The following is a 138,034-nucleotide window of genomic DNA, read 5'->3' on the forward strand; positions in this document are numbered from 1 at the left end:
AATGGTGAAGGGTGAGAGTGTAGCATGATTAATTTGTGATTGGCCTCAGCAGTAGAAGTACAGAACTGGGTTTTCCACCTGTCTAGAGTCCTTTGCTGGGGGAAAGGACAAGTGAAATGAAGTGGAAGGCACTCTACGCCTCCATTTGTGATACGAGAACCTGAATAGAATTTAAAGCCAGAATTTGACAGAGCTTGAAGATTGGGATGGCTCGGTGTAGGGCTTTTCTACAGCTGGAGTTATTCTAGAACCGCTATGCTTGAATTACTTCATGTGTGGACACGCTGAATCTGGAAGAAGAGCGCCTTTTTCTGGTTTAGTTTAATCCACTTTCAAGAGGGATTTGAATTAGTGTAATCCATTTTGTAAGTAGATTAAACTAAATCTAAAAAAGATACTCATCTTCTGGAATAAAGTGTCCACACAGAGCTATTCGGGAACAGCTATTACATTTTAAAATTCACTCCTCACCTTATGCCAGAGTAACTTTCACATGTAGCCAAAATTCTTACAGGAAAATAAGAGGGAACATAAGAATATATAGAAATATGACAAAAATGGAAAGGGAGAGAGCAAGGGGACACTGAGGGCAGGTCTACATTTAAAACATTGCACGCATGCAGCTGTAGCATCCAGTGAAGCTGCTCCTACGCCAATAGGAGAGAGGGCTCCTGTTGGTGTAGTTAACCCACATCCCTAAGAGGTGGTAGCGATGTCAATGGGAGATGCTCTCCCACCGATAACAGCACTGTCTATACACAGGGTTAGGTCAGTATAACTATGTTACTCAGCAGTATGGATTTTTCATACCCCTGAGCAATGCCATTGTACTCATATAGGTCTGTAGTGCAAACTAGATGTCAGGGCTGGTCTGCATGAACCAGTTAATTCACAGTAAGGCGTGTGTGTGAATGTACCCCACACTAACCTGCTAGGAACTCTCTCCATGTGGACCTTGCTGATGTGCATTAAGTTTGTTAATGTCTTTTCAACAGGACTAATCAAAGCCCATTAACTACTAATGCACATCAGTGGGGTCCACAGACAGTCCATGGCAGGTTAGCATGGGGTAGATTCACCCCCCACCACCACTTACTGTGCACTAAATATTAATGCCCTCAGTAAAATTAAAATGTAGGAAATCCAAAACTGATCAAAGGAAACACTTTTAATTGTACGTGAAAGACTGTGGAACTCATTGCCACAGGAAGTATTTCAGGCCAAAACTTAGCAAGAGTCCCATTATCCTTTAGGTTAGGGGTCAGCATACCTTACCTGTGAATTACAGCTAAGAGCTTTCGTTCCAGCGTTCCCATTCCCATATTACAGAAAGGGGTGACTTGTCCAAGGTTATGCAGCAAGTCACTGAAAGACCTGGCTCTGCCAGTCCTGAATCGTATCTACTGGACAATTCTGTTTTCATGAAGGTTCTTAACTCTTCACTGGCTACCACAAAACATTATGCACCAGGCTCACTGATGTAATGGGCTTAGACTACAGAATTTACAAAATGCAGTTTTCAGCAGTTATGTTTAGCTGGACTTTTTGCCTTAGGGTTTGTCTGGACAGGAAGTTATCTTGGTATTACTAAATTGGTGCAACTGCCAGTATGGCCACTTACTCTGGTATAAAAGTGTTCACACAGGGATTTATACCCATTTAACTATACTGGTTTAAATTCACACCTTACCTTATAGTGCCATAGCTTCCCAAGCAAGCAAATCTGAAGTGTCACCTACCCCAACTGATGCCACAACTACCTCTACCCAAACTCTCCTGTTTGTAGGAATTGCAGAAAAGCAGGGGCTGTTGCACCCCAAGAATCTAGTTTGCTTGCTATGAAGCTTAAGAGAGAAATCACAAATGACTCAATCCCCCCCCCCTCAAATCAGCTGAACATTTACTAAGGTGCCATGAATGTGATCGTGGTCCAATTTAGTTATGCAAATATAAAACAAAGATCACTTTCTGTCCAAAAGCATCAGAACAGCAGAAAGGGAATAAATACGTTCAGCTAAACAGAAAAGTGAAGACTTTTCTGCCAGGCAACCCTCCCCCTCCCCTCAGAACCACCCATCCCAAAAACTCTCAGAGAAACCAGAGATTTGGGGCTTGTGTCTGAAACAATCCTTTTTTTTTAAGCATGTGTTCTTAAGACACTAGGGCAGATCCTCAGCTAGTATAGGCTATGGGTACGTCCATACTACCCACCCAGGTCGGCGGGTAGCGATCGACTTCTCGGAGTTCGATATATCACGTCTCATCTAGACGCGATATATCGAACTCCAAACGCGCTCCTGTCGACTCCGGAACTCCACCACCGCGAATGGCAGTGGCGGAGTCGACGGGGGAGCCGCGGACTTCGATCCTGCGCCGTGAGGATGGGTAAGTACTTCGAACTAAGGTACTTCGAGTTCAGCTACGCTATTCGCATAGCTGAACTTGCGTACCTTAGTTCGAACCTCCCCCCTAGTGTAGACCAGGCCTATCAGAGCTACATTAAGCCATGAAAATTTACACCAGCTGATCTGTACCACTAGACCTCATTAAATATGGTTTACTAATAGAGCAATTAATTTATCTCACACATTTTATTGCTTCAAATGCATCAGCTACTTCTATCCCTGGCCTACTATCAATGGACCGGCTTGTTTTACAAATTCCCAAAAATCAGTTATTGGCCAAGGAATTTTAACTAGTGTTTGACCTGCTATAAACAGTTCAGGTTACCAGAAGCAGAGTAGGTATTAGTGGAAATACAGACTAAAACATGTAGTAGCAGTGAAAGTCAGTGTTACGCTGGTATGTGCCAAAGCTGCTTGAACTGATTTATTGTCAAACAAAAAGAAATAATCCATCCTTCCAATCCAGAACAGTTGAATATTCCACCTCCATAAGCATTTCAGGTGCATCTACATTCCACGCCGGAACGCTAAAAAACTGAACAGAGCCCCAGATCAAATAAAGATTAACGGCCAATGCTTTCTTTTCAGTTATGCATCTGCAGGGATCTTTAAACGAATATGAAAGTGGTGGATAGAACTGGAATGTGCACAAATCCCTAGTGTTATTTGCTCTTGATAGGAGACTAAAAGCTTCCTTTATTATAAATACAACCACAATTCTGCAGAAGTTCATGAGACAATAAATATATTTGTTCTTTAATGCAGCCCGTTGTTTCTTCATTACGCATCAGGCTATTTAGACAGAGGCAGCATTCCAAGAGACCATATCAGTTGATGCCAATGTGAGAGGAAGAATAATCTACCCAGTTAGGGAATGGTTTTGCTTTGAGGACAACAAGCTTTGTTAGGGAGCCCATCAATATCTTGGCAACTAGGGAAAAGGAGAAGCGACTGACTCTGAAACGCTACAACTTAGAGGCTTCTGGCCTACCAATGCAGAGAATGGAGATTTCAGCATTTCTGAGACCCACACACGGCTTGAAAAAGAACCGATTTATCTGTTAAGGTAAGTGCTTTTGCAAAAATTACTCTACATCTTAGCTGCCTCATTCCCATAAGAGCTAAATGGGAGTTGGAAGGTTAACAACTTCTCTAGATGCGTCACAAAATCTCAACCCTCACACACAGATTGAAGAGTCAATAAAGAACTATTATACCCCAGATCAATGGCCACGGGGGCTGCAGTGAAATGTCAAACAGGGCAGTTAGTTTTGTACCTGACCCGGGACAAGCCATGAGCACCTTCAAGTCCAGTTGTCTTCACCCAATTCATTTAGCTCCTGGGTGAATCTAGTGATCAGCCCCATCTCTTGCTCTATGTTACGGATCCTCTGCTCCACAGCACCCATGCTTTGCACCAGCTCAGCCATCAGCGACCGCATTGCCTCCTGGTTTTTCACAATAGTTTCTAAACAAAAAAGGAAGAACACTCATATCTAATAGAACACAAGTTTCCCCTTTGCCAAAGAAAATCGCGTACAATATGTTACTGTTCAGCAAAAGAAACACACGCCTTGTAGAGCTCATTGGAAAACAGGCTCCTCCCTCCTTGAAAACGGTGACAAATCAGTCAAGAATCAAACTGTTTTGATTTAGAAATGCTGCCAGTGCCTCACCGGAGCTGTACTTCAGTTTCCTCATGTCCCCATTCTCCTCTATGAGCCAAGCTACTTTTCCCAGTATGCACTACAGCACGGGACTGCCATGATGGAAGATTAGTGCATCATGGGAAAAAGTAGTTTGGCCAGAGATCCCGGCCCACGCTGATCGTAATCCTCTCAGCTTGTCGTCACTTCTTTCCATTGCTTTTTGCCCCACCACCAATCTTCTCTTCTACTTAATTTGAAAGCACCTAGAGGCAGGAACCATCTTTTTGTTGTTTGTATAGCACCTAGCAAATAATCATAGGGTCATAATCAGTGCCTCTAGTCTAGGGACTAGAGAGTTCTCACTTTGCTTTCAGCAGACAGGAGTAGCTGCACTTCCTCTCCCTCCTTCCATTAATCTAAACCCCTTTAAACAGCGTAAATTCAGTTTTGGTGCAGCTCACCTAGTGCCAACATGCCCATCTCTTGGTTCATGTCCTGCTGAACGGTAGAGGGATCCTCCAAGGGAAACACCTCCTCCCATTGCTGGGGTGCAGGAGTGGTTGCTGGGACAAGTTCCTCTTGGGACTTGCTTTTATCATCTTCCTGTTTAGCAGATCTGTGGGCTGCAAGGACACCCAAGCCAAGACACTTATTAGAGAATCCACAGCAGTCAAAACAAGATTCCTACCGCAGCCAAAACTGTTTTTGTTTTTTTAAGGTGCAACTAGTACAGAGCAAATCACATTCTGAAGTGTATTGTACCTTTGAGTACCCCAGACTCTCACTGATCAGATGCTGAGTTGCTAATTCCTCCCAGTTCTCCTGGGCTGCAACATGAACTCAGATTTTTCTTCCATACAAAAAAATTCTATGTTCTATTTAGGTAGAATCCCTCACGGGCCATTTTAACCAAAAGTGCAACTTACAGCACTATATGCTTCTATTACAAACAGAAACCTCTGCAAAGCAAAAATGGGACACAGGAATAAGGTATTAAACTCCTGAACACCATCCATACCAATCCACAGAGCTAGAACAGCTCCTGTTCCCCAATCTCCACCCCACAGCTCAGAACCTACAGTCCCAGATTGTCTACTTCAACGGTTCTCAAACTTTGGGTCATGACCCCATTTTAAGGGTGCCGCCAGAGCTGATTTAGGCTTGCTGGGGCATAGGGTCAAAGCCCAATCCCCACCACTAGGGTTGCCAATTTTGGTTGGATATAGTCCTGGTAGGGTGACCAGATGTCCCGATTTTTATAGGGACAGTTCCGATTTCTGGGTCTTTTTCTTATATAGGCTCCTATTACTCCCTAGCCCCTGTCCTGATTTTTCACACTTGCTGTCTGGTCACCTTAATTCCTGGAGATGTCATCACGTGACAACCTTTAAATCCTGGAGACACCAGGCCAAACCTGGTGGGTTGGCAACTTTACCCATTCCCTGGAGTCAAAGCAGAAGCCTGAGGGCTTCAGCCCTAGGCAGTAGGGCTCAGTTTATAGGCACTCTAGGACCCTCACAGGTCCCATCCCCCAACAGCAGCAGAGCTCAGGCAGGCTCAGGCTTCAGCCTCTATTCCTGGGGTCACAGAAATGTTTGTTGTCAGAAAAGGGTTGTGGTGCAATGAAGTTCAAGAACCCCCGGTCTACCTTCAAATACATTTGTATTTAGTACCTGAAAAGTACTTTAATGAAACCCCACCTAGGCCATAAATCCTTAGGAGCAGAAAGATTAGGATTTTTCATTACAAAACAATGTTAAAGAACAGAAAAAACTTCTCTAGCCAAAAACAAAGAGAAACCACAGAATTAAGATTGGTGTTTGGCCAAGGGCAGATCCTAACTGAAAAAAAAAAATAGAAGCCAGAAACAGCCAGAAAAAAATCAAACACTAAACCCGATATGACAATCTAGAATTGTATTGGAGAGCAGAATAAAACGGACGCCTGTTACGTGCACGAAGCAGTAACACCAAACCACATTTTCTTTACAACTCCCATAGCAGTCTACCCAGAACTAAGTGACCTCGGTTGTGCATTGTATCCTTGTACCCTGATCGTCAGCAGAAAACCCCTCATTTATCCCAACCCCCTTTAAGTACCTAGGCACCGCTCTGCACCCCCACTCCTCAGCGGTTTCAGCCTGAGCTCCCCCAGCCTAAGCAACAGGGACGAGCTCGCCCCAGCCTTCTCCGGCTGCAGCGCCTGGCCACCTTGGGGCTCCGCCCCTGTAGCTACCGCCGCTAGCTCTTCCTGCAACGCGGCTCGCAGCTCCACTCCCGCGGCCACCGCGCTGCGGGCAATAGCCGCCAGCCGCTCCCCGACGGCGGCCAAGCGACCCCACCGCTCCCCGCTCATCGTAACTACTGCGCTCGCTCCCCTACCCACCGGGGCTTTATATAAAGCAGAGCCGGACGCCATCGAATCAACCTGCTCTCTACCAGACCTCAGCGGAGCAGTTTTCACACAGGTCCGCTCCAACTAACATTCTAACTCCCCTCCCCCCCATGTTAATAGCAGCGTTTTGTCCAGCTTCATCAGTTCTGTTTTCATCCACCTGTTTTTTTCCCCTATTGCGTTTTTAGCCCAACCGGAGTAGTTCCCTTTTCAGTCACGCCATCTGCTCACAAACTTCTGTCGCTCTGCACCCACAACAAAGGAACCTGGGCCTGTTCAGTTTCCCCTTGCCAGGGAGCAGGGCTGCCCGGAGGATTCAGGGGGCCTGGGCCAAAGCCATTTTGGGGGCCCCTTCTATAAAAAAAAAGTTGCAATACTCTAGAATACTGTATTCTCATGGGGGCCCCTGCGGGGCCTGGGGCAAATTGCCCCACTTGCCCCCCCTCTGGGCAGCCCTGCCACCCAGCAAACCTACTGGAAATTCAGGTAACCTTATTTGCTGAGTGGCTTCATGTTTATTGAGAGCATTGGTAGGAAAGAAGTGTGAGCTACCCAAAATTAATCCCCTAAATTATTCTACCAAATATGCTCTAGGAATTATTCTAGGAGAATACTCTGGAATACTGTGGTATACAGGAGGTCAGATTAGATTGTCACAATGGTCCCTTCTGGCCAGAGAAGCTATGAATCTGTATTTATTTGTAGGGGAATACACACAGGTATAGATTTACACACCTCACATCTATACTTGATGTCATAGTTTGATACCCTACGATGGCATCTTATTCTCATCAGGAATCAAAAATCTGAGTTAACATCAAGTTAAAGTTGCTCCTTCCTGTTAAAAAAACCGCAGCAGCCAGTTAAAACTAGCAATTTAAAACAACGGCATGGAAGGATGAAAAGAAACGCAGCTAAACGGCATGGAAGGATGAAATAACCACATGGCTCAGAGTCACTCAAATCAAATATCGCATATTGGACGTTGAAACTAGCAAGCCACCTTAACCCTGACCTCAGCAGGAGAAAAAATAACTCTGACCTTAGTAACTCAAAGAGGAGAAAAGAAAAACGATCTTAACTCTGGCCTCAGAATGTCCAAGAGGAGATTAAAAAAATAGAACCTTTACTCAAATGAGTTGAGGATTTGTTTTTCCTTATGAAACTTTTCTCATTCTCGAATTGAAATCAAATTAATACTATCATTGATTATTTATATTATTATAGTGCCTGTGAACCTCAGTCACAGACCACGACCCTGCTGTGCCAGCCACCATACAAAACACAAACCAGACAGTCCCTGCCTCAAGGAGTTTACAATCTAAGTATAAAGTCTTGACTTTTGGGGAGACTCCTGCACCCCATCTAAGGCCCATTGTGATTCATGGTTTTTTTCAGAACAGAGGACTCCGGACTCTGGGAATGTTGGAAACGTAAGCACTACTTTATTACAGCTAGTGAAAAGCAAGAAACAAAATGAAAGAACCCTTCTGCCCACCCCGAATGCACTGATCCCGATCCAGGTGGCTGCATTTACAGGGGAAAGGTATCAATGTCCATGGCTGATTCCAGGTCCTGTCACCCCAAACAGAAAAGAGCCTTCCTAAGTTAAAAGGAAATTACAAACAAGCAAACAGACAGACAGAGAAATGAATCCAGTTCTAAAAGCAAATGACCCAGCCCCAGGAAATCCCAGGATCGGAGTTTAATGGGAGGTAAGGAATCAGTTATTACAGTTATAGGATATTGTAATGTTAACTCCTTCTCTGCTGGCAGCCGATCTCCCAGGCAGGGGACAGGGTCCAGCAGGGCCTCTGTCTCCAATCCCAGTTCCGTCCCCTTGGTGCTAGTGTACCTGTGGGGGTGAGTGTGACAGTGGACAGGCTGGGCTGTCAGGCTTTTCTGCCTGTGGCTTCAGTGGAGGGGATTGGCCTGGATTCTGATGCGACCTGGACTATTATCTCTCCTGGCTTCCTTCTCAGGTCAGATTCGTCCTCTGGAGGCACTGGGGGGAGACACCCCCCTTTACTTCTTCTGCAGCATCATTTGTAGCCACAGGGATCGGCACCTGCCGCCCCAGATATTTCTGTCTTCTCACCCGTGCAGCGAGTTCTCAGACACGGCTTCCCAAGACCAAACCCGGCCGTGTCCCAGATCCAGCCTCCCCCCCCCCATCCTCCTTTCACTCCTGACGATCTCATGTTGCTAATGGGATCGGGGTCTCGCTTCCTTCCCCCGTGGGGGTCTCTGCCTCCCACGCTCGACTGTCAGTGTTGGTGTTGGCAAAAATCCTGGAGTCTCCTGTGAAACGTCCCTGAATAATCACTTGCCTAACGGTACAAATGTGACACCACCGGGGGGCTATTGGGGAACAGTATAAATGTACCATTCAGGCTGGGAGGCTGTTGGGGAATCATATAAAAAGGGCACTCAGGTTGCGGGGGTGGGGGCTGGTTGATGGGGAATGGTATAAATGTGACACCCAGAGGCGCAATATGAATGTGATGCTCAACTGAGTGTGGAGATGAGATTCTTCCTTCCCACAATGCTCAGTCAGAGCCTTCTTAGCCCTGCCAGCACCCCGATCGCCTGCACCCCCCTGCGCCCATCAACCACCCCCACCCAGTTCCCCAAACACAGGCCCCCACCTCTGCCAGCCCCCCAAATAGGTTGGCTGCCTTTCTAATGGCTGGTAACCGGAGCCCTGAAGCCCCCTCCCTTGCTCTGTTTCCTCAAGGCCCTGCCCCCTTCTCCGCCTCTTCTCCCAAGGCCCTGCCCCTTCTCTGTCTCTTCCCCAAGGCCCCGCCCCCTTTGCCACCTCTTCCCTTGAGACCCTGCCCCCTTCTCTGCCTCTTCCATTGAGGCCCCGCCCCCTTCTCCACCTCTGCCCCTGAGGCCCTGCCCCCTTCTCTGCCTCTTCCATTGAGGCCCCACCCCCTTCCCCAAGGCCCCGCCCCCTTCTCTGCCTCTTCCCCAAGGCCCCGCCCCCTTCTCCACCTCTTCCCGAGGCCCTGCCCCCTTCTCTGCCTCTTCCATTGAGGCCCCGCCCCCTTCTCCGCCTCTTCCCCAAGGCCCTGCCCCCTTCTCTTGAGACCACGCCCCTTTCTCCACCTCTTCTCTTGAGGCCACGCCCTCTTCTCCACCTCTTTCCTTGAGGCCCCACATCCCTGCTCTGTCTCTTCCCCTTTCCCCCGATGATTAAAAAAAAATGGACGTCAGGGCTTGTCAAATGGCACCCGGACACACAAGCCAAAGCCCAGACTGTCTGGGTGAAAACCAGATGGGTGGCAACCCTACCCCCCAAGCACTCAATCCAGCCCCCTGCCAGCATCTCGTCCTCCCCTCCTCCTCTGTGCTCAATTCACCCTCCTCCCCTGCTAATTCTCATCCCCCCCGATACCTTCCCAATACTCAAGTGACCTCCTCCCCTTTGGTTCCCATCCCCCTCGGGCGTGGGATCCGGGGGTGAGCCTGGTGCTCTCGGGGGTGACACATCCTCAGGCCAGCGGCGGCCGCGGGGTAGGGAACGGGTGGGTGCGGGCGTGGCGGGAGACCACCTCTCGTTGGTCTGGACGTACCCCTGCCAGGTGGGGCGGCTGGGTTAGCGCCCGACAGCTGCCAGGAGCACCCGCTGTCTGTCCCCGCCCTGCCAGGCTAGAGAGGAGGGCCTGTCCCCCGTTCTGGGAAGGGGGCAGGGGGCCACTGGCCCCAGTAAACAGCTCCAGAGAAGGATGGGAGGCTGGTTAGGAAGTGGGTGGCAGCTGGGGCCAGCCCTCCTGGGGCAGGGCGGATGCCCAGCCTGAGCTACCATCCCCCAGCCGCCACGGGGTGGGAGGCACGTCCGGGGCAGGGAAGGCTTTCATGCCCCATCCCCGCAGCCCCCCGGCAGCGTGGGGGAAGGGCACGGCTGCTGCTGTGGCATCCTCCGCCCAGGCCGGGGGCTGGCTGCTCCTCCTCTCCCCTTCCCCCCACCAGGTTGGCAGGAGGGAGAGGGCAGCCTCGGCGGCGGCGGCGGCAGGGCCTCTCTGTGGTTTGGCCGGGCCAGAGGGGGTGGAGTCTTTCTCCGCCTCAGCCCCGCCCCCTCCCTTAAAGGGCCGGTGTTGGGTGGCGGCGGCGGCGGCGTGGGCCCGCTGGTGGCGGTTGCGGTGGGAGCTGCGGCTGAAGGCCTTGCCGCAGTCGGGGCACTTGTACGGCTTCTCGCCCGTGTGGACGCGCCGGTGCCGCTCCAGGTGGGAGATGAAGCCGAAGCTCTTGCCGCAGACGCCGCAGGGGTAGGGCTTTTCGCCCCGGTGGGCCCGCTGGTGGGCCAGCAGCTGGGCCCCCGCTGCGAACCGCTTCCCGCAGTCCTTGCAGCGGTGGGGCCGGCCGCTGGAATGGACCCGCTGGTGCTGGGCCAGGGTGGAGCTGACGGCAAAGGCCTTGCCGCACTCGTCGCATTTGTAGGGCCGCTCGCCGGTGTGGACGCGCCGGTGCCGCTCCAGGTGGGAGCTGACGCTGAAGCCTTTCCCGCAGTCCCCGCACTCGTAGGGCCGCTCGCCGGTGTGGATGCGCCGGTGCCGCTCCAGGTGGGAACTCCAAGCAAAGCCCTTCCCGCAGTCCCCGCACTGGAAAGGCTTCCCGGCCGCGTGGGACTTCTGGTGCTTGGCCAGCGCTGCTGGCTCACCGTAGCCCTTCCCGCACTCGGGGCAGCGGTGCGGCTTGTCGCCGGCGTGGACGCGCTGGTGCCGGTCCAGGTGGGAGCTGACGCTGAAGGCCTTCCCGCAGTCGTCGCAGCGGTACGGCCGCTCCCCGGTGTGGATGCGCCGGTGCTTGATGAGGGCCGAGCACCAGCCGAAGCATTTGCCGCACTCGCCGCACTGGAAGGGCCGCTCGCCGGTGTGAATCCGCTGGTGCTTCACCAGCGAGGAGCTCTGTCCGAAGCCCTTCCCGCACTCGGGGCACTTGTGGGGCTTATCTGCGCAGCCCGAAGGCGCCGGGGCAGGCTCCGGTACGGCGGCCGGCGGCGGCACGCGCCGGCGCCCGCAGTCGGCACACTTGGTAGGATCCCTCCCGCTGCCGGCAGGCGCGGCCTGGAGCTGGGCCACGGTGGCGGCGCTGAGGTGGTAGCTCTTCCCGCAGTCGGCGCATTTCCGCGGCTTCTCCCCGGTGTGGACGCGCCGGTGCCGGTAGAGGTGGGAGCTGCGGCTGAAGCTCTTCCCGCAGTCGTCGCACTGGAAGGGCCGCTCCCCGGTGTGGACGCGCCGGTGCCGCTCCAGGTGGGAGGTGAAGCCGAAGGCTTTGCCGCACTCGGGGCACTGGAAAGGTTTTTCCCCCCGGTGCTTCCGCTGGTGGGCCAGGAGGGCGGCGCCCAGCCCGAAAGCTTTGCCGCAGTCCTGGCACCGGTGGGGCTTGTCGGCGGCGTGGACCCGGCGGTGCTGGGTCAGGGTGGAGCTGACGGTGAAGCGTTTGCCGCACTCCTCGCACTTGTAGGGCCGCTCGCCGGTGTGGACGCGCCGATGCCGCTCCAGGTGGGAGCTGACGCTGAAGCCCTTCCCGCAGTCCCCGCACTCGTAGGGCCGCTCGCCGGTGTGGATGCGCCGGTGCCGCTCCAGGTGGGAGCTCCAGTTGAAGCCCTTCCCGCAGTCCCCGCACTGGAAGGGCTTCCCGGCCGCATGGGACTTCTGGTGCCGGGCCAGCGCCGCCGGCTCGCCGAAGCTCTTCTCGCACTCGGGGCACTTGTGGGGCTTGTCGTTGGCGTGGAGGCGCTGGTGCCGGATCAGGTTGGAGCGCTGGCTGAAGGTCTTCCCACATTCGGCGCAGCGGAACGCCTTGTCCACCCCCGCGGGCGCCGGCGGCTGCTTGAGGACTCCTGTCTGGCCTGCAGGTGTGTCCTGATTCTTCCCCTCCACGTTCTGCAGATTCCCATCCGGCCCTGCGCTGGGATTCTCCACTTCCTCTTTGTCCGGTGATGTCTCCTGCAGCTCTGTTTTCCCAGGAGATCCCGGTGGCTGCTCCTCCTCTTCCTCTTCCTCTTCCTCCTCCTCCTCCTCTTCTTCCTCCTCCTCCTCCTCCTCCTCACTCGCTGACCCTTCGCCTGCAGGGAAAGAGAATCCAGATGTGAGTCACGAGGGAGGAGGGTCCCCCCACTGCAGCATGTTGTACCGGGGGTGAAATGATGCTAAACCTAAGGGTGTGAAAGGAATCGTCGTCATTCCCTGTACTGGGGGTGCAAGAGAAACTGAGAGAGATCAGGGCCTCATTGTGCCGGGCGCTGCACAGACACAGGGAGAGACAGTCCCTGCCCCAGCTGAGATCAGGGCCCCGTTGGGCCGGGCGCTGCACAGACACACAGGGAGAGACAGTCCCTGCCCCAGCTGAGATCAGACCCCGTTGTGCCAGATGCTGCACAGACACACAGGGAGAGACAGGCCCTGCCCCTAAAAGCTCACAGTCTAAATATTTCACTCGTATATGGTTTTCTCCTGGGCTTTACTCCTGCTCACCTGGGCTGCTGCTTCTCGGGATCTCCCTGTCCTCCGAGGCCTGGAGATCTGGGACCCACGGTTCTTCCCCTCGTTCCATCCAGGAGAGCAGGTCAGGCTTAGAAATCGGAAATCCCGCTGGCAGGAGGAGAGAAGAGGACAGGTTAAGTGTTGATGGGATACTAATCAGGCTGGGTTGATTGTTTTACAGAAGCGCATAGAGGCTCTAACTGAGATTAGAGCCCCATTGTGCCAGGTGCTGCACAGACACACAGCGAGAGACAGTCTCTGCCCCAGCTGAGATCAGAGCCCTGTTGTGCCAGGTGCTGCACAGACACAGAGGGAGAGACATGAATTGACTCCAGCACATGGTCCGTGATTAAGAAAGGGGCTGAACCAGGGGTCCCCAACGCGGTGCCCACGGGCGCCATGGCGCCTGCTGTGGCATCTATGTGCGCCCACCTACTGGCTGCCAGAAAAGCAGCCGCCGAGAAGCGGCAACGTCAAGTGCTGCTGCCGACATGCCGCTGATTTTTGGCGGCGACGCCTCCTGACGACGCTACTTTTCGGCGGCATTTCGGTGGCGATGCTTGTTGGCGTTGCTGCATTTCGGCGGCTGCTTGTCCGGCGGCCACGCTCCTCGGTGGCTAGTCGTCCGGCGCCCGCCACACTGAAAAGGTTGAGGACCGCTGGGCTGGATCATCTCCACGACATGCATTTGACACCCCGTCCTAGGTAGACAGATCAGAAAGACAAACCCAGTATCTTTCCCCTAACTCCCTTTCAAAGCCCAAGGCGGTGGATTATCATTGTGGGCCCAAATCCCGCAGGATCTGGACACAGGAATCCGTCAGGGTTTTTCGGAAATTCCAGCCTGAATTATTCAGCTGGGCGAATGCCTTCCCCATGGAAGCCCCTCAGCCAACAGATCAAGTACAAAATCCCATTGGCTTCAAGTAGCAAGAGCCACTGGTCATTCTGTTTCTGGGACAACCACAACCTGGCATCCCTTACAGGGACCTGGGTGGGCACAGGGTGGCTGGGTGAGTAACAGATGTTTTGGTTCACCAGCCGTTCCAAAGAAATTGAGGGGGGGGAAACAGTGTTTCGGGTGGACCCAAAAATGATTTCCTGTTTTTTTTAAATATTGGGGAAACCAAAAAGGTAAAAAACCCATTGATTTGGGGCCAGACCCAACATTTCCTTTTGACAAAACACCAATGGTTGTGTTTGGATTTTGACCGTTCTGGAATGGTTTTTCCTGGCTCGTTGGTTCACTTAAAGCAAAGGAGACGTTTGAAACAAAATGTCCCCTCGAAGCGGAAAAATTGAACTGTTTCGTTTGAGAAAAGGTTGAAACGCTTCAATTTTCCAGATTTTTTTAGAGTTTTATTTGACCACAACAGGCACCAATTTGCACAACGCTTCAGGGTCACTGCTGCTGTAATTTTCGTTCACAAAAGTTCCTCCAAAACATTTAATCCACCTCTGCTCGGGGCTTCCGGGTCTCCTTGAGAGGTGGCTCAAATAGGGCCCCTCCTCTCCTGAGTCACTAACGGCTTTTGCAAATTTCTCGTCGCCTCCAACTCGCCGGGACTTACCCGACACCAGCTCCCTGCGGTGGGATTCGGCCATCGCGGTGATCCGCGGCATGCTGATGGCCATCTCTTCTGCTAACAAGAAACGGATGAGACGGCGATTAGACGCACCGCAGGCTGGGACGGTCTTGCCCGGGACAACCACCAGCCCAGCTCCCCCTCCCTTAGCAAAAGCAGCGCAAGGCGAAAGACGACAGATCAACAGTGCAAGGTCTGCTCCATAACCATTGACTTTCCATTGACTTCAGATCTCCCTGTTGCCACAGTATCTGAGTTCCTTTCAGTGTCTAATTAGGCTTTGGGATAATTCAATTTTTATTTCGGTCTCATTTGGACGGAGAACATCCATGTTTATTTTTAAGCTTTTTTTAAAATCATCGTCAATTTCAGTGCTCACGGTTGTGGGAAATCACGAGGGGCGACCCCTGACAATAATTCTCTAATGACAGTAGACAGTGCGATTCAGAAAGTTAAAGCTTTATAATGGTTAACACACAAATGGTCAACCTCCCATCAGATCTCGCTCTAGGAATTATTTCGGGGCAGTTCTCTGGCCTGTATTAGCCAGGAGGTCAGACAAAATGGATACAGTGGTCCCGTCTGGGCTAGGAATTTACGAAGTAAATTGCCTTAAATGAAACTCTGCTAAGTTCTCCAGCAGCATTTTCCTTGCTTTGTCCAGCCATGAATTTTGACAATTATTACTGGAAATACTCTGTTTGCCAGAAGCTGGAAATGGGCGACAAGGGATGGATCACTTGACGATTCCCTGTTCTGTTCATTCCCTCTGGGGCACCTGGCATTGGCCACTGTCAGAGGACAGGACACTGGGCTAGATGGACCTTTGGTCTGACCCAGTATGGCCATTCTTACGTTCTTATGAAATAGTTTTTCCTTGCTTTGTGCATGTGTGATGAAATTGATGTTTCCCGACATTCACCAATAGCAGTCGAATCCTGTCTGTAACATATTGTCCTCTATCTAGGTAAAGCCCTGCCAAATTCACGGTCCATTTTCGTAAATTTCATAGCATTTTAAAAATCTTGAACGTCACGGTTTCAGATATTGAAATCTTAAATTTCACGGTGCTGTAACAAAACATGAACAGGTATTTAAAAACGGCAAAATCTAAACACACAAACCCCTTAAGACTCAGCGTTTCTCAAACTCGGGGTCCCAATCTAAAAGGGGGTCACAAATCTATTGTAGGGGGGTCACTGTGTTGCCACTCTCACCTCTGTGCTGCTTTCAGAGCTGGGTGGCCGGAGAGCAGCAGCTGCTGGCCGGGTGCCCAGCTCTGAAGGCAGCGCTGCCACCAGCAGCAGCACAGAAGTAAGGGTGGCAGTACTGTGACCCCCCTATGATAGCTTTTCAACCCCCTTTTGGGTTGGGACCCCCAGGTTGAGAAACGTTGTGTACTTTTGTATACTTTTACCCTATAGTATAGAGTAAAAGCACATCAAAGGCCAGATTTCATGGTCTGTGACGCGTTTTTCATGGCCGTGAATTTGGTAGGGCTCTAAATCAAGGCAGAGCTGTTATCTCCTTGTTACAGACCAGAACCTGAGGCCCAGAAACACTAAGGGTGCGTCTACACAGTAAGCGACAGTCTGCAGCGCTGAGTCCCAGAGCCCGGGCTGACAGACTCCGCTCCAGCGCTGAAAACAGCCATGTAGACGTTCAGGTCGGAGCTCGGGCTCTGAAGCTAAGGGATGGGGTGGGCTGTCATTGGCCGTGTAGCTGTTCCCTAAGTGATTTACCCAAGATCACGCACACACAGAGCAGGGAATTGAAGGCTGGTCTCCCCCACCCGACGCGAAGACCCTCACCACTGCACCAGGCTTGCTCAAACAGCAAGCGCTCACGGCGTGTCTACATTACACCGTCAGTCTGGATCCTGGCTTGCGAACAAGGCGTTCCCAAGTCCGCACTTGAGCGTCTGCACTGCATTGTAAATCTGGGCTTATAACTGCTAGCCCCGGGTCTCACAGCCAGGGCAACGCGTCCACACTGCACTCGGGTCTGCGGCTTGAGCTGGGTCCACACTGCAAAACGACAGCGCTTGGACCTGAGCTACAGCGGGACTCGGCCTCTCACCCATCTAAGTCCCGAGGGCTCGCCGACCCGAGTCAGAATGATTTGTGTGCAGACAGAAGAGGGGCTTGGGCTGAAACCAGAGTCAGAGCCCAGGCTGAATGCGCAGTGTAGACACACCCTAAAAGAGCGCCGCAGGGGAAAGATCTCTGGCTTGGATTCTCCAGGTGCAGAGACAAGGGGAAATCTGTAAGGAGGCAGGGCTGGGAAAAACTGAGCAGATATTTGCTAGTCAGAGGTGCAAACCTACTAGCCACTGTGAAGGACAAGTACCTACAGCCCTTCTGCCCTCTCTAGGGAGGTTAGCAACTTGGCTGTTTCTGAATGTCCCTCAGGGAGAAAAGGGGTGTGTCATGTGGAAAACGGTCTCTCTCTCTCTCTCTATCTCTCATGAGATCTCTAGGGGCTGATCTTCTCCCTGCAAAAATCCAAGGCGCTCACGTTCCTTCAGGCCTATCAGACAAACCACTAAGCGAGGGAGAGTGAATCCTTACCCAGAGATATCAGCGTCTCATAATTCTCCTGCATGGCGTCCCTGCGGAGGGCTCTCCACCAGCCCGCTGCACCCTGCAGAGAGGCGCAGACTCCTCATGGAAAGCCACCAGCTCCTGGGGAAAAAAAGCATCCCCCCATTCAGTACCAGCTGCTCCCTGGAAAATCCCACCAGCTCAGGGTGGGAGGCTGGCTCCTCTGCTCTGGAATCTGGTGGTGGTTCCTGAAATCAGCAATTCCCCAGTTTTGGGGGGGACTAGGGCTCCATCCCAACTCGAGCTGGGTGGCCACCAGAATTTCCGTTCCTAGGGAAATCCTGGGATTTTGAAATTGGCTTTCATTCCGCAAGGAGAAAAATGTCCAAAGGTCCTGTTAAAAAAACAAAACAAAAACTACCCTCTGTCGGGGCAACCAAAATGTTTTATTTCAATAAACCTGCAGTGTTTCATTTTGATTTGGGCTTTTTAAAATGGTACGTTCTATTGTACTTTATAATAGAACAGAAAACAAAATAAACTTGGGGGAAAATTCAGTCTTTACTAAATGAAATTTTTGCAGAAATCGACACGTTCCTGCAGAATGTTTTGATGTCGAAGAAATGGCATTTTCTGGTGGGAAAATGTTCTCTTGGAAATTGTTTTGGAACCACTCTGTTCCCATCCTCCAGCTCTGGGATGTCTAACCCAGGAGAACACGAGGTGGGGTTTCTGTCTCCCTCTAGTGGCTGCACCGTGCAACAGCCAATGCCACAGTGTACCCAACGTTAACAGCGTGTGCATTTTTGTCTCCCTCTAGTGACTGCACCGTGCAACAGCCTATGCCTCAAACAGTATATATTGCAGGCTAACAACAGATGATTTTGCCCCATCTCCCTTACTAGCTTCACCGTGTCCGCCACAGATTATGAGCTACAGAAACTGGGTCTTTAGGTTTATGCCGTCAGATCCAGCCGTCCAGACTTCAATCCTTGTAATATTATATGCATATTTTTATACAGCGTGGAAAGATGACCGACATAAGCCGATGGTTGGGAAGGGATCGAACTCCGAATCCTTCAGGACTTACACTAACCCTGGCTAGGAGGGTTAGGGAGGGTCCTCAATCCACCATTGTCTGCTAGGCCAGTAGTTCTCAGCTGGTGGTCCGGAGATCCCTGGGGCTTCGCAGACTATATTTAAGGAATCCGCCATAGGAGTCATTACCATAGGCCACTGGTTCTCAACCTGTGCTCCGCAGACCCCTTGAGGTCCGCAGACTATGTCCAAGATTTCCAAAGGGATCCACACCTGCATTCGAAATTTTGTAGGGGTCCGCAAATGAAGGAAAGGGTGATGAACCCACTGCGCTAGGCGGTTTTCTGGAGCGGCTGATGCCGCCAGAAAGGCCCCTGCTCTGGCTCAGCCTGGCAATTCCTTGTCTGTTCCTTGCTGGACGTTTTTAGGACCCCAACACCGACAACGCCGGGTCTCTTTCTTCCCGCGCAGACCTGGCCCCTCCCAGCAGGACTAAACCCACCGGGGACCCCGTGCCAAGGAACAGTGTCTCCGAGCTGAATGCTAGGACAGGGCCCAATCAAAGGGGCTATCGGGGGGGGGGGGATTTCCCTGACACTATCCCCCCAAAGCGGCGCGTCCCCATCCCCCAGATTGGGCCGGAGGCAGGAACTGGCTTTTCCTCTCTCGGCTCCACAGCTTGTCACCAGGAAAGTCACATCTCCCCAGGGTGATGCCAATTAGGGTGACCAGGCAGCAAATGTGAAAAATCAGGACGGGGGTGGGTGGGTAACAGGAGCCTATATAAGAAAAATACCCCAAAACCGGGACTGTCCCTATGAAATCGGGAGATCTGGTCACCCTAATGCCAATGGATCGGGGCAGATTTGGTGGGCGGGGGCTGGGAGCCTCTTGCCCCCTTTCTGACTCCGCCCCCCCGTTCCTGTCCCCCCCTTTTCTGTCTCCTTCCCCCTCTGCCTGGGAGATTTGGCCACTGATTCCTGGGCGGGTTTGCTCCCCCCCGCCCCCACTGTCCTGCCCGGCCCCAGCGCTTCCCCCCAGGTCTCCCCATCACCTGCAGGCTCCGGCTCAGGGGCTGGTGCGGGCAGAGCCCGGGGCCGGTTCCTGCCCCCGGAGAAAGTGCCCCCCCCCCGGGCTGGGCGCGGAGGGGGCTTGGATCCAGGTCTCCCCCCCCGATCAGCAGCGGCTCAACCCCCGGCTGGCTCCCGGAACTGCAGCTGCATCCGTCTCGCCCAGGAAACTCAACCCCCGGAGGTAGCAGCGAGTGCAAGGAAGAAACGCAGCAGCCCGTGCAATCAGCAGGGCCCTCTAGTGGGGACAGCCAAGGGGGGGCCCCCCCGCCCCCAGGCTCCCCAACCCCGGGGACAGAGCTGCCAGCCAGGCAGGTGCCTGGAGCTTTCCCCGCACGACCGGATCTTTCAGGAGCCACGAAGCTTCAGTTCCTGGAGACTCCAGGGCCATCCTGGGCCATCCCACCCCGCAGCCTCCCCCGGGGCCCCGTCGCCCCCCGGCCGCGCAGAGCCATCGGGGGGCAAAGGGCAGTGGCTCCCCCTGGGGTCCCGGCCGCAGCCCGGGCGAAGAGAGAGCCAAGCGCAGTCTTTGGGGCTTCGTTCGAGGGCTTCGCCCGCCCGGAGGTTCCCGCCTCCCCCGAGCGGCCGGGAGAAGTCAGGGTCCAGGGCCTGCTTGGGGGGCGCTGGCATCAGACTCACTGGGGCCCAGGGCAGGGAGCCGAACCCCCACCGCCTGGGGCCAGTGCCGGGTTTACAATGGCGCCAGTGGTGCCATCGAGCCGGCTCTGCTTGCACTGGGCCCCGAGACCCACTTGCTCCCCCCCCCCACTTTCTCCTCTCGGCCGGCCAGCCAAGGGCTCCTCTCCGCTCCCTGGCCCCACCCGCCGGCTCCTATCTGCCCCCTGGCAGTCTCTGTTTCCCACCACCTGTGGGGCCCCACCTGTCTCCCCAGAGCTGAGCTGCCTGGGAGTGGTGCAGAAGCCTGGTCAGGCTCAGGCAGTTGGGGGGGAGCAGTGTGGGGGGCTTGGCTGGGCCCCTCCAGGCAAGTGGGTCCCAAGGGAGCCTGGCCGGGGTAGGCTCTGGCCTGGCTGATTTCACCACTCCTGAGGGGCCGGAGCGATTCCCGGCCCCGGGACCAGCCCTGGCTGCGCTGCCGGCTCAGCCCAGCAGACACAGTCACCTCCCAGCAGGGCTGGTGTGTGCAGCTGGGAGGCAGGGTGTGGGGGAGGGGGTGTCTGGGGGGGTGCTGGGTTGTGAGGGGGGGAAGATCTGTGTGTGTCAGGGAACTAGGGAGTGGGGGTTCTGTGGGGGGCGCTGGGCAGGGATGGGGTGGTATGCAGGGTGCTGTGCATTTGTGAGAGGGTCTGAGGGTGATGCTTGGCATAGTGGGTGTGTGTGGGGGGGTCTGGCCATGTGTAGTCAGGGGGGCGGTGTTGGGCGGGGGGGCTGTGTGCCGTAGCATGGGCCTACCTCCAAGGGCAAGGGGCACACCGGCAGCACAGGGCCAGGCGGGCCACCGAATTCCAGCTGAGGCCTCCCAAGTGCGGAGCAGAGCAGGACAACGACCTCCCATGTCTTACATACAACACTCCTGTTAATACATCCCAGAAGGATATTAGCCTTCCTCACAGCTGCCGTCACGTTGTTGGCTCATATTGAATTTGCGATCCACTAGAACCCCCAGCTCCTTTTCAGCAGTACGGCTGCCTAGCCAGCTAGTCCCCCACTTTGTAGCTGTGCATTTGATTTTTGCTTCCTAAGCGAAGCATTTTGCACTCGTCTTTATTGAATTTCATCTTGCTGATTTCAGGCTAATTCTCTCGTTTGTCAAGGTCCCGTGTTTTAAATCAGGTTTAAAACAAACAAAAGGCAGTATTACTTCACACAATGCACAGTCAACCTGTGGAACTCTTTGCCAGATGATATTGTGAAGGCCAAGACTATAACAGGGTTCAAAAGAGAACTAGATAAGTTCATGGAGGATAGGCCCATCAGTGGCTATTAGCCAGGATGGGCAGGGATGGTGTCCCTGGCCTCTGTTTGCCAGAAGCTGGGAATGGGCGACAGGGGATGGATCACTTGATGATTCCCTGTTCTGTTCATTCCCTCTGGGGCAGCTGGCATTGGCCACTGTTAGAAGACAGGACACTGGGCTAGATGGACCTTTGGTCTGATCCAGTGTGGCCGTGCTTATGTTAATATAATATAATTAATTATAATTATAATTAATATAAATGAACAGAATGTTTTTATTGGCCTGAAACAATTTTTCCAATCAGCAGGAAATGTTGAAATTTTTTTGGTTGTTTTCATTTCAGAACAGAAACAAATTTCAAAACCACAGCATTTCCCCTGAAACATTGGGTTCCCACCCAGCTTATTCATCAGCCAGCCCCTTCCATTGCATTATGCACTGCAGCCACTAGGGGGTGCCACTTTCACATGTATGCACCAGCATTATCACAGAGTTCTTTGAGTTCTTTGAAGGGGTCAACAAACATGTGGACAAGGGGGATCCGGTGGACATAGTGTACTTAGATTTCCAGAAAGCCTTTGACAAGGTCCCTCACCAAAGGCTCTTACGTAAATTAAGCTGTCATGGGATAAAAGGAAAGGTCCTTTCATGGATTGAGAACTGGTTAAAGGACAGGGAACAAAGGGTAGGAATTAATGGTAAATTCTCAGAATGGAGAGGGGTAACTAGTGGTGTTCCCCAAGGGTCAGTCCTAGGACCAATCCTATTCAATTTATTCATAAATGATCTGGAGAAAGGGGTAAACAGTGAGGTGGCAAAGTTTGCAGATGATACTAAACTACTCAAGATAGTTAAGAGCAAAGCAGATTGTGAAGAACTTCAAAAAGATCTCACAAAACTAAGTGATTGGGCAACAAAATGGCAAATGAAATTTAATGTGGATAAATGTAAAGTAATGCACAGTGGAAAAAATAACCCCAACTATACATACAACATGATGGGGGCTAATTTAGCTACAACGAGTCAGGAAAAAGATCTTGGAGTTATCGTGGATAGTTCTCTGAAGATGTCCACGCAGTGTGCAGAGGCGGTCAAAAAAGCAAACAGGATGTTAGGAATCATTAAAAAGGGGATAGAGAATAAGACGGAGAATATAGTATTGCCCTTATATAAATCCATGGTACACCCACATCTCGAATACTGTGTACAGATGTGGTCTCCTCACCTCAAAAAAGATATTCTAGCACTAGAAAAGGTTCAGAAAAGAGCAACTAAAATGATTAGGGGTTTAGAGAGGGTCCCATATGAGGAAAGATTAAAGAGGCTAGGACTCTTCAGTTTGGAAAAGAGGAGACTAAGGGGGGACATGATAGAGGTATATAAAATCATGAGTGATGTTGAGAAAGTGGATAAGGAAAAGTTATTTATTTATTCCCATAATACAAGAACTAGGGGTCACCAAATGAAATTAATAGGCAGCAGGTTTAAAACAAATAAAAGGAAGTTCTTCTTCACGCAGCGCACAGTCAACTTGTGGAACTCCTTACCTGAGGAGGTTGTGAAGGCTAGGACTATAACAATGTTTAAAAGGGGACTGGGTAAATTCATGGTGGCTAAGTCCATAAATGGCTATTAGCCAGAATGGGTAAGAATGGTGTCCCTAGCCTCTGTTCGTCAGAGGATGGAGATGGATGGCAGGAGAGAGATCACTTGATCATTGCCTGTTAGGTTCACTCCCTCAGGGGCACCTGGCATTGGCCACTGTCGGTAGACAGATACTGGGCTAGATGGACCTTTGGTCTGACCCGGTACGGCCTTTCTTATGTTCTTATGAACGAATTTGGGGAGAACTTGGGACTGAAATCCCCCCCCTCCCCAACCACGGCTCAAGCTGGGCTCTGGGTTTGGGTCAGTTCTGATGGGCTCTGATCAGCATATGAGAGATTCCTTTTATAAGAAATCCCACAGCATGGGTTATCACCGTTGTTTGAACCTACGGTCATTAGCAATGCAGCACCGACCTCTGCCACTCCAGCTAAAGGCTGGGCTCCGTTAGGCAGTAGTAGTGATAGGCTGTTATCCTGCATGTGTAGCCATCACTAGCGGAGAGGGATGCGGCACAAGTGTGTTTTTGACAATGTATTACACTGGAAATTCTGTCTGGTGTACCCACCGCCCCCGTTTCTCCCTCCCCCACCTGCAGAATCACTCGGAAGAAAGTCAGAACGCTTGGCCTGGCATTGAACCGTTACTCTGACAGGAATGGTGCGGCCCGGTACCTGGTGAATAACGTCTGGGCCAGGGTCAGCGAAGTGGAGAGGAACCCGGACGTTCTGGGCCATCCTGTGCGACTCTCAGAGCGAGGGAAATCCTCCGTGGAGCTGTTTTACGAGGCTCTGAGAGATGCGAGGCCTTCACCCTCGTATACAACACAGGGCTGCCCCATTCTCTGGGTCTCTGACGTGCTCCCTTGTCCTGCTCTCTGAGCACCCCAGGGAGGTCAGGCAGCGCCATTATCCAGAAGTGAAACAGGGAGGCTTAAGTGACTTGCCCAAGGTCATCTGTGGCGGAGCAGGAATTGAACCCACATCCCCAAACGTAACTGTAAACGGAATGATCATCGCACGGGGGTGTTTCCAATGGGGTCCTGCTGGGATTGGTTCTTGGGCCTACTCTAAATTTAAGAATTTTACCAACGACCTGGAGGAAAACATAGATCCGGTTTACAGATGACACAAACATTGGGGGTACGGTAGATGATGAAGAGGAGAGGTCACTGACATGGAGTGATTTGGTAGACTGGGCCCAAGCAAACAACATCTATTTTAATACAGCTAAATGTAAACATCTAGAAACAGGGATGCAGACCGTACCTACAGGATGGGGGACTCTAACCCGGGAAGCAAGGACTGAAAAAGAGGAAGGGGGCGTGGCAAATAACCAGTTGAACACAAGCTCCCAGTGCGACACTATGGCCAAAAGGGATAATGTGATCCTAGGATGTGTAAACAAGGAAATCTTGAGTAGAGTTCTATTTCCAGCGCTGGGAGGGGAGTGGGATCTACTGGTTGGAGCAGGGGGCAGGGGCAGGGCTGGGAGCCAGGACTCCTCGGTTCTGTATCTAGCTCTGGGAGGGGAGGGGAAGGAGAGATGGGGTGGGAGGGGCTAGGAGGCAAGACTCCTGGGTCATATTCCCAGCGCTGTCATTCAATTAACATCTCAGTTTCCCCATCCTGAGCCCGTCCCTCCCTGGTAGGGCTGCACTGTACTAATTGGCTTAATGAGCATTTGTAAAACTATGGGCGATCCCGAGATTAAAAGGTCCCACAGCAGCGCAAGGTGTTATTATTATTAATCAGCATAATTGCTCCCTGAACCGCATGAGCGTCTGGGGCGTGGGACACCTGGCAGCCCGAGAGGCGAAGCCAGGATGGAGAACGTGCAGTCCCGAGCCGGAGACATGGCCCTGTGACCGCAGCCAGGGCCGTCCCGGTCTGTCGGGCCCATCGTTCCGGTTCCTCTAGGGCTCCATTGATTTCCTCTGGACCCTTGCGGCGGAAGATGGCGCTGGGCGGGGAAGGAGGCTGAAGAGAATAAAAACCACCTGATGCTCAAGTGGGAACGAGGCCAGATGGCCCCAGGCCTGCTATTGTTAGAAGGAGGCTTGGGGTAATTTACGTGTTTAGGGTCCAGTGCGTGGATCGTTCAGTATTTTTGGTCAAGGTCCGAATTTTTGGGTCGAGGTGCAGGCAAGGGCCAGGCCTCAGAGAAAATAATACAAAAATAACAACAAAAATGGTGCTAATGGTAAATAAAAAGATTTTGCCGTCCGTTCTAAAGCGTCTGACGGTCTGGATTTGGCTCACCGGCTGCCTACTGAGTACCCCTGGTCAAGTGTTATGTGTGTTACAGTAGCGCTTAGACCGGGCCACGCGTCGGGAGTGGGGTCTAGTGGATGGGGGGCTGGGAGTCAGGACTTGGGGTTCTATCCTCAGGGCACTGCACGGACCCTGACCGAGATCAGGGTTGCCGCTGGGCTGGCATTGCATGGACCCCAACTGAGATCAGGGTCCCAGTTGAGCCAGGCACTACATGGACCCCCAACGGAGATCAGGGTCCCAGTTGGGCCAGGCATTGCACAGACCCCAACCAAGATAGGGATCCCCGTTGGGCTAAGTGCTGCACAGACCTTGGCTGAAATCAGCAGCCCCCCCAACCTTTTGTTTTCATCACACAAAAAACAAATTAACCCCCTAAACCAATAACAACAACAAAAAAACCCACAACTTTTTAGCCCCGCTAAAAATTTTTTTTTAGTTGCTGAAAAGCTAAACAACGGTTGGCATTTGGGTTTTCAATGTAGACGTTTCCATGAAATCAGACATTTCCCTCCTGTGTGGCAAACCGCCCCCCTTCGCCCCACCCCTGTTTTCAAACCCTGTGCGGCAGACATGACCCTGCTCTCACGTATGACCAGAGGTGAAATTAAGCCGGTACGGCGTACCGGCAAGAGCCAGTACACAGCCGACCGTACCGGCAGGGGACAGCTTCCGCAGTCCAGCAATTTAAAAGGGCCCTGGACTTCCAGCAGTGGCTGGAGCCCCTGGCCCTTTAAATTGCCACCAGAGCCCCACTACCAGAGCCCTGGAGTAGCAGCAGAGCCCCAGGACTCGGGTGGCAATTTAAAGGGCCTGGGGATTTAAAGGCCCCACCCCTTCTGCCAGAGGCCCCACCCCTTCTGGTCGAGTCCCCCCCCCTTGCTCAGGACCCCGGCCCTGCATACCAGGAAGTCCCTTAAGTTACTTTCACCCCTGCGTATGACCTGGCATTGCTCCTGATGGCAAACGGGCAAGCCAGGGGAAGACTGCGCACCCTTCTGGAGCGGGGAGCCAGCCAGCGGGCCTTGGTCTCGGGGCGGGGTCTGATTTGTCACTCTGCTACTTCACTGAGATGGGATCAGTCTTCGGGTCGCTCCCTGATGCAAACTGGGTGTAGAGCCACAGATGGCGGGAAGGGTGAGCAGACCAGATAGCAAATGTGACAAATCGGGACACTTTGGGGGCAGGGGGAGGATAGTTGTGTATATAAGACAAAGCCCCTAATATCGGGACAGTCCTGATAATATCGGGATGCCAGGTCACGGGGAGGCGGGGGGAATCTCCTCAGAGCAGGGCAAAGAGGGGTGGGGACGGGTCCCAGGCAGGGGTCCCCTCCAAACTGGTGGCCGAGGGCTGGTCACGTCTGAAAGCCGCTCTGTGGGTTTTTCCTGGCCCTGCCCCGGGGGTCGGTCGGTTGGAAGAATTCAAGGAACGCGCGGGGAGCTGGCACTGTCGGAATGGAATGTCCTGGGCCAGACGCCCCCGCGCCCTTCGTCACCCTCCGGGACTGATTACGAAATCGGCCCTGGCACCGCCTAGCGCGTTACAACATCCCTGCTGGATGCCTGGCGCAGGGTGCTGCTAATGAGGAATGACAGGGTTGGGTTGAGGGGGGCGCTGGCTCTGTTCTGGCCCCAGGGCCCGGCGACTGGAGGGCTGGCAGAGGGGAGTGGGGGAGTTGGGATGGGGGTCTTTTCCCCTCTAGGGGGCGCTGGCTCTATCTGTATCAGCAAATGTGTGTGTTGCTGTCTCGCATGCTCGTGTGCACACACACACACTGACACAGTCACTGCAGGTGTCTGTATGTGTATTGTGGTCGCTGTGTGTGTCATTGTGTCTGTGCCAGCATGTCTATGTGTAGTGCCAGATCTATGTGTGTGAGTGTGAATGTCTGTGCATTACTGTGTGTGTGTGCATTGCTGCCTGAGTGTGTATTGGCAGATCCGTGCCCAGTGTGTGTGGCTAGTGGGCTCTGTCTCTCTGCAGGAATGTAGGTTTGTGTGTGTGCCAGCATAGCTGAGTATTACCATCTCTGTGCCAACGTGTTGCTATTTGTGTGTGTGTCAGTGTGTGCGTTGCTCTGTTTGTGTGTATGTGCATTGCTCTGTGTGTCAGTGTGTCCATTGCTCTGTGTGCGTCAGTGTGTGCATTGCTCTGTGTGTGTGTATGCATTAATGTGTGTGTGTCAGTGTGTGCATTGCTCTGTGTGTCAGTGTGTGCATTGCTGTGTGTGTGTATTGCTCTAACAGTGCGTGCGTTGCTTTGTGTGTGTCAGTGTGTGTGTAAGTGTATGCATTAATGTGTGTGTGTCAGTCTGTGTATTGCTCTGTGTGTGTCAGTGTGTTTGTGTGTCAGTGTATGCGTTGCTCTGTGTGTGCATTGCTGTGTATGTATTGCTCTGTGTATGTGTCAGTGTGTCTCTCAGTGTGTGCATTGCTTTGTGTGTATGTGTGTGTCAGTGTGTGTCAGTATGTGTGTGCACTGCTCTGTGTGTGTCAGTTTGTGCGTTGCTCTCTGTGTGTCACTGCGTGTTTGTCAGTATATGCGTTACTGTGTATGTCAGTGTGTGCGTTGCTCTGTGTGTGTCAGTGTGTGCATTGCTTTGTGTGTCAGTGTGCACGTTGCTCTCTGTGTATGTCAATGGGTGCGCGGTGTGTGTGTGTGTGTGTGAGTATTGCCACCTCTGTGCGTTGCTGTCTCGGTGTGTGTGGCAGCGACACCGGATGTGTTACCGTCCCTCTGCCGGCGTCTGCTCATTCGCTGCTCCGGCTCTGGCGCGGTGCACATATGGCTCTGCCTGTGTTTGCATCCAACGCCCCCTTCCTCAGCCCCCCGCTTCCCGCTGGAGTCCGGGTCACCCCGCAGCCACTTCACCAAAATAAAGACCCCGCTCTCCTCCGAGCCGGAATCGAACCAGCGACCTAAGGATGACTCCGGCAGCGCCCTACAGTCCTCCGCTCTACCAGCTGAGCTATCGGAGGGAGGTGCCTGAGGCCCTGAGTCACGCCTCTTAGTGGTGACGCCCCGGCAGGGCTGCCCAGGAAAGGATGTGTCTGGGGTCAAGGTGCAGATCAGAAGGGGCAGCTGGGCGTGTGTGTGTCACCATCTGTTTCTCTCTCTCATCCGGTTTGTCTCCTTCCCTCTATTTCCTCTGCCCTTCGCTCTCCAGGGTGACCAGGGAGCAAGTGCAAAAAATTAGGACACTTTTTTCAGTGTGTTTGTGTGTGTGTGTGGTGTGGGGTGGTTAGGGTGACCAGATGTCCTGATTTTATAGGGACAGTCCCGATTTTTGGGTCTCTCTCTCTTATATAGGCTCCTATTACCCCCCCCCCCCCCAAACCCCCTGTCTCCTGTCCCGATTTCTCACATTTGCTGTCTGGTCACCCTACGGGGGGTATAGTTGCAAATATAAGACAAAGCCCCTGATATGGGGACGTCTGGGCACCCCACTCTTGCTCTGCCTGTTTCAATCTCTCTTTCACCACCTGCTGCCTGCTGAGGGACCGGACACCTTTTCGACCTTGCTTTGCAATCTGGCTGCGTCGGGTGCATCCGTCAGGAGGTGGAGTTGTGGGGACCGGCTGCGGTGCGCCCGGTGTGTTGAGTTCATCCTTGCGCTGGGGGCGTTTTCCGTTGCAGACCCCTCAATCATTTCGCATAAAGGGGCGGGGACCCCTTTGGAAATCTTAGACACCGTCCACAGGCAGCAGCTTGGAAACCACAGTTCTATGGTCATGACAACCGTCCGCGGAGCCCTTAAACGTTACCGGGGTCCGCAGACGACAGGTTGAAAATGGATCATGTCTAAATCGTGTCACTGGGTGTGTGTTAGACGGGATTCGATGGGGAAGGAAGGTGTTTGTTTGCCACATCTTGATCTGGGAAATATGTTATTTTTATACAATCAGAGGACAACGGGAAGGGACCTCGACAGGTCATCTAGTCCAGTCCCCTGCACTCAAGGCAGGACTAAGTATTATCTAGACCATCCCTGACAGGGGTTTGTCCAACCTGCTCTTAAAAATCTCCAGTGATGGAGATTCCACAACCTCCCTAGGCAATTTATTCCAGCGTTTAACCACCCTGACAGTTAGGAATTTTTTCCTAATGTCCAACCTAAACCTCCCTTGCTGCAATTTAAGCCCATTGCTTCTTGTCCTGTCCTCAGAGGTTAATGAGAACAATTTATCTCCCTCCTCCTTGTAACAACCATTTATGTACTTGAAAACGGTGATCATTTTTTTTCTTTTTCTCTGCCTCCTTCCATCTTCCCTGCCTGCGCCTGGCCACTCCAGTACCTTGCATCGCACCCTCTGTAGCTCAGTGGGTCTTTCTCTTTCACCAGCCTTCTGTGTCTGCCTCTATGTCCCGCACGGGACGGAGGGAAGAAAGAGAGACAGATGAGGAGGAAGAGGAGCAGGATCTGAACAAAAAGCCAGGCAGAGAAAAGAAGTTAGTACCAAGGTAGACTGGCAGACACCCCTAAGAAGAGTGACATCATCATCCACACCTATTCCTTCGATAGCTCAGCTGGTAGAGCGGAGGACTGTAGAACGCTAAGAGAGACATCCTTAGGTCGCTGGTTCGACTCCGGCTCGAAGGAGGGTGCTTTTTCCTGCCTGTTTCGAATACGATATCATCTAAGAGCCTAGGGATCGGGGGAGGGCAATGGCCCCTCTGCCAAAGGATGGGTGTGTTTCTCTTCCCACATCTCCCTGCTTTCTGGACGCCTGCCCAGTCACTCCCTCCACTTCAGGTGCTCATGTTAGATGGGAAGATCGTTGCTGTCTGTGCAGCGCCCGGCACAACGGGGCCCTGATCTCAGCTGGGGCAGGGACTGTCTCTCGCTGTGTGTCTGTGCAGCGCCTGGCACAATGGGGCCCTGATCTCAGCTGGGGCAGGGACTGTCTGTCACTGTGTGTCTGTGCAGCACCTGGCACAATGGGGCCCTGATCTCAGCTGGGGCAGGGACTGTCTGTCACTGTGTATCTGTGCAGCGCCAGGCACAACGGGGCCCTGATCTCAGCTGGGGCAGGGCCTGTCTCTCACTGTGTGTCTGTGCAGCGCCTGGCACAATGGGGCCCTGATCTCAGCTGGGGCAGGGCCTGTCTCTCCCTGTGTCTGGGCAGTGCCCGGCACAACGGGGCCCTGATCTCAGGTGAAATAGCAGCTGGCCCTAATAGGGACAAAATTAGGGTAATAACCTCTCTGTCTGTGCAGCTTTAAAATTTGTTTCCCAAGACTGGATTGTGAAGAACAGACAATGGTTGGAGCAAGGGGGCCGATGTCAGGACAGCTGGGTTTTATTCCCAGTTCTAGCAGGGACAAGCTGGTCTAGTGCTTAGAGCATGGTGGCAGATGGGAGTCAGGACTCTTGGGTTCTACTTCCTCTCCTCACTGTTTAACAAGCAGCCAGACATCTGTGACTCAGTTTCTCCTTCGGTACAGTGGGGCAAACGCTCCCCTCCCTCTCGGGGAATGTTATTAACAAGCGTCTGCAGAGAGCAGGTGCCTTTCACAAGCTCTGCCTCGCTGGCAAGCTTTGATGTGTCGCTTCCTCTCCAGGGTTGGCTGGTGCTTGCTGGATTCTCCCCAGCTCTTTGCCCGGAACGGCATTTCCTGGCCTGGAGGCTTGGCCCTTTCACTAGTTATAGTGGTGACCTCTGGGTTCTTTGTCCTGCCTGTGCCCCTGGCGCCCATGGTACATTTGGGCCAGGCCTAGCCCGTCCCCAAGATCAGAGCAGCATCATGCTAAGCCTCTTTTCACTGGGGAAACTGAGGCACCGGACCATGCCTAAAGTCACACAGCGAGTTAGCGGCACAGCCGAAGATAGAACCCAGGAGTCCTGACTCCCAACCCCCTGCCACTTCTATCCCACTAGATCACACTCCCTTCTCGGGGCTGGGGACAGAACCCAGGAGTCCTGACTCCCAGCCCTGCCTCCGCTCCAACTCGCTAAACCCCACCCCTCTCCCAGAGGTGGGCACAAAACCCAGGAGTCCTGGCTCCCAGTCATCTGCCGGTGGGCGTCTCGTGGCTAGGGCTGGTGGGGGAGCTGGGTGTCAGGACTCCTGGGTTCTATTCCCAGTTCTAGCAGGGACAAGCTGGTCTAGTGGTTAGAGCATGATGACAGATTGGAGTCAGGACCCTTGGGTTCTACTTCCCCTCCTCACTGTTTACCAAGCATCTAGGCACCCATTACTCAGTTTCTCATCTATCCCACTAGATCGCACTCTCTTCTCAGGGCTGGGCACAGAACCCAGGAGTCCTGACTCCCAGCCTCCCCTGCTCTAACCCACTAGACCCCCCCTCCCCGAGTCGGGGAGTAAACCCAAGAATCCTGGCTCCCAACCCCCCCTCCCCGAGATCACAAGACCTTTGCAGAACCAGTCAAACCCACATGCTACCTGTGCCGCATTCCTGCCAGGGAGAGAAGCTGGCGGAGTGGAAGAACCAGACAGTTACGCAAGGGGATGTTTACCTGGAGCCTCTCCAGCCCCTGGGGGATGCTCCTCCCTCTCCGCCCACGCCCTGCATAAAGGAGAAGGAATTGCCTGAGCAAAGAGAAAGGAGCCATGGAAGGCCGGGGACCGGTGGCAGAGTTGCAGCGCTCCATCATCTGCCCTATCTGCAGGGGTCCCTTCAAGGACCCGGTGCTGCTGGACTGTGACCACAGCTACTGCCGAGCCTGCATCACGGGCCAGTGGGAGCGGGAGGGGGCGGGGGTGCTGTCCTGCCCCCAGTGCCAGCAGGTCTTCGAGCGGCGCAGCCTGCGCACCCACGTCAAACTGGCCGTGGAGGTCAAGATCGCCCAGAACCTCAACGCCAAGACGGCCCAGGAGGCCCTGGTAGCCAAGCCCCGCCGGCGGCGCGGCGGCTGGATCCCGGTGTCGGTCATGCCAGAGGGGCAGGTAGGTGGCTGGTTAACCCGCGGGATGCCCTGCTGCAGGATTCTAATCTGTGCACGGGAGAGTGGCCTGGGAGACAAAGCACAGGGCTGGGCCACAGGACTCCTGGGCTCTTTTTCTGGCTCTGCCAGTGGCTTTGGGCACTTCACTCTCCCGAGCCTCAGTTTCCCCAGCTCTAAAATGGAGCTAATGATCCTGACCTCCTTTGCGAAGCGCTTTGAACTCTCAAGATGAAAAGCACACGCGCGAGGGGTTATTATGGTTATAATGTAGGCTCCAGAGCAGCTCTCGTTGCTGGGGAGCGGAGCGCCTACCTGTCGTGCATGATGCAACGCATTGACACATCTGTCACCGGCTGTGCATTCTCCCAGCCACCCCCCCACAGGGGAGACGCTTGTGCAGGGGAGTGCCTTGTTTTGGTAGGGTTGTTTTGTTGTTTTCTTGAATAATACAGGCATGGAGAGACTGGGAGACCTAGGGATGGGGGGTAAGAGGGGCCCACAGAGATGCTGCTATGAAGGGTGGGGGGAGAATGGGAGACTCTGGCATGGGGGAGGGGGAAAAGGGGGGGACGCAGAACTCCTGGTGTGGGCGGGGGGAGGCTGGGAGGAGACGTGATTCATTGATTCCAAGGTCAGAAGGGGTCATTGTGATCATCTGGTCTGAGCTTCTGTAGAGCAGAACTACCCCCCCAGAGTGGCTCCTGGTCTGGGGGGCAGGGAGGGGAGAACGGGGCGGGGCACACAGCACCTTTGCCATGGGGGGGGGGTAGGGAAGTGAGGGGAAAATTGGAAGCCCTTGGAATGGGGGGCAGGGAGAAAGGGGGTGCCAAGAACTCCCATTTGGGGGGGAGATGGGAAGCATCTGGTATGGGGACACACAGAGCTCCTCTCATGTGGGGGCAGATTGGGGGCATCAAAGCCCTTGCCATGGGGGTGGGAAATGGGGGAACAGGTGCCCCTGGAGCCACCAGTCTGGAGGGGACACAACTGGGAACCTTGCTATGGGGAGAGGGAGCCTGGAGCTCCCCTCCATGGGGGTTGTTGACATGGAAGAAGAGGAGGCACCCAGAGACCCTGGGAGGGGGAACACAGAGAGCTTGAGGTGGGAGACTCGGAGCCCCTGCGCGGGGCCTGAGCCGGGTGCAACAAGCCAGTGCTGGGGATTGAACCACGAACCCTGGGGGCTAAACACAGGAGCTGCTATAGCTGGGTCCTCCATGAAGCCTGTAACAGTCACCGGCCCGGGCAGCAAGGGGGCTCCCTCCCACGCTGAGCAGTGGGGCTGGGTTTTAAGGCACCTTGGCTCCAGCTCGTGACCCTCCTCCAGTTCCACCCGTCCCCGCCCCCGTGCTGTGGGTCTTCCTGGAGGTCTCACCCCCCTGCGTTACGCCAGGCGCTGCACAAAGCAAATAGCAGCTCTCAGGTTCCCCAGGGGCCGGTCTTGCACTGTGAAGTGCACTGGGTGTGCGTGTGTGTGTGGGGGGGGGGAGGTTTTGACAGCTCCCTCGGAGGCACCCAGCACATGACCAGTAACAGACCCTGAATGGGCCCCGTTGGTCTGCTGTGGATGGCGGGGAGCCGGGATACCGGGCTAGATGGGCCCCCTGTGATAGGCCGATTCCCATGCAGGGTGTCCATTACGTGGCGGGCAGGCTGGAAAGGTGACGGGTCTGTTATTTCAGTGCTGCCTACACGCAGAACCCCTTTAACTGCCTCCCATGATAGCCCAGCACCCACCCCGGTCCCTATTTTACTGGTGGGGAAACAGAAATATAGTCAGGGGGGCCTGACCCATCCAAGATCCCGCCCGCCCTGCCCGACCCCCTTCATTTCTAACCCAGTGGCTCTCAACCCAGGGTACGCCGAGGTCTTCCAGGGGGTACCTCAGCTCCTCTAGCCATAAGCCTAGTTTTACAACAGGCTGCATAAAAAACATCAGAGACGTCAGGCCAAACTCAGGTTTCAGACAGACAGTGATGGGTTTATCCTGCTCTATAGACTATGCACTGAAATGGAAGCACCAGATTTCGATTCCCCTCGATTGCCTTTGGAATGCTCTGGTACCAAGGCGAACATCAGCCCTCACAGGGACTGGGACACTTGTATTTTCAGATCTGATTTTGTGAGCAGGTGGTTTTGAAGCGAGGGGAGACCTGGGGGCAGGCCAGACAAATCGGCCTCCTGAAAGGGGGACAGTAGCCTGGAGAGGTTGAGAGCCGCTGGGCTAGTGACAAAAGGGTCTTGCTGTGGTTTCCATTTGGGTACTGGGGCTCCTCCCACTAAGCCATCCTGCCTTAAAGGTCATGGGGGAAAGCACCAGCCCATCACAATGGGACAGTGCTACCATTAGACTCTCCTGAGCTGGGGAGAGAACCCAGGAGTCCTGGCTCCCTGCCCCCACTCATTCCAACCCACTAACCCCTGCTCCTCTCCCAGAGCTGCAGATAGAACCCAGGAGTCCTGGCTCCCTGCCCCCACTCATTCCAACCCACTAACCCCTGCTCCTGTCCCAGAGCTGGGGACAGAACCCAGGAGTCCTGGCTCCCTGCCCCACCCCCCTCATTCCAACCCACTAACTCCTGTTCCTCTCCTAGAGCTGGGGATAGAACCCAGGAGTCCTGGCTCCCTGCCCCCCCTCATTCCAACCCACTAACCCCTGTTCCTCTCCTAGAGCTGCGGATAGAACCCAGGAGTCCTGGCTCCCTGCCCCCTCCCCCTCATTCTAACCCCTGCTCCTCTCCCAGAGCTGGGCACAGAACCCAGGAGTCCTGGCTCCCAGCCCCCCCTCACTGCAAGCACTTGACTGCACATGCAGCTGGGCTCGATGCCCAGGTGCTGTTTACCTGGCGGTGGCAGCGGGCCAGGCCCAGGCGTGGAATGTAAACACAGGCTGCGCCCTGGGGCCCTGTCCTCGTGAATTAGTCAGCAGCCCCCGGGGCATGTGGAAATCCTGTCACCAGCCACCGCCACCCGCCCGCGGAACTGTCCCGGCTAGTCCCACCGCATCCTTCCCCGGCTCGTCACAGACCTTGGCTCGCCGCACGCACGAGCCGTTCCAGCCCCACTCACCCTCTTGGAATTTACGAGCCAGCCACGTCAACCTCTCCTCCTGGCACCAGCCCACCCGGGCACGCCAGCCTCAACCACGTGCCGTGGGCAGCTTGGGCTGGGCCCGGCCAAGCCAGCGCCTCTTGCCCAGCCAAGCTTTCTCCTCGCCCCCTTCCCCTGCGGGCTCCTTTCCCCTCCACCTGCTTCCTGAGCCTGTTCCAGGGCACGGAGCCTGATGGACCCAGCACCACACACTGCTACCACCTGGGTCTATGGTGTCCAGATAGCAAGTGTGACAAATCAGGACGGGGGTAGGGGGGAATGGGCGCCTATAGATGACAAAGCCCCCATGGGTGGTTAGCCCCCCTGGCCCCTCCCCTTCCACCCAAGGCCCCACCCCTACCCCACCATTTCTGGCCCCCCTTGACTACTGGATCCCCCCTCCGCTGCGGCCGGAGGAGCCTGCCCCGAGCCCTGGCTCGCCGGCTGGTCTGCCATAGTCGCTGGACGGCCTGACCCCTGGCCCAAATCCCTGGCCACCGGCCAGATCCTCTGGCTGCTGGCTGGCCTGGGCCGCCCTGGCCACTGGCCATCCCTGGCTGCTGGCTGGCCTGGGCCGCCCCCGGACACTGGCCATCCCTGGCTGCTGGCTGGCCTGGGCCACCCCTGGACACTGGCCATCCCTGGCTGCCGGCTGGCCTGGGCCGCCCCTGGACACTGGCCATCCCTGGCTGCCGGCTGGCCCGAGCTGCCCCTGGACACTGGCCATCCCTGGCTGCTGGCTGGCCTGAGCCGCGCCTGGACACTGGCCATCCCTGGCTGCCGGCTGGCCCGAGCCGCCCCTGGACACTGGCCATCCCTGGCTGCTGGCTGGCCTGTGCCGCCCCCGGACACTGGCCATCCCTGGCTGCCGGCTGGCCTGGGCCGCCCCCGGACACTGGCCATCCCTGGCTGCCGGCTGGCCTGGGCCGCCCCCGGACACTGGCCATCCCTGGCTGCCGGCTGGCCTGAGCCGCCCCTGGACACTGGCCATCCCTGGCTGCTGGCTGGCCTGGGTCATCCCTGGCTGCCGGCTGGCCTGGGCCGCCCCTGGACACTGGCCATCCCTGGCTGCTGGCTGGCCTGAGCCGCCCCTGGACACTGGCCATCCCTGGCTGCCGCCTGGCCTGAGCCACCCCTGGACACTGGCCATCCCTGGCTGCTGGCTGGCCTGGGTCATCCCTGGCTGCCGGCTGGCCTGGGCCGCCCCTGGACACTGGCCATCCCTGGCTGCTGGCTGGCCTGGGCCATCCCTGGCTGCCGGCTGGCCTGAGCTGCCCCTGGACACTGGCCATCCCTGGCTGCCGGCTGGCCCGAGCCGCCCCCGGACACTGGCCAGATCCCCTGGCTGCTGGCTGGCCCGAGCCGCCCCTGGACACTGGCCATCCCTGGCTGCCGGCTGGCCTGAGCCGCCGCGGACACTGGCCATCCCTGGCTGCTGGCTGGCCCGAGCCGCGAGCCAGCCGAGTACTGAGCTTCAAGTTTCCGACCCAAGCTGAGCCCCCAGCAGCTACAGGAGAGAGCAGCCATTTTAGCACTTTTGAAGAGTTAAAAAAAAATTGTTACGGGTTGAGTGGAAACCAAAAGTTTTTGAAATGTTTGGTGAAGGGAAAAGTGTGTGTGTGTGAGGAGGGAATCATTCTGAGGCGAGCACAACGTGTTTCAATTCTGACCCTTTTAAAACTATTTTTTGAATTTTATTAAAAATAAAAGGAAAGAAACTTAAGAAGCGACAAGTTGTTTCCTACCAAAAAATTGAAACAGTTTGATTTTTTTTTGCAGGGGGAGGGGGAGGATTTTTTTTTCTAAAATAAACAGCTCGGCTAAACTAACACAAATGTTGTGGGGGAAATTGCTTGTTTTTCTTTCAAAATGAACAATTCAGCGAAGTTGACATGAATTTTGACTTTCGTTTCCAAAATGGAGAATTTGGCAAAACAGATGCAAATCCACGACGCAGTAGTTTACCAAATCTGCATTTTTTTACCCAAAAAAGTTTCTACCGAAAAATATCCCCCAGCTCTGTCCAACAGCTCCTGTCCCGTGGCCCGTACCCTGAGTCTAATGACGTCTCTCTCTGTCTTCTCTCCACCAGGGTGTCGGGAAAATCTGCAGATAGTGAGTGCCCCTTTCTTCTCCTGCATGGTGTAAGTTGATGGGCACAGGGCCTGGCACGGATGGCACTATCACCGGCCACCATTCACCTGCCCCCAAGGCCCCGATCTATGATTTCCCCCAGGTGTGAGCATGGCAGGGAGGAATGGCCACAATGCAAGTGCAAGCTCCATGGGGGGACGTCCGGCCCTTGAGAATAGGCCATGGAGCTTAATAGGGGAGGCGACACCAGCAGCTGATGGTCCCAGGGTCAGTGCTGGAGTGTGGGGAGAGTGGCACAAGAAATGCCTGTGCTGCGGGGAGTGGGACAGAAGCGCAGTAGGGGGTGCTTTCCTCTCCCACTCAGTGCACACCCCAATTCCCCAGTGCGGCACTAGGGGGCGCCCTGATGCCATTGGGCCATAAAGCCGCTCAGGGTTATTAAAGCTGCTTTCCCCTCAAAGCCGGGCCACTGATACTGAATTCCAGCCGGTTTAATTCCACCGCCATAAATTCTCCCAGCTGTTGCCGTTCCATACAAGATCCTTCTGCGCTCCCTGTCCTAAATTGCTGTGCTGCTCTTAACCAGTGGCAGCGCCCCCACCCCAGAAGTAGCTGCATCTCACCTCTAAGGGAGCGATCCCCGTGGATTGTCACGGTGCAGCTACCTCCCACCCCAGAAGTAGCTGCATCTCAGCTCTAAGGCGCGATCCCTGTGGAGTGTCATGGTGCAGCTACCTCCCACCCCAGAGATGGCTGCATCTCCGTGCTGGTGAATGACCCCAAGGAAGCATTTCTGGGTGGCTGTTCTCACCCACCGACCCACCCAGGGGTGGCTGCATCTCAGCCCTGGGTGAACGATCCCTGTGCAGCGTTGTTGTGGGGCTGTCCCCCAACTGTTCCACCCCAGAGGTGGCTGCATCTCAGCACTGGGCAAGTGTCCCTAGCATAACAAGCCTATAGATCCCTTTGGGGTGATTATCGTCCGTACCCTCCCTCTCTCTCTGCAGCTAACATGACACCGGACCCTCCCCAAACCGTCCACTCTGACCCGAGCCTCTCGGACAATATCAGGACCGTCCACCTGGGCCTTGGAGAGCAGCCCTGGCTCCCAGACCACGTGCTCCGGAGCCATGCCAGGCGGCCAGGGTGTCTCCTCCAGCCACATGCAGCAGAGCTCGGGTGCGGCACATACAGTGACCCCCTGCGGATAGGACTCAGCCCCGCGCCTGCAAGGGTCCCCCTCTGGAGGACAGGGACAAGCTGAATGTTGATGGACCAGCCCTGGGGACAGATGCAGAAATGTCTTCCCCCTAAGAACAAAAGTGGGAGTCACTGGCCCATCTTATGGAGCACAGCTAGGAAGAACCGTCTGGGGCTAACGATAGGAGCCGGCACCCCAGGTCCCATTCCCCCCACCCCGAGCCAGCTGGTCTCCCTGTCCTGGGCCAGATCGGATCCTGGGACAAGATTAGAGCCAATGCCCCACAGAGGGCAAAGGTTCCATGTCCCATTCCCTGCCCCCCTGAGCCAGCCAGCCCCCCAACCCTGGGCCAGATCAGAGCCATCGAGGAGAAAGGCCCTGTATCCTAATCCCCGAACCTGACAGTCCCCCCCAGCTTGGGGCCAGATGAGGTCGGCCCGTATCCCGTTCCCCTACCCTACTGAGTATTTTCATGCCGTCTGCTCTCTCGTCTCACCAGAGTTTTCCCTGCCGCTCTCCGCTGCAGGAGTGTTGTATTCTTGTGTGGCTGCCCCTGGATTTTGTATTTGGTCCAGTTCAGGCCACTATTGTGATGAATTATATTTTTTTGAGCACAAGAGGAAAAAATAAACACCTCCGGGAAACATGGGCCAGCCAGTCCTTCGCTCTTCGGTTTTCTTTTGAAGACAGTGGTGTGCCCCTGAAACTGCTCTATGCCAGCAGGCAAGAGAATTTCCTGCACCTGGCCCGTGCCATCTGGCTCACCCAAGATCCCCCGGGCGGTGTTAAACGAAAACACGGGTCACGTTGGTCATTAATAGCGGCGTGAGGTATCGGCACAGATACTCGCTGAGACGTTTCCGATGGCTGCTGCTGAAAATCTGTCCCGACCGGTAGCCAGGCAGAGCTCACAAACAAGTTTCTGCCAGCCAGTGCCTGCAAACTCACCTCTCTCTGCAGTCAGCCAGCACAATGAGCGCTCCTTTGACATACAAAGGCCACAGGGAGAGGTGGCACTGGAGAATGGACTGGGCGGGAGGTATCCTGACTAGGGGCCGACAGTGAACTTTGGGGGATATTCTGGGATGCCACCCCTTTACCATGTGCCGAGGAAATAACTGAACAGTGTGATTAGCCATGAAAAAACAGGATCATCCCGAAACTTGGGCAAAACCCCTTTGGGGCACGGAAAACGTGATTGGTCAGTTACGTGTAGTCCCTAGGCAGCGCGTTACGATTTTGTTTACTATGTAGCCGGGCAGATCCATTAGCTGTACTCACTGGCTCTTGGATCTCCCGGGACTGGCTCTTTTCACTATCAATATCCCTCAGTGCCGCGGTACGGAGTTGAGCGCTGGAGTCGAATCAGACAAGCGGGTGCGTGCGCCATTCCCAGATGAAGGCAGCGGGCCTGGGATGGCTGCAAGTGGTTAAGGGCTGCACGCTGCAGGGGAACATGGCAACGGGTATGGAGGTTCGAGTGCCCCCCCTGATTGTCCTGCCAGGGGTGAGGAGGGAGAGAGGCTCTGTCCTTCTCTCCCTGCACCTCTCCCCCGGCACGTTTGGCTGCACTCTCTGGCAGCCCAGCGGGGAACAGGACGGAACCACTTCTGCCTGAGAGAGCCTGGCTGGGGGGGCAGCTATGGCCCGTTCCCTGCCCTGGCTGGGCTGCTGGGGACAGGGGGGTTTTGTCCATGTGGCTCTGAGGTTAAACCCCTTTTCTGCATCAGTGGGGATACCGGACAGCCAGCTAAGCCGTCGGATGTTTGGAGGTTCACAAGCCTTTATCCTTCCCGCTAGCGGCTTGCGCTCAGGGCCAGCGCCTCAGCGGCGTTCAGGCCCCCAACTCTCATTGGGTTCAGTGGGAGAGGGGCCCAAACCTCTTTAGGCTCTGGGCCTAAGTGTTTACAGTTAGGGGTGAGTCGCTAACGAGAGCCGGCTGAGCGCGGGGAAATGACTAAATGGAACCCAGGCATCCTGGCTCCCAGCCCTGTCCCTGCTCCAGCCCACTAGACCCCACTCCCCTCCCAGAGCCAGGAATAGAAATCAGGTGTCCTGGTTCCCAGCTCTCCCCCCACACCCACTAGGCCCTACTCCCCTCCCTGAGCCGGGGAGAGAACCCAAGAGTCCTGCCTCTCTCTGACCTCCCCACCCGCTTGGCAAATCAAACTCTCGGAGAAGAATTCCTCCATAAAAGGCAACTCTTTGCTGCACGCACAGAATCCCGTCCCTGGGGGCCGGCTCATGCCAGGACGACGACAGCTTTCCTCTTCCAGGCTGTTTTTCCTGGGAGTTCCCCTCAGCCTGGCTGCGGGCAGATGGGCAGCCCCGCCTGGCTTGTTCCCATTACCCCAGCCCGGGGCCTGTACCAGCAGGAGCTGAGATGAGAGGGGCTGGGACAAAGCCAGGTCTGGGGCAGGACTCCAGCTCCTCCCAGCTAGCGTTGGAGTCCCCTCTGGGTCCCAGGTGCGGAACAATGATCCAGGAGCCTCTGCAGCTCCGGGAGGAAAACGGCTGCTCATTCGCGCTCTCCCCAGCGCCCGAGCCGCTGACCCAGCCCCAAGAAGCTGGCTCTAGAGGGCGACAAAGCCAAAGTGGTGGAGAATGACCCCTGCCCCAGTGCATTGTGGGAGCCTGCCTCAGTTATCCCCGTCCGCCCCATGGCTGGACACAACAGCTCTCAGGGCCAGTGGGCACCTGGGAGCGCCCGACAGCTCCAGTCCCGGCCCGGCGTCTCCCTCTGCGCCTTCCCACTTCCCAAACAAGGAGTCAGTTCCCGGGAGCACAGTGTCCCCGGGTGGGGTCCAGCAGGCCTCGCTCGGCTGCCCACCGGCCCCACAGAGGGGACCGCCAAGGGGACGGAGTGGGGGCACCCAGGCCCACGCTGCCCTGGTCTTTCTGGGATTGCCAGTGGGTTGGGTGGGGCCGTCCCTGTGCGCCGGCTGCCGGCTCAGATTTCAGCATCAGGCTCTGGTATGAAAGAGAACCCAGGAGTCCTGATACTCAGCCCGCTCTGCTCTAACCACTAGACCCAACTCCCCTCCTGGAGCTGAGAACAGAACCCAGGAGTCCTGCCTCCCAGCCCCCTCCTCTCTCACCCACTAGACCCCACCGCCCTCCCCAGTAGAACCCAGGAGTCCTGACTCCCAGCCCCCCACCCAGCCACTGAATAAAGAGCTGACAGAAACACTCCTGTTCAGCACTGCCCCTAACCCCCACTCTGCCTGGAGGGGGCGCTGTTCTGTTTCAGGCTGCAGTTATTTAATGAAACAAAACCGCGGCCCTTAGTGCCTGTGACAAAAGTCCCACCGCTGCTGCTCATGTGTCAGGGCCTCAGCCCACGGCATCTGTCTCTCTCTGAAGAGTCCTCGCGGCTGCAGAGAGACTGTGTGAGCCAGCTGCTGTGCCCCACCCCAGAGGCAGCTGCCTTTCAGGGCAGGGCGAACAATTCCTCCAGCCTACTGCTGCCTGGTTGTCACCCAGCTGCCACCCCTCCACCCCAGAGGTGGCTGCATTTCCGCACTGCCCATCAACCCCTGCACAGAGCGGCCATTACAGAGCGGCTGTGCTCCACGGCAGAAGTGGCCGCATTTCCACTGCAGATGTATGATCTGCTGGAGGCCTTTGGATTGAGAATAGAGGAATATTAGCGGCGACATCCTGCCTTTCGGGGACACCGTGTCTAATCATCAGAGCTGGCAGAAAGTTCAGGTAGAGGCAGCCCCCCGAACACAGTTGCTCATCAGGGAAAGAAGAGATACAGAGATGGGAGGGTTAAGTGAGGCATTTACGAGTTCAAAAAGGGCTAAATGAAAACATGCTGCTCTTACTCTGCGATGCACTCCCCTCCCAGAACCCAGGAGTTCTAGCTCCCAGCCCCAACCCCCCCACCCTCTAACCACTAGACCTCACTCCCCTCCCAGAACTGGGAAAAGACCCCAGGAGTCCTAGATCCCAACCTCCATGCTCTAACCACAAGACCTCACTCCTAGCTCTCTGAGAGTACACCCAGAGTCACTGCACACGTGGCAGCAGCCTCTAAGGAAAGGAAATACCACCACATACGAGACACAGTGGAGCTGTGGAACTCATTGCTGGAGGACTATTTCACTGGGACGGATATTTATTGAAGGTAAACCGCAGAACGTGGGTACGTGGAAATCAAGCATAAAGTTCATGCCCATTACAAGGTATACAGAAAGCTTTCGAGGTGAGGGGATTAGTTGGGGGGGGGGGGACCGGTGATAATTTTTCTTATTAATTTAGAAAATAACAGGCTGTCCACATCTTGTCTTCCTGGTTTTGCTGGAGGTTACCTCAGAGGAACCAGGAGGCAGATCAGGAGAGGCCGCAAGGGGAGGGGATTTAGAAACGGGGACTCTTTCACAGCGACAAGTTTTTCTCCCAGCTGTTTTGGGGGTGTTTGAGACACCCCCCCAAAGAAACAGCATTCAACTGAACACAAATCAACGGAGCACGGGTATCCGTGATGCTGTAAACACACCGGTACTTTAATCACCTAGACAGACTTCCAGGGCAGACGACACCTAGATATCTAGTGTTAGAAAGAAATCAAGCAGGAAAAACAAACACCTTTTCCAGGTAAAATCCGACAAGCCTCCTTTATACATCAGGAAGAAGCATGGAAGGAAACAAGGCCACAGCCAAAGATTGTTTGTCCTCTTACCAGGACACTGTAAACGTTTTATGATCAACACCATTTGCAGCTATGAAAGGGAAAACAGGGGTGATTAAAGCTTCTATTTCAGGGCCTTGGCAGAGCCGTGTGTGTGTGACGGGGGCGGAGGGATAGCGGTAGGTGAGGACTAGGGGGCGCTGGCAGAGCTGTGGGGAGGGAGGAGAAGCCGAGGGCTGGGCTAGCAGGGAGCTGCGGGTTGGGAGTGAGGGGCACAGGCAAGGCTGTGGGAGGGAGCGGCTGTGCTGGCAGGGGGCTGTGGGGTGGGAGTGGGGACACTGGCAGGGCTGTGGGAGGGAGGGGCTGGACTGGCAGGGGGCTGTGGGGTGGGAGTGGGGACACTGGCAGGGCTGTGGGAGGGAGGGGCTGGACTGGCAGGGGGTGTGGAGCAGGAGTGAGGGGCACTGGCCGGGCTGTGGGGCTGGAGTGGCTGGAGTGGCAGGGGGTGTGGGGCAGGAGTGGGGCACTAGCAGGGCTGGGGAGGAAGGGGCTGGGCTGGCAGGGGGCTGTGGGGCGGGAGTGAGGGGCACAGGCACGACTGGGGGAGGGAGGGGCTGGACTGGCAGGGGGTGTGGAGCAGGAGTGAGGGGCACTGGCAGGGCTGTGGGGCAGGAGTGGCTGGACTGGCAGGGGGTGTGGGGCAGGAGCGGGGCACTAGCAGGGCTGGGGGAGGGAGGGGCTGGACTGGCAGGGGGTGTGGAGCAGGAGTGAGGGGCACTGGCAGGGCTGTGGGGCAGGAGTGGCTGGACTGGCAGGGGGTGTGGGGCAGGAGCGGGGGCACTAGCAGGGCTGGGGGAGGGAGGGGCTGGGCTGGCAGGGGGCTGTGGGGCGGGAGTGAGGGGCACAGGCACGGCTGGGAGGAGGAGGCTGGACTGGCAGGGGTGTGGAGCAGGAGTGAGGGGCACTGGCCGGGCTGTGGGGCCGGAGTGGCTGGACTGGCAGGGGGTGTGGGGCAGGAGCGGGGCACTAGCAGGGCTGGGGAGGGAGGGGCTGGACTGGCAGGGGGCTGCGGGGCGGGAGTGAGGGGCACAGGCACGGCTGGGGGAGGGAGGGGCTGGACTGGCAGGGGGTGTGGAGCAGGAGTGAGGGGCACAGGCAGGGCTGGGGGAGGGAGGGGCTGGACTGGCAGGAGGTGTGGGGCGGGAGTGGGGGCACTGGCAGGGCTGGGGAGGAGGGGCTGGGCTGGCAGGAGGCTGTGGGGCGGCGGTGAGGGGCACAGGCACGGCTGGGGGGGAGGGGCGGGACTGGCAGGGGGCTGCGGGGCGGGCGGGAGGGGCCCAGGCCCGGCGGGGGGCGGGGGGGGCTGGCGTGGCAGGGGGGGGGGAGCAGGAGTGAGGGGCGCAGGCAGGGCTGGGGAGGGAGGCTGGACTGGCCGGAGGTGTGGGGCGGGAGTGGGGGCACTGGCAGGGCTGGGCTGACAAGGGGCTGCCGGTCAGGAGTGAGGGGCACAGGCAGGGCTGTGGGGAGAAGCCCAGGGCTGGGCCAGCAGGGGGCAGCGCGTCAGGATCAGGGGGCACCGGCATAGCTGTGCCCCGGTCAAAGCAGCAGGCGCGGCCGCTCAGTGCTGCATGGCTGCAGCGTGGTCCTGGCCCGGCGGCTCGGCCTTGCGGGGGCTGCCCCTGCCCCCCCCGGAGCCGCCGCCCCCCCGGCCCCCATGCTCCCCCTTCCTGTGGCCCCGGATGCAGTGGGCGTTGCCGCAGCCCTCGTCCTCCTCGTCCTCGCTCTCCGTGGAGCTCTCGCCGAAGGCCCGCGGCTTCTCGTAGATGCAGCAGCCTGGGCGGGGCGGTTACATGGAGATGGGGGGGGGAGTGGAGGATAGAGGGGATGGGGGGGGCCACAGGGGAGGAATAAGGGGATGGGGGAGCGAGGGGCGTGATGCCAGGGCAGGAGGGGGAGGGTGGAGAAGACAGAGGGAGTCAGAAGCCCCCCAGCTGTCAGCCTGCACCCAGCCCTGTGGCCCGGCTGGGGGTGGGGGGTCTCTCAGAGCTGAGGCCGGGAGACCTGGGGGTCCTTCACCGACCTCTCCCGTGTGCCCGCCCCGGGTTAAGCCCCAGGTGGCCATGTCCCTCTGCAAAACAGCTGAGCCCAGCGAGTCGCCGGCAACGTTCCTTGGGGAGGGGAAGTCGTCACCCCGTTAGCAGGAGCCGCTGAAGGAGTAACTCTGGCATTTGGGGGATCAGCTGGAATGGGGCATGGGGCCTGTCTCTTCCCATTGGACCCCGGGGCAGGGGACTGGCTGGCTCGGGGGCGGGGCGAGGAGTGGGACGCAGGGCCTTTCCCCTCCAGGGGGTGCTGGCTCTGATCCGGCCCCAGGGCAGGGGACTGGCTGGCTCGGGGCGGGGCGAGGAGTGGGACGCAGGGCCTTTCCCCTCCAGGGGGTGCTGGCTCTGATCCGGCCCCAGGGCAGGGGACTGGCTGGCCCAGGGGTGGGATCCAGCAGCAATGCTGAGGCGAAGAGGTCTGTGTTGAGCATGTGGAAGCAGAAACAGGAGGGGTGGAGAACCCAGGAGTCCTGACTCCCAGCCTCCCCTGCTCTAACCACTAGCCCCCACTGCCTTCCCCATTCTGAGAGATGTGGCTAAAGGCTCTGTACCAGGATGCGGGGCAGTCTCGGAAGGGGAGAGCCGCGGCTACTCACATTTGGACGACCTACGGCCCAAGTGCTCGTTGTCCACCGTGTCGCTCGACCACTCCACCTTCTTATCCGGCTTTCGCTTCCTCAGCTTGATGGTCAGGCTGCGGTTCTCCTACCAGGGGGGACGGGGCGCGGGGTGGAGAGAGAGCGGGGGATCAGGCCACGGCCTGTCACAGATGACCCATGGAGAAAGACCTTGAATGGCCTGGCTGGATTAGTAGGGAGAGACCTGGGATGGCAGGGGGCGCCATGCTGCAGGGAGTGGGGTGGGGGGCTCAGTAAGGGGTGTTCTACCCTGGCAAGCAGGGCTGGCCCCAGTGCAGCACTAGGGGGCGCCGAGTTGCAGGGAGCAGGACAGGGGCTCAGTAGGGGGTGCTCTGCCCTCAAAGTCAGTGCTGGTTGTAGTGTGGCACTAGGAGGTGCTGTGCTGCAGGGAGCAGGGCAGGGGACTCAGTAGCGGGCGCTCTTCTATGACAGTCAGGCAAACCCTCTCACAAGGCCCCCGGGAGTCCGACTGCTGCCCGGCTCCACGGCGTGTCCCTTCCACCACCGCGTTTGGAACCACGCCTGACTTCCTGGGGACCAGATCCTGTGGTCGCCGTGGCTACCGTGCCCTGTTCCGGCTGTGGCGGTCACCAGGGTTACCACATTCCATGGCTGCCAGGACAGACATGTTCCCTGTGTCCCTCACCCTGTGCTAACTGATGTGCACCACAAGAGCCACGCCCTGCTGCCACAGCTACAACAGACAATCGTCACCGTGACAGCCACCATGAGCGTCGTCATAGGTACCACACCCCATTCCTAGTGGGATAGTTGCCCCACTCCCACTTCCTGCAGTCGCCATAACGATGGCCGTGTCACCGTGGGCACCACGCCTCCTGTCGCTGGGATGGTTGCCGTGGCAACTGCCGCCCCCCCTTTCATAGCAACCGTTGCTGTGACTCCCACAGCCTGCGGTTACCGTGGCTTCCCTGGCATCACAGTCACTGTGACAACCAATGCCGTGGTGCCCACGATGGGTATAGAGCTCACGGAAGCGCCCAGTGGGGGCACATGCAGGTGGGGCCAGGGGGCCAGTTTGGGGGCCTCTGAATGAATTTTTTAACTAACGCTCCCCACTGCTAGTTAATCCCTGGCATCTAAGAGAGAGAACCAGGGCTGTTTAATCAAAACCGGATTTGATTTTAATGGTGAAAAACACTCAAACACCCAAAATGAGTGTTTTCCCCTCAAATCCTCATTTCCCCTCCATGATCCCCCTCCCCCACAATCCCACAGACTTGCAAAGTCTCCAAGCCCAAATCCCCACGATTCTATATTAATTCTCCCCATGTTCCTGTGATTTTATATTTAACCCCCCCAAATAAACAAAATACAACCCCCTCCACATCCCCGTCTACATTTTAAAAAACCCTCAAATTAAAACAATTTCCCCCAAAATAAACCCCCATATCCGTGTGATTTTATATTAAATCCCCCAAACTAAAAAAAAAAGCCACTAATTCCCATGATTTTATACCAAACCCCCAGATTTAAATAAAACTTACACATCCCAGTGATTGTGTGTTAACCCCGCTCCCCCAATTTGTAAAACCTCTAAAGCCCCGTGATTTTCTATTAGCCCTGCACATTTTTAATCTCTCAAATTCCTGTGATTTTACAATCACCCCCGTCCCCTAAATTAAAACAGACTGACAGGCAACCCCCGCCTGTCAAACTTTCCAGATTTTATTTTTTGTTTTAAAACCCAATTCCTGCGGTTTTGAATGTTATTCCCGTCCCCATTTACAAAACCCACAAACCCTGAGTTTTTTTATGTTAAACTCACCAAACACATTTATAACCCCCCCTCCCAACTACTTGGGATCATGTATTAAAGCCTCCTCAACATGTACAACCCCCCAAATCCCTGAGATTTTATATTAACCCCTAAAATCACAAAAAACCCAACACCCAAATCCAAGGATTTAAAAAAAAAAAACACAAATTTACAAAACCCTCAAGTCCCTGAGATTTTATATTTACCCTCCCCCAATGTTATAACCCCTCCCAAATCCCCAGGATTTTATATTAACCCCCCAAATCTACACAACCCCCCAAATCTCTGAGATTTTACACACCCCCCCGCACGATTTTTTTTATAAACCTGCCCCAAATCCCTGGGGTTTTATATTAAGTTCTGCAAAATTTACAACCCCAAATCCTTGGATTTTACATGACACCCTCCCCCATCCGGGGATTTTATATTGACACCCCCCGCGGGCCCCGATCCCGGCACCGGCCCCGCTCACCGGCTCGATGGTGACGGTCTCGGTCACGGTGGCGCTGGCTGCCCTCCCACCGGCCGCCGCTGTCGCAGTCGCCGTCGCCTCCGCCATAGCGCTGCCCGGCCCCCGCCCTCCGCGGCCCCGGTTGCCGGGAAGAGTCTGCGCCGCGCACCGCCCCTGCCTCGCTCCCCGCCGGCCGCTGCGGCTGCCCCGGCTCTCCCAGCAGCCCGCGGCAAGCGACCGCCCGGCTCCCACCACCAGCCGCACGCCACTTCCGGTCACCAGCCCGCTACTTCCCGCTTCCGGGTGCGAGTCCCGGAACACTGTCCCCCACCCCCCAGCTCCTTTGGCTGTGGAACGAGAATTCTCGGCGCGGCACTTCCGCCGTACGGGGAGCGGCGCGCATGCGCGGTCAGAAAAAGGGGGCGGGAGAGAATTCTACCCCGAGTCACGTCCAAGGCAGGGAGGGGCTGGTGGGAAGCCCCGGGGCGGCAGTCGTTGAGCTGTCCGGTGATGGGGCGCGGGGGCGGGGGGGGCCCATACCCTGAGAGTCAGCAAGGGGGGGGGTCAGTGGGACTATGGGGGACACATGGGGGTACAGGGGAAGGGGGATGCAGGGGGGCTCAGTGGGACCATGGGGGACACGTGGGGGTACAGGGGAATGCAGTGGGGGGGCTCAGTGGGACTATGGGGGACATGTGGGGGTACAGGGGAATGCAGTGGGGGGCTCAGTGGGACCATGGGGGACACTTGGGGGTACAGGGGAAGGGAGATGCAGTGGGACTATGGGGGACACATGGGGGTACAGGGGAAGGGGGATGCAGGGGGGGCTCAGTAGGTCTGTGTGGTATAGGGAAAGGGAAACACTGCAAGGGTCAGTAGCACCATGGGGGCACATGTGGGGGGCTCAGCGAGACCATCAGGTGCACCTGGGGAGAAGAGGGATACTGGGGGGGTGGGGGGAGGTGTCAGTGGGTCTATGGGCCCAATGGAAGGGGAACCTGATCTCAGCTGGGGCAGGGCCTGTCTCTCCCTGTGTCTGTGCAGCGCCCGGCACAACGGGGCCCCCATATTTGTGATTCAAGACCCAGGCGGAGAGTGACACACGCAGGGTTCATGTACAAAATAGGATTTTATTTACTTCTTGGAGGATGGGGTTGTAGCCTTGCCCGATAATATGCACCCAGGACTCCCCAGCTGGTCTGTCCTCCAGAGCCCATGATCCTGAAAGAGGGGAGCAACCCCCCCCCCCATCTCCCCTCACAAAGCACAATACACCAACAGGCTCTCCCCAGAGAACGCAGCAGCTGGGGTCCAGCGTCAGAACTGCCAGAGCAGCCTTAAAGAGTCGTGAGCTCTCCCCAAATGGATCTGCACCCCCTGGGGCTCAGGACTTGAGGTTCCCCTAGGCGATGTGAAGGGGGGGGGTGTGGTATCCCCCGTGGTTACACCCTTCGGAGTCACCTCTGCAGGGCCGGGGTTGTGTTCACGCCCCTGCTTTGCTTCACTGGGCTGCAGGCACCGGTGGCAGTGAACGCTGGGTGGTGGTGGCTGTCACCCCATTACTCGACCCGGGCCTGAGCCAAGAAAAGGATCTCGTTAGGAGGTGAGGCAAGTTGTTCTGGGTAAAGGAGGGGTGGGTGTTACACCTCGTCTTCTCTTGTCCATGGCTCCCTACCCCCGTGCTGCTCCATTCATGAATCTTCCTTCTCCTGGAACCTGCACACAACAAAAGCCAAGCGTCAATCCTTTGCAGAAGCTTTTACTTTTTTAATTTCTTTTTTGATCTGTGGAACTCCCTGCTGCAGGATGCTGCTAAAGTCCCAGGAAGACCAAGGACACTGCTGTGGGAAAGCTTCCCTCCCCTCCAGTATCCCTAATCCCTCTGGGGATGGAGATCCCCCATATGCTGCTCTTTGGAGGTGACTGGGGGTTCCATTTAAGAGGAGATAGAGGATGCCAGCCCCACCCTGACCCACTTTACTCCTTTTCTCCACTTAGGGTCACGAGTTACGTCACATGACAGGCAGGGCATGTGGCTAAGGGCAACTCCACGAAGGAAGCCAGGAGAGACTCAAAGGAGGACAACAGAACTGCGCAATCTGCCCCACACTGGAAAATTAGATCTACTCAGCTACGTCACCCAGAGGTGTGAAAAATATCTCCCCCTCGCCCCGAGCAGAATAGTTAAGCTGACGTTAAGTCCCAGTGTAGACAGCACTTGGCTGATGGAGGAATTTTTCCGTTCAACTAGCTACCGCTTCTCAGGGAGGTGGATTACCCGAGCTGATGGGAGAACCTCTCCCGCAGTGAAGGCAGTGTCCACACTACATGTTTCAAGTGTAGACAAGTCCAAAGACTCTCCCAAGCTCCCAGGGGCGGAAAGGCTGCAGGGAGCAGCAGCCACCTCGGAAGGCTGGAGGTGAAGGGTGTGTCTGCCAGAAGGAAGCCTTAGCCGGGACAGGGCGAAGAACCCTGCACAGAGTTGGGATTTAGCTAGGCAGGGCTGTGCGGGGGAGTTCTTGCATTTCCCTGTGCACTTTTGTGAATCAATCCAGACAACACAAGAAGCCTCTGTCCAAGTTCTTAGGCCACTTTGATTTTTAATTGGTAAATCTTGGTTGCCCCGTACACACCCAGTCCGACGTCAGCCAACGCACAGATGTTAGGTTAGCGTGCACCACATTATACCAAGGCCTGGCTTAGCGTGAGTGAACAGCACTCTGGGAAAAATCTAAGCTACATCCCACAATACCCTGCAGTAATGCCACACAGACGGGAAAATCAAGATACAGGCCTTGTGTGTCTTAGTGCAAGCCAGGGAGGCCCTTTCACAGACCGGTACCTGGAATGCCAGTATCCACAACAAAGATAAGGAAAGGTACAGAACAAAATGAACTGGGACAAACGGGTGGGTTGGATTTTACTGAAGAGTTTTGTAACGTATAAAATCATCCTATAAATATGACAAGCTGAAATGCTTGGGAGCACATTGTGTGCACCTTGTACAGCAAGAAAGCACAGTTAATTCTTTTTTCTGGGGAGAGTGGGAGTGGGCTAACCGTGATGTCTCATTTTAAGAGAACAACCTGGATCGGTTTAGCTGATGAGTAAATACAGCGAGATCTAGGTGACCTGGGGACGGGTCTCCTCCCCTGCGGGCAATAACTTTCCAGTCTTTCCCCTCGCACGAGAGCAGTAGGGAAGGGACGGGGCCTTACTTGCACCGGCCACAGGTGTAGAAGACGGTCTGTCCTTCGTCCGCTGATCTCATCTGCCGGGTGTGGTAGACCATGCCCTCGTGACCACACTGGGGGCACTTCCTGTCGATCTGAAAGGATCGCCAAAGCCGAGTCAAATCCATGGAATGAAGATTCCCTCCCACCCCCCAAAAAATCCTCCACTGGGATAAAAGGGAAATAAGTCAAGGTCAGGTGATAATGTACCGGTGGGACTTCCCGCTGCAGGATGTTAGGAGACTCTTGACGTGCGTTTTCCTTCCACCCTGCCCACAGAAATCCTCACTCACCGTGGGTCCCTTGACCTCCTGCCCATCGTCCACGATCATCAGAGGCACGGAACCCAGCCGGTTGAACTCAACACAGGACTGGACCACTTTCCCTTCGAAATCTGTGCAGGGAGAGGAAGAGAGTTATTGAGGGATGTGTGTGTCAGAGAGAGGAGCTAATGCACTGGGCAGCACTCGACCTCACTCCCCTCCCAGAGCTGGGGCTAGAACCCAGGAGTCCTGACTCCCAGCCCGCCCGCCCTGCTCTAACACACTGCCACCCCCCCCCCCCCGAGGGATTTCACTAGTGGACAGAGGGGAATTCAGCTCCCCTAGATAAATACCAGAACGTGTGTGGGGTGTGATGCTGCCGCCCTCACCTCGTACGTCGATGGAGAAGGAGCAGCGCACGCACGTCACCTTGTCCTGGACGCCTGGCAGAGGCAGGATGGTCCCACACTCCGGGCAGAAATCCAGGTCCGACTGGAAGCAGGAGGTGCCCAGCTCCATGGCTGCCTGGGAGAAAAGCCACTGGATTAGCTGGGTGGCCAGCGGCATCCTGACCAGTGCTGCTCTGAGCTACCGCAGGTCCCAGCCGGGCCCTGGCACGGGAAGGGGGAGGAGGAAGGGGCCTTTGCACGAGAGGCCAAATCAGGGCATGTTTATCTGCATCAATTTACACCCCCCCCCCCAGTACCCATGAAAACTCCCACCCCTCCCAGGTGCCCCCAGTGCCTCCCATAACCACACCCACAACCCTCCTTCCACCCAGCCCCGCCCCTCTCACCTCAACCCTCCCCACCCATCCCCATCCCTGCCCCTCTCACCCCAACCCCCTCTCACCCAGGCCCCACCCCTGCCCCCCAGCCCTCCGGGGGACCCCTCAGTAAATCTTCCACCCCTGATTAGTCGCCCCCGGTGCCTCCTTAAAAAGGGCTGGTCCCTGTCCCTTAATCAATTCTCTTTGTGCCCCCCGATCCCCTCCCCCACTCACCCCCAGCTGCGCTGCTTCCTCTCTGCCCCCGGCCCCCCACGTGTCTGAGCGTTCGGAGCAGACAACTGCGGCCCGGCTTGGGATAGAGCGTCCCCTAGTCCTCCCGAGGAGTAGAGGGGAGGCGAGAGGTAGAGTGTCAACCATAGGAACTTTGGCTCCGCAGCCAATGGAAAACAGCTGCCAGCCCAGCCCCTCCCCCCAGCTCTGCCGGTGCCCCTCACTGCCGACCCTCCCCCACAGCTCTGCCCCACTCCTGATCGCAGCCCCCTGCTAGCCAAGCCGATGGCTCCCAGGTTTCCTAGTGCCTCTCAGTGCTGACCCAGGCACCAGCTGCTATTCCCAGCCCTGTCTGCAAGCCCAGGTTGAAGCCTCTGCAGTTAATCCAGCACTGGGAGAGGTGCAAGGCTCCATGTCCTGTTCTCCAGCCCCTCCTCTGGGGCCAGCTCAGAACCAAAGCCCTAGAGGGGAAAGGTAGAACCCAGGAGTCCTGCATCCCAGCCCCGCCCCCCAACCACTAAACCCCACTCCCTTCCCAGAGCTGGGGATAGAACCCAGGAGTCCTGACTCCCAGACCCCCCCTGCTCTAACCACTAAACCCCACTCCCCTCCCAGAGCTGGGGAATAGAACTCAGGAGTCCTGACTCCCAGCACCCCCTCCTCTAACCCGCTAGATCCTACACACCTCCTATTGCCAGGGATAGAACCCCAGAGTCCTGCCTCCCACCTCCAACCCACTCGACCCCACTCCCCTCCCAGAGCTGGGGATAGAATCCAGGAGTCCTGACTCCCAGACCCCCCTGCTCTAACCACTAAACCCCAGTCCCCTCCCAGAGCTGGGGAATAGAACTCAGGAGTCCTGACTCCTTGCCTTCTTCCTCTAACTGGACTGCATTACCTGTAATTGAACTGCAGGTGGAGGAATGTGCTGAAAATCTTGAGCTCTTACGCTGCCAGGCGGAGGTCGAAGATCAGTATAAGACATTGTTACAGGGCCCATATATTAGGAATCCCCAGGCTGGATCAGCCCAGGGAGCCACCTAGCCCAATAGCTTGTCTCTGGGCAGTGGCCAGCCCCAGGTGGTTCAGGGAAAGGGGCGAGACACCCTCTAATATTCTTCACATGGTGCTTCGTTGCGCTTGGATCAGCAACATCCGTCGTCCCAAAGAGGTAAAGCCCCGATCCTGCAAAGACTTAAACACGCTTAACTTCAGGCACACAAGTTTGACTTTGATGGGGGACAGTTGAGCCCCATGTTAAGTCTCTGCAGCATCCGGGCCTCAAACAAGTGAGTGAGAACAGTAGGGTTGGTGGTTCGGTAGCAGAATTCTTTTCGCCCAGATGCGAGGGTGATGGGCATCCGTCTAAAGCCCTAAGCCAGGGTAGAGCCTTGGGACCCAGGAGTGGGAGGGTTTGTGGTCACTAGGAAGGAAAGGGAGGTGGATTTCATAGAGAGAGGCTGCTTCCAGCTTGAGCCCTTATCATAGAATCATAGAAACTTAGGGTTGGAAGAGACCTCAGGAGGTCATCTAGTCCAACCCCCTGCTCAAAGCAGGACCAACCCCAACTAAATCATCCCAGCCAGGGCTTTGGCAAGCCGGGCCTTAAAAACCTCTAAGGAAGGAGATTCTACCACCTTCATAGGTAACCCATTCCAGTGCTTCACCACCCTACTAGGGAAATAGTGTTTCCTTATATCCAACTAGACCTTCCCCACTGCAACTTGAGACCATTGCTCCTTGTTCTGTCATCTGCCACCACTGAGAACAGCTGAGCTCCAGCCTCTTTGGAACCCCCCTTCAGGTAGTTGAAGGCTGCTATCAAATCCCCCCTCACTCTTCTCTTCTGCAGACTAAACAAGCCCAGTTCCCTCAGCCTCTCCTCGTAAGTCATGTGCCCCAGCCCCCTGATCATTTTCGTTGCCCTCCGCTGGACTCTCTACAATTTGTCCACATCCCTTCTGTAGTGGGGGGCCCAAAACTGGGCACAATACTCCAGATGTGGCCTCACCAGTGCCGAATAGAGGGGAATAATCACTTCCCTCAATCTGCTGGCAACGCTCCTACTATTGCAGCCCAATATGCCATTGGCCTTCTTGGCAACAAGGGCACACTGCTGACTCATATCCAGCTTCTCATCCACTGTAATCCCCAGGTCCTTTTCTGCAGAACTGCTGCTTAGCCATTCGGTCTGTAGTCTGTGGCAGTGCCTGGGATTCTTCCATCCTAAGTGCAGGACTCTGCACTTGTCCTTGTTGAACCTCATCAGATTTCTTTTGGCCCAATCCTCCAATTTGTCTAGGTCACTCTGGACCCTATCCCTACCCTCCAGCGTATCTACCTCTCCCCCCAGCTTAGTGGCATCGGTGAACTTGCTGAGGGTGCAATTCATCCCATCCCCCAGATCATTAATAACCCTTATTGCTTGCAAAGGGTTTCTGGGGAGTGTGTTCCTATTGAAAGATTGATTGACGATCGGTTAATTAACCAGCACCATTGGCCAGCGCTTATTGCTACTTGTATCTGAATAGCTCATTAGTGGAGCTAATAGACTCCTAACGGTGAACTGATCTTCTGTTCAGTCGCGGTCAGTCCAATATATCTCTAGCAGCCCTGATTCCCTGGGGCTGTTCCTGCATTTGGGAGCAGGTCACGGGAGCTAAACCACCTTTGCGATCCCTCCACCCCCAGGCCCTGAGTTCTCTTGTGCCTCTTCTCCACAGCAGCTGCTGGGCCAAGGATTTTTCCCAGGTGGTTACGAATGGAGGGGAGGGCCCGGGCTGGAGGCGGGAGTGGGCGCAGAGCAGGGGTAGCAGCGGGTGGCCAGGATGAAGCTGCAGCGCCGCTGATATTTGGCACCCTTGCAAAGCCCCAGAGGTGCGACTGGATCTGGATCTCGGCCTGCGCCAAGCTCCGTGGTGACTGGCTCCAGGGCTCATAAGCTGCCTCCCTGCTGTCCCTTTGTCTGTGAGCCACGATCGTTGTGGGGACCCATCTCGAGGGCCCCTAGGTTAGGAATCCCCAGGTTCTGGCCCATCGAGCCGACCCTCCCATGGGGCCAAGGTGCGTCATGGTCCGTTTGTGGTTACGTCGTTGCAGGATCGGGGCGGAGGATCCGATGCGATAAGAGGAGACGCATTGGAGCGTCGGGAGACAGGCTGAGGGCTCTTCCCAGCGGCGCTGGGTTTCTCATGGGCCTGCTGGGAAGCAGGGAACGGCTGCAGCGCATTGGCCATGCCCTCCCTGCGCCCAGCCCCGTCTGTCTCACTGCTTGCCCCCAGCCCACCCCTGTGCCGGGGTGGGGGATGGGACCTGGGAAGAGTGGGGCACATGTCTCAGTTTCCCATCTGTCACATCTTAGAATCGTAGGACTGGAAGGGACCTCGAGAGGTCATCGAGTCTAGTCCCCTGCCCTCCTGGCAGGACTAAGTATTATCTAGACCATCCCTGACAGGTGTTTGTCCAACCTGCTCTTAAAAATCTCCAGTAGTGGAGATTCCACCACCTCCCCGGGCAATTTATTCCAGTGCTTAACCACCCTGAGAGGAAGTTTTTCCTAATGTCCAACCTAAACCGCCCTTGCTGCAATTTAAGCCCATTGCTGCTTCTCCTATCCTCAGAGGTTAAGAAGAACAATTTTTCTCCCTCGTCCTTGTAACAACTTTTTATGTACTTGAAAACTGTTCTCATGTTCTCCTTGGTCTTCGCTTTTCCACACTAAACAAACCAAATTTCTTCAATCTTCCCTCATAGGTCATGTTTTCTAGACCTTTCATCATTTCATCAGTGCCCTGGTGCAGAAGAATATGGGATACTGTAGTAACTGGAAAATGACCTGGGGCAGACGGGTCTGGGGCAATGGAGTAAATGAACAATGCCCTAGTGTAGAAGGGTATGAGGCACTGGAGTAACTGAACTATGGCCTGGTACAGAAGGGTATTTGGTACTGGAGAAGCTCCACAATGACCTGGTGCAGAAAAGTCTGGGGTAGTGGAATAACTGGGCAATGACCTAGTACAGAAGGGTTTGGGGCTCTGGAGTAACTGGAGAATGCCCTGGTGCAGAAGGGTATCGGACACTGGAATAACTGGACAATGAACTGGTACAGAAGAGTGTGTGGGACACTGGAGTAACTGGATAGTGACCTGGTGGAGAAGGGTAAGGGGTAATAGAGTAACTGGATAGTGACCTGGTGGAGAAGGGTATGGGGTACTAGAGTAACCGGAGAACGCCCTGGTGGAGAAGGGGATGGGGTACTAGAGTAACTGGATAGTGCCCTGGTGGAGAAGGGTATGGGGTACTAGAGTAACCGGAGAATGACCTGGTGGAGAACGGTATGGGGTACTAGAGTAACTGGATAGTGACCTGGTGGAGAAGGGTATGGGGTACTAGAGTAACCAGAGAATGACCTGGTGGAGAAGGGTATGGGGTACTAGAGTAACCGGAGAATGACCTGGTGGAGAAGGGTATGGGGTACTAGAGTAACCGGAGAATGACCTGGTGGAGAAGGGTATGGGGTACTAGAGTAACCGGAGAATGCCCTGGTGGAGAAGGGTATGGGGTACTAGAGTAACCGGAGAATGACCTGGTGGAGAAGGGTATGGGGTACTAGAGTAACCGGAGAATGCCCTGGTGGAGAAGGGTATGGGGTACTAGAGTAACTGGATAGTGCCCTGGTGGAGAAGGGTATGGGGTACTAGAGTAACCGGAGAATGCCCTGGTGGAGAAGGGTATGGGGTACTAGAGTAACTGGATAGTGCCCTGGTGGAGAAGGGTATGGGGTACTAGAGTAACCGGAGAATGACCTGGTGGAGAAGGGTATGGGGTACTAGAGTAACTGGAGAATGCCCTGGTGGAGAAGGGTATGGGTCACTGGAGTAACTGGACAATGAGCTGGTGCAGAAGGATACGGGGTCCTGGAGTAACTGGAGAATCACCTGATGTAGAAAGATATGGGGCACTGGAGTAACTGAGCAATGACCTGCTACAGAATGGTATGGAGCTCTGGAGTAACTGGATAGTGACCTGGTGGGGAAGGGTATGGGGACACTGGAGTAACTGGAGAATGTCCTGGTGCGGAAGGGTATGGAGACACTGGAGTAACAGGACAATGAGCTGGTGCAAAAGGTTCTGGGGTAATGGAGTAACTGTAGAATTACCTGGTGCAGAAGTGTATGGGGTAGTGGAATAACTGACATTGATCTGGTGCAGAAGGTTATTGGGGTCTGAAGTAACTGGACAATGACCTGGTGCAGAAGGGACTAGAATACTGGAGTAACTGGACAATGCTCTGGTGCCAAACGATATGGGACACTGGAGTAACTAGAGAATGACCTGGTGCAGACGTGTATGGGGCACTAGAGTAACTGGACAATGAGCTGTTGCAGACGGATGTGGGGTACTGGAGTAACCTGATGTAGAAAGATATGGGGCACTGGAGTAACTGAGCAATGACCTGATGCAGAAGGGTCTGAGGTCCTGGAGTAACTGCACAATGACGTGGTTCTGAAGGGTTTGGGGTACTGGGGTAACTGGACAATGCCCTGGTGCTGAAGGGCACGGGACACTGGAGTAACTGGACAATGAGCTGGTGCAGAAGAATTTGGGGCTCTGGAGTCACTGGCCAATGGCCTGGCGCAGAAGAGTTTGGGGCACTGGAGTCACTGGACAATGGCCTGGCACAGACAGGTCTGGGGCACTGGAGTCACTGAACAATGGCCTGGCGCAGAAGGGTTTGGGGCACTGGAGTCACTGGCCAATGGCCTGGCGCAGAAGGGTTTGGGGCACTGGAGTCACTTGCCAATGGCCTGGCGCAGAAGGGTCTGGGGCACTGGAGTCATTGGCCAATGGCGTAGCACAGAAGGGTCTGGGGCACTGGAAATAACTGGCCAATGGCCTGGCACAGACGGGTTTGGGGCACTGGAGTCACTGGCCAATGGCCTGGCACAGACGGGTTTGGGGCACTGGAGTCACTGGCCAATGGCCTGGCACAGACGGGTTTGGGGCACTGGAGTCACTGGCCAATGGCCTGGCGCAGAAGGGTCTGGGGCACTGGAGTCACTGGCCAATGGCCTGGCGCAGAAGGGTCTGGGGCACTGGAGTCACTGGCCAATGGCCTGGTGCAGAAGGGTCTGGGGCACTGGAGTCACTGCCAATGGCCTAGCACAGACGGGTGTGGAGCACTGGAGTCACTGGTCAATGGCCTGGCACAGACGGGTTTGGGGCACTGGAGTCACTGGCCAATGGCCTGGCGCAGAAGGGTCTGGGGCACTGGAGTCACTGGCCAATGGCCTGGCGCAGAAGGGTCTGGGGCACTGGAGTCACTGGCCAATGGCCTGGTGCAGAAGGGTCTGGGGCACTGGAGTCACTGCCAATGGCCTAGCACAGACGGGTGTGGAGCACTGGAGTCACTGGTCAATGGCCTGGCACAGACGGGTTTGGGGCACTGGAGTCACTGGCCAATGGCCTGGCGCCGAAGGGTCTGGGGCACTGGAGTCACTGGCCAATGGCGTAGCGCAGAAGGGTCTGGGGCACTGGAGTCACTGGCCAATGGCGTAGCGCAGAAGGGTGTGCAGCACTGGAGTCACTGGTCAATGGCCTGGTGCAGAAGGGTCTGGGGCACTGGAGTCACTGGTCAATGGCCTGGCTGGCCTATGATCTGATGCCAAGAGATCCAGCCCCTGCCTGTGACAGAGGAAAGTTTGGGCATGGCTCGGCGCCAGTTGTCCCGTTTAGACTCAGGGCCCCGAGACGTCACATCCCAGGGCTCCTCATTAGGCTTCGGAATGCATCGCGCTGGGCCTTGTTAGCGTCTCCGCTCCTGCTTCCAGCTGCAGGATCCAGCCACTGGGGCTCTGGGGGTTATTAAAAACGCGGTCTGTTTGTGATGCAGCCTCTGACGAGCCCCCTGGCAGGGCCATTAAAAAGTTTCCTGTTCGAGATTCAGAAGGGAACCTAAGTAAGTCCAAAGGGAACCAAACACGAGCGAGTCCCACGTGCAGCAGGAGAGCTTTTGTGTTCATTTGAATGGAATAAGGGGACCCAGAGACTCACAGGTGTTAGCATGACCCTGCCAGTTGTACAACTCTAAGCCGTCAACCATGGTTTGGGGTTTTGAGGACAGAGACCTCAGCCGACTCCAACCCCTGGGCAAAGCACTGGAAAATTCACGCCTTGGTTGGAAATAGATTGAGTCAGACACAGCAGAGGGAAAAGAATTTCAACTCAAGACCCGCATCTGTTTGAATCTGCCATTGGCTGGTGAGGCGAAACTAACGTAACCCAAACTTTTCCAAGGGCCTTTTTCAGAGGGGACATTGCTTAGACTCTCTTATTTTGTCAAACAATCCCCGGTAGGGTGGCAGAAAGTGCTGGAGATCAGTCGACGGCTGTGCCTGGTGATTCTCTTTCCTGCCTTTAACAAAACAGAAGGACCCAAGAGGAGAAGAGAGACCATAGCGGGGCAGTCCAGCTTTTCTTCATCTCAGGTGCCTGGTCAGCCTTAGGCAGATGTGACTCCCATGGGGTTGGGCGCCTAAATGTCTTTGAGGATCTGACCCAACGTGTCAAACATCGAAGGGTCCAGCTGAGTCTCAGAGCTCAGGTCTATGCGTTTGGGCTTGGACTAAAAATACCTGAGGAAACGTGCGGCCTCGGGTTCTGAGACTTGCTGCTGTGGGTGTCTACTTGGCATGGAGACATTCCCTGATATCTGTCCAGATCCTAATGCTGGGACCTATCTATCCGCTCTGTCCCCTCCTATTCCACTGGACTGATTTAGCCTTTTACTTAGCTTTCTGGCCTAGCTATCTACATTGCAGCCAGTACAGAGAGCGCTGTGAATGAAATCTAGATGGCGACACATTTATTAACTCAGGCGCTCAGCGTTCGAGTTGGAGAGGCGAGGATGGCAGGGCAAAGTCAGTGGCACCTAGGGTGACCAGATGTCCCAATTTTATAGGGAAAGTCCTGATTTTTGGGTCTTTTTCTTATATAAGCTCCTATTACCCCCCACCCCGTCTCGATTTTTCACATTTGCTGTCTGGTCACCCTAGTGGTGCCAGTTCAGCCCGGCGGCATTAGAGCATAAAGGGAAGATTTGTCACAGGCGACAATGGGCGGAGAGTCAGGAAATCCAGCGTCCCATTAGCCTGGTGACCCCGAGACCTGGACACGGCTCCTCAAAGGCTTCCATTGAAATCAATGGATACCGCCCTGCATGTCCTATGAGTCAGGTAGGGCTCATAATCTCTGTTTGCTGGCTGAGCTCAACCTAACGGCATTTCCCGGTCCCTGTCCTTTCTGAACACGGCTCCCGGTCAACTCCAAGACGTCAGGGGATGTTCTGGGCATCGCTGGGCAGAAGCCGATTCATTTAGGGGAAATTCGGAAAACCAGAAGGGGAGAAACGGGGGACACATGGAGTCCCTGCCGTCTGTTTAGCACAGTCGCAGTTTCAAGCACCTCTTCAGTTGTCTAGAGATCAAAAAATTGGTTGGTGACACCCACTAATGCTTCCCAGCCTGACCATGCGGCCCCCCTGAATGAATTGTCTCCCAGGCAGAAAGAATAGAAATAATACTGGTGGAGGAAGTGGGGCACACAGAGCCATGGGGGGGTGGGGCGGGAATGGCAGGCAGTGCAGAACAGGGGTGTGCAGAGTCCCAGGGATATGGGGAGAATGGGGGAGCCTGAAATGTGGGGAGTGGGTAACGGGGGAGAAACAGAGCCCCTGGAGTGATTTGCAGGGAGTCCCTGAAATGGAGTGGAGAAGGGTGCACACGGAGCTTGTGGGAGGGAATGGAGGGAGCCCCTGGTGGGAACAAGGACCTCAGCCTGCACAAGCCATGAAGTGTCAATGTCTAGGACAGAGGGGGAAACTGAGGTGCAAAGTGGTTAAGTGACTCGCCCAAGGTCAGACAGCAACTCTGTGGCAGGGCCAGGTTTAGTGTCCAGGACGAATATGCTGCTGTAACTCATTAGACCCCACTCCCACCCCCCAGAGCTTGGAGAAAACCTGGCTCCCAGCCCCCCACCCCCAGCCCACTAGACTCTACTCCCCTCCCTTCCCCTCTCCTAGCTGGGGCTAGAACCCGGGAGTCCTGACTCCCCGCCCCATTGACTAGCTGTCTCTGCAGGGAGGATAAAGGATCTAGCAGCAGGACAGCTCTTCTATAGGTCAATTGGTCCTATGTGTTTAGTGCTGCGGGACAGGGATTCTATTCCGGGCTCCCCAGAAGTGGGTGTAGCTGGGATTTCAGTTCCTGACTGATCAGTGGGGATTCCCAGTGCGGCTTTGCCACTGCCATCCACTCCCTGGTTTGTGGGAAAATCACAGGACAAGTGTACGACTCGTTCCCTGGCAGGATCTCTGCTCGGGAAGGCAGCGCCTCCTTCTCCAAGCGTCCAACCCATTGCGCCCAATCCTCAGTGCAGATCAGAGAAGACACTCCAGCCCTTCGTCTGAATCTCGAGCTCTTCTCTCGGAAGCACCAGGTCCTTCGCGAGGTCCCTCTGCTCCTCCTCCGAGTTGACCGGCCGGTACCCAAAGACCTCCATGGCCGGCTTGCAGATCTCCTGCACTTCCTGCACCTGGTGGAAGCTAAGCTGGTGCCTCCAGGCCTGCGAGACCTTGCTGGCATCTCTCCACACTGCGGTGACCTCAGGGTCCTGAGGCCCGGACCAGTGGGTGATGTTATGCACCCAGGCCTCGAGCTGGGTGGAGGAGGCCAAGCCGGTGTAGCGGTACCACTCAGCTACTTGGCCTAGTGGATCCCGGACCAGGTCTTCATAGCGGGTCAGGAGGTAGCGTCCAGCAGGGCAGAAGGTGGGTGGTGCAAGGTGGCCAGGTATATGCCGGCTTGGCTGTGGCAGACTTTGCGCATGACCAGCCGGGCGTTGGGCGTGGCATTGTGGGCCTGGCTGATGAGCAGGTCGTCTGCGTAGAGCGAGATGAGCTGGCGGGAGGCGTAGACAGCCCGGGGGTCCCGCACCAGGTGGATGATGCGGAGGTCGAGGGCTGGGTCGGCCAAGAGCGGGTAGAGTGCCTCCAGCTGGAAGAACCTGACGACCTTCAGCACCACGTGGCTGTAGGTGACGCAGGCCTCCGCTGCCTTCCCGAAGAGGCTGGCATTGCAGTGGGCCTGGCACTCCCCCGGACTCACGATGTCCCCACGCCGGAAGGCCTCGCAGGCGGGCGGGGAGCAGAGGGCCCGACTCATGAGCCACATGAAGATCTGGGACACCTGGTGGGGCTGATGCATAAAGTCCTGCAGCACGGCCGTCTCACACTGGAAGAGGGTGCGGATCAGGTCCCGGGCAGGCCCCTGCAGCAGCTCCGGGCTGCCTCCGGGCAGGTGGTGCCAGACATGCCTGGCCGGCTCCATCAGGTAGAAGACGTCGGGGTGCTGGCTGAAGAACTGGCCGGCGAAGGTGGAGCCCGAGCGCCAGCTGGAGAGGAGGAGTATGTGGGTCCTGCCGGGAGGAGGCGGCGCGGCGCCGTGCCAGCAGCCCAGCCAGAGGAGCAGGAGTGTGGACGAGAGCAGGAGCAGCAGGCGCCAGGAACATCTGGTGAACATCCTGCCCAGGTGGCAGAACCTACGGCAGACAGAACAAGGCTTAGTACAGGCACATCCCCTCATCCCTCTCCTCCCCCAGAAGCCTCTTGGGCAGAGCCCTGTGCTGTCATGTAATGGACACCACCTTGGCCGATGCACAGGGGATTGACTAGGGAACCTTCGTACATAAGAACGGCCACACTGGGTCAGACCAAAGGTCCATCTAGCCCAGTGTCCTGTCTTCCAACAGTGGCCAATGCCAGGTGCCCCAGAGGGAATGAACAGCACGGGTGCCCATCAAGTGATCCGTCCCCTGCCACCCAATAGGGACAGGGAGGGGGCAGAGTTGGGCGGGGACTTTGGGGAAGGGGTTGGAATGGGGGCGGGCCAGGGGCGGGGACGGGAGCGGCAGGGCACCAGCACCCACCAGCACTGGGGAAAGTTGGTGCCTATGACTTCAGCCCCACTGCCAGAGATGGTTGCGTCGACTCCTGCCCCCGTGGTCGAGCCCGGACCCTTCTCGCTCGCCCAGGCCGAGCCGACAGCTACACCTCCTGTCAACCCTGGAGGTGTTTGAGGCTGCTGGGGGCAAAGCAATGATGGCCTCACGGTCTCCATCCCCGGTGCACCACTCCCCTGAGCCAGAACAGGTCATTAGCCTCTTTGGTCACCAAGCCCTCGGTGTGGCCCCTCGACACCTCCCAGTACCACTCCTCCCTCGTCCTCCTTTTCGGAGACCTCGGAGTCAGACTCCTATCGATCTCGTCGGAGAAGAAATAGACAGTCCAGATCATCACAAGACCGGCACCGTGGCCTGCGCATTGGCAGGCCCCGGCATAATGGCTTTTGGACTCCCTGGGCCTTTCACCAAGGCCAAGGGCGGAGCCAAGGGTCACATTCCAGGGCGGTGTTGGTAGCTTCGGCCACTTTCATGCCGCCTCCGGCATTGTCTCTTCCTCCTCCTCTCCAGATGAAGCGCTGGCGGGCACTTTGGTAGCCCTGGCCCTGGAGGACAATAGGGTCCTACAGCAATTGCTGAGGAGGGTTTCCCAGGGCCTGGGCATTCAGGCAGAGGAGATAGTGGAGGAGACAGCTCCAATGGTGGACATCCTCGCCCGCTCCTGCCCAGCAAGTATTGCCCTATCCCTCATAAAGACCATTGCCGACACCATCAAAACCTTATGGCAGACCCCGGCTTCATTGCCCTCTATGTCTAAACTCAATGAAAGATGCTATTTTGTGCTGTCCAGGGGCTATGAGCACTTGTATACCCATCCTCCACCAGATTCCTTCGTCATGGATGCTGCTAACCAACGCAAGTGCCAGAGCTACCAAGGCCCCTTCCCCAAAGAATCAGGAGGCAAAATGACTCGACCTTTTTGGGAGAAAGGTCTACTCCATTGGTGGCTTATGGCTCCACATTTCTGATCAGCAGGCCATTGTTGGCAGGCACTGCTACTATACATGCGGGACAACGGCAAAGTCCGCAGAGCTGCTGCCGCAGGACTCCTGTGCCGATTCTTGGCCCTGGTGGAGGAGAGCAAGCTCATTTCCCGAGCTTCATTGCAGGCTGCTCTGGATGGGGCTGATGCGGCCACTCGGATGATGTCTACTGGGATTGCCATGAGAAGGAGCTCCTGGCTCCAGGTATCAGGTCTGCCATACGAGGTCCAGCAGACCATTCAGGAGCTGCCCTTTGAGGGTGGGACTCTATTTTCTGAAAAGACGGAAAAAAGGCTACCCATCCTCAGGCCAGGGATCTGGCCCGTCCAAACTTTCATCCGGCCAGAGGCAGGCCTTTTGAAGGGGTGAACAAGGACAGTGCACCAGCACTTGGACTGGATCCAACCTGCCTTACCTTCTCGTCCTGAGTATCCCCTTTCTACCCTGCTTGGGCCTGTATCATGTCGGACCGCTGGGTGCTCTGCACAGTAGAGAAGGGATACTCCTTCCAATTCTCTGCCCTCCTGCCTTCCACCCCACTTCCCCAACCTTCTTCAGGAACCCTTCTCACGAGCAGCTCCCACACTCGCTCCTATTGCTCGGGGCAGTGGAAGAGGTTCCTCAGGAACTGAAGGGCGAGAGCTTCTATTCCTGGTATTTCCTAATACCAAAAGCAGGCTCAGGCAAAAGTGCCAGCAGTTTTGCTCCTTCCTGAATCACAGCCCAGACTCCATCGCAGCTGCGTTCCTCCTCCCATGGGGAGGCCGTCTTCTCTACGCGTTCCCGCCCATCTCTCTCGTTCACAACATGCTCCTCAAGATATGGAGGGAAGAGGCTTCAGTGATATTGATAGCTCCAGCCTGGCCCTGCCAACACTGATACACATCTCTCCTGGAAATGCCCATGGAAGCCCCAGTTACCTTGCCACTCCTCCTGGACTTAATAATACAGGATCACAGCTGTCTCCAGCATCCGAACCTCTAGTCGTTGCACCTTACGGCGTGGAAGCTCCATGGCTGAACCCCACAGAACTCTCCTGCTCGGACCTGGTTAGACAAGTCCTCCTTGGCAGTAGGAAACCGTCTACCAGGCAGGGGCGGCTCTACATATTCCGCCGCCCCAAGCAGTCATGCGCGGGAGGCGCCCCGGAGCCCCGGGAGCAGCGGACCTCCCGCGGGCTTGACTGGTGAGGGTCCGCCAGTCGCGCGGCTCGGCTAGACCTCCCGCAGCTGCGGGCGGTTCGCTGGTCCGGCGGCTGTGGTTGAGCTGCCGCAGGCATGCCTACGGGAGGTCCAGCCGACCCGAGCGACCAGCGAACCATCCGCAGTCACGCCTGCGGGAGGTCCACTGGAGCCGCGGGAGGAGCACTCCCTCCGCAGTGTTGCCTGCGGCAGGTCCGGTCCTCCCGGGGCTCCGGTGGACCTCCCGCAGGCGTGACTGCGGCAGGTCCGCCAGCCCAATCTGCCGCCCCTGCTGGCAAGTGCCGCCCCACGCGCGTGCTTGTCGCGCTGGGGTCTGGAGCCGGCCCTGCTACCAGGGCTACTTACCTGGCCAAGTGGAAGAGATTCTCAATCTGGTTATGTGCAGCATCACTCGTCCCCCGATGCTTGCCTCTATACCACTCATACTGGACTACCTTCTCCATCTCAAGCAGCAGGGCCTGTCCATGTCGTCAATAAGGGTTCACTTGGCCTCCACCTCTGCCTTCCATCCAGGTGCAGAGGGCCGGTCGGTGTTTGCCACCCCTAATGGTCAGTCATTTCCTGAAAGGTCTCGACAGACTATAGCCGCACGTCCGGCAACCGGCCCTGACCTGAGACCTCAGTCTGGTCCTTTCTAAATTGATGGGTCCGTCCTTTGAACCACTGGCGACGTGTTCCCTGCTCTACCTGTCATACAAGATGGCATTTCTGGTAGCGATAACCTCAGCCAGGAGGGTGTCTGAGCTCAAAGCCCTGACATCAGAGCCTCCATACACCGTGTTCTGTAAGGACAAAGTTCAGCTCAGGCCTCATCCAGTGTTCCTCCCAAGGGTTGTCTCCCAATTTCACATCAACCAGGACATCTTCCTCCCAGTAGTCTATCCTAAGCCGCACTCGAGTGGCAGGGAGCAGAGGCTTCACTCATTGGACGTCCGCAGAGCGTTAGCCTTCTACATCAAGAGAATTAAACCATTCCAAAAGTCCATTCAATTGTTTGTGACCTGGCAGACAGGATGAAGGGACTTCCAGTCTCCTCCCAACGAATTTCCTCATGGATCACGTCCTGCATCCGTGAATGCTATAACTTGGCAGAGGTGCCTGCCTCTCTGCTCACAGCGCACTCCACTAGGGCGCAGGCTTCTTCAGCAGCATTCCTGGCGCAAGACCCAACCCAGGAAATCTGCAGAGCGGTGACATGGTCGTCCATATGTACTTTCACCACACACTACGCGATTACCCAGGAGGCCAGAGATGATGCGGCCTTTGGTAGAGCAGTGCTCCAGTCAGTGGACAACTTCGGCCCTGCCTCCATAACTTAGGCTTGTGAGTCACCTGATTGGAATGGACATGAACAATCACTCAAAAAAGAAAAAATGGTTACTCACCTTCTCATAACTCTTGTTCTTCGAGATGTGTTGTTCGTGTCCATTCCAATATCCACCCACCTAACCCTATGTGGGAGTAGCTGGCAAGACGGAACTGAGGGGGTGGTGGTTCGGTAGGGCTCTATATTGAGCGCCATGATGGCGCCACTCCAGGGGGCGCCCTCTCCGACCCAACGGATGCTGCTAGGGGGGAAATCTTCCGGTTGCCAAGCACGCACACCTGATTGGAATGGACACGAACAACACATCTCGAAGAACAAGAGTTATGAGAAGGTGAGTAACCGTTTTTTTCCTTTTGTTTGTTTTAAACCTGCTGCCTATTAATTTCATTGGGTGACCCCTAGTTCTTGTGTTATGAGAAGGAGTAAACATCACTTGCTTATTTCCTTTCTCCACACCATGATTTTATAGACCTATATCACATCCCCCCTTAGTCATCTCTTTTCCAAGCTGAAAAGTCCCAGTCTTATTAATCTCTCCTCATAGGGAAACTGTTCCACACCCCTAATCATCTTTGTTGCCCTTTTCTGAATCTTTTCCAATTCCAATATATCTTTTTTGAGATGGGGTGACCACACCGGGACACAGTATTCAAGATGTGGGTGTACCATGGATTTATATAGAGGCAACATGATATTTTCTGTCTTATTACCTATCCCTTTCTTAATGATTCCCAATATTCTGTTCGCTTTTTTGACTGCTGCTGCACATTGAATGGATGTTTTCAGAGAACTATCCACAATGAGTTCAAGATCTCTTTCTTGAGTGGTAACAGAGGGGATAAACAGACCCCCCCCCATCGTTTTGTATGTTTAGTTGGGGTTATGTTTTCCGATGTGCATTACTTTGCATTTATCAACATTGAATTTCATTTGCCATTTTGTTGCCCGGTCACCCAGTTTTGTGAGATCCCTTTGTATCTCCTCACAGTCTGCCTGGGTCTTAACTATCTTGAGTAGTTTTGTATCATCTGCAAATTTTGCCACCTCACTGTTTACTCCTTTTTCCAGATCATTTATGATCCATAGCTGAAAGTGTGAGCTGCTACAGCTTGAGCTAAAGACACATGGCATCTGTACAATTCAGATCCCCTGTGGATTGGCATGGAGAGGACCCTGTGACACACCGACCAGTGGGTTACAGTAACACAGAGCAGAGCAGACTGGATGCTGAGGAGCAGTATGTCCTTCAACTTCTGACTGCTAGAAGCTGGTAGTGGTCGACAGGGGATGGATCACTCGATAAATTGCCCTGCTCTGTTCATTTTCTCTGAAGCACCTGGCACCATCTGCTATCAGAAGACAGTATACTGGACTAGATGGACCATTGGTCAGATCCAGTATGACCGTTCTTATGTTCACCTTGAATATTCATCACCGCTGTGTCTTCTGTCTACCACTAGGGGCGCTAGGTAGCTTTGGTCTTGGTAGACATGGACTCTCCATTACAGCTGGTTGGGAAATATTCGACTAAACGTTTTCTCGTCTGAAAATGCTGATTCGTCTGAAACGAAACTTTTCATGGGGGCAGGTGAGTCAACATTTTGGCGGAAAAGTAAAAAAGTTTCAAAATTGTCGAAACCTCCCATTTTGACATTTGGTTTGGTAAATGAAAAGGTCCACCTTGCTGGTTCGAAACAGCTTTTCCTGTAGGGAATTAAAGCCAGGGCCGGCTCCAGACCCCAGTGTGCCAAGCGCGTGCTTGGGGCGGCATGCCGTGGGGGGCGCTCTGCCTGTCGCTGGGAGGGTGGCAGGTGGCTCCGGTGGACCTCCCGCAGGCGTCCCTGCGGAGGGTCCGCTGGGACTGCGGCTCCGGTGGACCTCCTGCAGACGTGCCTGCAGAGGGTCCGCTGGTCCCGCGGCTTCGGTGGAGCATCCGCAGGCGTGCCCCACCGGAGGTCCACCGGAGCAGCGGGACCAGCGGACCCTCCGCAGGCACGTCTGCAGGAGGTCCACCGGAGCCATGGGACCGGCGACCACCAGAGCACCCCCCGCGGCGCGCCGCCATGCTTGGGGTGGCAAAATTCCTAGAGCCGCCCCTGATTAAAGCTGAAGAGAGTTAAAAAGGAGGAGTCAAAATGAAAGCAAAACATTTGGAAAGGATCAAAACAAAACATGTCAATTGATGCCAATGAAAACTTTTTTTTTTTTTTTTGGTTTGTGCAAATTTTCAAGGTTTCGACTTATTGTCCTGCTTCCAGATGGGAGAATGTTTCAAAATCTGAAAAAAGTCATGAAATGGGAAAACTCTTTCCTACATCTCTGTTCTCCAGCGTTTGCGTGCCCTGCTCAAGGTGGCGTTGGTCTGTGTGAGTTATGTGAGTGGAGTAGACACTGAATTCCTACCCAAATGCCCCTCACTTTACAGCAACTCTCAGCCTTTCCAGGCGACTGTCCTCCTTTCAGGAGGCTGATTTGTCTGGCGTGCCCCAAGTTTCACCTCACTTAAAAAGGACTTGCTCACAAAATCAGAGTTAAAAATACAGAAGTATCACAGCCATGATTACTGAAAACTTGCTGACTTTCTTGTTTTTACCATATAATTATAAAATAAATCCACTGGAATATAAACATTGTACTTACATTTCAGTGTATAGTCTGTAGAGCAGTATCAATGAGTCATTGTCGGTACTCCACCCCGACGAGGGGAGTAGCGCTAAATGTCGAATTAGGCTAGGTGTGGATGCAAATCGAACTTAGTAGCTCCGGGAGCTATCCCACACTGCACCACTCTGTTGACGCTCTGGACAGCAGTCCGAGCTTGGATGCTCTGACCAGCCACACAGGAAAAGTCCCGGGAAAATTTGAATTCCTTTTCCTGTCTGGACAGTTAGAATCTCATTTCGTGGTTGGACATCGGGGCGAGCTCAGCAGCACCGGCAGCAATGCAGAGCTCTCCAGCAGAGGAGTTCATGTAATCTCTGAATAGAAAGAGGGACCCAGCATAGACTGACCGGGAACTCTTGGATCTGATCGGTGTGTGGGGCGAGGAGTCTGTGCTTTCGGAGCTGTGCTCCAAAAAATGGAATGCAAAGACCTACGAGAAGGTCTCCAAAGCCATGAGAGACAGAGGATGCAGCCGGGCTGCAACGCAGCGCCGCGTGAAAATCAAGGACCCCAGACAAGGCTACCAAAAAATCAAAGCGGCAAACGGACGCTACGGAGCCTGCCACCACTGCCCCACCAGTGACCATGGACTCTGACGATGGGACAGGGTCGACGGCCAGTTCCTCGGCGATGTTCGCGGATGGGGAAGATGAGGAAGGGTTTGTGGAGGACGAGGCAGGCGACAGCGCTTACAACGCTGGTTTCCCCGACAGCCAGGATCTCTTCATCACCGTCACGGAGAGCCCCTACCAACCGTCCCCGGCCATTAACCCGGACCCTGAATCAGGGGAAGGATCACTCGGTAAGTGCTTTAACCATGTAAACTTGTATTCTTAATATAACAGGAATCTGAAGTATGTGAAAAGGAGGTCTCTCTATATATGGGGATAGAACAGAAATCCTCCTGGGAGATCTCCACGAAGCTCTCCTGGAGGTAATCGAAAAGCCTCCGCAGGAGGTTCCTGGGGAGAGCTACCTTATTGGGTGCTCCGTGGCAGCACACTTTTCCACGCGAGGCTTTCATGAGGTACTCAGGGAGCATTGCCTCCCCGAGCACGGCTGCATAGGGCCCTGGTTTGTGCTGGCTTTCACGCAGCATGCGCTCTCTATCTCCTTCAGTGACCGTCCTCAGGGTGATCTCGCTCGGAGACTCCTGCATCTAATTAGGGGAATTACTGTAATGTTACGCCTGGTCCAAAGTATTTTTAAAAAATCTCCGGACAGACGGCATAGCAGAGACTCAGCACGCTGCTGCGTGACGAGCGTAACGGAAAGCCAAAGAATCAAATGGACGCTCATGGAGGGAGGGGGGACTGAGGACGCAAGGTATCCCACAGTTCCTGCTGTCTCCGAAAAGCATTTGCATTCTTGGCTGAGCTCCAAATGCTTCTAGGGTCAAACACAGTGTCCGCGGTGGGTCAGGGCATAGCTCGGCAATTTATGCACCCCCCCCACCCTCAGAAGTGAAAGGGAAAACAATCCTCTCTTGACTCTTTAACATGTCACCGTATCTTTACTGAATGCTGCAGATAGATGCGATGCTGCAGCACTCAACACCGACATCCTCACTCCCCCCCCCCCCGCCATGGGTGGCTGACGGTACAATATGACTGATATCCATCATCATCATCAGCCTATTGGCACATGGGGCAGTGCAAAAGGACTGGTAACCATGAGTAGTCTGTCAGTCAGTGTCAAGGTGTCAAGTGAACCTTATTAATGTTTTTGATGCATGCTGGCTGGTGGGGGCAATCATCTCTCACAGGCACTGAGAGCTCAGCCATCCCCCCCCCTTCATGTAAAGAAAAAAAAGATTCAAATTGGACTAGCAGCAGGATGCTGGGCTCCCTCCTCTCCTCACTCTCCTATCTCCTATCTGGACTATCACACACAACAGAGAACCTGCCTTCTCACTCTCTCACTAACAAGTGGTCTGGGTCTTTTTCATTCATTCTTCATTCATCACACGGGGGGTGGGGGACTAATTATGGTAGCCCAGGAAGGCTGGAGAGAATGATGAAAGGGGGGGGGTTATTGAGAGCACCCCCCTGTGAATAGCATACAGCTCATAATCTGCAGAGGATGACACAGAGCAGCTGTGCTCTGGGTTCTCTCTGACAGTGGTTCTCTAGTACACTTGCCCATATTCTAGGCAGGACTGAGCAGTGCAAAAGGACTGGTAACCATGATCATCTTATTACCAATTTATGGTATGGTAGATGGTACAGTATGGCTGGTAACCATCTCTGCTGTCATGCAAAAGCATGCTGCTGTGTAGCGCTGCTGGACTGCCTCTGTCAGCGGCATCTAGTACACATACGGTGACAGGCACAAAAGGCAAAACAGGCTCCATGGTTTCCACGCTGTGGCGTCTGCCAGGGCAATCCAGGGAAAACGGGCTTGAAATGATTGTCTGCTGTAGCTTTCCCGGAGGAAGGGATGACTGACGACATTTACCCAGAACCACCCGCGAAAATGGTTTTTGCCCCATCAGGCACTGGGATCTCAACCCAGAATTCACAGAGACAGACTAGACTGTGTTCATTGTTCGCAAAAATGTATCTTTGCAAGGAATTCACTCCCTTTTTCCCATCACACAGCTTCAACTGTCTCCAGACCTGCCACAGCATCCCCCTCACAGAGGCTGGCAAAGATTAGGCGGCGAAAGAAAAAGACACGGGACGAGATGTTCGCTGAACTTATGGGGTGCTCCCGAGACGAGGCGGACCAGCAGAGCCAGTGGAGGGAGACCCTCTCTCTGTACCAGCGCTCACACAGCGAACGGGAGGAGAGGTGGCGTGAGGAAGACAAGCAGGCGACTCAAACGCTGCTTGGACTAATGAGGGAGCAAACGGACATGCTCCGGCGCCTTGTGCATGTTCTGCAGGACCTCAGGCAGGAGGACAGAGCCCCCCTGCAGTGTATCTGCAACCGCCCTCCCCCGCCACAAAGTCCCATACCCCCCTCAGCCAAAATAACCAGAAGGAGGGGCGCCAGAGGCCGTGAAAACTGTCACTGCACCCCAGCAGAGTGCTCAAGTACCCAAAAGCTCTCATACCCTAAATTTTGAGAAGTCCTTTCCTTCCCGCCTCACCCAAGCCCCCATCCCAGTTTCATCCCCTAACTGTCTAGTTGATAATAAAAAATACTTTTCTGTTCATTACTGTTTCCGTCATGTTCTTTTAGAGGAGACTGTGTTTGAAGGGGGGGAAGGGGGTTGGTAATTGGACAGGACAATCACCTTTACCAGGGTACAGACATGGAGGCAGGATCAGCAGCAGGTCACACACACACTGCAGTCAGTACGCACCCTGGTCGGTATGGGAGGTGGTTTGCAGATTCTGTGTGGGTGGGGGGGTACGTGACTTTGTAGCGGGGGAGGGGGGTTACAGATCTCATGCAACGGTCCCTGTCCTGGACCACACAGCCACGCAGCAGAGGAATCTGTATCCGTCCTCCCCCGCCAAAAGGCCACATAGCCCCTGCACGCAGAGTCCCAAAAAGGAGGGATGGCAGGCTCCGTTGAAACATCCAGTCCGGCACTGCAGACCACTCTGGGAGCAGGAGCCTGTCATTCCTCGAGTTTACAGGCGGTCTTTACATCACTGCACACCCTACCCAGCACAGTCCGTGTCCCAGTTTCAACCCTGTAACGCAAAGTCATCAATAAAGAAACCTTTGTAAAGTTACAGTGGAACATGTATTTTATTTTTAAACGTGTGTTGGAAGTTGGGGAAGCGGGGTGGGTGGGGTATGTAACTGCAGATGCTAGTCAACAGTCACTTGGTAAAGAAACAGGGGCAGGTTCAGCTTCTCTGTAAAGAAACTGAACAGTCACAGGTCACGCTGCTCACTGCTCGCTGGTACTTGAAGAGTTCCTTGTCGCTGTGCAAGGCGCCTGCACAGAGCTTCACGCGCCAGGGCATTAGCGGGTAGGCTGGGTCCCCGACGATCACTGTAGGCATCTGCACATCCCCAAGACTTATTTTGTGGTCCGGGAAGAAACTACCTTCCTGCAGGCGTCTAAACAGAGCAGAGTTCCTGAAAACACGCACGTCATGAACTTTGCCTGGCCACCCGACGTTGATGTTGGTAAAACATCCCCCATGGTCCACCAGTGCTCGCAGCACCATTGAAAAGTTGCCCTATTCTCAGCAGCTGACTGTGGAAGAGGTGGACGATAAGGTGCGAGGATTTGACAACGGCCATAACTGCAGCGGGATCCGTGCTCAAAGTGCTGTGGCGCCCGCGCTGTCACTGAGCAGAAAAGTGCATGAACAGATTGCCTGCAGGCGCTTTCAGGGAGGGAGGGAGGGCGTGATTGACGGTTCAATGATGACAGTTACCCCAAACCACCTTCGACACATTTTTCCCCCCAGCAGGCATTGGGGGGAAATCCCAGAATTCCAATGGGCAGCGGGGAGTGCGGGAACTGTGGGATAGCTTCCCACAGTGCACCGCTTCCAAAGTTGACACTGGCCCCGTTACTGTGGACTCACACAGTCGAACTAGTGTATTTAGTGTGGATACACAACTTCGACTTCATAAGGTCGATTCCACAAATTCGAATTAAGTTGATTCAAAATAGTCTTGTAGTGTAGACATACCCTGAGTGTAATCACTTATCTCCACAAGCACTATTACTATCTATTACTTGTGTTAAGCTGGCAGTGCCAAGGTGCCCAGTTATAGACCAGGTCCTCACTGTGCCAGGCGCTGAACAAACACAGAACAAAGTTTCAGTGGCTGCCCCAGGACAATCTAAGTATAAGACAGGAGACAACGGCTGCGGGTGGACACATAGAAACAATGAGACTGTATTGATCAGCAAGGTAGGCAGTGGGCTCAACGCACCAGCAGCCGGTTATTTGCATCGTGCGAGTACTTAGGAGAGCAGACCCCCGTGTGCCATGCACTGTGAAAACACAGAACAAAACGACCATCACAAGTTATAGGACTGGATGCAGGAATCACTGGGTGGAATCGTCTGCCTGTGCTAAGCTGGCGGTCAAGCTGGATGGTCCTTATAGTCTTTTCTGTCCTTAAAAGGCTATAAATCTATTACTACAACTTTAAAAAGGGTGGGGGGAGCTGGGAGGACTGGCTGGCTCAGGGAGGTGGGGAATGGAATATGGGGCTTTCCCATCTATGGGGGGGTGGCTCTAATTCGGCTCCAGTGCAGAGGGACTAGGGAATGTGATACGGGACCTTTCCCCACTGGGGGTGCCAACTCTGATCCGGCCCCTGAGCAGGGTTATGGCTGAGAGTAGGAATGGAATATGGAGACTTTTTTATTTTTATAACAAAAGGAAGAAAGGGGACATTGATAGTAATGAATATAAAACTGCAGTTAGGCATTGTAGGAAATCGATTAGGGAACCAAAGGACACAAGAGGAGTTAAGAACAATAAGAAAGCATTTTAAAAATATATATAGGGGGAAAAAAGAATCCCAACAATGGCATTGGTTCATTACTAGATGGAAATGGTAGAATTATCAATAATAATTCATAATTGTTCAATAAATGTTTCTGTTCCATATTTGGAAAAAAACAACAACAGATGATATAGTCTCATTGTACAGTGACAACATCCTTTCCATTCCACTAGTATCTCTGGAGGATGTCAAACAGAAGCTGCTAAAGTCAGGCTACGACTTCACTACCCGCCGTATCGGCGGGTAGCGATCGATTTTTCAGGGATCGATATATCGTGTCTCATCTAGACGCGATATATCGATCCCCGAACGCGCTCCTATCGATTCCGGAACTCCACCACCGCGAACGGCGGTGGCGGAGTCGACATGGAGAGCCCCGGACATCGATCCCGCGCCCTGAGGACGGGTAAGTGATCGATATAAGATACTTCGACTTCAGCTACGTAGCTGAAGTTGCGTATCTTATATCGATTTTCCCCCTTAGTGTAGACCAGCCCTCAGACATTTAAAAATCAGCAGATCCAGATAACTTGCATCCAAGAGTTTTAAAAGAGCTGGCTGAGGAGCTCACTGGACTGCTAATGTTAATTTTCAATAAGTCTTGGAGCACTGAGAACGTTCCAGAAGACTGAAGACAGCTAACGTTGTGCCAATTTTTAAAAAGAGTAAACAGGCTGACCCAGCTAATTATAGGTCTGTCAGCCCGGCATCAATCCTGGGCAGCATAATGGAGCAGTTGATAAAGGGTTTGACTAATAAAGAGTTAAAGGACGGTAAGGTAATTAATGCAAATCACCATTGGTTTATGAAAAATAAATCCTGTCAAACACACTTGACATCTTTTTTTCATGTGATTATGAGTTTGGTTGACAAAGATATTAGCGGTGATGTAATATATTTAGATGTTTGCAAGGCATTTGACTTGGTACCACATGACATTTTGATTAAAAAACTAGAATGATAGCAAATAAACATGGCACATGTTAAAAGGTTTAAAAATTGGCTCACTGCTAGGTCTCAAAACGTAATTGTAAATGGGAAATCGTCATCGAGTATGTGAGTGCTTTCAGGGAGCTCCCGCTAGGTGAAAATTTACCATTTTTATCAATGACCTGGAAGAAGAAAACATTATATCATCACGAATAAAGTCTGCAGATGACACAAAAACTGGGAGAGTGGTAAATAATGACGAGGACAGGTCACCGATCTGGATCATTTGGTAAGCTTGGGTGCAAGCAGACAGCATGTGATTTAATACGGCTCAATGTAAATGTACACCTCTAGGAACAAAAAACGTAGGCCATAGTTACAGGACTGGGGAGGACTGTACCCTGGGAAGCAATGACTGTGAAGAAGACTTGGGGGTTGTGGCGGATAATCAGCTCAACATGAGCTCCCAGGGCGATCGAAGGCTGCATAGGAATCTCGAGTAGGAGCAGAGAGGTTATTTTGCCTCTGGATTTGGCATTAGTGCGACCGCTGCTGGAATCCTGTGTCCAGTTCTGGTGTCCACAAGGCGAGAAGGATGTTGGTCAATTGGGGAGGGGTCGGAGAAAAGCCACAAGAGTGATTAAAGGATTAGAAAGCCTGCCTGGTAGCGATAGACTCAAAGAGCTCCATTTCTGTCCTTTACCAAAGAGAAGGTGAAGGGGTGACTTAATCACAGTCCATAACTGCCTTTGGGTGGAACAAAGATTTAATCACAGGCTCCTCAATCTGGCAGAGAAAGATCTAACACGCTCCAATGGCTGGAAGCTGAAGTGAGACCGAATCCAAGTGGAAATAAGGTGTAAATATATAATGGTGAGCGGAATTAACCACAGGAGCAATTTACCAAAGGTGGCAGGGAATTCTCCATCACTGACCATGTTTATGTCAAGATAGGATGTTTTTTCTAAAAGATCTGCTCTAGGAATCACTTGGGGGCAGTTCTCTGGGTTGTGCGACACAAGAGGGTGGATGAAATGCCCACAGTGGTATCATCTGGCCTTGGAATCCATGAATTCCCTCTAGGGGGCATTGGCTCCGATCCAGCCCCAGGGCGGGGGAATGGCTGGCTCAGTTCACCATGGAGTGGGAGATGGGGCCTTTCCCCTCTAGCGGGCACCAGATGTGCTCAAGAAAGACCACAGGGAGGGTAGCCAACCCTCCAGGATTGTCCTGGAGTCTCCGGGAATTAAAGATCAATCTTTAATTTAAGATGAACGCCATGTGCAAATCTCCAGGAATACGTCCAACCAAAGTTGGCAGCCGTAACCGCAGGGGTTGGAGTTACTGCTGCCGGCGCTAGGGCCCTGCAAACATGGACTTTGAACAGATAATGCTCAGGGCTTAGAGGTTTGCCTCCTTACAGCCTGCCACAAACAGTGCCACATCAAGCTCCCCCAGAGAGCTAAACGGGGGAGTCCTGTCCCTCTTCCTGCCCGTGCCTCATTCCCAACCAGCTATTCAAAAGCAGGAAACGGGTGAGGAGGGAGCTACGCCTTTAACTACAAGTGGAGTGAGTTGGAACGGTTCTCAGCATCCGCATGGCGTGCCCCAGATTGTGCCGCCTGCAGTGAAGACAGGTCCCAGGGATTACCAGCCCTGGTGCAGAAATGCAGGGGCAAACGGCAATCCACCACCATAGCCCACCTGTCACTGCCGCCAACTCTCAAAGCCCTTGGCAGATGATAATCAATGAGGCCTCACCACCCACCCCACCAGAGTGGAGGGCTGCGTTGGCCGAAGGGATAGATGCAGTGGCGGCTAAGTCACAAGACGGGGAGTCAGGACTCCTGGTTCCAGCCTTAGCTCTGAGTCGGGAGTGGGATCTAGGAGGTTAGAGCAGGTGTGGCTGAACCTCTGGAACCTGGGTTCCCTCCCCAGCTCTGAGTGGGATCTTGTGGTTAGAGCAAGGTGGGCTGGGTGTTACAAAAATGGGACACTGCTGGCCCAAGGTCACACAGCCAATCTAGGAATAGAACCCAGGTGTCCTGATTCCTGGCTCTAACCTCTAGACCCCACTCTCCTCCTAGAGGAGAGAAGAGAAGCCAAGAGCCCTGACTCCCAGCCACCCTGCTTTAGCCCACTAGACCTCACTCCCCTCCCAGAGCTGTGGATAGAACCCAGGAGTCCTGATTCCCCCCTCCTCTAGCCAACTAGGTTGTAGTCTCTGGGGGGCTCAGAGCAACCCCTGAAGAGGGTCTGACTAGACCATGGGATGAGGTTCTCCCACTGTCCCCTGCTCAGCTCTCCAGGCCATTCAGCAACAGAGAAGCAGCCCTAGCCCCTGCCCCAGGGGAAGAAGGGGACTCGTCTTACTTTGTCAGGGTGCTGTCAGCTCCACTCCTCTTTCAGCTCTTTCCAGCCTCTTCTCCGGAGTGACAGTGACTCTGCATCTGTATACATAGTGGGTGGATCCAGGGAGGCCAGGGGAGACTGGTGGAGCAGGAGCAGCCAATCTGCCCCAGGCATCAATACTGCGATGAACCAATCATAGCAGAATCCCAATGGATAGACAGTGTTAGCTAGAGACGTGAGGGGAGTTGACTTGAGTGGCTTAGAGAAGAGGGGGCTGGTAGTCAGGACTCCTGGGGTCTATCCCCAGCTCTGGGAACAGAGAGGGTTCAAGGCAGGGGGCTAGCCGCCAGGACTCCTGGGTTCTAACCCTAGCCCTGGGAGGGAAGGGGGGTGTAGTGGGTCAGAGCAGTAGAGGTTGGGAGTCTAGGACCCTGGGTTCAGCTCTGGAGCTGGGCCAAACATACTCTTCCAATTTATGAAAGCACGTGTGTCTGCAAGGCCCACTCGGCCCTGGAATTTATTTCACTCGCATTAATACGGTGTCAAGAATCAGGGGGTAGCCGTGTTAGTCTGTAGCCACAAAAACAACAAGGAGTCCGGTGGCACCTTAAAGACTGACAGATTTATTTGGACATAAGCTTTCGAGGGTAAAAAAAAAACCCCACTTCTTCAGATGCATGGAGTGAAAGCTACAGATGCGGGCATTATATAATGACATGTAAAGAGAAGGAGAACAAGTGGAGAACCAGAGACAGGGCCAATTCAATCAGGGTGGATGTGGTCCACTCCCAATGACAGATGAAGAGGGGTCAATTCCAGGAGAGGCAAAGCTGCTTTTTTAATGAGCCAGCCACTCCCAGTCCCTATTCAAGGTCCAATTAATGATGTTAAAGTTGCAAATGAATTTTAGTTCTGCTGTTTCTCTTTGAAGTCTGTTTCTGAAGTTTTTTTGTTCAAGTATAGCTACTTTTAAATCTGTTATAGAATGTCCAGGGAGACTGAAGTGTTCTCCTACTGGCTTTTGTACGTTACCATTCCTGATGTCTGATTTGTGTCCATTTATTCTTTTATGTATGGACTGTCCAGTTTGGCCAATGTACCTGGCAGAGGGCCATTGCTGGCACATGAGGGCATATATCACATTAGTAGACATGCAGGTGAATGAGCCCCGATGATGTGGCTGATGTGGTTGGGTCCTCTGATGGTGTCACTAGAGTAGACATGGGAACAGGGTAGGCAATGAGGTTTGCTACAGGGATTGGTTCCTGGGTTGGTGTTTCTGTGGTGTGATGTGTAGTTGCTGAGGAGTATATGCTTCAGGTTGGGGGGCTGTCTGTAAGCGAGGACTGGCCTGCCTCCCAAGGTCTATGAGAGTGAGGGATCGTTTTCCAGGATAGGTTGTAGATCGTTGATAATGTGCTGGAGAGGTTTTAGCTGGGGGCTGTACGTGATGGCCAGTGGTGTTCAAAGAGAAACAGCAGAACTAAAATTCATTTGCAAATCTAACACCATTAATTAGCAAGGCGTCAAAGCGTGTAAGAACTTCAGACGAGATCAGCCATTTCTTTCCTTCCTTCGATGCACACTCAGTCTTTAGTCCATTTCCATTTTTGGTTGGGTTTTTTTTTGCTTGTAACGGTTCAGGTAAAGGTGCCGATACTGTCGCCAAATTAGGCAGAAACTTACCATAGTCATTGAGCAGTCTTAAGAACATAAGAACCGTCATACTGGGTCAGACCAAAGGTCCATCTAGCCCAGTATCCTGTCTACCAACAGTGGCCACTGCCAGGTGCCCCAGAAGGAATGAACAGAACAGGCAATCATCAACTGATCTCTCCCCTGTTTCTCATTCCCAGCTTCTGGCAAACAGAGGCTAGGGACACCATCCCTGTCCATCCTGGCTAATAGCCATCGATGGACCTATCCTCCATGAATTTATCTAGTTCTTTTTTGAACCCTGTTATAGTCTTGGCCTTCACAAGAATGAACATAACTGTGACAGGTTCTCTGTCAGTGACTCTTGAAGCAGCCACCTTCTCTGGTGATTTCCATAAGCCCGTGGCATCAATTACATGACCCAAGTAGTCAAATGAAGGTATGAAAAACACACATTTGTCTCAACATATTCTCAGGACATGCTCTTCCAAATGTTGCAAGGCAGCATTCGAATTTCAGAGATGATCTTCATAATCCTGTCCTCTAACAAGGATGTCATCCAAATATCATTGAAATCCGTTCAGTCCCTTCAGGGTCTCATCCATGACTTTCTGGAGCAGGACGGATGCCAATGTGATACTGAAAGACAAACCTGTTAGAGCAAACTAGGTCTTTTGGCATGTTGATTGTGAGATATTTGTGAGATGTTGGATCAATCTCCATTTGTCGGTATGCACTGAGCCACTCCAGTTTACTGGAACACTGTCCTTCACTAAGAGTAGCAAACAAACTTTCAGGACGAGGTAGCGGATATTGGTCTGCACATAAAACTGGATTCAGTGTCACTTTGAAATCTCCACAGATTCAGTGGAGCCATCCTTCTCCATCACTGGTACGACGGGTGCAGCCAGTGACAAGACTCAACTATTCACCAAAAGGTCTACATCAGACTTCACCAGAGGCTTTAGAGTCAACAGCACAACTCTGGGCTGGTAATATTTTGGCGGGCTGTCAGATGTAATAGTGAGCTTCGCCGACATATTGCTTATCCGTCCAAGTTCTTTTTCAAAAACATTGGGGCGTGTGGCTGGTATTTCTTGAAGGTTTCGAGGTGTTTTTTTGATCGCCTTGATCTTGGTCCAATTCACCTTGAGTTTCTCAAGCCAAGTAATGATGGATACTTTCCTTCAGTCACATGCAAAGGTAAAGCAACTGATGGCCCATCTAGTTGAACTTTTACCTGGAGTACCCCTTTTGGGACTAATTTTTCTGCAAAATCATGGAGGTTTCTTCCAGAGGAACTTGCGACAAGCGCTGCTGGTGGGTAGACACAGACATTAATGAGGTGGCAGCTCCAGAACCAAGCTCCATTCTTGTAGGAGCTCCCTCGATCAAGGGTGTGACCCAGATGCCATCTCTTATTCCAGCTTCTAACACATATAGGGCTAGATCTTGCTCATTGTCACTAGAGCTCTTGCCTTGCTCCACATTTTGAATTCCCGACTTCCGACTTTGCTTAGGTTCAGTCTTCACAGGGGTCTTCTTGGATGGACGGTTGCTCCGTGTTGCTGGTTGTTGAACTGAACGACAGGTCATGAGGATGAGTTCTTTCTTCTAGCACCTTCATCTCAGTGCAGGCTGCAAGCTGTCTGTCTGTGCCTGCTTAGCAGGGCAGCCAAGGTGGCTTTTTTTCCCCTCTCACTGCTCCATCCATTTCCAGTAGCTCCGGCAGCAGCCTCCTCCTTATGTTTATTCTTCTTAGCCCACCCTCTTGCTGGCTGGCCCACGCTGCCCCTGCAGCAAAAGCAACAGTCTGCCATCTTGAGTTCCTCAGTGAAATTCTTTCCTATTTACTCTTTCCTATGCTTGGTCAGGCAATGGGACCAGTGGACACTTGTGCTAGAAGTTTTCTCCTTGTCGATGTTATATTTAGAGGGATAAATACCAGGGAGGGAGAGGAGTTATTTAAGTTAAGCGCCAAGTGGACACAAAAACAAATGGATATAAACTGGTCATCGACAGGTTTAGGCTTGAAATTGGGTTTCTAACCACCAGAGGAGTGAGGTTCTGGAACAGCCTTCCAAGGGGAGCAGTGGGGACAAAAAACCTAACTGGCTTCAAGGCTGAACTTGATAGGTTTATGGAGGGGATGGTGTGATGGGGCTGCCTAACAAGGGCATGTGGCCGATCTGTGACTGCTAGCAGCAAATATCTCCAACAGTGATGGGGCACTAGATGGGGAGGGCTCTGAGTTACTACAGAGAATTCTTTCCCAGGTGCCTGGATGGTGGGTCTCGCCCACATGCTCAGGGTCTAACTTATCACCAGATTTGGAGTCGGGAAGGAACTTTCCCCCAGGTCAGAGAGGCAGAGACCCCCGGGGTTTGGGGGGGGGAGTTTCACCTGCTTCTGCAGCATGGGGCAGGGGTCACTTGCAGGTTTAAACTAGCATCAACGGTGGATTCTTCGTAACTTGAAGTCTTTAAACCATGATTTGAGGCCTTCAGTAACAAAGCCAGAGGTTAGGGGTCAATCACAGGAGTGGGTGGGTGAGGTTCTGTGGCCTGCGATTAGGGCCGGCTCCAGCTTTTTTGCTGCTCCAAGCAGCCAAGCGGGAAAAAAAAAAAAGGAAAGAAAGGATAAAGCCGCAATCGGTGGCACTTCGGCGGCAGCTCTACCGCGCCGCTTCATTCTTCGGCGGCGGGTCCTTCACTCCGAGAGGGACTGAGGGACCCGCCGACAAATTGCCGACGAAGACCCAGACGTGCCGTCCCTTTCCATTGGCCGCCCCAAGCACCTGCTTCCTTCACTGGTGCCTGGAGCTGGCCCTGCCTGCGATGTGCGGGAGGTCAGACTAGGTGATCATAATGGTCCCTTAAAGTCTCTGAGTCTATGAGACCCAGCAGAGAAGGAGAGAGAGAGACGGGAGAGCTGATTTAAACACAGCTAAATGGAAACTTAACAAAAGCGAGACTCTGGTCTGAGTGCAGCCTGCCTGACCCTTTAGAGGGGCCGGACGCCAGAAGGAGAACCCAAGGAGCATGCGACTGGGATAAGATGGGGCGAGGGGTCATTTTTGCCAGAGGATCAGGGAATGTTCCCTAATTGCGAGGAGGTCTGTGAGCCACGGGGAATTGTCTCCTGCCAGGAACGGCTGGGTAAGCCATCTGTGGCGGGGTGTGCTTGCCCCGCCCTGGGCAGGAAGTGGTTAACCCCACACCACCCTGAAGGAGAGGGTGGTCATATTGACTCTGGCCCTTAGGCCACCCCATTCTGAAGGAAAGAGCAGCCATATTGACTCTGATCATTAGTCCATACCGCCCTGAGGGAGACAGCAGACAGATAGACTTTGACGTCTAGGTCCTACTGTCCTGAGGCTGAGGGGAGTCAGGGGAGAGTGGGGTGTGCTTGCCCCGCGACACTGTTAGGCCTGAATAAAGATGTAGCACAAAACCAGTTATGCCAACCTGACTGAAGTCAGGCTAACAGAGGTTTCTGGGTAATCCCAAAGTGAAAAAATACTAAGAAGCAGCATTTTCTCACAAAGCCCTGGGAAAGAGTGAGATAAGTGAGGGGTTGGCACCAGCTGTGTTATGTTAGTGTTTCTTATCAGTTCTTCAAACACTGTTCCTAACAGCCCACAGTTCTGACTCTAACTCCCTGGTTTAGTTTTCGGTGTGTTTAACTCCCTTACATTCCTAACTTTTGGCGCTTGTTAAGATATTAACAATTTCATACTGTAGAGACTAGGCATGCGCATATATTAAAAGGTGTCTAATTTCTAGTTGTTAGACAAAGGGGGGTGGGTTGCTCAAGTGAATGATCTATGACGTAATAAAACTGTCTATATAGGCTAATTCTAAGCTGTAAAGGGGGGGCTGGTTCTCTCTGGAGCCGAGCTGCTCTCTATTGATGCGTGCACTTATCAATAAAGAGCTTTTGATTGGACCTTGCTGGTGTTGCCTGTCTCTCTGCGGTCAGACAACGAACTTGGCTGGACACTTAAACCAAGGGCTCGGCTGAGAGCAGGAGAAAAGCCCTGGGAGGAACAATCCTCCAGCGACCCTGGAGTAACTCCCTTCTGTGTGTGTGTGGAAAAGCTCCGTGTCTCGTCCCCTACCCCCCTGAGCCAACCAGTCGGAGACCCGAGCCAAGCCGATGCCCCCAAGAGGGGATAGGCCCCATGTCCGGTCCCCTGCCATCATCAGCCAGCGAGCCCTGCAACTTGGGGCCAGATCAGAGCCAACGCCCCCTCAAGCGGAAGGGTCTGAATCTCATTCCCCACCCCCTTGAGCCAGCCACCTTGACACTTCAGCTGCAGGCAGAGCCGTCCCTATTGACTCTGTAACCATTCCAAGTGGTTAAAGACAGAAAACTTTTTAATGGCCCTTGTGGGGCCGCCACGGGGCTCATCAGAGGATGTGTCGCAAATAGCAAGTGTCTCTGATGAGACGCAGAGTCCCCTGTCGCCACCCTACCCCCGACCCAGCCGGGAGCAGGAGCCAAGACGCTAATGACGCATCCTGGCACCTAACGAGGAGCCCTGGGATGCCGACGGTCCCCACCTTGGCCTTGTCTCCGCAGGGCAAACTCAGCACCGAGCCACTCCTGATCTCTCCTCTGTCACTGGCAGGGACTGGCTCTCTCTAAGCAGAACCGCCCCGGGGTCCCTGGAGAGGACGGAGCAGCGAGTCCAGGTGTCACCCCAGTGGGGTTGGCTTGAGGGAGAGAGATGCCTGCCTCAGATTGAAACAAGGGGCATTCGGGGCCCGTGTGCTGCCCTCCTGCCTGTGGCAAACAGATCACTGGCCAGCCAGTCCAGTACGTCACACCCCTCTGCTCCAGATCAGTGGCCATAGCCTGAAACATCTAGTCCATATCCCAGATCCCTCCATATTGGCGCAGACCCTGGGCCTACTCCAGCATCCCACCTCCCCCCACTGTCCCCGTAAATCCATAGCCTCACAGACCCTGTCCCCATAATAATGAACAGTCATTTTGCTTCCCCGCTGCAGATGTTAGAGCACTTTACAAAGAAGGGGGAAAGGCGTCTCTGAGGGGAGCGGCAGGGCTAGGAACAGAGCCCTGATCTCCAGCCAGATACCCTATCCACTAGACCAGGGGTAGGCAACCTGTGGCACACGGGAGCTGATTTTCAGTGGCACTCACACTACCCGGGTCCTGGCCACCGGTCCGGGGGGCTCTGCATTTTAATTTAATTTTAAATGCAGCTTCTTAAACATTTGAAAACCCTTATTGCTTATGCTCAAATACATTTGTGAGTCTCTAAGGTGCCACAAGTAGTCTTGTTCTTTTTGCGGATACAGACTAACACGGCTGCTACTCTGAAACAATAGTTCAGTTATATATTATAGACTTATAGAAAGACACCTTCTAAAAACGTTAAAATGTATTACTGGCACCCGAAACCTTAAATCAGAGTGAAGAAATGAAGACTCAGCACACCACTGTCGACCCCTGACCTAGAGGGACAGGCCTCCTGAACTCCATCCAGTGGCTCTGTGTTCACCCCCATGACCCCCATGTCTCTCATGGCCCCTTTGGGGCGTAGAGTCCCTGGGTCTCTACAGACATCAGCAGCTGAGTCCCAGCCCTTTCAGGAGGCTGCAGGGAGGCCTCCCTCCTCCTATTCCAACGCCCATAAAAGACCTAAGTCTCTCCCCCGCTCATGGCCCTAGAGTTGGAGACGGGCTCCTTAGCCGTGCAGGGAGGAGCATTGACAGGGCTGCGCTGAGGAGCTACGCCAGCCCAGGCACATGGAGATACCAACCCCATGAGCCCAGAGCCGCCACCAGGGCGGGGTTAGGGCAGCGATCAGGGACAGAGGTTGTGGATCCATCCCTCCTGCCAGCCTCTAGCCGTCTCATTCCCTCCAGCGATCTGCCACTTTCTCCTGCTCTGTCTCCTTCCTTTCATCCATCTCTCCCCCTTCACATCCTTGTACTCCACCATCTCTCTGCATCTCTCTCCGCTTTTCCTGCTGGCTATTTCTCTGCTTATCTCTATATCCTTCTATCCATTCACTTCTCCCTCTCTCTCTCTCTCTGTCTCTTCCTCTCTTTCCCTGCCCGACCACATCTAGCCTCCATCGCTCCATTCACAATAAGTGTGTGCGTGTGTGCGTCTCCCTCTCCCCATCTCTCTCCCCCAGCCATCTCTGGGGTTTCTCTTGCTCCATCACTGTGATGTCTGGGTTCCTAGGAGCCCCTTCCAGCTGAGACAGGCTCAGGGCAGCCCTGCCAGGCTGGGGCACCTGTGCTGGGGGCGTCTTTCCTTCCTCCAGGACCCTCGTTCACACACCAAGTGGCCCTGGCTTCTGGGGTGGGGGGAGCCCGTGACCCTGCGACCCTGGCTCTGAGCATCCAGTTTGCCCCATTCCCCTCCTCTTGAGACCCCCCAGGGCCTCAGCAGCATGTGGGGCCGCCCCCTGCAGCCTCTGCACTTCCAGAGCTAGACGCGGACGGTACTGCCCCATAGCAGGGGGACGGGGTTAGATGGTCTCCAGGACCCTGGAGCCACTTAGACATTCAGCGCCAAAGCTTGGAGCTGCCTCATGTCCCAGGGCCTCACTGGGGGGCTCAGCGCAGAGGAGCAGGGACTCCAGACTCTGCCCTGGCATCGGAGCACCGGAGCTGCCCGGGCAGGAGGGATCTGGGGAGAACCGAGCCAGAGGTGAATGGAGGTGAGTCCAGGGGGGAGGGGGTTTGAAATAGATGGAGTACGGGAAGGGGACGGGAACCGCAGAATGAATGGAGAGAGAGAGAGAGACATTGATCAGGGTTAATCTATAATGAGGGGGACGGGCTGATGGATGGATTGGGGATAACATGGTAATATACAGATAGATTGATCAGATTTAGTGGAGATCCCCCTACAAATCTGGCTTGGTACAGGCAAGGGCCTATTGATGGTACAGAGACTGTGGTCCCAGTCCTGCATGTAGATCCACTGGCATCGGTGGCTGTGGGTGGCTACACAGTGTCTTGCTGGAGGCCAGGGGGTGTGTGGATCTCATTGGAAGGCCAGGATTGGTTTTAATTTGTAACCCATCCCCCCTGCTTTTCTCCGAAAGTTTCCTTGCTTTCTCGCCAACTTTCTCTGGGGCAGATCCCCAGTGGGTGCAAACTGGAGCTATATTATGCTTGAACTGAGAAATCCTTGATCAGGGCACTTTTTGTGCCAGGTGCTGCACAGACACACAGGGAGAGACAGGTCCTGCCCCAGCTGAGATCAGGGCCCCGTTATGCTGGGTGCTGCACAGACACCCAGGGAGAGACAGGTCCTGCCCCAGCTGAGATCAGGGTCCCGTTGTGCCGGGCGCTGCACAGACACACAGTGAGAGACAGACCCTGCCCCAGCTGAGATAAGGACCCCGTTCTGCCGGGCGCTGCACAGACACACAGTCTGTGCCCCTGTGTAGAAAGGCAAGAAAATAAAGAAGAGGGAAATGAAGAATTATTATTCCCACTTTAGAGAATGGGCACAGAGATGAAGTGACTTGTCCAGGGTCACCCAGGGAGCATGTGACAGATGGAGTGACCAGATATCCTGATTTTTCAAGGACAATCCTGGTATTTGGGGCTTTGTCTTATATAGGCACCTCGCACCTCTTACCTCCCACCCCCGGCCTGATTTTTCACACTTGCTAGCTGGTCACCCTAGTAACAGATCTCCTGGGCCTTCGTCCACAAGGTGAAGTGCATGGCCTACCTCTCCCCATCCCCTTTCAACTGCTTGCCTTTTGCTCTTTAGACTTGTCCCTTCTCATCATGCCACCAGTTCTCCCGTCCTCCCAAAGCCATCCCCATTGAGTTAGGCCCTGCAGGTAGATTGAGCAGAGAGCATCGGCTGGGGTCTGTCTTGTTCCCTTTCCTGGAAGAGCAGTCTCGCTTGAGGCTGTTTTCCCATCACTCCTCCAGCCCCTTCCCAGCTCATCCTGACTTTTCAGAAACCAGGGAGCCAGTGCATTTATTAACTGACTGCTATCAAATGTCTGCCTGGTTGTTGGAGCCGTGTTGGTCCCAGGATATGAGCGAGGCAAGGTGGGGGAGGTGATATTTTTAATTGAACCAACTTCTGTTGGAGGAAGGGACAAGCTTTCAAGCTTTTCTCCAGACCGGAGGAAGAGTTCTGTGTCGCTCAAAAGCCGGTCCCATCCACCAACAAGAATTGGTCTAATACAAGATATTACCTCATCTACCTTGTCTCTCTGCTGTCAAATGAGCTGATGAGGTCTTTGTCCATTTCAACTTTCCCCTACTTTATTTTTCTTGCTAAAAACAGTTTTAAAAGAACAGAGTAGATGCTGGAGCCATCTGACTACCATCACGGACTTTGTCCCTCTGGCCCTCTGGTCTGTCTCTCATTAGATTTCTCTTCTCCTCCTTTTCTCCCTTCCAAGGTTTATATGGAGGGATGTCATTATTTATTTGGAGGTATAAAAGACTCAGGAGGTACCTATGCTACTGTCTGGGAGTCCAATATGTTTGTAAAATTCTTAGCCCTTCTGGATAACACGGGTAGAGTTGGAGGAGGGAAGGAGAGATGTGGGAGAAGATGGATGAAGATGAAAGTGAGCGTCGGGGAGAAGTTTGAAATGTGGAATTACAAAGAGAAGGGACTGAATGAGGATGTGATGAATGCCAGATACGTACAGTGCTTGGTATCATGCCAACGGGTGCCTTAGAAATAGGAGTAGATAGATAGATCTCCTTGATGCTTGCCCCAACGCCATTCCTGAGCCACAAAATGTATTCCAGCTCATTTGATTCTGCTTGCTTTGCTGGTTTTCCTCATCGTCATGGTGAATCCCAAACTGATGCAGAGGACTGGACTAAATGACCTCTTGAGGTCCCTTCCAGCTCTACAGTTCTATGATTCTACGATTTGATGTAGCCATTGACCACCTGGGTCAATCTCTAGCTTGGTTCTTAAAGTGATCTGGCTGGATATTCAGTTTTTGGCCATCATGGGCGCTCTTACTGTGCCGTCGTAGCTTTTGGTAAGCACATCGACGCCCACTGTGTAGTAGAGGCGCTTCTTGGCAAGCACACTTCGTAATTCATTGGTCTTCCATCCTGATAACACGACCATACCAAGAAAGTTGCCAAAACTGAACCAGTGCTCATGGAAATTGTTACAAGGTTTGGCTTCAAATATCATCACTCTCTGACCCAACTGAGACAGGATGTGACCACAACCAAACCCTGGCAGATCCCACCACTCGCACCAGTGATCCAAAACACACTGTCCTTCCCTTATAACTATAACTGGGTTCAAAAAAGAACTAGATAAGTTCATGGAGGATAGGTCCAGCAATGGCTATTAGCCAGAATGGGCAGCGATGGTGACCTTAGCCTCTGTTTGCCAGAAGCTGGGAACAGGTGACAGATGATGGATCACTTGATGATTACCTGTTCTGTTCATTCCCTCTGAAGCACCTGGCATTGGCCGCTGTTGGAAGACAGGATACTGGGCTAGATGGACCTTTGGTCTAACCAAGTATGGCCGGTCTTATGTTTTTATGTTCCAAATCCACTCTCTGTGCAGGTACCTACCTCCTATATCCTCAGCTGGCCTGACCATGCAGGACTCCTGGTGGCCACGTTGATGTACAGATTTGGAATATACTGAATTATTCCCTGGTTTTAGTCGCTATTTACTTCTTGTAAACACCTCCTGTGGATCCCAATTATAAGAACATAAGAACAGCCATACTGGGTCAGACCAAAGGTCCATCTAGTCCAGTATCCTGTCTACTGACAGTGGCCATTGCCAGGTGCCCCAGAGGGAATGACCAGAACAGGGAATCATCAAGTGATCCATCCCTAGTCGTCCATTCCCAGCTTCTGGAAAACAGAGGCTAAGGTCACTATCCTGCCCATCCTGGCTAATAGCCAGTGATGGACCTATACGCCAGGAACTTATCTAGTTCTTTTTTGTGATGCTCACAAATCCACCATTCTAGCCCCTACAAATCATTTCTCAATGTGTATCTAGGCACTTCTGAATCTTCACTTCGCCTGGCTGCCCAGGATTCATGAGGACCAAACCAAAATACCTGCTGAAGAACCCATCTGTGACACTAATTGTTTGAAAAACCACCATCCCAGTCCCTTTTGAATGCCCTTTCCTTTTGTGTAGCTGGTCCCCTGTACAATCATCTGCCTCCACCAGCCAGAACTCCTGGCTATCAAACTGTAGATATACAGCATAGCTAACCACTCTCTGTTTTGAACAGATGAACCATTGCTTCTCTAAAACACTGGCTCTGGATCCCACCACTGCCTCCAGTGCTACCCGGGAGCCCACTGCTGTTACCACTACTCACAAACCCATCATTCCAGCCTCTCGCCAATCTACTCTCACCACTAGCCCCAGGATTCATGGTTCCCAAACCAAATTCCCTACTGTTAAAACAGATTGTTCCTAATCCACCATCCTCATCTCGCCCCAATCCACTCTCTTAGTATTTGTCAAATCCCCAAATCCTTATTTCCCCCTGACCAGCCTGGAGTCATAGAGATAAGACTCTCTTACAGCTTTGGAACATGCCTAAGTTATGAGGCCAGGTCTACACTGCAAACCTTTGCTGGTTTAGTAATGTTAGTTATGGGGTGTGATTTTTAGCGACATTTCTATACTGGCAAAAGCCCTAGTGTAAACACAGTCAGAGCAGCATAAAAGCGTATCACACTTCTGGCACCAATGCTAACATAGATCCCACTACTGCTACCAATACTCATAAAACTACCACCCCAGCCCTTCCCATATCTACTCCATCAGTGTAAATAGCTATCTACCCCTTCCAGGATTCGCGGTCACCATCCCAAAACACCCACTTCTGTTCCCACTCCTATCATCAATTATTACAAATCTCCTTAATGCAGGTTGTTTTTCAGATGGGTTATTTATGGCTCCTACAGGTGCAGTACAGCGAAGTGGCATGGGAAGAGGGAAACCAAAGCTCCTGGGGGGAATTCATCCTGCTAGGGGTGTCTGACCGGCCGCAGTTGGAGCTGCTGCTCTTTGTGCTCGTCTTAATCTCCTATGTCATGACACTGCTGGGAAACACCACCATCATCGTGGTCTCACGGCTGGACCCCCGTCTCCACACGCCCATGTATTTCTTCCTCAGCAACCTCTCCTTCCTGGACCTGTGCTACACCACCAGCCTTGGCCCCCAGATGCTGGTGAACTTCTGCAGCGCCCGCAAGTCCATCCCTTGGGCCAGCTGCGTGGCCCAGCTCTACGTCTCCCTCTCGCTGGGCTCCACCGAGTGCCTCCTGCTGGCCGTCATGGCCTATGACCGCTACGCCGCCGTCTGCCAGCCGCTGCGCTATATGGCCATCATGAGCCGCCGCCTCTGCCTGCAGATGGCGGTCACCGCCTGGCTGGGCGGCTCCGGCAACGCACTGGTGAAGACGTTGCTGACTCTGCGGCTGCCCCGGTGTGGGAGGAATCAGATCGACCACTTCTTCTGCGAGGTGCCGGCCCTGCTCAAGCTGGCCTGTGCCGACACCTCCGCCAACATGGTGGAGCTCCTTGCCAGCAGTGTGCTTTTACTGCTGTTGCCCTTGGGCCTCATCCTGGTCTCCTACGGCTACATCAGCGCCGCCGTGCTGAGGATGCGTTCGGCCGAGGGCAGGCGCAAGGCCTTCAACACCTGCGCCTCCCACCTGGCCGTGGTGTCGCTTTTCTACGGCACGGCCATCTACATGTACCTGCTGCCCCCGTCCCAGGACCGGGGCAAGCTGGTCTCCCTCTTCTACACCATGGTGACCCCCATGCTCAACCCCTTGATCTACACACTGAGGAACAAGGAGGTGCACGGGGCCCTGCGGAGAGCGCTGGGGAGGAACCCGACCTCTCAGGGGACCTGAGCTGGGGCCGCAGTTGGGCATGGAACCATCGGTGTCTCCCTTGGGTTCTGTAGCATCTTCCCTGCCCACATGCTTTCTGCTCCCTGCCCACTTCCACCCTTCCCAACTCTCCTGCCTTCTCCCACCCCAAAGAAACAACCTGCCCTCCCCAATCCATACAAGTCCCCTGCCCTCCTCCAACCCTGCAACCCACCAACTCTTGGGGCACATCTACACTTACAACACTGCATCAGCGCAGCTGCACTGCTTTGATGAAGACTCTCTACGCCGACAGGAGAGAGCACTCACATCGTTGTAGTTAACCCACCTCCCCGAGAGGCGGTAGCTATGTTGGTAGAAGCTCTCCTGCCGACATAGCACTGTCTACACGGGGGGTTAGGTTGGCATAACTGTGTCACTCAAGGGTGTGGATTTTTTCACCCCCCTGAGTGATGTAGTTATACCGCTTTAGGCCTGTAGTGTAGACCAGACTTTGGAGTTCTGAGATTACACCAGAATATCATGAAAAATAAAAAGTTTCTTACCCCCATGATTGGGTACTACACCTGGAAAAGGTGACCCCAGCATGACCTAGAGCCTCAGAAAGCGGAAGGAAGAGGGAAAAAATATTCAAATTTATTATTTTAAAAGCCCCACTCATGATGTTTAAGCCAATCTCCTGATTTTTAGGGCCTGACTCAGCCTTTTGGAATGCTCTGGGCTGGCCAGACTTCACATTCCTAGCCAGAGAGGCGGACAGGCTAGCCCTTCCTCCGCTCAGGTCTCTGCTCCTCTGGAGGCCTAGAAACTGCGCCAAAGTGGCTACCCCAAATCACCAGTCGCTTTCGCAAATCTTGGTCCGTGCGTCTCTCTAGTGCCCTGACCAGTAACCACAACAGCCTGTTACCGAAGCACGGCCGAGGGAGCTGCTCTTTTGGCTCAATCTTCCTTTTATGCTCTGATGTCTCTGGGTTGAATTGTCCGTCCCTGACTTTGCTCACCTCTCCCACCTGAAGGCTGAATGCCTGAGTTAATAACCATGCCCCAGCTGCCTTTCATTCTCTGGACTCTCTGCACTGACTGAAGTTTAGATAGCTCGACCCGCAGGCTAAGGGGCTAGACATACAGATAGACGTTAGAGAGGCGATGTCGGTGAGGCAGTAACTTTTATTGGACCAACTTCTGTTGGTGAGAGAGACAAGCTGTCAAATACATGAAGAAGTTGGTCCAGTAAAAGATATTACCTCACCCACCTTGTGTCTCTAATATCCTGTGACCAACATGGCTACAACAACCCAGCAATGGCTAGCTAGCTAGAGGGGGTGTATGGGGATAGATAGATAGATAGATAGATAGATAGATAGATAGATAGATAGATAGATAGATAGATAGATAGATAGATAGATAGATAGATAGATAGATAGATAGATAGATAGATAGATAGATAGATAGATAGATAGATAGATAGATAGATAGATAGATAGATAGATAGATAGATAGATAGATAGATAAACTTGAGCCCTCGGTACAGATGGAGCTGGGACTAGAGCGGGGGTGGTGGCCCCAATCCTGGTGCAGTGCTCAGGCGCTGGGGTCACTCCTCCCCAGGCCACTCTCCCCTAGACGGTTTTGCGGGAGCAGTCTCCCAGCCAATTGGGCGCAGGGTAGGGTGACCAGACAGTGTGAAAAATCGGGACGGGGGTGGGGAGTAATAGGCTTCTATCTCAAATATGGGGACTGTCCCTATAAAATCAGGACATCTGGTCACCCTAGCGCATGGGGTCCCTGGGGCATCACAAACCTCACCAGCCAAGTCCTAGCCCCTTGAGAGGCTTCAGGGAGTCACATCTCCCGCCCCCTTCCCGGCTCCAACCTCCATAAGGCACCTACCTGCCTGCTCCCTCCCCTTCAGCCATGGCCCCATGCACGCAGGGACAGCAATCATGAGCTGCACAAGGAGGAGCCTCCCACAGTCACAGAGACACAGGGCCCTTCTCAGCTGTGCTTCGGAGCTGGGGCAGCCCAGGCGTAGTGTGACACCAAGGCTGGGGTAGGTCAGGGAGCAGGGACACAGCCTGGGGATCCTACCTCCTGCCAGCCATTCACTGTACTTCTCCAGATCTATCCAGCTCTCTGGGTCTCTCTCCACCACTCGCCATCCTTCTGCTCATTTGTCTCTTTCTCTCCTTCTATCCATCTACCTCTCCACCCTCCAGCCTTCTATCCATCCATCCCTCTGCAGATCTCTCTGCTCCTCTATCCATCTCTTTATTGCTCCTCTTATCCATCCTTCTCTCTGCCTCTTTCTGTCCTAACAATTCACCTCTCTCTCCCTCTCTCTCTCATCCATCCTCTCCTCTCTCGGACTCTCCCTCTCTTTTCCCGTCCAGGCATGTCTGGCATCCATCAGCCCATCCACGCTCTCTCCATCCCTCTCCCTCTGTCCATCTCTCTCTCTCCATTCCATCTCTGGGATTTGTTTCGGTCTATCACTGTGGTCTCTGGGCTTCTAGGAGACCCTGCCAGCTGAGAGAGGCTCAGGGTATCCCTCCCAGCCTGGGGCAACCTGCCTTGAGAAACTTCACCCACAGACTGACCGGGCTTGGTTCCTGGGCATGGGGGAGGGGTTACCCTGAGACCATGCGACACTGGCTGTGAGCATTCAGTTTGCCACATTCACCTTCTTTTGAGACCCACCCCAGGGACCCAGCACTGTAGGGGGGAAACACCTGCAGCCTCTGGGCTTCCAGAGCCAGATGCGGACGGTGCTGCCCCACGGCAGGGGGCAAACTTAACTGGTCTCCCTGACTCGGGAGCATCCTAAGACATTTAGCTCCACAGCTCGGGGCTGCCTCGTCCCAGGGACTGGGGGAGCTCAGCGCAGGGGAGCAGAGACTCCAGACTCTGCCCTGGCATTGGAGCAACTGAGCTGCCCAGAGCTGCCTGGGCAGGAGGAACCTGGGGAGGGCAGAGCCGGAGGTGAATGGAGGTGAGTCCGGGTTTTTTTCCCACCACTCGTTCATGCTTATTACTGGGGAGGGTCCAGGAGCTGGGCAGCATGTGGGATGGTTAGATTTCTTAGCTCTGTCCGATGGGTCTGATAAAACTTCCCTGCCTCCCGGGGGTGATGTGAGGATAAACCCACTAGATATTGTTAGGTGCTGAGATCTTGTGGTGCTGGGGAGCAGACAAATGCCATCGATTGGTAGATTTGATTAGGGTTGGAATCCAGGGGCCCGTAACCCACAAACCTGCAGGGATAACTTTGCACAGGTGAGTAGTTAATCACCTGGCTGAGAATCTGCAGGATGGTGTTTGTAAAGTGCCGTGTAAACCCTGTTGTCCCGTGAGGGGCCCCGATCCTGCAAAGATCTACACACGTGCTTAACGTAAGCCCACGGGCAACCCCACTGTAGGTGGTTTGGGTAAAGGAGATTAGGGCAGGTAGGAAGCATGGGCCACATGCAGTGATGAGCTGCCAAAATCTTAACAACCAGTTCCCTATAAAAAGTTCTGATTTAAGGGGGAGTGGGAGAGGGGCCGGGGCGGGGGGGAGACATACTCGTGGGACCGGGGGCCCCTGCAGGGCCTGGGGAAAATTGCTCCCCGCCAGCGGCCCTGGAGCTTGCAGCCCCCCCTTACCTTGCCTGCAGCTCAAAGCAGCAGGACGACTCAGGAGCTCAGCTGAGCCGCTCCGCTGGTGCCGGCGGCTGGCCCCACTGCAGCTGGAGGGGAAACGGGGGAGGGGCCAGGGGAACCTCAGCCTCCCCAGCTGGGGATCCTGGGAGCAACAGGATGGTCCAGCCCACAGACCGGAGTTCTTTGCCCACCCCCTGGCCCTTTAACAACCGGTTCTCCACGGTGGTCTAATTTTAGCAACCGGTTCTTGGGAACTGGTGGGAACCTGCTCCAGCTCACCACTGGCCACATGTACAAAGGGATTTAGGTGCTCGCAAGTGCAGATGGGTGGTAGGTGCCTAACTCCTATTGGGACCAAAGGGAGTTAGAAAATCCTTTGGAAAATCCCACATGTTGCCTATCTGCATATTTAGCCCTATATGAGCCCATGATGCCCCTGAAAATCAGTGGGATTTGGGTGCATCATTCCTTAATGCTGCTTTGGAAACCCCAGCTCTAACTGCTCGCAGGATCAGGGTCTACATTATTATTAGTGGTACAGGGATTATTTTATTCTCACCCTGAGTGTTTACATTGTAGTCCCTGTCAGTCACACAGAGAAGCACATAAACATAACAGATTCCTGTTAAAGTGGCAGTAGAATCCGAGACATGTAGGGCTTGAGGGTACCTCCAGAGGTCATCTGCACCATACGCCCACACTGAAGCAGGGATAAGATTACCTAGATCATACTTGACCAGTATTTGTCCAATCTCTTCTTACAAACCTCCCAGGATGGTATGGCATTCCGGGGTGCAATCCAGAATTATGAGGGGCTGTGTCACCCCTGCCCTGCTACCTTGGCTGCCTCACAATGTTTTGTTGTTGTAGCTTCCAACCTGGGTCACTCACAAGCAGCCTGGCAGCATGCAGGTCACACCCGGAGTGTCTGTGTGTGGCCACAGCCCTGGTCCAGCAACTCTGACCCCAGCAGCATGTCCACAAACACCAGCCACACTCTGGCTTCCTGCAGCCTTGGTTACCGCTCGCAGAGCGACCACAACAAACTCCCTATCCCAAATTCCACCCCAAGACTTGGGTTCTGCACTGCCTGGCCCCTTCCTGGACAGTTCAGATATTGTAGGTCCATTGCCTCTCTAAGGAGATCAATATCCAACAGTTTGCTACGTTAAATGGAGTTCCCCACACAATTGAGTTTAAATGCAGTTTGGATTATGGAATAAAACATGTTTATTTAACTACAAAGAGACAGGTTTCAAGTGAGTACAAGTATAAGACATTCAAGTCAGAAACGGTTACAGGAGAAGTAAAGGTAAAACTCTTCCTCATACTAAAATTAACAAACTAGACTTGGCTCCAGGTGAAATCCGTTCCACGTGTTCCCAGTAACATTGCTGAGCCAATTCTCAGACCAGGATCTGCTCCCAAAGTTCAAACGCTCTTTCTTTGGTCATCTTAGGGGAAAGAGAGAGAGATGGATAGGGAGAGATACCTCGGGGTGTTTCTCCCCCTCACTTTTATAGTCCAGTCACCCTTTGAGATGCATTTTATTGAGGGTCCTGCCTAGCTAAAGTTCATTCCTGCTGCAAGGGCGGAGATGAGGAGTCTAATGGTGAAGGAGATGCCATGCTGTTGTTTGCTTCAATGGAGATCGGGTTGTTCCTGCCCTATTTCCTTGCCAAAGACTGGGCACTTGATAAGTGAGTGCCCATCGCCTTTGGTGACACCTGGCTAGACTCCTTTGTGTTTAAGAAACTGATTTACCCGGGCTTGTCTTGAAACGTATTTCCGACCTAATGGACACGAAGAACAATTGATCACAATCCTTTTTACAACCTCTCTACACCAATTGATCACCATCCTCTTCATGACAAATTTTTACATATTTGAAGCCGGTTACCAGGTCCCCCTTCAACCTTCTCTCCTCTAGACTAAACATGCCAGAACTTTCACCCATAAGAGGGGCAGAGGCCAGTTAGTGGTGCAAATTTGGGATCATGGTTAGGAGCCCCAGTCGCCACCAGGATCTTCACAAATACAGAATAAATGGAACAAAACAAAACGGCTTGTCTCCCAAAGACCTTATAATCAAAGCATCCATTTATCTATCACATTGTATTGCTTCCACCAACTGCCACAGATCCACTTTAATTTCCTAATATATGGATCCTCCTTTGTCACGAAGTGCCACAGAACCACTGTTCTGTGACAAAGCCATTCCCTGGCAGAAGGATCCTACCTGCCACCCAACTGGCCCAGATGTTCTATGACAAAGTCAGAGGTGGGCGTGGTTCATTCAGATGAAATGGGGCTGCCCTTGAATGTGTCCCCCTTGTGTATGGCTGTTGGGGCTCCTTTCGTCCTTATCTTTGTCTCTTCTCCCTGCAGGAGGAAAGAGGGAACGGGAGCTCCCAGTGGGAGTTCATCCTATTGGGGGTCTCTGACCAACCACGCCTGGAGATGCTGCTTTTTGTGGTCTTTTTGGTCTTGTACATCATGAACCTGGTAGGGAACCTGACCATCATTGTGGTCTTGTGGCTGGAACCCAGTCTCCACACTCCTATGTATTTCTTCCTCAGCAACCTCTCTTTCCTGGACCTTTGCTACACCACCAGCACCGTTCCTCAGATGCTGGTGAACTTCCGCAGCACCCACAAGTCCATCACCTGGGCTGGCTGCGTGGCCCAGCTCTACGTCTTCCTGTCGTTGGGCTGCACCGAGTGCCTCCTGCTGGTTGTCATGGCCTACGACCGCTATGTCGCCATCTGCCAGCCACTGCGCTACACAATTGTCATGAGCCGCCGTCTCTGCCTGCAGATGGCGGCCACCGTCTGGTTGAGCGGCTTCGGCAATTCCATGCTGCAGACCATCCTGACCGTGCGGGTGCCCCGCTGTGGGCGGAACCGGGTCGACCATTTCTTCTGCGAGGTGCCGGCCCTGTTGAAGCTGGCCTGTGTTGACACCGCCGCCAACGAGGCCGAGGCTTTTGCTGTCAGTGTGATCTTCCTGCTGGTGCCGCTGGGCTTCATCCTGGTCTCCTACGGCTACATCGTCACCGCCGTGCTGAGGATTCGCTCGGCCCAGGGCAGGCTCAAGGCCTTCAACACTTGCGCCTCCCACCTGGCCGTGGTGTCGCTCTTCTACGGCACGGCCATTTTCATGTATCTACAGCCTCCGTCCAGCTACTCCCAGGAGCGGGGCAAGATGGTCTCCCTCTTCTATGGCATCATCGCCCCCATGCTGAACTCACTGATCTACACCATGAGGAACAAGGATGTTCACGGGGCCTTAAGGAGGGTGCTGCGGAGGCTATTCGGGAGTAAGAGGACATGAGCCAGAGAAATGAGTTGGGACTGGTTGGTTTGGTTCTCTATGGGGCAGCAGCTCCGATCCAGCCTCAGGCTGGGAGACTGGGTGGCTCAGGGGGCCAGGCAATGGGCTATGGAGCCTTTCCTATCTAGGAGGCCTGCATTTTAACCTGTCTGTTCATGTCCACACATGACACCGGGACTGGGAAACCAGAGATCACTCACCATGAGTCCCAGAAGGCAGAAGAGCATGTCAAGGCCTGGCAGACAGTGTTGGGCACCTCACAATGTCCTTCCTTGGCTCCATCTGTGAACAAAGCTGTCACTGCATGGAGAAGATGGAGCGATGTTGACATTTGGGAGTCATCTCTCTGCATGAGATCCAGCCAGCACAGATCCAGACCCTGCCCCCCCAACATAAAATGCCTCAGATTCTTTCTTATTGAATATTGATCTAAAAAAAACCCCTACCAATCTAGCCCCTTTTCTATTTAATTCTCTGATATGGATAGGCTGGGGGTTCTTCCCCCTTCTCACTTAAACTGCAGCTACTTTGGCATTTGGAGGGAAACAGCTGACGCCGATCATTGCTCCAGATTGTGGATGGGGTTAATGAAGACGTTAAACTCATTAGAATCAACTTTCCCCTCAGATTTTGCCTCTTTTCTCTCTAATTACCAAATATTGATCTAAAATCCCCTGAAATTTTCTCTTTATTATCGATAGAAATGTCCCTCCATTTTGGGACTCCTCAAGTTGGGCACATTTCCTGCTAAATTATGGAATATTGATCTAAAATCCCCCCAGATTTGAGCATTTTCTTCTTTAATTGCTGAATATGGGGAAAAAAACTCTCTCGCTTTGGGGTCTTTCCCCCTCACCTCCCACTTTAAATTGCAGCCACATCTGCTTTTGGAGGGAACCAGCTGGCTGGAATTCTCGTCCCACATGGTGGATAAAGAAAAGGAGGATGTTAACTCCCCTCCCATCAACTTTCTCCTCAGATTTGACCCCTTTACTCATTCCTTCTCAAACAGAGATCTCGCACCCTCTCAAATGTTGCCCCTTTTCTCTCAGCTGTCCAATATTCATATGAAATGGCTGCTGATTTGGGGGTTCCCCCCTCCATTTTATGCTGCAAGACATTCTCCTGGTCTTGGGAAGAAATGATTAGGCCAAATCATTACCCCATGGGGTGAATGACTGCAGGAAGGAGGTTGAACATCCCAATGAACAACTTTCCCCTCCTGTAGGGGAATCAAATTCTTTTCTCTTGTGGAAATCAAAACCAGTGTGTTTGCTGATTTGAGTGACTTGCGCAATTCTTAACATGCACCAAGGCTAGAAACCTTCACCCCTCCAGCTGGTAATTGACCTGACAGAGGCTGTCTATCACAGTTGCCCATATGAACGCCATCTCTGAGCTGTCCATCTTCCAGTCCCAATTGCCATGAAATCTTCATATTCAGGGTCCAGCCTCCCCTCCCATCTCTCCTGCTAAAGCGGAAAACCCAAAGGGACTGTGGAGTTGTAGTGTGGGCAGCAATGCGTCTTGGGAAAGGGGGCATAGATATGAAAGATCTGTGTCCTTTCCTGCAAGACAGAAACCAGAGAAGCAATGAGATTAAGACCTGGTCTATCATGGAGGATAGGTCCATCAATCACTATTAGCTAAGATGGCCAGGGATGCAACCCCAATGATGCTTTGAGCGTCCTTAGCCTTTGATTGCCAGAAGACAGAAGTGGACAACAGGGAATGGATCAGTTGATAATTGTCCTGTTCTGTTCACTCCTGCTGAAGCACCTGGCATAGGTCACTGATAGAAGAAAAGATACTGGGCTAGATGGACCATTGGCCTGACCCAGTAGGGACATTGTTATGTTCTTATGTACTAAAAATTAGATTGACCTAGCTACATTGCTCAGGGATGTGAAAATGTTTTTGCCCTGAGCAATGCAGTTATCTCAGTCTAACCCCCGGTGTAGACACAGCTAGGTCGAAGGAAGAATTCTTCTGTCAAGCTAGCTACCACCTCTCAGAGAGGTGAATTCATGACATCAATGGAAAAACCCCTTCCATTGATGTAGGAAGAGTCTACAGAGACCAGCTCTGTGCCAGGGATGCCACTAATCTCTGAGACTTGCGGAGCAGGATCTTAGAGCATGGGAATTTGTGACTCTTTCTTGTTGTGGTGAGTTTTAATATTTGCCTGAATAATCTTCTTTAAACAGCAGTTGCTGAGAAAATAAAGTCCCTGCCCAAGAAAGAGCTTAGCAAAGGATGTTCGGCTGATGAGTAACCTTGTACTATTTGTTAAAGGACTTGAGGAACATTTGGGTTGAAAGGGGCTGTACATCATTCCCAGGGGCTCCATTCAAGATGTGGCAGGGAGGCAGCAATGTCCAGTGGTTAGAGAGGGGCTGCTGAAGAAGGGAATTTGAAGCCAGTGGAAGTCTGGACTCCTGGCTTCTGTTCTCAGCTCTGGGAAGGGAATGGCGTCTAGTGGGTTGGCGCAGAGGGGAGACTGGGGGTTAGGGTCTATCCCTGGCTCTAGGCAAAAAAAATTATTTTGTTTGTATGTAATTAATTACAAAGCAATGAATGATAATAAAATATTGACTGTAAAAAACTGTGATGACCATAAAATAACATAAAACATCCATGGGCAGGCAGAGTGAGTGAGACAGTGACACGAGGCCCTAGCGAAGCCACTAGGGGGCAGCTGGGGAGATTGTCAATATCACTTCAGTTTAACAGGTGTATCACCAGGCTTGGCAGAATTCCAGTTTTATGTTTTTATAATTTCAATATTTATTTTTAAGCATTTTTTAATTTTAATCATTTACATCGTTGCAGTTGCAGGAATTAAGTTGCAGGAATTAAGCAGGATCAGCAACAAATCAGATCTGTTGGCTTCTTTTGCTTTGCCTTCCAGTTTCGGAGGTTCAGATCCCACTCCTATAATATTTATGCGCCAGCTGCATTTCATTCTCTGGGCTCTCTGTATTGACTGGAGTGTAGGTAGCTGAACCCGCAGGCTAAAGGCCAAGCCAGAGGTGGGCAAACTACGGCCTGCGGGCCACATCCAGCCCACGGGCCACATCCAGCCCACGGGACCGTCCTGCCTGGCCCTTGAGCTCCTGGCTGGGGAGGCTAGCCCCGGCCCCTCCCCTGCCGTCCCCCCTCAGCCTCAGCACGCCATGCCGCCAGCGCTCTGGCCTGCTGCTCCTTTTCCTCTGACCATGCCAGCTGGAGGCTTCTGCCTCAGGCTGCTCTCACCAGTCAGCAGCACCGTGTGGTTGCGCCTACCCCAGCCTACTCCTTGCTACCAGGGCTCACAATCAGATACTTAGACCTCTACATTTTGCTGCAACTAAAAAAATGAAGCTGCTGTTTAGAACTGTCCCCCAACATACATATCCTGGGACATTTTGTATTTTACCAGTGTCAACCAAAGGCCCACACACAAATGGAGATTCAGTCCTGCCTGTGCTTCTATCCTAGTGCTTGTCACAGATTCCCATTTTCAGCTATAGGCTGAGGAAGTGCAGAATGGTGGTTCACTCTACTTCGCTGTAAGCCAACCGCCCTCCCCTCCCCCCCTTTGATCTCTGCTTGCAGAGGCAATAAAGTCAGTGTTGTTTCTTATTCCTGCATTCTTTATTACTTCATCACACAAATGGGGGGATAACTGACACGGTAGCCCAGGAGGGGTTGGGGAGGAGAGAAGCAACGGGTGGGGTTGTTGTGGGGGCACCCCCTAGAATGGCATGCAGCTCATCATTTCTGCGGGATGTCTGGGGCTCTGACCCGGAGCGGCCGTTTACCCTCTGGTTCTTTAGTAGGCTTGCCTGATATTCTAGGCAGGACTGAATCTCCATTAGACAAAACTTAAAGAAGAGAACGACCTGGGGAGTCATTCCCATTTTTGTCCAGGCGCCTCCGACCGACCTCACCGAGGCCAGCCAGGAGCACCCATGACAGCAACAGATGGTACAGTATGACTGGTAACCATCTTTGTCAATTTGCAAAGCAGCAGACGGTACAGTAGAGGAGGTAACCGCCTTTGCTAACTTGCAAAAGGCAAGGGGATGCTGCCCTGTAGCACTGCAGGACCGTGTCTGTCAGCAGCATCCAGTAGACATACAGTGATAGTGAAAAAAGGCTGAACAGGCTCCATGGTTGCCGTGCTATGGCGTCTGCCCGGGCAATCCAGGGAAAAGGGAGCGAAATGATTGTCTGCCGTTGCTTTCATGGAGGGAGAATTGACTGACAACATTTACCCATAACCACCTGTGACAAATTTTTGGCCCCATCAGGCATTCGGATCTCAACCCAGAATTCCAATGGGCAGGGGAGACTGCAGGAACTATGGGATAGCTACCCACAGTGCAAAGCTCCGGAAGTTGATGCTAGCCTTGGTACATGGACGCACACTGCTGAATTAATGTGCTTAGTGTGGCCACGTGCACTCAACTTTATACAATCTGTTTCCAAAAATCAATTTCTGTAAAATCGGAATAATCCTGTAGTGTAGACATACCCAGAGATAGCAAGCATTAGGATTTAGACAGATAGGTAGTGACTTCATTTATTTTTAAGTCTGGAAAGTGGCCAGTTATCTACCCAGCACAGACACCTAAATGGAACAGAAGGCTAAGATATAGACCAGCATTTTTCAAACTGGGGCTCCGGACGCAAAAGGGGGTCGCAAGGGTATTGTAGGGGGATCATGAGATCCCCTTTTTCCCTGCCTTAAGACGCAGGCAGCTGGAGAGATGCAGCTCTGGCTGGCTGTCCAGCTCTGAAGGCAGCGCCACCTTCAGCAGCAGCGCAGAAGTAAGAGTGGCGTACGGTTACTTAGCTGTAGAGGGCTCTGCACTGATGTTGGGAAAGCGATGTTTGGTACCAAGAGTGGCGGGAGGGTGAGGGGGGGTGTCATCACAGCCTGAAATATTTTCAAAGGGGGAGGCAAAAAAAGTTTGAGAACTCTGATATAGAATCATAGAATATCAGGGTTGGAAGGGACCTCAGGAGGTCATCTAGCCCAACCCCCTGCTCAAAGCAGGACCAATCCCCAACGAAATCACTAAATATAGACACATGTCTCAGCCAGTCCCTTCGACTTGTGGCTGGGCCGGAGCCCCCTAGAGGAAAAAAGGCCCCATGTCCCATCCTGAGCTCATGGTTTTGAAAACGTCTGGGCATGAGGAGATTCAGCACCATTGCCTGATGGTTTTATCCCTGATTTACACTGGAGGTGAGGGAGGAAAAGTTCAGCGGCACAGAACAGCGTGACCATGTTTTTGTAGAGGTGTCATTCCCCTAAGGTGTAAGTGAATCACGGACTGGCAGGGGTTAGTAAGACATTTCTCAGCTGTCCATGAGGCATGTGTTGACACGTCCGCTGAAGCTAGGCCACCGTTGGAGGCGGGGCTGGAAGGACCTGGGTGGGATCCAGCCTGGGGACCGGTATGTTCCTGTTAGATGTCTGTGTGCTGCGCTCCTCCCCAGCACGTGGAACGCACCCTGAGGTTGGATCCCTCTTGATGCCCTTTGATTCACTTCTCAACCTGGCACAGAAAAAAATGTTAATGATCTGTTTGGCCCCTCTGTGGGCTCGTCAGTGTCATTGTGTCACAAACAGCAAGTGTCTTTAATGAGACCCAGAGTCCCCTCTCGACGCATCAGCTGCGAGTGGGAGCCGACGTGCTAACAATGCCCGGTGCGCTGCACCCCGATGCCTAATGAGGTGCCCTGGGGCAACATCGCCCAGCCCCTGGGCCCTAACTTCTCAGGGGGCATGCGGCACCAGGCAGGTCCCAGACCTTCCTCTGCTTCAGGCAGGGGCTGGGTCTCTCTGCATGGAGCTGCCATGGAACTGATTGAGGTGACACAGCGGAGAGTCCAGGGCTCACCAGCTAAGGGTGGGGACAGAAAGGAGAGAGGCTTGACTGAGATCAGAGAAATGACCCATTGGGGCAAGTGTCCGGCCCTCTGCCTATGCCAGACAGATCACTGGCCAGCGAGTCCAGTTACCCCATGTCTCCCTGCCTAGATCACTGGCCAGCTAGTCCAGTACCCCATAGCCCCTGCCCCAAATCACTGGCCAGCGAGTACAGTGCCCTATACCCCTGTCCCAGATCACTGGCCAGCTAATCCTTTTCCTCTGCAATGAATGAGGCCACTGGCCCTTCTAGCCCCATAATCCACTCCCTCCACCCTCTGGACTCCAAACCAAACAGCCCTTAGCTCAGTTTCAGCCTATTCTCACTTTCCCCACGTTCCCCACATACATTCCTCTCCCATTTGGTGGCAGGGGGCTGGTAGCTTTCACACACCTCTAAATGGTCCTCCTGGTTCCCATTCGTGTTAGCGAAGGGAATTCTGGGGGCCTGAGGGTACCTTGACCCCATCCACCCACTGCTGTGCCTGATATTAAGTCATCGAGTATTGCTCGGAATCGATAGCCGAAGAGAACCCAGGAGTCCTGCCTCCCAGCTCCCTGCTCTAACCCACTCCCCTCCCAGAGGTGGGAAGAGAACCCAGGCGTCCTGGGGGTCGGAGCTGTAACTTCCAGATGTCGCTGCCATGCTCTAGCCCCAGCATCCTGCCCTCAGCGCTGACTCCCTCTGAGAACTGTCTCAGCTCGATTCCCCCTGTAGCGGGGTGGTTACCCGCTCCTGCCCTGAGGGGCTTGAAACGGCCCAGGAGAGGGCTGGGGCTGGGGCGAGAAGCCTGGGCTGATTGGGGGAAAGCAGGCTCAGCTGGGGCGATGCCCCAATCAGGCCCAGCTGGCCCCTATAAAAGGCTGGGAGCCAGAGGCCCAGGCAGGCTCCCTCTGTCTGTCGAAGGAGAAGGGCCTGGCTGCAAGGTGCCAAGCAGGGAACCTAGATTGAGGCAGGGCTGGGGAAAGGCCTTGGGGGCTGGGAAGCCCTAGGCCAGCAACTCCCCAGGCTGCAGGGCCTGCTCCTAGGCAGCACCCCAAATAAAAGGGGCACCGGGTCCTGGGAGGGACACGGGCCAGCGGTAAGGCAGATCACTGGCTGTAGAGGGCCCTCCGGATGGTGGAAGAGCTAATTCCCTGAGACAGCCAGGGTGCCACAGGGGTGAGTCCGCATCGCTACACACCCCATGGGAAGGGACAATCCCTGCTCCACGGCTCCGTGGGCCGCAGTGCTTGGGCTGGGGTCACAACGCCAGGGATGGGTTTGAAGGCTGGGAGGCGAGACCTGGGGTCTAGGGGAGCCCTCGGTACAGATGGAGCTGGGACTAGAGCGGGGGTGGTGACCCCAATCCTGGTGCAGTGCTCAGGCGCTGGGGTCACTCCTCGCCAGGCCACTCTCCCCTAGACGGCTTTGCGGGAGCAGTCTCCTGGCCAATTGGGCGCAGGGTAGGGTGACCAGACAGTGTGAAAAATCGGGACGGGGGTGGGGAGTAATAGGCTTCTATCTCAAATATGGGGACTGTCCCTATAAAATCAGGACATCTGGTCACCCTAGCACACGGGGTCCCTGGGGCATCGCAAACCTCACCAGCCAAGTCCTAGCCCCTTGGGAGGCTTCAGGGAGTCACATCTCCCGCCCCCTTCCCGGCTCCAACCTCCATAAGGGCCCTGCCTGCTCCCTCCCCTTCAGCCATGGCCCCATGCACGCAGGGACAGCAATCATGAGCTGCACAAGGAGGAGCCTCCCACAGTCACAGAGACACAGGGCCCTTCTCAGCTGTGCTTCGGAGCTGGGGCAGCCCAGGCGTAGTGTGACACCAAGGCTGGGGTAGGTCAGGGAGCAGGGACACAGCCTGGGGATCCTACCTCCTGCCAGCCATCCACTGTACTTCTCCAGATCTATCCAGCTCTCTGGGTCTCTCTCCAGAGCCAGATGCGGACGGTGCTGCCCCACGGCAGGGGGCAAACTTAACTGGTCTCCCTGACTCGGGAGCATCCTTAGACATTCAGCTCCACAGCTCGGGGCTGCCTCGTCCCAGGGACTGGGGGGGGGCTCAGTGCAGGGGAGCAGAGACTCCAGACTCTGCCCTGGCATCGGAGCATCTGAGCCACCCAGAGCTGCCCGGGCAAGAAGGATCTGGGCAGAGAAAAGACGGAGGTGAATGGAGGTGAGTCCAGGTTTTTTTCCGCCACTCATTCATGCTTATTACTGGGGAGGGTCCAGGAGCTGGGCAGCATGTGGAATGGTTAGATTTCTTAGCCCTGTGCAATGGGTCTGATAAAACTTCCCTGCCTCCCAGGGATGATGTGAGGATAAACCCACTAGAGATTGTTGGGTGCTGAGATCCTGTGGTGCTGGGGGGCAGACAAGTGCCATCGATTGGTAGATTTGATTAGGGTTGGAATCCAGGGGCCCGTAACCCACAAACCTGCAGGGATAACTTTGCACAGGTGAGTAGTTAATCACCTGGCTGAGAATCTGCAGGACGGTGTTTGTAAAGTGCCGTGTAAACCCTGTTGTCCCGTGAGGGGTCCCGATCCTGCAAAGATCTACGCACGTGCTTAACGTAAGCCCACGGGCAACCCCACTGTAGGTGGTTTGGGTAAAGGAGATTAGGGCAGGTAGGAAGCATGGGCCACATGTACAAAGGGATTTAGCTGCTCGCAAGTGCAGATGGGTGGTAGGTGCCTAACTCCTATTGGGACCAAAGGGAGTTAGAAAATCTTTTGGAAAATCCCACATGTTGCCTATCTGCATATTTAGCCCTATATGAGCCCATAATGCCCCTGAAAATCAGTGGGATTTGGGTGCATCATTCCTTAATGCTGCTTTGGAAACCCCAGCTCTAACTGCTCGCAGGATCAGGGTCTACATTATTATTAGTGGTACAGGGATTATTTTATTCTCACCCTGAGTGTTTACATTGTAGTCCCTGTCAGTCACACAGAGAAGCACATAAACATAACAGATTCCTGTTAAAGTGGCAGTAGAATCCGAGACATGTAGGGCTTGAGGGTACCTCAAGAGGTCATCTGCGCCATACGCCCTCACTGAGGCAGGAATAAGGTTACCTAGACTATATTTAACCAGTATTTGTCCAACCTCTTCTTACAAACCTCCCAGGACGGTATGGCATTCCGGGGTGCAATCCAGACTAATGAGGGGCTGTGTCACCCCTGCCCTGCTACCTTGGCTGCCTTACGATGTTTTGTTGTTGTAGCTTCCAACCTGGGTCACTCACAAGCAGCCTGGCAGCATGCAGGTCACACCCGGAGTGTCTGTGTGTGGCCATAGCTCTGGTCCAGCAACTCTGACCCCAGCAGCCTGTCCACAAACACCAGCCACACTCTGACTTCCTGCAGCCTTGGTTACCACTTGCAGGGTGACCACAACAAACTCCCCATCCCAAATTCTGCCCCAAGACTTGGGTTCTGCACTGCCCGGCTCCTTCCTGGACAGTTCAGATATTGAAATCCGTTGCCTCTCTAAGGAGATCAATATCCAACAGTTTGCTACGTTAAATGGAGTTCCCCACACAATTGAGTTTAAATGCAGTTTGGATTATGGAATAAAACATGTTTATTTAACTACAAAGAGACAGGTTTCAAGTGAGTACTAGTATAAGACATTCAAGTCAGAAACGGTTACAGGAGAAGTAAAGGTAAAACGCTTCCTCATACTAAAATTAACAAACTAGACTTGGCTCCAGGTGAAATCCCTTCCACGTGTTCCCAGTAACATTGCTGAGCCAATTCTCAGACCAGGATCTGCTCCCAAAGTTCAAACGCTCTTTCTTTGGTCCTCTTAGGTGAAAGAGAGAGAGATGGATAGGGAGAGATACCTCGGGGTGTTTCTCCCCCTCACTTTTATAGTCCAGTCACCCTTTGAGATGCATTTTATTGAGGGTCCTGCCTAGCTAAAGTTCATTCCTGCTGCAAGGGCGGAGATAAGTGAAGGAGAGTCTAATGGTGAAGGAGAGGGCAGTTAGTGGTGCAAATTTGGGATCATAGTTAGGAGCCCCAGTCGCCACCAGGATCTGCACAAATACAGAATAAAAGGAACAAAACAAAATGGCCTGTCTCCCAAAGACCTTATAATCAAAGCATCCATTTATCTATCACATCCTATTGCTTCCACCAACTTCCACAGATCCACTTTAATTTTCTGTGACAAAGCCATTCCCTGGCAGAAGGATCCTACTTCCCACCCAACTGGCCCAGATGTTCTATGACAAAGTCAGAGGTGGGCATGGTTCATTCAGATGAAATGGGGCTGCCCTTGAATGTGTCCCCCTTGTGTATGGCTGTTGGGGCTCCTTTCATCCTTATCTTTGTCCCGTCTCCCTGCAGGAGGAAAGAGGGAACGGGAGCTCCCAGTGGGAATTCATCCTATTGGGGGTCTCTGACCAACCACGCCTGGAGATGCTGCTTTTTGTGGTCTTTTTGGTCTTGTACGTCATGAACCTGGTGGGGAATCTGGCCATCATTGTGGTTTTGTGGCTGGAACCCAGTCTGCACACCCCTATGTATTTCTTCCTCAGCAACCTCTCTTTCCTGGACCTTTGCTACACCACCAGCACTGTTCCTCAGATGCTGGTGAACTTCTGCAGCACCCACAAGTCCATCTCCTGGGCTGGCTGCGTGGCCCAGCTCTATGTCTTCCTCTCGTTGGGCTGCACCGAGTGCCTCCTGCTGGCCGTCATGGCCTACGACCGCTACGTTGCCATCTGCCAGCCGCTGCGCTACACAATTGTCATGAGCCGCCACCTCTGCCTGCAGATGGCGGCCACCGTCTGGTTGAGCGGCTTCGGCAACTCCATGCTGCAGACCATCCTGACCGTGCGGCTGCCCCGGTGTGGGCGGAACCGGGTCGACCACTTCTTCTGTGAATTGCCGGCCATGATGAAGCTGGCCTGTGTTGACACCTCCGCCAATGAGGCCGAGGCTTTTGCTGTCAGTGTGATCTTCCTGCTGGTGCCGCTGGGCCTCATCCTGGTCTCCTACGGCTACATCGTCGCCGCCGTGCTGAGGATTCGCTCGGCCCAGGGCAGGCTCAAGGCCTTCAACACCTGCGCCTCCCACCTGGCCGTGGTGTCGCTCTTCTACGGCACGGCCATTTTCATGTATCTACAGCCTCCGTCCAGCTACTCCCAGGAGCAGGGCAAGATGGTCTCCCTCTTCTATGGCATCATCGCCCCCATGCTGAACTCGCTGATCTACACCCTGAGGAACAAGGATGTGCACAGGGCCCTAAGGAGGGTGTTGGGGAGGCTATTCGGGAGTAAGAGGACATGAGCCAGAGAAATGAGTTGGGACTGGTTGGCTTGGTTCTCTATGGGGCAGCAGCTCCGATCCAGCTTCAGGCCAGGGAGACTGGCTGCCTGAGGGGGCCAGGCAATGGGCTATGGAGCCTTTCCTATCTAGGAGGCCTGCATTTTAACCTGTCTGTTCATGTCCACACATGGCGCTGGGACTGGGAAACCAGAGATCACTCACCATGAGCCCCAGAAGGCAGAAGAGCATGTCAAGGCCCTGCGGACGGTGTTGGCTCTGTCCATGAACAACGCTGGCTCTGCATGGAGGAGTGGGAGCGATGTGGGCATTTGAGAGTCATCTCTCTGCCCCAGATCCAGCCAGCACAGTCCACAACCCTGCCCGCCCCCAATATAAAATACCTCACATTCTCTCATTGAATATTGATCTAAAAAAACCCCACCAATGTTGCCCCTTTTCTATTTAATACCCTGATATGGATAGTTTGGGGACTTCTTCCCCATTCTCATGTTAAAATGCTGCTACTTTGAAATATGGAGGGAAACAGCTGACGCCGATCATTGCTCAAAATTGTGGATGGGGTTAATGAAGGTGTTAAACTCATTAGAATCAACTTTCCCCTCAGTATGTTCATATGAAATGGCTGCCGATTTGGGGGTTCCCCCCTCCATTTTATGCTGCAAGACATTCTCCTGGTCTTGGGAAGAAGTGATTTAGGCCAAATCATTACCCCATGGGGTGAATGACTGCGGGAAGGAGGTTAAACATCCCAATGAACAACTTTCCCCTCCTGTAGGAGAATCAAATTCTTTTCTCTTGTGGAAATCAAAACTAGTCTGTTTGCTGATTTGAGTGACTTGCACAATTCTTAACATACATCAAGGCTAGAAACCTTCACCCCTCCAGCTGGTAATTGACCTGACAGAGGCTGTCCATCACAGTTGCCCATATGAACACCATCTCTGAGCTGTCCATCCTCAGCTTCCGCCCAGGGGCGGCTCCAGGCACCAGCACGCCAAGCGTGTGCCTGGGGCGGCAAACCATGGGGGGCACTCTGCCAGTCGCTGCGAGGGCAGCAGGCAGGCTGCCTTCGGCGGCATACCTGCGGAGGGTCTGCTGGTCCCGCGGCTTCGGCAGACCTCCCGCAGGCTGCCGCCGAATCCACGGGCCGGGGACCTCCCGCAGGCAAGCCGTCGAAGACAGCCTGCCTGCCGTGCTTGGGGCGGCAAAATACCTAGAGCCGCCCCTGCTTCTCCCCACTCCCAATTGCCACAAAATCTTCATATTCTGGTTCCAACCTTCCCTCCCATCTCTCCTGCTAAAGCAGAAAGCCCAACGGGACCGTGGAGTTGTAGTGTGGGCAGCAATGCGTCTTGGGAAAGTGGGCATATATATTAAAGATCTGTGTCCTTTCCTGCAAGACAGAGACCAGGGAAGCAATGAGATTAAGGCCCGGTCTATCATGGAGGATAGGTCCATCAATTGCTATTAGCCAAAATGGCTAGGGATGCAACCCCAACCATTCTTTGAGCATCCCTGGCCTTTGATTGCCAGAAGATGGAAGTGGACAACAGGGAATGGATCAATTGATCATTCCCACTGAAGCACATGGCACTGGTCACTGATAGAAGACAAGATACCGGGCTAGATGGACCATTGGTCTAACCCAGGGCTGGCTCCAGGCACCAGCCAAGCAAGCTCGTGCTTGGGGCAGCAGATTCTACTGGGCGGCATTCCACCCAATCCTAGGGCAACACGGCCAGGTTTTTGTTTGTTTGTTTGTTTGTTTGCTGATCCGGCTGCCCTGTAGGGGCGGCGGCACGGAGGAGGGGAGCGCCCTGCAGCACACTCGGCAGGGCAGCCCGCGTCCTTCCGTCCCAGCTGACCAGAGCAGTGCAGAGCCCCCCCGGCAGGCGGCGTGGCGGTCGGGGCCACATGGCGAGCGCCCCGCTGAAGCCCTGGTCACCCCACTTCTCTCTTTTCGCCCCACCCCTCCCCCCTCCCCTCCGCTAGCTGGGGCATGTGTGCAGCACAGGGAGTCCCCCTGTACCCTGGCTCTGGCCGCACCACAGGTTTTTTTTGTTTTGTTTTTTTCCCCTGCTTTGCCACTCTGGACGTGCCATTTTTTTCCCCACTGCTTTGCCGCTCTGGCGGCCCCCCCCCCCCCGTTGTTGTTTTTTTTGCTTGGGGCGGTGGGCGGTAAAAAAGCCAGAGCCGGCCCTGGTCTGACCCAGTAGGGGCGTTGTTATGTTCTTATGTACTAAAAATTAGATTGACCTAGCTACATTGCTCAGGGATGTGAAAATGTTTTTGCCCCGAAGCACTGCAGTTAGCTCAGTCTAACCCCCGGTGTAGACATGGCTAGGTCGAAGGAAGAATTCTTCTGTCAACCTAGCTACCGCCTCTCAGAGAAGTGAATTCATGACATCAATGGAAAAACCCCTTCCATCGATGTGGGAAGAGTCTACAGAGACCAGCTCTGTGCCAGGGATGGCCACTAATCTCTGAGCCTTGCGGAGCAGGATCTTAGAGCATGGGAATTTGTGACTCTTTCTTGTTGTGATGACTTTTAATATTTGCCTGAATAATCTTCTTTAAACATCAGCTCCTGAGAAAATAAAGTCCCTGCCCAAGAAAGAGCTTAGCAAAGGATGTTCGACTGGTGTGTAACTTTGTACTATTTGTTAAAGGACTTGAGGATCATATGGGTTGAAAGGGGCTGTACATCATTCAAGATGTGGCAGGGAGGCAGCAATGTCCAGTGGTTAGAGAAGGGCTGCTGAAGAAGGGAATTTGAAGCCAGTGGGAGTCTGGACTCCTGGCTTCTGTTCTCAGCTCTGGGAAGGGAATGGCATCTAGTGGCTCAGCGCAAAGAGGACACTGGGAGTCAGGGTTAATCCCTGTCTCTAGGCCAAAAAAAAATTGTTTGTATGTAATTAATTATAAAGCAATGAATGATAATAAAATTATGACTGTAATAAAACAACGATGACCATAAAATAAAATAAAACATCCATGGGCAGGCAGACCGAGTGAGACAGCGACAGGAGGCCCTAGCGGAGCCACTAGGGGGAAGCTGGTGAGATTGTCAACATTGCTTCAGTTTAACAGGTGTATCACCAGGCTTGTCAGAATTCCAGTTTTATTTTTTTATAATTTCAATGTTTATTTTTAAGCATTTTTTAATGTTATCTATTTAAATCATTGCAGTTGTGGGAATTAATCAGGATCAGCAACAAGGGAGTTAGACAATAATTATTTAATGCATTAATAGGCGTTGAGATGCAAAAACGTTAAAGCTTTATCAGCATTAAAACACATTGTGCCCATCACATGTCTAAATATACAACGGAAATATCCGTATATCAAACTGGAATAAATTCACAAACAGCCTTTTTCTTGCGTTGCCTATCTGTTAATGTTGATTATTACTGCTGTGGAAATGTTTTTTCTGGGGCTGTGTGGGCACGGTGAAATCTTCGTTTACTGATGAAAACCTAATCCTTCCAAGCCCAGTGAATAGGGGAGGTTGATTTGTCTCCCAATTGATGCCACATACAGACACCCCCTGACTTACGCAATCATTTCATTCCGGAAAGCCTTGCGTAACTCAAATTTTGCGTAAGTCGGAAATGTATGCCCGTAGGTTACGCAAAAATTTCAGCAACTCAAAAATCCTATTTCTGGCTTATGAAGCTTTTTCTGTAAGTGCGAATTTGCGTAAATCGGGTCTTGCAGAACCCGGGGAGTGTCTGTACCTCCGCACACATGGGGACATGTGTGCACATGGGTGCAGGCATGGCTATAGGCCAGGTGTTTAATCAGGGCTGGCTCCAGCTTTTTTGCGGTCCCAAGCAGCGGCGGGGCAGGGGGGGAAACCAGCCGATCGGCGGCACTTCGGTGGCAATTCAGCGGCGGGTCCTTCACTCCCTCTCTTCGTCTGCGGCAGCACTTCAGCAGCAGCTCAAAGAGGAAGAGAGGGACTGAGTGACCTGCCGCCAAATTGCTGCCGAAGACCCGGACGTGCTGCCCCTTTCCATTGGCCACCCCAAGCATCTGCTTCCTTCGCTGGTGCCTGGAGCCGGCCCTGTGTTTAATTACTCTCCAGTACAGGCAGGACCATCTGTGGGAGATCCAGGGGTCTGGGAATAATGTGGGGTGGGCTAAGGGGACTGGAAGCAGAGCGAAAACCCAAACGGTTGGGGGTAGAAAGCAGGGGCAGGGGCAAAGGGGTGGGGCAGGAAGCAAGGGGCGGGGCCAGAAAGCAGAGAGACGTCAAGAGGGCGTGGCCAAGGAGGGGTAGACAGTAGGAGGGCCATGAAGCAGGGGACAGGCCAAGGGTTTGGAAGGAGGGGGCTGGGCCATGGGAGCTGGGAAGGAGAAATGGGGAGGAACCATTATTCAGTCCCTTAGGTTATATAGCACATTCCAACACTCACCCCCCACCCCCGCTAGGGCCTAGTTTGGTTTCTCCCTCCCGATCCCACTGCCCAACAGAAAAGGGTTTCTTCACCCCCTCCTCCCTCGGGCCGTACCACAGCCCCCAGTAGAGGGGAATCTGGAGGAAAGAAAGCAACTCTCAGCGCTTCGCCCTCCCGCCCACACCAACGTGATAGGCACGGCGGGGGAAGGGGTGTAACAGCGCGGCGAGAGGGGAGATGGAATCCTCCTCCTCTGCAGGAGTATTCTGCCCCCCGAATGTGGGATTGGACTGTTCCAGACCCCTCTCCAGGTGGGGAATTGGGCGCGTCCATTTCGTCTATTGGGGGGGAACATTGACCGTTACATCAAAGCCCTCAGAGAAAGGTGTTTGTGGGATGAATCCCATAGAGAGAAAGGGGGCGTTACGGGATGGAGCCTCAGCCTGGGGGTAATTTTAACCACAATGGAAGCAGGGTTCTCGTTCCCCCCCGCTTGCGATCCGAATGGTTTGCTCCACAGGCAATCCAGATCCGGCAGTGCCGCCAGGGTCGAGCCGTTGGGGTGGGCGGAGTTTCGCGTGTGGGCGTGTCCAGCGTTCCAGCGGGCCGCAATGAGCCCTTAGAGAGGAGGAAAGGCCGGGAGGGGTTACCTGGGAGGGGGGGGGGGGCGAGGAAACTTCGGAAGGGGGCGTGGTCAGCCTAAAACGTGGGGCGGGGCTAGGCTGGGGCGACGCGGGGCGGGCCCAGCGGTTGCTATGGGTTCGCTTCCGGCGCTGGCAGGCGGAAGTGGCTGGAACCTGGTGGTGATGCTGCTGTTGCTGAGGCGGCTCTGGGTCAGTGGGGAAGGGGCTGGGGGTGGGAGGCAGGAGCAGCCTCGCGTTCCCCCCTATCTCCAGGCGGAGCGGGGAGGAGCTGCCCCCCATGTCTCCAGAGGGGTGGAGTAACGAGCTGCCCCCCATAGCCTCAGGAGGGGGGAGGAGCTGCCCCCCATGTCTCCAGGCGGGGGTGGGGAGGAGCTGCCCCCCATGTCTCCAGAGGGATGGAGTAAGGAGCTGCCCCCCATAGCCTCAGGAGGGGGGAGGCGCTGCTCCCCATGTCTCCAGGCGGGGGTGGGGGGGAGCTGCCCCCCATATCTCCAGAGGGGTGGAGTAAGGAGCTGCCCCCCATAGCCTCAGGAGGGGGGAGGAGCTGCCCCCTATATCTCCAGGCAGGGGGGAGGGGGAAGGAGCTGCCCTCTATATCTCCCATATCTCTGGGGGGGCACTCCTCACCCCCCCATATCTCCAGAGGGGTGGGCAGAGATGGACTGGGGAACTCAAGGATGAATAAATATGCTGCTATGTGGCAGGAAGAGAGAGGTTTCCAATGGGGCGAAGATGCCGTCGGGCTGGAGCTCTGTATTAGGGTGAAGGCCCCCATGGGATTGGAGGGGTTGTTGGGGTGAATGTCCTTTGGGAGCAGAGTGAGGGAAAAGATTCCGCAGGGTGGACGGGGCAGAGAGCGGGGCGCGTACAGGAGGTGAGACCATGTGGAAATCCCACAGGAGCAGTGGGGAAGCGGCATATTGGGTGGATGTGAGTAGAGGGGGGGCCATTGGTCAGATATAGTACAGGAGGGTAGGTGGAGACAGCATATCATGGGAGTAGTATGGGGAGGGGCATGTTGGGCAAACATCACAAGAGTGGAAGTAAAGAAATTGGGAGGATATGTGATTGGAGGATAGCTGGGCAGGTATTATTGGGTGGATATACCACAAGAGAGGAAATGGAGCTATCTATAGGAGCAGAGCGTGGGTGGGAGAATAGGTGGATATATTCCAGGAGAGGAGGAGGTTGATGTGACTGTAATAGGGTTGAAGGGCCCTGGCTGTGTGGTAGATTCTGTTAACATTTGGGACTACAGAGCAGGAAACTAACCTTGTCCTGAGAAGCAGGTTTTTGTGGGAGGGGGCAGAGCCGGGGAAGCAGGTCTCCGTGATACTCATCCTCTGTTACCTGTCCTGAGGGGTGGGGGAATAAAGGCAGTATGGAGACTGATCCTGTTGGCATTAATACTAAAGAGTGGGGGTGGAAGCCAGTGTCTAATACAGGTGTGTGTCTGTTCACAGAGCCAAGGAGCAATTGAAAGGCGACGAGGATGGCACTCCGTACCCACCTCCCGGATACGAGACTAGCTGTCTGGGATCTGGCGGGACTTTAGGAGATGGGACGCCAGGGCTTTGGTTTGTCCCTGAAACTGGTGATGCGCCAACCTGTGCCTGGGGAGTGAGAGCTCACCAGGAGACGCGGATGAGCAGAGAGCCGCCGGACAGTAACAGCGATGAGGCGACGCAACCTGTGGGCTACCTCCAGGGGCGCTGATTGGGAGCGGTGAAAACCAGACTCTTGTGTATGCTGCCGCCCTCCTCCCCAGAGACCCGAGGGGCTGTAATGGCTTGATTCCCTGGGAGTCTTGAAAGACACTTGAGGAGAGACGGGGAGTTATCTCAAGGCTTGGAGAGACCAGTACAGAACTTGCCCGCTCCTTTCAGTGGCGGAAGCTTGGGGTGTGGTTATTAGCTTTGAACCGGGATAGGGGGAGCTGTGTGGCCCATTCAGGAGGTGGAGAGGCCCTTCCCTGCTGTTCCTCCTGCATCGAGTCCTCGAGTGAGGTCCTGAAAGGGGGAGGGGGGAGCCCAGATACCCCCCTCCCCCAGGGGAGAACCAGAGGCCAGGAGTCCACCAGCAACACTGAGCTGACACCAATCAGGTGAGATTTATTTATGATGTGCCTTTCAAAATTGGGAGAGAAGCTAGGCTTTCCTGCTGTGCTTTCCTGCTGTGCTTTCCACTGGCCTCTTGTTTCTGTTGCCCACTGGAAGACGGTGTCCTTCTGCCTTGAGTCCATCCTGCAGAGGAAGTGACGGGGAAAAGAGACTGCATGTTGGAGGGTAAAGAAATCGCATTGGATGGTTAATCGGTAGAACTCATTGGCACAGGTTTTTGAGCTTGTTCAGTATGAGGCCAATAGCTTGGTAACCTAAAAGGCTGGGACTCTTCTGTGAATACGTATAGTGCCTCTGGGATAGGGCTACAATGGTGATGGTCCCTGCCAGGGTTTGATGCTTCTGTTCCCTTAGAGATGGTCCCATTGAGGTGATAGACTGGGGTTGGATGCTGGATTAGATTGGGACCGGTGGTCTGATTTGGCATGGTAGGGTGTGGATACTGGATTAGATAATAACAGTAACACCTACCTCTTACCTAGCGCTTTTCATCAGTAGATCTCAAAACGCTTTATAAAGGACGTCAGGATCATTATGTCCATTTTACTGATGGGGAAACTGAGGCACAGAGCAGTTAGGTGATTTGCACTCAGGAGATCAGTTGCAGAACTGGGAATGGAGTAGATGGATTACGGGAGTCCACAGGCCCAGTGGTCTGATCTGGTGGGGGTCAGGAAAAGATACTGGATTAAATGGGCCCAGTGATTTGATCTGGCAGGGGTAGGATGGGGTGGGGCATACCAGGCTAGACAGGTCTTATCCAGCATGGCAGGGAGGTCCAGTTCCTACATTCTTGATCGCCGATGAGCCCGCCTGCCGACTGTCCCATCAGCGGCGCCCTGATACTGGTCCCTTGCCTTCTAATAGTGATCACCTCCCTTCTTCATAGGTTGCTTGATGCATAACTGGGTGACCTGGAGCAGTGCTGTCTCTGGGCTTTGCCTCCCCAGAAGGTCCAGCAGCACTTTGGGACCAATGCTTTGATGACCACATTGGGGTGGAATCCTCAGGGGCCTCCCCTTTCCAGCAAGGCGGGAGTTAAACCCCAGTATTGCTCCCAAGAGGCCATGGTTTTTGCATCAGATGTGCTGGGCTGAGGGGCATCTGTACTTCTGAGCAGGCAGAGCTCGGCTAGCAGCAGAGCAAGCTACTCCCGCCCACTCCCACCTTCTCCCTGTCACCGATGTGTCTGAACCTTCTAGTGCAGAGAGGGAAGTTAAATGCGACTCTTTCAGTTCTTAGCCTCCTTGTTACCCTGAAAATCATTCTCATCTGACCTGCTAGGAATGCAGCTGAGAACCCACATACTTGTTTTATGCACAGACCAGCTGAGAGTCATTTTCAGTGCAACTGGTGCCCTAGAAGGGAAAAGGCCAGTAGAGTGACTAAACAGCAAGTGTGAAAAATTGGGATGGGGGGTAATAGGAGCCTATATAAGAAAAAGGCCCAAAAATCGGCACCGTCCCTATGAAATTGGGACATGTGGTCACCCTAAAGGCCAGTATCCCATTCCCTGCCCTCGCTGAGCCAGCCAGTGCCCCTGACCTGACTGGAACCAGCTCCTCCTAGAGGGGAAAGGCCCCATATCCCGTTCCCCAATGCCCCTGAGCCAGCCAAACCCCCTCTCCCTGAGGTTGGATCGGAATTGGCGCCCCCTGTAATCAGAGTGCCTAACTGATATGAGATAGACAAGGTGGGTGAGGTAATAACTTTTCTTGGATCAGCTTCTGTTAGTGAGAGCGCCAAGGTTTTGAGCTCCACAGAGCTCTTCTTTCATATTTTGGGAGCAACATGGCTCCAGCAAGACTGCAAATAACTGTTATCTTAGCGCTTATCAGTAGACCTCAGCACTTTACAAAGGAAGGCTGTAGCATTATTCCCTATTTTACAGTTGGGAAACTGAGGCATAGAGCAGGGAAGTGACTTACCCAAGTTCAGAAGGCCTCATGTCCCATTCCCTGAGCCTGCCAGTCCTCTTCGACCTGGGGGTCTCTTCGAAGTAAAAATCCCTATAATGCCATTCTCTGAGCCAGCCCCGCAGCGACATAGGGCTGGGTTGAATTTAACCGTGCTGGAGCGTTTGTAACGAGGGGTGGCCGTGGGCTCCAGAGCTCTGGTACCAATCCTGCTTATAAACATCCTTTTGGTGTTCTCCGTTTGGAGACAACGCTCATTGGCAGGCAGGCTGGGGGCTGATGGAATGTGTGTACCCCAGTGTCCTGTCTCTTCCCAATACCAGAAAAAAAGCCAAGACGTGGTTGTTGTTTTTTTTTGTTTGTTTGTTTGTTCTGGACTGCAAACTTGAACGCAACCCATCTTCAGCGAGAGAGTGACGGCACTTTTCTGTACGGTGCTAGTTAGCCGGCAGCTAGATATTGCCTTTGCTCTTGGGTCCCGCTCTATCCCATGCTCAATCCCTGCCCCCTCATCCCCCCTCTATCTGGCTCTGGGGCCCGAGGCTTTAACAGGGCCCGAACATGCTCAGAGCAACTGAAAATGGTGTGTTTTGGACTGGGGGACCTATTTTCATTTACATCAACACGTTTCTTCAGAGTTAACACCACTGCTTATGTCAGCATCCCCAGCACATTAGTAAGGGTTTGTCTACACTGCAGTCAGAGGATGTGGAGTGGACAGACCTGAGCGAGCCTTGATCTAACTAGTTTAGCTCCCGGAGTGATATAGCTGCACAAGTAATTACCCAGGGTTCCAGATGGACTTGTATAGTCCTTGCTGGCACTGCTTCACGGCTCTGGTACCTGAGCGTAGCTAAACTAAAGCGAGCTACATGAGCTGCAATTGCACCCTGCGATTGAAGTGTAGACGTACAGAGGCAGCTCCCTAAGGTGTCTTACAAAAGGAGGTGGACAGATCAGACAGCATAAAGTTAACCTGTGAAGGAAAAACAAGTTGGTTGAATTTCATTTTAAAGAAGTGGCAAGTCTAGACTGTTGGTAATTCAGGTGATTCTTTTGTGCCTCCCTGAAAATCCAACCTCGCCGCAGTTTCAACCAATTATAGGATTCTTTTCCACTTCATGTATTTTTGTTCTGTTTGTACAGCCCGTAGCACACTGGGGTCCTGATCCATGACTGAAGTACTATGATAATAGAAATTACTTCTACTAGCAATTATTGTTTGTGTTGTCGTGAGCTGTTAAACAGCTGCCATGCCACACCCCAGAGGTGGCTGCACTTGGGCACTGGGTGAAATGTTTTGGGTATCAGTTACAATCCTTTGGGTTCTCTCACTGAGGAGCCCGATGTAGCTGCTGACCCAGCTCTGCCCTTTAGGATGACGGACCCTATATAAACGTCAGTTTGTTTATTTCTATTAGGGTAGCGCCTGGAGGGCCCATTGTGCTGGGTTCTGCACATACACAGAGCATGAGCGCTCGGGAGGCTTGTTGGGGAAACTGAGGCTTGCCCAAGCTCCAAAAGTCAGTGGCAGAACTGAGAACTGAATCCAGGTCTCTAGAGTCCGAGCCCGCAGCCTTAACCACCCAGGCTCTTTTACGGTGTTCAGTCGCTCTCGACTGGGATGTTTCTTGTGCTCTCTGAACACTTTGGCAGCTAGACGCTAAACACACTTAGCATATCACGACCGCAGCAAGGACAATTTGATTAAATTATTATCTCAAAAGGCTTCAATGAGTTCATGTGCCTCCATCTGCAATTTGAAAGGGAGACGCTTTCAGCCAAGATTGGCTAATAAATGGCGGCAGTGAGATGAGGGTGTGGGGGGAGGAGGCTCTCCCAGATGATGGGAACTGTAGAGGGGAAGGTTCTTGTGTCCACGGGGGGGTCGATCATGGGAAAGGGCAGGGAGGAGATGGATGCTAGCTGAAGGGAGTAAAGAGACTAGATCTGCTGCCCCCCATACCGCGTACCCCCCTCCCCCCAGTGCTCTAGCTCCCTTCACACACACACAGAGCTCTACTGGGGCCCCTCAATCCTCACTCTCAGCCCCCCTGCTATTCCAGCACTAGTCTCCCCTCTCCGGTACTACAAATCCATGGTGGTCCTGTATTCGGGGCCGGGGGGCGGATTCTGAATTGGATCTTGACATGCATGGGAAGCCGGAGCAGAGTTGATCTGAGACACGCGGCCAGTCTGCAGTTCCTGGTCCTATGTGCACTTCTCGTTTTTTGTGGCAGAGCTGGGGGGAGGGCAGCCAAGGGCTGGGATAGCAGGGAGCTGCAATCAGGACTGAGGGGCATTAGTAGAGTTGTGTGTGGGAGAGCCCAAAGGCTTGGATACTCCAGAATTGGAGACGTTCTCAGCCCCCCAACCCAGCGATGGTGCTGCTCGCTAAACTAGAAATGTCTGCGTTTCAGAGGTGGCGTGGGTGAGAGAAGCTAGTGTGTTAGAGCAGTGGCGACTGGGAGTCAGGACTCCTGGGTTCTGGGAGGGGAGTGGGGGCTAGTGTGCGGGGCAGAAGTCAGGGTTTGGAGTTGAGATCTATGTTCCTAATCCTGTCAGTCTCCCTGGGGGACCTTGGCCAAGTCACGGAATCTCTGTGCCTCAGTTTCCCCCTCCATACAGTGCATGGTAGTGCAACATGCCTACCTTAGTAAAGTGCTCTGAGATCAAGGGATGAAAAGTGTGCTAGGTGCTTATTATGTCTGATTACACAGTGCTATCATCGCTAGGGGCCAGAGACCAGCTGCCCTTCCCCAGCTTCTGAAATTGGGAGGCTGAGCTGATGACAAACTCACCAGCGTCTCTTCTCTCATGTGTAACCGGTTAGTGACGTAGTCAACCCTGGAAGTGGCTTTTATCTGCATGCCATGTGGCTGATTCTTGGTTAGCAGCCCTGGCAGGAATCCTGGCAAGGGTTGGCCCCTGGTTATCTTGGTGCGATCAGCTGGCCACTCTTACTTTGGTGTGTAGACCAGTTCACGCCCCGATGCTGCTGGTATAACCAGGTAGGCTGGTTCTCCTTCCTCCGAGCTCTGCAGGACATCCCAGAGTGCATCACTCCATGTGTGTCCAACGGGCTGAAGCACTGAGGGGTGGCTGACTAGATTTCAGAATGCGCCAGTACACTGGCAGGGAATTCCCTGCCAAACCCAGACGCGTGCCTGGTTAGGCTGTAATATAGTCTTCTGTGGCTAGGTCCCGAGGGTGCATGAGGGGGAGTCCAGCCTCTCACACACACTGGTCAGAAGATAGGATCTACCAACCTCATGGGAGATGCTTTTGCGGCTGGATCCCTTGTCTCTCTGGGCTGGGGGTGTATCTGTGTCACTGGGCTCCTCAGGAAGAAAGACAGCGGGTGGTGCGGAAGGTGCTCGGTTAGCGGGTTCCCCTGGGCAGCCACAGAAGAGATTTCTCTCCCTGGATTGTGCTGGCTTATCTGAGCCTTGCCTCTGCCAATGTGCCACAGCCCAGTGCCCTTTTAGGGGCAGATGAGGGGTCAGCCTCCGTAAGCTGTTTGCCCCCGACTACCTCTCCCCATTTCGTATGCCACGGACCCGTCTGCTCTGGAGTAGATTGAGACCCACCAACTCGCTTCACGCAGAGTAGACTGGATGGGAATGACGGGTAGTCACTGCTGATCTGTGGCTAGATTGGAACACACACACCCTAGTGGGAGGACCTCTGAGCCAGCCGGTCCTTCCACATCTTGGTTTGGAGTTGTATCACAGCTAGTGCCCCCTAGTGGAGAAGGGTCCCATGTCCCAGGCCCCACCTGCTTGAGCCAGCCATTCCCCCTGCCTTGGGGCCAGATCAGAGCCAACATCCTCTAGAGAGGAAAGGCCCCGTATCCCATCCCCGTCTCCCTGAGCCAGCCCTGGGGCCGGATTGGAGCTGGGACCTCAGAGGGGTCGTGCCCCGTATCCCGTTCCCTGAGCTAGCCAATCCCCGCGATTCTTCCCCTTCGCTCTGTGAGTATTGGCTGTCCGTTTGGCCACAGGCGGAACCCAGCTGGAACTGATCAGGGCCATCTGCATGCTTGAAGCGTGTGTGAGCGGAGTTGTTTTCACTGCCCTCCACCCAGATTAGCCCTACCCTGGTGTAAGATCAGAGGTTGGGCTCCTGATTGTGTTTGTCTTGCCCAGAAGATTATTCTCGTTAGGGACTGACCTAGACTCGGACGATTGTAACGGAGAGGAGAGGCCGGGAGAAGTTCAGGCCTCCAGCCTGCCATGTGCAGGGCTGGGGCACGGTGACATCCCATCCCCCCTGTGGGGACCCTGTGTCTGTCACTGTCAACCACTGGGGCGTGATGACCTTATGCCAGCTGTTGAGGCTTCCCCTTAACTTAAATGGGAGATGCTCCTGCCCAGCTCCCGGTCATCCGTGTTCCTGAGTGTCACCACCCCCCTTCCTCCAGGAGTACTTAATGGTTTTATTAGATGGGGAAACTGAGGCACAGGTTTGAGAAGTGACCGGTCCAGGATTCCAGTGCATGAATGGCAGAGCCACAAATAGAGCCTGGGTGGCCTGACTCCCAGCCCCCCTGCTCTAACCACTAGACCCAACTCCCTTTTGAGAACTTGGACTAGAACCCAGGAGTCCTGCGTCCTGCGCCGACCACTAGACTCCACTCCCAGAGCTGGCAGCAGAACCCAGGGGTGCTAATCCCCTCAACCAGCCTCTCCTGTGCTGGGCGTGGGGGTGGGCGATCAGCACAGAAGTGGGCTGGATGGGTTGCGAAGTTACTGTGGGGACTGGGGGATCTGCAGGAGCAACTGGCCTTGGTTTTAACCCTTAGTGACCCGACCCCAGGCACTTAGCACCCTGAATGTTGTTGCTGGCCCTTCCCGGTCTGAATCCCGCCCTGGCCCTTTGGGTTGCTGACCTGATTGGCGCACGGAAGACGCCTTCCTCGTCTCCTGGGACCTGCTGTGCTGGCTGGTTTCCTGTTTGCCTCCCGTGCACCCCCTGCCCCCCTCCCCCCTCGGCAGAGACGCCCCTCCCATCCTCCCCTGCGCTGCGATGGCTGCCGGCTGTTTCCCATTATGGAGCAGGCGGCAGAGGAGGGGAGGACAGACTGTTCCTCGCCTCTCCGTGTGTGTTTACGTCTGGCTCTGATCTGCCTTTGGAAGTGAACTAGATCTGCAGACGGCAGGGCGCTGAGCTCTCCCCGCAGTGGGCAGAGACCAGGGCTAGCTCCCCATGCACAAACCCCCATCCCAGTGGGGTTTGCCCTATAGGTGCCCCCCACTGGAGCTGGATAAGGGCAGGCAGGGAGGCCAAGGGCTAGAGGTTGCCAACAAGCTACTGGGTGGGGATCGAACCAGTCCTGTGTATCGGAGGATCCGTGTTCACTGCAGAGGTAACTCAGGGGTGGGGGGGGTCAGTAACTGGGCGTGAGCACAGCAAAGCCCTACCCAGGTTACCGCTCGCATTCCTTCCCCGTGAATTGTGGGAGAACTTGTCCGCCCTTCTGGGCGCCGGGGGGAATTGTGGGAAAGCGTTGGAGGACTAGCAGCACTCAAAAGGTTTAGCTTGTGTCCTCACTGCAAAGTCAGCAGGCTGAGTGGAAATAGCTCCTGAGCTCTAACCCACACCCCCAGCCGGGCCCCGTTAGCACCACCAGGTTCAGCTGAGAGGGTTTGGGGAGGGGGCAGCTCCTAGGTAGGAGCCTGGGCTAATTGCAGTGAAGAGAGACCCTGAAAGCGTGAAGCTCTGCTGCCCGAGCTAAAGAACCTTATTAGTGTGGACGCAACAGCGGCGTCCTAAACCTCTATGAGGTCCGGCCACAAGAGGGGGCCAGAGAGCCCGTCTGCCTGCCTGGGTTACCCCAAGCCGGGGGCTAGTGGTTGTGAACGGGACCCGGTTCCACTGAGGAATTGGGCTGAGAATCTCCAGCTCGTTTCACGCATCCCTCTCTCCGCGGGTGCATAAACCCCGAGAGCTCCAGTGGAGGAGAGAGACGGCCACCCACCTAGCAGGGGTGCGGCCGTGCTGACTCATCAGACTCTTGAGCCGGTCCTGGCGCCGATGCGTACGGCAGCGTGGAATCCGGCTGGCTTTTTCATCCACTGCGCTGGCGGGATCAGGCCTGCTGAGCCGAACGATAAAGGCTTGTGTCTCTCTCTCCCCAATTTCCCGTTTCTCCCCCGCTCCTGTAGCATTCAAATGCCCCACACCAGAGGTGGCTGCAAAGCAACCGCCCAGCAAGATGGCACAGGGATTGCTCCCCCTGCACTGAAACGCAGCCACCTCTGGGCTAGGCATAGCAGCTGCGCAGCCGCACGTGAGCAAGACAAGAGGACGGGAAGGGAAATCCCCAGTTGAACCAGTGAGGGGGAGCTTTAGAGAGGCAGCCGGAGTTGAGATTCAGTTGGGGCGCTGGAGGAAACAGCTTAATTGTTGGGCGCCGTTGGCAAACGATCACAAGTGATCAGGGCCTGTTTGCACCATCTCATGTGGAAAGAGAGAGCCCCCTGGCTGCACCACACCGGGTCAGTGCGGGTGGCACTGCCCAAGAGGGGAGGGCCCGGGGCGCTCCCCAGTGGAACCCCCCCCCACACCTCTCTAGGTGCCTTCTGCAGCCCCTGGAGATCTCCCATCCAAATGCTGACCTGGCCTGGCTCTGTTTGCTTGAAATCTACACTCTGAGGTGGAACAGTCTGTTAATAAATGGGGCGGATACACCTCCAGTTTCCCACAGGGAGCACGCGTGTGTGTGTGTGATCAAGAAGGGTGTCGATGCAGGGCTCTTCCCTCCATCCATCTCCCCCTTTTTGTGACTGTCTCCCCCTGGCTTTTTCCCTTGGGCTGTGACGGGAGGGAATCCGTCTTGGCCTGGGAAGGCCCCGGGGTTGTGGGCACCGCACATATGGCTGCTGAGATCCCTGGCTAGAGACTGAACCCTGCACTGTAATTCCTCCAGACTCCTGGGGTGGGTGAGGTGAGGACACAGCAGCTTGAATTCCAGGCTGCTTTCAAAGGCTGGTGGAGAGAGGGGGGGAGGAAAATGATCTATTTAATTTCTTGCAAGGCCCATTTCCTGACACCCCCCCCCCCCGAGCCAGCCATTCGCCCTCCAAGCTGGGGCTGGCTCCCCCAGAAGGGGAAACATCCCCTTCCGCAACCCCCGTTGAGCTGGTCCTTCACCCTGGAGCGGAGCTGGTGCCCCCTAGAGGAGAGAGACCCTGTTTTCCCCCCCATCTCCCAACCTGGGGTCAGATTTGATCGGCTCCATTTACCTCCTGAACCTCTATCTCTGTTTCCAAAGGGAGCAGCTGGCAAAGGAACAGTTAATGGTTAACTCTCCTCGGTATGTAAACGTGATGAACTCAGTGGAGCTGTCTGGTGTTCCTGCAGCTAATTAGCCTGAAAGGGCTCTTTCCCCAGCGCGGGCTCCCAAAGCTTCACCAGCAAAGTTTGATCCTTGGCCTGTGACCCACTCTCCAATTTCTCACCCTGTCCCCTGCTAGGCTCTGGGCCAGAGTCTGCTTTGTTACCCCGCTGTGTAAAGGTGGAGTTCCCCGGCTGCTCTGGGGTCACTGAAAGCAGGATCCGGCCCTGACTCCGTTGGCGGCAGTGAGCTAGCTTCTGATCTACCCCGGGGCAACAACGGAGATTAGGATCCGGCCCCCTTCACCTCTCTCTTCCTGTCCCCTCTCTGCAAAGATCCTGTCAGCCTTTGATTCTCCTGTTCACCTTTCTGCCAAATACGAGTGTGTGAGGCTTAAACTCTCCCTCCCTTTCAGACTGGGGGGGGGGGGCTGACTTCCTGATTGAGAGGGCCGCCCCATAGCAACCTCTGACCCTGCCTTCCTTCCTCCTCTCCTAGCCTACATGGGAGGGCCACGTTTCCTGGTACCGCTGAGGGGAGTGAAACCAGCCGAGCCAGCAAGAACTGTGCCGAAACTGCTGTGCGTTAAAACTTCAACAGGACACGGCTCGGTATGGTGCTGTCCCCTCTGCTCTGTACCATTGCCCAGAGCGGATCTGGCTGCTGTTTCTCCCCCCCATCCCGCTCCCCCCTGCGGCTGGAAATCAGATACCGGCAGAGAGAGAGACGGGATTAGAGAGGAGAGTTTGTAATGCTGGACTTGGGTCGCTTGCCTTGTTGAACGGCGACTGGTACGGCGAGAGGCAAGAGGTGGACAGAGCCAGAGTCTATAACCCCACGGTCCTCGAGCCGGACGCGTGCACAGACAGAGGGGAGACTGTCTCCTGAGCTGGAGCCTTGAAGCCAGGGTTGACATTCAGCTGAGGACCGAGAGGGGGTGAGTGTGAAATCGACGCAGCATCTGGCGCCCAGAAACCCGCCTGCCTTGTTTTCCGGAGAGACAAGGGCCGTGGGAGGAAGCAGAACCCCTCTCCGAGAGCTTGTGGTGATGGCAAGATAACGGCTACTCCGGTAGGAGGGGAACTTTTTATGGCTGAAACTTTTTTGCCCTTTCCAGGGAAGGGGAACAAAGAAACTTTTTAGAGACGGCTCTAAAGCACTCATGACCTTCTATAAGCTGTAATCCGTGATCAGGTGGGTGAGACCACGTCTGCTTCTGTGTGATTCTGATCATGTCAGCTGCGAGCAGGGCCCTGTTGTGCCCGGCGCTGCCCAGACACACACGGAGAGACAGTCCCTGCCCTGGGGAGTTTTCAGACAAGGCGGGAGGGTGGGGGACAGACTTATCTCCAATATACTTTCCAAGAAGAAGGAATATTTAGTGTTTTCCCTCCTGTCTCCTTGGCTGGTGTTCCCTTCCCATCCCAGGAGGGTTGGACAGTGCGAGGAAAATCTTTTTAGGCTCTGGAAAGCAGCCCGGCAAGGCAGCTGGGTCTGGAGGCCCCGGTGACAATATGGTCGATCCGTGGGTTTGTGTTGCGCTGTGGCATGCTGCTCAAACAGCATTCCTGAGTCTGCCTGGTTCTGTATGGTGCCTGCCAGGGTAGCTGTGCTGACTCCCAAGGCCGCAGCGCATACGGGCAGTGTTATATTCTGGGTCGGTTGCTGCCGGATTATATGTGGCTGAGGAAGCTAAAGCAGTGGGGAGGTGTTATCTGAATCCACTAGTGTTTGAGGGATGTCAATCCCTGGGTGAAATTTGTGTTATGTAGGAAGTCAGATGAGATGATCAGAGTGGGCCCTTCTGGCCGGAAGAAGAGGGCTTCTTATCAGGGTTAGTGCTGGCATGGCCAGCATTAACCACCAGTTGCAGGAAACAGCACCAGCAGCAATGCAAAATCCCCCCCCAAAGGCCAGAGTTTCTGTAGTTCCTCTGGCTTTTCCCCAGCTCAGCAAGTTTCCGATCTAGCCTGGGGGCTGGTTTCCAGGGGAGTTGGTTTCTGGGTGGGGCTGGTTTCCAATCTAGTTTGAAGCTCCGTTCTTGCTGCCTAAAATTTGTTACAAGCTGGTCGGGCAAACTCTGTCCTTATCCCAGCTTGGATGTGGGGGTTGCTCTGTCTTGGGGGAAGTTCCTTGTCGGTAGCCTGGCCTAGTATGGGGTGAGAGGTTGAACCCTGTAGTTCCGGAGGATTTGAGGAATGTGGGGTGTCGGACAAGGGGGAATGCTCCAGAAGGGAGACAGACAACCACAGGATCAGCCCAGGAGTTGTCAAGAAACCGGCCTGGGTGCAGTTCCCAACTCTGCCACAAGCTCCCCGTGTGACCGTGGACAAGGCACCGTGCCTCAGTTTCCCCATCTGCAAAACGAGGCGATAATCCTTCCTTTGTTCCTTGGGGCAGGGACCGCCTCGCTCTGTACGCACAGCCCCTAGCACAGGCGGGCCACAATACACCCGTTGTGAATTTGTGTTGTTTACGAGCCCAGGCCCCTGTTGCGCTAGGCCCTGTGCAGAACGGAAAGGCAGCCCTTGCCTCAACCAGCTCACAGTCTAAGGGCAAGACGAGACACCAGCTGGATCCAGATAGCGGGGGACCAGGACCGCCAGTGGTCTCAGAGGCCTCGTGGCCCCTGCAACGTTGGACCTGTTTTGCCTTAACCACCCCACTCCCTTTCCCGGCTCTGCGCTTGATTTGCGTAAAGGGCAAAGGGGGAATATGTGTTGTTTTGACCCAGGGTCAGTTAGTCAATGTGGCTTTGATTTCAACAAGCCCTTCCCATCAGGGCGCGAGGAGGAGGTCTGGGCTGCCAGCGCTGGCAGCCCGCCTCGAGGACTCGTGACCCCCTTAACCCGTTGAGGGCTGGGTGGGGAGGGGATGATGCCAGAGACACACCTATCCCTGAGACCCCCTCGTTTTCCTCCGTCCACCCCGGCTCCGGGTTACCTCTGCTGCATTGCCCGCTGTGAGCAGGGTCCAGATCCCAGAAGGGGGAGGGGTTGGAAGCTGGTAGCAGGAGGGGAAGGTTTCCGGGATTATGAGTCGTGTGGGGAGGGAATTTCGGGAGGGCTTTTGGCATTCGTGAAGACTGGGAATAGCTGCTCTCTGGCTTTACTCCCTCCAGCCTGGGGGACTCCCAGATGCGACTGTTGTTGAACAATGGAGGCAGCTAGAGGGGAAGTGAGAGCACCCACAGGAAAGCCAGTGAGATTTTCCTGTCCTGGGGCTGCCCCTTTCAAACACCCTGGCTGAGACTCCCACCTTCCAGGGTTGCCACGTATCCCCTGGTGCTTTCCTTGGGAGTCGGGGCCTAAATCCCAGAGGCCTGGCCAAATCCCAGCCCCGGGGTGGGGGTGGGGGGGGGAGGTGTTCCTTGATTCTGAAACTGTGCCCCCTTGCAGCCCACCACCCTGCTGTTTTCCCTTCCCCTCATGTCCTAAGCTAGAGAGTGGTGTCCCGTTGCAGCTGTGTTCCTCCCCAGAGGCAGCTGCATTTCAGTGAGCAACTGATCTGATTCCTCTCTGTGGCTTGTAAAAGCTGGGTGCTCTGAGACGCCTGGCAGGGTTCTTCACACAAGGGACCCGCACTGAAAGAGGGGGAGGGAGCCAGACTTTGGGGCGGAGGAGGAGGAGGCCAAAGAGACAGCCAGGCCAGCCCATCCGCATATCAGCTGCCTCTTCGACCTGTTGCCTCTGGCCTATGGTCAGACTGGTTCGGTCACAGCTCTTAAGCCCTTCGAGAAGTGCTTTGAAACTGGCTTCCCTGGCTGGGTAAGCATTTGATTGTGGTGAGCTGGGTGAGAGGTCACAAGAAGTGGAGATTGGACCTGCCGGGCGGGGGATCTGCTGCTGCTGGGTGGCTGGAATAGACTTCTCTGAGCTCCTGTTACCTCTCCCTTTGCCCTGGCAGAGAGTGGCCCCTGGGTTGACCACGAGCTACCTACGTCCCAGCTCTCAAATCTAAACAGAGTAGTAGGTGATTGGGGCTGGCTGCAGACAGGGAGCATGTCTGGCTGCACCGGTGTTGGGGAGGGGGGTGGCAGAATGGGATGGGCTCAACCTCATGAGGAGCTGCCAGTGGGATGTCTCCTGTGACCAGAGAAGTGGTTAAAAGGTTAAGCCAAGCGGGACCTTGGCCAAGAGGCCCATCGCTGCCTCTCGAGGTTGTGAAATCGCAGTGGGAGTGACCCAGAAGTCAGGCCGGGTACCCACAATGCACAGCTCTCCCTTCCCCTGGCTCTGCTCCTAACCCCGTGTGAGTGACCCAGAAGTCAGGCTAGATACCCACAATGCACAGCTCTCCCTTCTCCTGGCTCTGCTCCTAACCCCGTGCGAGTGACCCAGAAGTCAGGCCGGGTACCCACAATGCACAGCTCTCCCTTCCCTTGTCTCTGCTCCTAACCCCGTGCGAGTGACCCAGAAGTCAGGCCGGGTACCCACAATGCACAGCTCTCCCTTCCCCTGGCTCTGCTCCTAACCCAATCCCTGAGCCAGTCTGCTGAGGTTTTTCCACTGGTTGCCGAATTCCCAACATGACGTTTTAGCTCTTTAACAAATGAGCCTCAGCTCTGCAAAGCAATTAACCAGGACTGGGGTTGGGTGACAAGGCCTGGGGCCGGCCCTGCATAGCGTGCTCCTGTGCCCCACGGCACAACTGCTGCAGTGGGGGAGCTGCCCTGGTTCTTTCCTCAGCAACCTGGGCGGAGGGAGGAGGGGGGGCTCTGAGATGCCCACCCTAGCCGGGCTCAGTGTCCCCTCTCGCTCTGGCATTAGAGGGGCCATTCCTCCTCCGCCTGACCATAGAGTGCGCTGTGTTGCCCCTGGGATGGAGGGTTATTCTGCCTAACCTGAAATATGTTCCATCCCCTTAACCAGGCCATAGGGGGCGCTGTGCTGTCCACCCTCATTGGATCAGTGTACCTCCCTCATTCTGGCACTAGGGGGCGCTGTGCCTGGATGCATTGCATCACCCTCTGGGCCTGCACTAGGGGGCGCTGTGCCTATCCTGGGATGCACTGTGTCACCCTCTGGGCGTGCACTAGGGGGCGCTGTGCCTATCCTGGGATGCACTGTGTCACCCTCTGGGCCTGCACTAGGGGGCGCTGTGCCTATCCTGGGTGCACTGTGTCACCCTCTGGGCCTCCACTAGGGGGCGCTGTGCTGCTGTCCCTAGCCTGGCACATGCTCCTTGTCTCCACAGCTTGGCACTATGGGCTGCTTGGCCTGGATACTCCAAGCCCCTCCACGCCCTGTGGAGAGGCTGTGTGCAGTAGTTGGGCTGCGTGGCTGGCACAATAGCAACTGAATGGCCCAGTGTACGAGGACCTGGTCCCCCTTCTGCTTCCGCCTCCTGCGTTCCCTGGGGGTGGAATTTAGCCCTGCGCTCCCCACTGCCAGCTAGGAGCCAGACTAGTGTCCCGCCCGCTCGCCCTCCTGCACCCGTGCTGGGCTAATGGGAGAAGTGTCGGGCTGTCCCGAAACTCATCAGCTCTGGCTGGGAGACGCACTGGGAGCAGAAGCATGCAGAGGAAGGGGAGCTGGTTTTCTCGCCCTTCCATGGACCTGCTTTCCCCACCTCCCTTTCTGCCCTGCAGCTCCCTGGGCTTAACCGTCCAGGGACGGAGCTCAAGCTGCTGGGCTGTGTGAAGATCTCGGAGGATTTAGAAAGAGCCTTTTCTCTGCGCTGTCAGCAGCTCCCAAACCCGCCGGCTCAATCCTCCCGTGCCCTGGCGAGCCAGGTGGAAAAAATGCAACTTGCTGCTCCAGCTCGCGTGTCTGAGCCCAGCCGCTGCTTTAGAACAGCTGGTAGCTTGTCCGAGAGCGACGCAGGGACATCCGCTGTGCTGGAGCGGGTCTCTCTAGCGTGGGATCGCCACCCATCAGACCAGTAGGCTCTCTTGCCCCACTGAAATCATCAGTGGGGCCCATCTATCCTAGTGTCTTCTCCACACACTCCCTCTCTGTGCTAGATCAGACCCCACGGCTGGAGATGCTTCAAACCAGGACCAGGTGGAGCCTGGGATTTTCTGTTCTTCAGACTCTGCGTCATGGTTTCTCTCCCCCCTCCCCCTTCGAAATATTCCCAGCTGACCTCACCCTGTGCCTCTGCCCCCAATCCCTTACGCCTCTTTGATTCCGTGGGGCGCAGCCTAGGCTGCCCCTCCCCACGGATCCAAGGTGTGTGCTCCAGTGACTCCAGCTGATGGACAGGCTTAAGCAGCAGTGGTGTGACTCTCCGCCAGAGTCCTGCCGAGCAGAGACAGATGGACACCCTGGTTCTTCCTCCCCAGCCCTCAAGAGCCCTTCTTCCAGCTGGCCCTGGATCCCGGCCGCCTGACTTTCCTGGCTCGCCACCGTCGTCCCAAGTCAGAACTGATCAGTGAGCTCGGCTGCTCAAACAAGCCTTGTGTGTCTTGCCCTGGCACCCCGGGCTAGGAGCCAAGCTGTGCAGGGTCGGGCTGGCTTGCTTGTCTGGATGGGGGGAGACCTCTGAGGAAATCCCCCCACTCTCCCCAGGGATGTGGCTCAACAGATGGTGTCTGGTCTCTCTAAATCAGTGCTGACCCCAATGCCCCAGTGTGGCACTAGGGGTCACTGGGCTGCAAGCAGCCGGGTAGAGGTGCAAGTCAGTGCTGAGCCCAGTGCAGTGCTGGGGGTGCTGTGCTGCAGGGAGTGGGTGGGGGGCGCTGGCCCCTCGCAGTCAGCGCTGGCCCCGGAGTTAATTCCAGCTGCAAAATGTAATGTGGGTAATGATTTTTTTTCCTCCCTAAATCCCTCCCTGCTCTCGTTCTGAGCTATGGGATTCTCCTTCGCTTCCTGTCCCAGTCTGTTGCTGGGCAGCTGTTAACTGGCTGCCCCACCCCACCCCAGAGGTGGCTGCATTTCTGCGCTGGGTGAGTGACCCCCGTGCTGCATCGCTGTGAGGTTGTTCCCCAGCTGCACCACCCCAGAGGTGGCTGCATTTCAGTGCTGGGGTGAACAGTCCCTGTGTGGCGTTGCTGCATGGCTGCTAAACAACTGCCCCGCCCCACCCCAGAGGTGGCTGCACTACGGAGAGGAATGGCTGCCTACCCAAACAGTAGTTTAGCCACGTGCTGCCCAAATGGCCCTGAAGCAGGGAGTTGATCGTACGGTCGCCCTCCCTGGTGTCCTCCCCACTTGGGCTTGCAGCAGCCTGGTGGCGTGTGAACATGGCTGAGCCCTGCCTGCGATTGCACACTCCTGCTGCCGTGTTAAATATAGGGCCGGGGCTCTCACCGGGGGGATTAATGAGGCTCCTGATGCAGCTACTAAGCAAGGGTGGGATTACGGGCTTAAGCTGGTGCTGTGCACAGCTATCGCCTGTGGGACCAGCGGGGTCCGAGCTGAGGTTCGTGCAGCAGGTCTTGGGGGAGGGAGGGGCCTGCCAGGGCATCTCTGCACACCAGCCACTGGGCGGGAGGAGAGGGGAGCTCCGATCCAGTGTCTCTCCAGTCTTGGGCTTCCTCAGCCAGCCTACTCAGCGTCCCCTCCCAATGGCCCCTCCTCCCCTCTCTGCTCACACCCGGGGTTCCCAGTCCCTCCCCTCCATGCGTCTCCCCCACTCCAGCCTATCTGGGAGGGGGCGTTTCTGCTGCTTAGCCTAAGGCCCCCCATCCCTGCCCTGTAGGACAACCAGTGCCCGGAGTCCGGACGCGCAGGGGGAGCGTTGGTCTCTGCCCCTCCAGACAGCCGAGCCGATCACGAGTTAGCTCACCTAAAGGATGACCAAGAGGCAGGGAAGATCTTTGGGGCAGGTGGTTGAAGGGGCTGATGCCGAAGGAGGGAGGAGAGGGGTCCGGGGGTATCACTGGGAGGAATGAGGTGACATGAAGAATGGGGCAACATAGCGTAAACGTCAGTGAAAGAGCCCGGAGGGGAAGATGTATCCGGATGGGGAATCAGCTCCCTGAGGGATGGGCTGGGGGGCCCTTTGTTGGGGACTCGTAAAACCAGGAATGGACGCAGCCCTGGAGAGCAGGTTGTAGGGGCTGGGCCCTGGTGGGGCGTCTCCATCTCGCTAGGGGCTGGGCTGGGCTGAATGAGCCCTGATGGGGCATCTCCATGTCACTGGGAAGAGGCTGTAGGGGACGGTCCCACCCTGGCTCCCCAAGTGGCGCTGAACCTGATGGGCACCTGATGGAGCTGCTCCTCTCTCCATACTGGCTGGAGGCCTGGAGGAGAGTCTGGAGGGAGCAATCCAGCCCTGGGTCCCAGGTGGGGCTTGACCAGCGGCAATCGTGACCCATTGCCGATATTCACTTGTACTTCACTGACTCCCCGTCCCCCTTTCTGCCCCCCCCAGGTCCATGGCTGTGGAGTGACACCTGAGGGATCGAGAGCGCAAGCGAGCCGAGGGGGGGCCTCTGCCTGTGAAGGATGCTGAAGAAGAGCACCCTGGTCCTCTGGGGCGTGGTGCTGTTTGTGGCCTGGAACGCCCTGCTCCTTTTCTTCCTGTGGACCCGGCCCCCAGCCTTCGACAACCACAGCCACTTGACCGAGGAGGTCATCCGGCTGGCCCAGGACGCGGAGCTGGAGCTGGAGCACCAGAAGGACCTGCTGCGGCAGATCCACCGGTACAGCGCCCTCTGGAGCAAGAAGAGGAAGAAGGTGGAGGAGACGGGTCGGCTCCCGCCGCCCGCTGCCGCCTCCAACCCTGGGGCTTTGCCCGCCACGGAGGTCGTCCCGCACCGGTCCCGGGCCTCCCCGGATGCAGTCCTGCCCGTGGTGGTGATCGCCTGCGACCGCAGCACGGTGCGCCGGTGCCTCGACAAGCTGCTGCACTACCGGCCGTCCCGGGAGCGCTTCCCCATCATCGTGAGCCAGGACTGCGGGCACGAGGAGACGGCCCGGGTCATCGCCTCCTACGGCGACGCCGTCATGCACATCAAGCAGCCGGACCTGAGCGACATCCCGGTGCCCACGGACCACCGCAAGTTCCAGGGCTACTACAAGATTGCCCGACACTACCGCTGGGCCCTGAGCCAGGTTTTCCGCACCTTCCAGTACCAGGCGGCCATTGTGGTAGAGGACGACCTGGAAGTGGCTCCAGATTTCTTCGAGTACTTCCAGGCGGCCTTCCCGCTCCTGCTGGCCGACCCCAGCCTCTGGTGTGTCTCGGCCTGGAACGACAATGGCAAGGAGCAGATGGTGGAGGCCGGCCGGCCGGAGCTGCTCTACCGTACAGACTTCTTCCCCGGCCTGGGTTGGCTGCTGCTGTCGGAGCTGTGGGATGAGCTGGAGCCCAAGTGGCCCAGGGCCTTCTGGGATGACTGGATGAGGCAGCCGGAGCAGCGGCGCGGCCGCTCCTGCATTAGGCCCGAGGTCTCCCGCACCATGACCTTCGGCCGCAAGGGCGTGAGCCATGGGCAGTTCTTCGACCAGTACCTGAAGTTCATCAAGCTCAACGACCGCTTCGTGCCTTTCACCCAGCTGGACCTCTCCTACCTCAAGAAGGAGGAGTATGAGCGTTCGTTCCTGCCCAAGGTCTACGACGCCCCGGAGCTGCGGGTGGAGGACCTGCAGGGCAACCAGCATCGGGAACTGGGCACTGTCCGCGTGCAGTACAGCAGCCGCGACTCCTTCAAGGCCTTCGCCAAGGCCCTGGGCGTTATGGATGATCTCAAGTCGGGGGTGCCTCGGGCCGGCTACCGTGGCATCGTCAGCTTTCTCTACCGTGGCCGGCGGGTCTACCTGGCGCCCCCTTCTGACTGGACGGGTTATGACCCCAGTTGGAGTTAGCACCGTCTCTCCCCGGACATTGACCCTTGAGCATGTTGGACCCGTAAAGATCATGGAGCGGGTGGGCGGGCTGTGTGGGGCGGGGACTCAGACCTTGTATTTTTGTTTTCTGAGTGGCATTCGAGTGCATTCCGGGGCGAGGCGGGGTGTGTGTGTGTGTTTGTGCACTTAATACTGGGGGGCGGGGGGGCAGGATTATTGTGTTGCCCAGATGTGGGAGGCAGGGGACTGGGATGGGGCATGCTGAGGCTTTCCCCATTGCCCTCCCCCTCCGCCCCCCCAGTGCCTATCCCCTTTCTGACATTGTGATCTCCCTCTACCATGTCCCTGGTGGTTTCTCCACGGTGCGTGGGTGGGGTCAGAGCCAATGCTGAACCGAATTGACCCACTAGTGGCTACTTTCCCAACCTCTGTGAGCTGCGGGGGAAGAACAGAGAGAGGGGGGTGACCACCTCAACCCGGGAGGGCCTAATGGTGATGCCAGGACCTGCTTAGGACCTTTGGCAGTTCCCACCTCGCAATCCTTAGTTGGGGGCAGTGTGGGAGTGGGCAGGGGTCGCTTCTGGCTATAGCTGGGAGGGAGCATTGGAGATGACGGGGCGCCTTTGATGGTCCTCGAGCCCATCGTTAGCTGTAGGGGAGTTGTGCACGGGCAGGGATCTCTATGTCCATGATGACCTCTTTGGTGTCTCCATCGGACCATCTCTAGCATGGCTGGAGCATCAGAACCTTCTCGCCTTTTGACCTGTGCAGTGGTCCCCAAGCAGCCCTCTGGGTCAGGGGTGTGTGAGGAGTTGTCCTGGCTTCTCTCTATCCAGCAATGTTGCGTCCCCCCAGCGTTCCTCTGCTTGCAGTGGGCGTTCCACCATGGCAGTCCCTTCACTTTGTCCTTCTTTGCCGCTTTTCTACACTGTGCACGGAGGAAGCTTGTTACAGAGCCAGGGCTCTGCAGTCTGGCTCGTGTCACTCTCCCTGGCGAGGAAGGGAGAGACCCGAGCTTGCGGCCTGCCTTAATCCTCAGCGGGGGGCCTCCATCCTTTCCCGGGTTGAAGTTCGGTTCAAAGTTGGCTCAGTCCCTGCCCGCTGGTGGCTGATTCCCCTGCTGCCATGGTTGAGAGGACCATTGATGTAGCAATGGGGAGACATCACCACGGAGGAGAACCCCAGGAGTGCTGGGACACAAGAAGAGGGGCTCTCTGACAACAAGCCCTGCCTTATCTATGGGAGTAGAGCCCCCTCTCCAGTCTCTTAGAGGTGCTGCTAAGCTGTTCAAGAGCCAGTTTGGGGAGGGAGAGTTACAGTTCAGACCTCATTTGGCCAAAACATAGACCACACCAAAGGGTAACTTTTCCCCCCGCTGTATTATTTTGCTGTATTGTCCGGTTTCTGTTTTAAATCCCCTTGTATCTTCCCCACTCCGGGACGTGAGCCGGGGAGGAGGGAGACCAAACTGCCTATTGGCATTCTACATCACCCATGAAATTGCTTGGTGCCCTAAGGCAGGTTTGGCAAAGGATGGGTGGGCGCAGAAGCTTCCCTGCGATCCAGTCCCTGTTGGTGAAGTCAGGTAGAGAGGAGCTCCCATGTCAACAGCCAAGGAGGAGATGGTCGTTCCAAGAGAGTATTAAAGGGTCTGAAAATGTACTGTCTCCAAAGTGCCCCTTCCCTCCCAGTTCCGCTCAGCAATATCCAGAGCGCCTGAGGCTTCCTCAGAGTCGGGGTGCTTCAGTGTGTATGTAACTTTCCTCCCCTCCTCGGGCCAGGATCGGGGGAATCTATCTGAAGGAAGAATCTCTGGGAGAGGGAGGTCCATTTGTAGGTAGGATCTTCAATGGGATCCGGCCAGCTTTTCAGGGA

General features: G+C 54.6%; 8 protein-coding genes, 1 long non-coding RNA gene, 2 other non-coding genes and 1 pseudogene across 18 annotated transcripts; 7 read left to right on the forward strand and 5 right to left on the reverse strand.

Annotated features, from left to right (window-relative positions):
• The first annotated feature begins 6,410 nt into the window (after window positions 1-6,410).
• LOC120382947 lies at window positions 6,411-17,125 on the forward strand. Its single transcript, XR_005588288.1, has 3 exons — window positions 6,411-6,521; window positions 7,847-8,163; window positions 16,997-17,125. It is a non-coding gene; the product is annotated as an uncharacterized LOC120382947 (long non-coding RNA).
• Window positions 9,503-17,209, reverse strand: LOC120382855 (zinc finger protein 345-like). 2 transcript variants are annotated; one of them, XM_039500281.1, is made up of 4 exons: window positions 17,096-17,209; window positions 14,511-14,579; window positions 12,931-13,047; window positions 9,503-12,521 (listed from the first exon to the last, which is right to left on the reverse strand). In XM_039500281.1, exons 1-4 carry the CDS (start codon window positions 17,127-17,129, stop codon window positions 10,192-10,194), a joined length of 2,550 nt encoding a protein of 849 aa, XP_039356215.1. In that variant the 5' UTR covers window positions 17,130-17,209; the 3' UTR covers window positions 9,503-10,191. The 2 variants fall into 2 exon arrangements, with proteins under 2 accessions (XP_039356215.1, XP_039356214.1); XM_039500280.1 differs by having other exon boundaries at window positions 14,511-14,582; window positions 17,096-17,207.
• Window positions 17,210-27,862: 10,653 nt separating this feature from the next.
• Window positions 27,863-27,950, reverse strand: TRNAY-GUA. Its single transcript is given in 2 exon segments — window positions 27,863-27,898; window positions 27,914-27,950. It is a non-coding gene; the product is annotated as a tRNA-Tyr (tRNA).
• Window positions 27,951-29,484: 1,534 nt separating this feature from the next.
• Window positions 29,485-29,572, forward strand: TRNAY-GUA. Its single transcript is given in 2 exon segments — window positions 29,485-29,521; window positions 29,537-29,572. It is a non-coding gene; the product is annotated as a tRNA-Tyr (tRNA).
• Window positions 29,573-31,541: 1,969 nt separating this feature from the next.
• On the forward strand, window positions 31,542-39,208 carry LOC120382927 (RING finger protein 39-like). Of its 2 annotated transcripts, none has more exons than XM_039500412.1 (3): window positions 31,542-31,881; window positions 37,063-37,085; window positions 38,072-39,208. In XM_039500412.1, exons 1-3 carry the CDS (start codon window positions 31,546-31,548, stop codon window positions 38,073-38,075), a joined length of 363 nt encoding a protein of 120 aa, XP_039356346.1. In that variant the 5' UTR covers window positions 31,542-31,545; the 3' UTR covers window positions 38,076-39,208. The 2 variants fall into 2 exon arrangements, with proteins under 2 accessions (XP_039356346.1, XP_039356347.1); XM_039500413.1 differs by having other exon boundaries at window positions 37,063-37,114; window positions 38,072-39,206.
• Window positions 39,209-44,514: 5,306 nt separating this feature from the next.
• PPP1R11 (protein phosphatase 1 regulatory inhibitor subunit 11) lies at window positions 44,515-48,193 on the reverse strand. Its single transcript, XM_039500407.1, has 3 exons — window positions 47,891-48,193; window positions 45,600-45,708; window positions 44,515-44,734 (listed from the first exon to the last, which is right to left on the reverse strand). Exons 1-3 carry the CDS (start codon window positions 47,975-47,977, stop codon window positions 44,520-44,522), a joined length of 411 nt encoding a protein of 136 aa, XP_039356341.1. The 5' UTR covers window positions 47,978-48,193; the 3' UTR covers window positions 44,515-44,519.
• A 786-nt stretch (window positions 48,194-48,979) lies between these two features.
• Window positions 48,980-53,357, reverse strand: POLR1H (RNA polymerase I subunit H). 2 transcript variants are annotated; one of them, XM_039500402.1, is made up of 6 exons: window positions 53,264-53,357; window positions 52,369-52,462; window positions 51,755-51,886; window positions 51,396-51,496; window positions 51,088-51,197; window positions 48,980-49,585 (listed from the first exon to the last, which is right to left on the reverse strand). In XM_039500402.1, the coding sequence occupies exons 1-6, from the start codon at window positions 53,348-53,350 to the stop codon at window positions 49,561-49,563; spliced, it is 549 nt and encodes a 182-aa protein (XP_039356336.1). In that variant the 5' UTR covers window positions 53,351-53,357; the 3' UTR covers window positions 48,980-49,560. The 2 variants fall into 2 exon arrangements, with proteins under 2 accessions (XP_039356336.1, XP_039356337.1); XM_039500403.1 differs by lacking the exon at window positions 53,264-53,357 and having other exon boundaries at window positions 51,755-51,890; window positions 52,369-52,551.
• An 8,358-nt stretch (window positions 53,358-61,715) lies between these two features.
• LOC120383469 lies at window positions 61,716-66,009 on the reverse strand (annotated as a pseudogene).
• Window positions 66,010-88,508: 22,499 nt separating this feature from the next.
• LOC120383470 (putative olfactory receptor 2B8) lies at window positions 88,509-91,834 on the forward strand. The gene is made up of 2 exons (XM_039501629.1): window positions 88,509-88,524; window positions 90,906-91,834. Exons 1-2 carry the CDS (start codon window positions 88,509-88,511, stop codon window positions 91,832-91,834), a joined length of 945 nt encoding a protein of 314 aa, XP_039357563.1.
• Window positions 91,835-92,959: 1,125 nt separating this feature from the next.
• LOC120383471 (olfactory receptor 2B2-like) lies at window positions 92,960-98,785 on the forward strand. The gene is made up of 2 exons (XM_039501630.1): window positions 92,960-92,965; window positions 97,841-98,785. The coding sequence occupies exons 1-2, from the start codon at window positions 92,960-92,962 to the stop codon at window positions 98,783-98,785; spliced, it is 951 nt and encodes a 316-aa protein (XP_039357564.1).
• A 10,190-nt stretch (window positions 98,786-108,975) lies between these two features.
• LOC120383472 (olfactory receptor 2B2-like) lies at window positions 108,976-110,003 on the forward strand. Its single transcript, XM_039501631.1, has 2 exons — window positions 108,976-108,983; window positions 109,067-110,003. Exons 1-2 carry the CDS (start codon window positions 108,976-108,978, stop codon window positions 110,001-110,003), a joined length of 945 nt encoding a protein of 314 aa, XP_039357565.1.
• A 5,114-nt stretch (window positions 110,004-115,117) lies between these two features.
• Window positions 115,118-137,819, forward strand: MGAT1 (alpha-1,3-mannosyl-glycoprotein 2-beta-N-acetylglucosaminyltransferase). 5 transcript variants are annotated; one of them, XM_039500367.1, is made up of 4 exons: window positions 115,118-115,236; window positions 116,511-117,151; window positions 126,921-127,616; window positions 134,742-137,819. In XM_039500367.1, the coding sequence occupies exon 4, from the start codon at window positions 134,816-134,818 to the stop codon at window positions 136,175-136,177; it is 1,362 nt and encodes a 453-aa protein (XP_039356301.1). In that variant the 5' UTR covers window positions 115,118-115,236; window positions 116,511-117,151; window positions 126,921-127,616; window positions 134,742-134,815; the 3' UTR covers window positions 136,178-137,819. The 5 variants fall into 5 exon arrangements, with proteins under 5 accessions (XP_039356301.1, XP_039356302.1, XP_039356304.1 ...); XM_039500368.1 differs by having other exon boundaries at window positions 126,921-127,493; XM_039500370.1 differs by having other exon boundaries at window positions 126,921-127,359.
• Window positions 137,820-138,034: the final 215 nt, after the last annotated feature.

This window comes from Mauremys reevesii, linkage group 15 (assembly GCF_016161935.1).
Source record: "Mauremys reevesii isolate NIE-2019 linkage group 15, ASM1616193v1, whole genome shotgun sequence".
In the NCBI taxonomy this organism is placed as follows: domain Eukaryota; kingdom Metazoa; phylum Chordata; order Testudines; family Geoemydidae; genus Mauremys; species Mauremys reevesii.

What these genes read in the sequence shown, in the direction of transcription:
- LOC120382855 (XM_039500280.1), bottom strand. Translation starts at nt 17,129, where the DNA reads ATGCAGGAGAATTATGAGACGCTGATATCTCTGG. An exon ending in TGAGACGCTGATATCTCTGG is followed by an intron (nt 14,583 to 17,095) that starts GTAAGGATTCAC and finishes GTTTCTTGTTAG; the next exon opens with CAGAAGAGATGGCCATCAGC. An exon ending in CCCGAGAAGCAGCAGCCCAG is followed by an intron (nt 12,522 to 12,930) that starts GTGAGCAGGAGT and finishes CTTTCCCTGCAG; the next exon opens with GCGAAGGGTCAGCGAGTGAG.
- LOC120382927 (XM_039500412.1), top strand. Translation starts at nt 31,546, where the DNA reads ATGGAAGGCCGGGGACCGGTGGCAGAGTTGCAGCGCTCCATCATCTGC. An exon ending in CGGTCATGCCAGAGGGGCAG is followed by an intron (nt 31,882 to 37,062) that starts GTAGGTGGCTGG and finishes TCTCTCCACCAG; the next exon opens with GGTGTCGGGAAAATCTGCAG.
- PPP1R11 (XM_039500407.1), bottom strand. Translation starts at nt 47,977, where the DNA reads ATGGCGGAGGCGACGGCGACTGCGACAGCGGCGGCCGGTGGGAGGGCA. An exon ending in AGACCGTCACCATCGAGCCG is followed by an intron (nt 45,709 to 47,890) that starts GTGAGCGGGGCC and finishes CCCCCCTGGTAG; the next exon opens with GAGAACCGCAGCCTGACCAT. An exon ending in GGGCCGTAGGTCGTCCAAAT is followed by an intron (nt 44,735 to 45,599) that starts GTGAGTAGCCGC and finishes CGCCCCGCCCAG; the next exon opens with GCTGCTGCATCTACGAGAAG.
- POLR1H (XM_039500402.1), bottom strand. Translation starts at nt 53,350, where the DNA reads ATGTCTTATACTGATCTTCGACCTCCGCCTGGCAGCGTAAGAGCTCAA. An exon ending in AGGAAGCAGCGCAGCTGGGG is followed by an intron (nt 51,887 to 52,368) that starts GTGAGTGGGGGA and finishes TCTCCCAGGCAG; the next exon opens with CCATGGAGCTGGGCACCTCC. An exon ending in CTTCTCCATCGACGTACGAG is followed by an intron (nt 51,497 to 51,754) that starts GTGAGGGCGGCA and finishes CTCCCTGCACAG; the next exon opens with ATTTCGAAGGGAAAGTGGTC.
- MGAT1 (XM_039500367.1), top strand. Translation starts at nt 134,816, where the DNA reads ATGCTGAAGAAGAGCACCCTGGTCCTCTGGGGCGTGGTGCTGTTTGTG.